The sequence below is a fragment of the Elgaria multicarinata genome, chromosome 2, assembly GCF_023053635.1.
Source record: "Elgaria multicarinata webbii isolate HBS135686 ecotype San Diego chromosome 2, rElgMul1.1.pri, whole genome shotgun sequence".
Lineage (NCBI taxonomy): Eukaryota > Metazoa > Chordata > Lepidosauria > Squamata > Anguidae > Elgaria > Elgaria multicarinata.
The window spans coordinates 156073735-156217913 of NC_086172.1; the positions used below are offsets into that span (position 1 = coordinate 156073735).

Below are 144179 nucleotides of genomic sequence, written 5' to 3' on the forward strand. Positions count from 1 at the left end.
TTTTCTAAAGGAAGGGGGGATCCACCAACAGATGAAACTATGAGTTTTTGGAAACAAGAATGAGATCCCGAGGTGGGGGGAGCACTGTTATGTTTATTATATTATGTTTAATAGGTTAACATCGAATATATGATAGTAAGGTATTATAATGTCTTTGTATTAAGTGATTTTGATTTATGTTTGTTGTTTCAATAATAAAAAATTTTTTAAAAAAAAGAATTGAAGAAATACAGTAACTAATAGAGCAGGAGACAAAGCCAAACTGACACGTGGTTTTATGGTTGCAAAATAAAGAAAATGTTTATTTTAGTTCTTAGTTCCTTTGAATTATATTCCAATCTTGCTTGTTCTTAATAATTCTGGTAGTAACCAATCTAACAATAACAATCCTTAGTCCTTACGATCTTATTTTCGCTTACTCCTCACACAACTCCTGACAAGAAATCACACAGCTAAACACATCTACCCACCAAACCCAATCACCAACTGAACCCCTCAAACCCCTCAGCTCCCCCATATAGATATGCTCGTCTCCCCTTTCCACAGCATCACCAGCCACATCCACTCAGTCTAACATTCCGCATTCTCTAGACATACTCAATCAGACATATTGTATTTCTTCGATTCTAAGATGCACTCCCCCCCCCATATAAACATCTCTAAAAACGGTGTGAGTCTTAGAATCGCGGGTGCGATTATTATTCTTAGAATCAAAGCTTTTTTTCTGTTGGTGGTACTGAAATTAGTGTGCGTAGTTAAGGGAATAGAAATGTGGGTAATGCCACAGAGACTTACTGAAGGAAGTAGACCATTGAGGGTGCTTTGCCCAAGGGCAGTCAAAGACTTGAAGCCAGCACGGATGGTGAGATCCAGCTATTGGGCGGTATAGAAACGTAATAAATAAATAAATAAATAAATGGTGCTCCCTCCCCAATGCATGTGCAGAAGCTGACTGGACTAGCAGTTGAATCTTACTTCAACACTGGCAATGGCATCTTCCAACACACCTGAGCAGCAAGGTAATTTAGGGGGCGCAGGACAGGATGTGTGGCATACACCTCCCTGTCCTCCAATAGGAGAACAGCCGGAGAGTTTATGAGAATAGCCAAGAGGATGCAGCCATTGTTATGCCCCCACTGTCCTCTGTAAACTATGACACACAACTACCTACCCTTGAGTCTGTCCATTTTCAAAGATGTAAGCAAAGCATGGCTGCTAGTTTTTTTCCTGCCATCCCACCCCCTGTTTTCCAGGTCTGACAACTTCATCTTTCTGTTCCGCCATGTCAGAGCAGCAGAAACAAGAATGCACAAATAGGATATAGAACAGCACAAGAACTGCCAATGTCAAATGCTTTGGTGGTCTGGTCACATTGTAAGCTGGCCCGTGCATCATAACAGGGTACATATCAGCGCTGTTACATCAATGACAACCGCCACTGTTAGACCTGATGATGTGCACTGCTGAATTGCAGAACTTGTGGAGAGAGAGAGAGAGAGAGAGAGAGAGAGAGAGAGAGAGAGAGAGAGAGAGAGCACATGCAGTTTTCCTAAAGGCATTTCAGCAACCGCAGAGCAGACTAGTTTGTTGCAACTCTATACCCATACAATTTGGCTGGTAATAACCTTTCATAATGGGATCGTAGCTGACAGGCAGCATAGCAGGAGAGACTTGAGCAGCATACAGTTTCGCTGTAACTGCAAATGTGCATCTGTTGTAGCAATGCATTTCTATAGCAGAGTGTCAGTGTTTGAGTATAATTGCCTCCTATCTCTGGGTACATTTCAGTGGCTTCAGGGAATGTGTCCTGACCTTGATGTGTTGTCTGTTGAACTTTGACTACTGAGTTCTATCTCTGCATAGATGACCGGCTTATATATAAGGTTCTGTACGACTCCCTGAAGGGGCACCTAACACAGGCCTGCAGCAGGGTTTTATCTATTCTAAGGGAAAGGGAAATCTGGAGGCTGGGTTGTACCTAAGGGGACAATGCAACATTTATTCACTGTACCTAAACACCATAGATTTTTGTAAACTGCCCAGAGAGCTTCGGCTATGGGGTGGTATATAAATGTAATAAATAAATAAATAAATAAAATACAGTTGAGAAATAGGACAGTGCTTGATTTTCACCTCTCTTTGAAATGTATTCAAAGATAAACTCCACTGGCTTAAAAGAGTGTTAGTGCACATTCTTTGACCTGAAAATCTTGCCTCTTAAACTGAGCTATGTGTGAAATAGAGATTTATTTCTTTTTGGAAGTATAGATTTTCATTAAATATTGTCATTTTACAAACTCAGTAATACAATAGTACATTTGATAACATAGCTACATACTTGCATTTGTAAACTTAGAATCCTGTTTATCATATAAATTATTACATATTACATAAAATCTGAAATTGTTAAAACACTCTTAAATAATGCCTGGCATGCTATCTACTTTCTATGGCCAATTGTATTCTCCATCTTCTACATCCTTCTTTTTTCAAAAACTAAGAGACTCACAAGCCTTCAAACCACAAACTGAATGGAGCTTTATACATCTTGCTCTTTGGGGTTCTTTCTCTCTTGGGATGGTTGCATCAAGAGCGCCATCAGTACAGTCAAGGTGATGAATCCAATTGTACCCTCAAGGGACTTTCCAACAGGCCAAGACTGTCTGCCCTCCTCCGCTTCTTCTATATTATTCGAGGGGGGCTTTAATTTCCCTATCCAGTGGAATTCCAGAGCTATTGATTCCCAATGCTAATTTTCAAGAGTGGGCCACCAGAGGTTCCCTACTATCTTCTCCCAAGTCTGCCTGGATGCTGGACATCCTTTATTTATTTATTTATTTATTTAAGGATTTTTATGCCGCCATTCAGCCAAAAAAGGCTCTCATGGCAGCTTACAAAAGTATTTCTTGACAGTCCCTGCCCACAGGCTTACAATCTAAAAGACATGACTCAAAAGGAAAGGGGATTGGGAGGGAGGAGGAGGAGGGGGAAAGGAAAGCAAATTCAGGCACTACAATCTTAGTTGGAAAGTTCAGCAGTTACAGTTGACAGCAGGAGGGAGGGGGCTCTCAGCTGGAGCTGGACCCAGGCATGGTGGAGAGGTGCCTGGCTGCTGCTTCCTCCCTCACTGGTGGCCTCTGCAGTGACAGTTGGTAGCAGGAGGGAGGGGGCTCTCAGCTGGAGCTGGACCCAGGCACGGTGGAGAGGTGCCTGGCTGCTGCTTCCTCCCTCACTGGTGGCCTCTGCAGAGACAGTTGGTAGCAGGAGGGAGGGGGCTCTCAGCTGGAGCTGGACCCAGGCACGGTGGAGAGGTGCCTGGCTGCTGCTTCCTCCCTCACTGGTGGCCTCTGCAGAGACAGTTGGTAGCAGGAGGGAGGGGGCTCTCAGCTGGAGCTGGACCCAGGCACGGTGGAGAGGTGCCTGGCTGCTGCTTCCTCCCTCACTGGTGGCCTCTGCAGTTACAGTTGACAGCAGGAGGGAGGGGGCTCTCAGCTGGAGCTGGACCCAGTTTAAAACAGTGTTCCACAGTTTCTTTCTAGATATGTGAGGAGTTGTTGTTGGTTAGTGAATATCCAGATGTTAGCCCATATCCAGACCAAGGGTCCAGATGTTAGCCCATATCCAGATGTTCTCTAGCATCTAATGTTACATCATATTTCATGGTTAAGGCACAGGAACATAAGAAGAGCCATGCTGGATCAGACCAAGGGTCCATCTAGTCCAACATTCTGTTCACACAGTGGTCAACCAGCTGTTGGCCAGGAATTCACAAGCAGGGCATGAGAGCAACAGCACTCTCCCACCTATGTTCCCCAGAAACTGCCTCTGCTACTGGAGGCAGGACATAGCCATCAGGACTAGTAGCCATTGACCCTGTTCAGATGACATGCTAAGCCACAGTGTTTAAACATTTTGAGCTAAACATTATGGTTTAGTGTGTTGTGTGAACTATGACTTAGTGTGTCATGTGAAACATTCCTAAGCATGGTGGCTAAATAATCCTGGTTTAAACATGCTCACTAATCATTTGCTGCAAAAGGGTTAGCAGACTAACCATGGCTTTGTGTGTTGTCTGATCAGGCCCAATGATAGCTTTATCTTTCATAAATTTGTCCATTTGCCTTGTAAAGCCATCCAAAGTGGTGGCCATATCTTGTGGAAGCGAATTTCATAATTTAACTATGCATTGTGTAAAGAGGTACTTCATTTTATCTGTCCTGAATCTCCCACCAATCAGCTTCATGTGATAGCCCCAGGTTCTAGTATTATGAGAGAGGGAGAAAACTATCTCCCTATCCAAATTCTTCACACCATATGTAATTTTATACACTTCTATCATGTCTCCCCTTAGCTTCCTACAGTAACCAAAACTGTACACAGTATTCCAAGTCCTAGCAAGTCTTCAGACGTTCATTCAGTATTTATTTATTTATTTATTGCGTTTTTATACCGCCCAATAACCGAAGCTCCCTGGGAGGTTTACTTGAAACTAACCATCTTTAGCCTTGGTGTGTATGATAATTTTTTCATAGACAGCCAGTTGGGGCTGAGGGGGGCTGAGCTGGATTGGGAATGTGGTGGTAGAGCTTTAACCCTTTGCCCTAGTGTGGTCCTAGACTGAATCATCAGTGTGTGTCAGCACGTGCCATCTACTTGTAATGGGAATCAACCTCTCATTTTCCTGCTACTCTCCTCCAATTTCAGATTAGAATTGCAAGTGGGGCAAAATTTTAAAACTCACTTCCCCCTTGATCCTCACTTCCTCCACACACACACACACACACCCCGCAGATATTTATGGTGGGAGAGGTGAACACCCAGGCTTACCAGGCCTAAAGGTGTGAATGACATCATGTCTAGTTTGACCCTAAGGTGTTTAAAAGGCTAGTTACAAGTTTTTAGGATGTTTTTAGGATGTTTTAATAATGTATACTATGTTTTTAATTCAGTTTTAAGTATTTTATACTTATTGTTGTTCCCTGCCTCGATCCAAATGGAGGCGGGGAACAAATAAATGGGTAAGAAATATTATTATTATATTATTATTATTATTATTATTATTATTATTATTATTATTATTATTATTATTATTATATTCAATAACCCCCTGGCTCACAATTAAGCCCTGAATGAATTTCTGAGAACTTTACTCTTTTTCTTTTTTAGATTTGGCATCTCGAAGAAACCTTCAGCCATGTTTAGGTCCATTGAGAAATATGAGAATAACATTCAGTTCTATTTTTTTCATGCCAATCGACAGATTTCGTGGCATATCTCTAAGCTGGAATCTCCAAAGAATCAATTCAAATTAGAATGATGATTATCCCCAAAGAAATCTGCTTCATTATAATGCGGAGTTGGAGCACGGGACTTTCTAAGCATAACATTCAAGTTAACCGATCTGAAGGTAAACCTCTTTTAATCAGAAGACAAATAAAACTCAGGTGCAGCTTTACAAATGACAGCTCTAAAAATAGTTTGTCCTTGCTGGCAGATTAGCAGTGGGCATGTTGCACTTTGTATAGTTAGAATGATATCTAAAGACTGATGGTCCCATTACAAAAGAACAGGAACAAATAATCACAGGAGTCAGAAAATGCAGCTTTAACATTATGGAGGGCTTTTTAAAAATGTAAGTGATAGAAGAAGAAAAATCTGCCATTTGTTTTTATTTCCTTTAGAGTATTTGCAGAAGCCTGTCATCAACATCATAATAATCTTTTCTTTCTTTCTTTCTTTCTTTCTTTCTTTCTTGTATTTCGTTTATTATATTTCTGAGTGGTTCACAAAAATTAAAAACCATTTTTTAATTATAAGTGCTCTTTAGAATGACATTTTACCTGCCACCTCACTACCTATCAAACTCCCTGGCCGAGCTCACAGAACTGTTTTCGGAGTTGGTGTTGGAGTCGCCCAGGCTTACAGTCTTGGGCAACTTCAACATACCATTCAAGACCAGTTTGTCAGGTGCAGCTCGGGAGTTCATGGCATCCATGACAAACATGGGCCTATCAGAACTGGTCTTTGGACCCACTCATTTAGCAGATCACACTCTCAATGCTGTTTTCAGTTCCAAACAGTTGGATCTGTGGGCGGAGGTGATAAAGACCTCTGTGTTGTTGTGGTCAGGGTTAGTATCACCGCTACTATCCACCCCTGCAGGGGTGCTGGACCTATTAAGATGGTCCACCCTCAAAGGCTGATGGATCCTTTTGGATTCCAGATAGCCTTAGAGGGTTCTATGGCTGGTATTGTCGATGATCCTGTTGAAGCCCTGGTCAATAGATGGAATAAAGTCCTAACTAGGGGTATTGACACAATCGCTCCCAAACATCCACTCCGACCCACTTCCAATTGGGCACCTTGATGCACAGAAGAAGGACGATGACTGGAGCACCAATGGCGGAAAACTCGTCTTATATTTGACAAGACACGACATGGAGAACATCTTCATTCCTATGGGGTGGCAATACGTGCAGCACTTTGCTTCAGTAGTTCCGGTCCTACCTCTTGGGCAGGTTCCATATGGTGATGCTTGGGGATAGATGCTAGCGTGCATGCGGCTGCTGAGCCCTTGCTGGGGATTTGCGAGCCTCTTCTGAGGCGCACACGGCCCGGCGACGGCAGCAGGGTGAGCAACCGCCAAAGCGAGCACAGGTAAGCGAGCACATCCCTGTTCTTAACATCTTATTTCAAGTTGTCCATGCAGAAAACCTTATAGTGAGCCAATCCCTTGGTTCATCTAGCCCAGCATTATAACACTGACTAGCAGCTGCTCTCCAGGGTTTCAGACAGGATTCTTTCCTAGACCGACTTGGAGATGCCAAACCAGGGACCTTCTACAGGCCCTCCAAGATATTCATATTGCTAATGACCAACCCACTCACCAAGTCCAATCCAGAATGCGTTGTAGTACAAAATATTGCACCAGTTCCTCTGCAGAGAATGTTCTTAAAATGTTATCATTCAGGCTACCTTCATACTCATTAAATTATTCATTTTGTTTATTTACCATGGAACTATTACACATAATACGGTGCAAATCCCCAGCAGCCTCCAAAACCAGATGCTAGTTTTCTATCTGCAGTCCCACAAGGCAAACCAAAGCATCAAGAGGATTTTAAAATAAGCCCAATTACATTTGTGCTGGCATGTTAACTTGCCTAAAAGAGAACCTAGCAAATAAGTAACGAGCTTCTAGTTGCTGCCTTTTCTGTTTTTAAACAAATTTGGGTGCACAGCTAGGATTGTAGTAAGGTGTAAGATCAATAGCTCACCTACTTTGCTGCAGTGCCTGGCCGTGGCTCTCCAGGTTTTTAGGCAGGAACAGAGCCAGTGTCAAGGGGAAATATGGCTGGGAACCTACCAAGGATCTACAAGCCAGCAGGGACCCACAGACAAGTGCTCCTGGCGTTGTTCCTCCTCCTCCTCCTCTTCTTCTCCTCCTCCTCCTCCTTCTCCTCCTCCTCCTTCTCTGCAATCTGCTTGTTCACCTTCCTCTCACTCTGGCCCAGACAACAGCAGTTGTGGTGAGGAGGAGCAGTAGTTGCTAGGGCTGTGCACCGCCTCGGGCTGAGGCACCGAATCCAAGCCAAGGCGGGCTGATTCGGCCTGCTTCAGCTCAGTTCTGAGGTGGTTCCAGTTCAGCCCGAGGCGCCCCAAAGCTGATTGGCTCTGAAGCTTCAGGTTGCCTCAGGCTAATTTGGAGCAGCACTGGACGGGCCTTACCTGCCGCCTCTGCCACTGCCGCTGCCTCACTTCTGCTGGCTTCTGTTGCCAGCGACGCAGGTAAAAATAACCAGGCTGTGTGCGATTTTAAGATATTGCGGATCCTCTGAGTTATTAGTACCTCTATGGCCACAAACTATGGTGGTTGAGCTGGCAGAATTGAGGTGGCGGAGGCAGTACGTAAGTGGGGAAAGGGAGGTTTTTCTGGGTGCTGGCTTCAAGTCCCTGGGTATTGGCTGTGCAGCCGGCACCTAGAAAAGTCTGAGTCGCCTTGGAGGGCCCAAATCTCGCTGAGGCTTCAGTGCCGAGGTGAGTCGGACAACCCCTGAAGCAGCCCCGAGGTGGATCGGGGCTGTTTCAGGGGCTCTGTACCGGCCTCTGAGGCAGATCGGGGGGTTCCCCCTGCACAGCTCTAGTAGTTGCCATGACCTATTTGCACACTGTCACACAAGCAAGAGACGAGGAAGAGGAGCAATAGCAGCTGGTGACAATGGTGGTGAGGGAGGAGGCCCACTAAAGTTGTCTTACCCAAGGGCCCTAAAAAAACCTGGAGCCAGCAGGAGTCTTTCTTGGCCTTATCTGGAGATGCTGGGGCCTGAATCTGAGGCCTTCTGCCTACAAAGCATGGGCTCTACAGCTGATCAAATCAACACATTTATTCATACAGCCAACCTGTGGGTCACGTCAGTGGGCCCTCTGTACTGTCGTAGAGATGGCCCACTGAGGCTCAGAGGAAGAGACTTACCCAAGGCTATATAATGAGTCTTTGGCAGAGGTATGATTTGAATCTGCACTTCCCAGTCCTACTGTTTATTTGCAGGACCACATAGATTTTTCTCCTTCCTTCCTTTTAAGGAGGTGAAAACTAGGAAAAAAGATGGATACGTGTGATTCTGCTATGTATATGACTGTTTTTGCTAATTTTAAAAAAAAGTTTAGATGAGTTTTTCTGCATTGGAGTGATATAACCTCAAAACATTCAGTGCTATTGATATGAACTGGTGCTGAACTGATGTATATACAGCTGCTTTTAATGGTACTATGCAGGTCTGATGGTGTTATCTTTGCTGCTGTGGTCATTTTTCTGGTTATTCAATTTTATTGCGTTTAATTGTGGATTGATATTATGGGTTCAGTGCATGCTGGCTGGGGAATGCTGGGAGCTGTAGGAGTTTTTTGTTTGTTTTCTAAACATGCATGGGATTGAGCCTTTAGTCGTGCTTAAATCCCATTGAAATCAATGGAACTTATGTTAGGCATGACTTACTTGTCTCATTGATTTCAGTGGGTCTACTCTAAACATGACTAACTCTAGATCCAACCCTAGGTATTTCTGTGTGTAATTTTGATTTGCATACTGTATTCTACTTTATGGAAGCCACTTTGTGAGAGTGTTTGCCTTCAAAGGTAATTTATAAATACCTCAAATAAATAAAAGTAAATATTTTAAGAATTAAGGAGCAACACAGACTTTTCATAGACCATTAGGCTGGATCCAGACAGTCATGTTTTGAAATCAATGTAGACCCTTTGAAGTCATGACTAACTTAAGTCCCACTTATTTCAATAGGTCTATGCTAAGCATATAAGTCTGGACTTATAGCATACCAACCTAGTATGTATATTTTTCCAACCACGCCAGCCGCCTTTCAAACCACAACGTGCCTGGGGCACAGGGACCAGCACATGTGTGGCAAGTTACAGAGGACAGGAGCCCATTGGGATGCATGCACACCTGACTGTTGAACCACAAGGTTCTGGTAAGCAGGTAGCATGGTATGGAGATTATAATTGAACAAGCCATAAATCATGACTATTTAATAAAATGCAATACTTCAAAGTAGAACAACAACAAGATGAAAATATTTAAAAGTAGAAGCTGAATGAAGTGAGTAGAGGTTGAAGGTCCACTTCCAAAGCCATACCCTATAAGAAACAGTTTAAGCAAGTCACTCAAGTGAGTTATGGCAGATTGCCATTTCAATTAGAAGTGATGTCATTCACATCTGTAGGTAACAATAATCCTCTGGAATCCAAGTGACTCTGAAGTACAACAGTGCAATGTCACAGCAATTCCTGTTTAGCTATGAAAGCTTTATGACAAGTTCTGAATCCTTAATGTTGCCATTCTTACTCAGATATCTTTATTCAGTGTCAAACTTCACATCCCATTTAAGAGTAAAGAACTGTGAAACTCTGCTTGAACTGCCTGTCAAGCCAACAACATGACTTAGAATACAGCTACGGTAAACAACGACATTCTTCTGCCAAAATCTCTCAGCCACGAGCCAATACATTCTTTCCAGTGGCAGGCATGTTTGCTGGTATGCCCTGAGGGGAACGTGTGTGTCTCTTCTTCACATTTTCTATTACTCCAAACATGCAGTCAACATGTATCACGGAACTGTAGCCTACTGTGGTTCCCTTGTGTGTGTCCAAGAATATTCTAGAGTGGCTCAAAATGCTTGTTTCCCATTTCATAATATAATATGGTTGGGATTTTTTAAGTAAATGAAAAACGTGCTACTTTCCTAAATATTTCAGAACTTCAGAACAAAATAACATTGGAAGCTGATGGAAAAGCCAGTACATAATGGTGTTCAGTTCTATCTGGCATGCCAGCCCTACAAATTCTCTTTTAGCTGGGCAATTATCTAGAGCAGTTTGGCTCATCCATCCAATTGTTTCCTTAATTCCAGTTATATAGTATAGCCTGTTCATACAATTTCTTTGGGGTGTCTTCATAGTGCTGCTTTGGCGCTCCTTCCTTGTAAAACCCCGTGGTATTGCTGCTGCAAAATCCCATGGCAGGAAGGAGCGTAGGCTTATCAGAGGCCAAAACGCCTCTGCCAAAACGCTTGTTCATGCACTGGTTATTTCACGGTTGGACTACTGCAACCTTCTTCTCTCTGGCCTTCTTTCTTCTCACATCAGTCCGTTGGTTTCTGTTCACCACTCTGCCGCAAAGATCATCTTCTTGGCTCGCCGCTCCGACCATGTTACTCCGCTTCTGAAATCTCTTCATTGGCTTCCAATTCACTTCAGAATCCAATATAAACTTCTCCTGCTGACCTTCAAAGCTTTTCACGGTCTAGCTCCTTCCTATCTCTCCTCTCTCATCTCACACTATTGCCCCGCTCGTGCTCGTCGCTCCTCTGATGCCATGTTTCTCACCTGCCCAAGGGCCTCTACTTCCCTTGCTCGGCTTCGTCCATTCTCTTCTGCTGCCCCTTACGCCTGGAACGCTCTTCCAGAACATTTGAGAACTACAAGTTCAACCGCAGCTTTTAAAGCTCAACTAAAAACTTTTCTTTTTCCTAAAGCTTTTAAAACTTGATGTTGTGCAGACTTCTACTGTTACTTTCTACTGTTAGTTTTACCCTACCCTGTGCGTGCTTACCCTACCCTGTACCTGTTTGCATTCTCTTCCCCTCCTTATTGTTTTACTATGATTTTATTAGATTGTAAGCCTATGCGGCAGGGTCTTGCTATTTACTGCTTTACTCTGTACAGCACCATGTACACTGATGGTGCTATATAAATAAATAAATAAATAAATAAATAATAATAATAATAATAATAATAATAATAATAATAATAATAATTTGGCTTGTCAGGCTTATTCTCTGCCCTCTGCCCGGCCTTCCCACTCCTCTGGTGACCTATCAGCAGTTGCCATCTGTCTCGGAACATCCCCAGCTCAACACTGAAGTGAGGTCACACAGTGGGAGGACTGTGGTGACCTCGTTTCAAAGCACAAAGTCAAGGTAAGCCCTGTGGTGGCTGCGAGTTAGCGGCTACATCGTATAACCAACACAGCGCCATCATACAGCCACCACAAGGCAAATAAGGCATGTAGACAGGAACCTTGTATGAAGAAGCTACACTGCTTGCTGGGCAGCCAACCAAATATGGAACTGTTGTGCTGTGGAAGGGGCAAGAGTCAAGCCTAAGGACATGACCAATAGCTGCTGGCATGTCCACAGGGGTTTGCTTCAAAACAAAAGGGGTTTGCTTCAAAACAAAAAAACTGCAATTGTGTCGGAGACTTTATGCTTCATAAGGACCAAAGGACACTGAAACCTTATTCTGTGTACTCTTGCAGCAATGTATTGGAGCATATGACCCCATTAGACACCATTCAGCTAACTGAGAGTGACAATAAACGTGTGGACAGGAGTGATCTGGTAGACATTTACTTCCAAAAGGCGTTTGACAAAGGCTCTCATCAAAGACTCCTGAGCAAACTTATCAGTCATGGAATAAGAGATGAGGTCTTTTTATGGATTAGAAACTGTTCAAAGAACAGAAAGCAGGGAGGAGGAATAAACGGTAAATTCTTCCAATGGAGGGATGCAAACAGTGGGGTCCTGCAGGGATTCATATTGGGACCAGTGCTTTTCAGCTGGTTTATAAATGATCCAGAATTAGGAGTGGCCAAATCTGCTGATGACACCAAATTATTTGGGGTGGTTAAATTAAATTGGGATTGTGAGGAACTCTAAAACGAGTTTTCTCCAAACTGGGAGAATGGACATCAAAATGGCAAATGTAGTTCAATGTAAGCAAGTGTAAAGTAATGCATGTTGGGGCAAAAAAATCCCAACTTCAATTATAAACCGATGGGATCTGAGCTAGCAATGAATGACCAAGAAAGCGATCTTGCGGTTATGGTGGACAACTCAATTAAAATTTTGATCCAGTGTGCAGCTACTTTGAAAAAGGCAAATTCCATGTTAGGCATAATTAGGAAAGGAACTGAAAATAAATCTGCCAATATCATACTCGCCTTATACAACTCTATGGTGCAAATACACTTACAATAGTGTTTACAATTTTGGCCACAATACCTAAGAAAATATATTTTAGAGTTGGAAAAAGTGCAGAAAAAGGCAACTGAAATGATCAAATGGTTGGAGAACTCCCCCAGGAGGAAAGGTTACAACATCTGGGTCTGTTTAGCTTAGAAAAGAGGCAAGTAAGAGGAGACATGATAGAGGTGTACAAAATGATGCATGGTGTGGAGAATGTGGTTAGGGAGACCATACTCTCTCTCTCTCTCTCTCTCTCTCTCTCTCTCTCTCTCTCTCTCTCTCTCTCTCTCTCTCACTCTCACTCTCACTCTCTCAAATACTAGAACCCAGGGTCATCCCATGAAGCTCGTGGAAGATTCAGGACAGATAAAAGGAAGTACTTCTGCACACAGCGCATAGTTAAATTATGAAATTCATCATCACAAGATGTAATGATGGGAACCACTTTGGGTGGCTTTAGGAGTTTGGAAAATTTCATGGAAGATAAAGGCTAGTCCTGATGGCTATGTGCTTCCTCCAGCATCGGAAGCAGTATGCCTATATACACCAAGGCCATAGCTAGACCTAAGGTTTATCCCTGGATCATCCGGGGGTCAAACCTGTTCATCTAGGTGACACACAGGGGATCCAGTGCTCAAGCAGGGGCGAACCCTGGATGATCCCAGGATAAACCTTAGGTCTAGCTGTCGCCTTAGTTGCTGGTGAACTTGGTTGGGAAGGTGCTGTTGCACTCATATCCTGCTTGTGGGCTTCCTGTGAGCAGCTGGTTGGCCACTGTATGAACAGAATGCTGGACTAGATGGAGCCAGCATGAATCTTCTTATGTACTTATGTTTTAATTAGGTAATATGACAGAAATGCACCTGTTTGTCCTTATTCCACTAATAGCAAAGAAACTTTTCCTATACATGTTTCCTCAGAAGTAAGTGCTACTGAGCTCAGTGGGGCTTACTCCCCAGTATGTGGTAAAGGATAACAACAACAACAACAACAACAACAACAACAACAACAACAACAACAGAAAAATATACACCACTGGCTGTGGAAGTCAAAGAACGATGGCAACAGGGAAAGGTAACAATTATTTCATTAGTCACATCAGTCACCGGCATCACATCAACGTTTTTTTTTTTACAGAAAACCTTCAGAAACTGGGCCTACCAAAATACATCCACCCCAACATCCAGAAAGCAGTCATACTTAAAACACGTTCAGTAGTCAGGAAATGCCTGAATCAGCAAAGCCTGTCATGTCCATCAAGAAAACCTGCCACGAGTGAGGAAAGAGAGAGCAACAACTATACTGACAGGGCTTTCTAAAAAACTTATTTTAATAATAAAACAAAATATGATTCATGAAAGCATAATATAGACAAAACTATAATACTGGTAGTAGTATCAAGGAAAGCACTTCAAAAAGGTTTCTAAGGATTTTCCTATTTTCTTATTTAGTTATAAATAATACATTCTCATGACAGATTTTTGTACACATTTCCATTGTACAGTCCTTCATATTATTATTCCAATCAATTCATAATTATTTGTATTGCCTTATAACTTTACACAACTTTTCCTCCTTGCAGTGTTCACAATAAATCATAAGGTTGCACCTTGTCCTGCACTTTATTCTGAAGTAAATAGACAATTTTTCAATAAAACGTTTGTTTCCCTATCTGCGTTCTCTAATTCTAATGTCCCTGAGTTTCAACATCAATTCCCAGACCTTCAGCATCCATTTACTTATTGATGGAATGTCTTTTTGTTTCCATTTATAACTGATTGCATTTCTAGCAGCTGTTAGCAAATTAATGATCATTTCATAGTTTTCTTGAAGTACCTCATTCTTCAGACATCCAAAAAGAAAAATGAAAGGATCATAAATCTGATTATACCCTATAATTTCAATGGTATTTTCTAGTATCCTTTCCATAAAGATCTTAATATTTTGGACAATATCAAAAGACATGTGATATATTTGTTCTCACACCTTCAACATATATCATCTGTATCAGGATACATATGACTCAAACTTTTAGGTGTCAGAGAGCATCTAGAAATGAGTTTATAAAAACTCTTCTTTAGATTTGAACATAGGGGTTCTGAGGGAACATCCTCTCAGATAAATTTCCAAGATGCTGCTGAAATCTCTTAACCTAAACATCTTTCCCGTTTTTGTTGATCTAAGTTATATTGCTGGTTTTGTTCCATTAATAATGTACAATTTACCCATAATTTATTTTGCTTTTAACTTCTCATATTCAGAATAATTTCTTAGAGGTCTATATTGAGTTATTACTGAATTATCAATATGCCAGACCTAGAAATGTTGAAAATAAGGTAGACTGTAACCATCCATTAATAGAGCAATATCATTGCATGTATTTAATTTTCCATTTTGCACCATATCAATTTTCCCGACACCTGCCTGTTGGTTAGTTTCATTATTAACTGCTTAGAATTCTATTTCTCCCCAAAATATTGATGGGATTGCATCCATTAGTGTTGTTCTGTTGATAGAAACAGTTTTGTCCGCAGAACTGGGAGGGGGCAATTCTCCTTCACACACCTTCATCCACCATCAAAATTTGCTCTGGGTGGCATGGAGGTCTGCAGGGGCAGGGAGAGAGGGGGAAACTCCCATTGCACTAGATTTAACCCCATTGTCTTCATTCTTTTGAGTGCCATAAGTAGAATTACTAACAATACAATCTTTACTAACTAACCAGCTCTTCCAATGACTTCTTTCTTGTCTCATCTTTCTTGTCCCGCCCCCGCGCCCCCCCCCCCCGAGTTCAAGTGCTCAAGGGTTCAATGCAAGCAAGTGTAAAGTTCAGTGTAAACAAGTATAAAGTGATGCACATTGGGGGAAATCATCCCAACTTCAAGTATAAACAGATGGGATCTGAGTTAGCAGTGAATGACGAAGAAAGAGATCCTGAGATTTTGGTGGAAAACTCTATGAAAATGGCAACCCAGTCCTTAGCTAGACCAGGCTATATCCCAGGGCAAACCCCGGGATCGTCCCTGTGCATCCCGGGATCAGGGAGGGATCATCCCTCCCTTGCCCTGGGATATAGCCCTCCCCTCCTCTCCCTTTAAAATTGTTTTTTAAATGGCGGGTGCGACGCCTCTCTTCCTGAGGTCGTCTCGCCTTACGTGTAAACAGGGGCGAGATCTCGCGTTAATCGCAACGTGAGGTCTCCCCTCCTCTCCCCCGGAACAAAAGGTAGGTCTAGCTAAGGGCCCAGTGTGTGGCTGCTATAAAGAAGGCAAACTCCATGTGAGGCATTATTAGAAAAGGAATTGAGCATAAAACTGCTAGTGCCATACTGGCTTTATACAAATTAATGGTGCAACCACACTTAGAATACTGTGTATAGTTCTGGTCGCCACACCTAAAAAAAATATATTGTACAGCTGGAAAAAGTGCAAAAAAGGTCAACTAAAATGATCAATGGGGTGGGCCATCTACCCTATGAGGGAAGGTTACAACAGCAGAGATTGTTTAACTTAGGGGAAAAGGGAGTAAGGGGAGGCATGATAGGGGCGCAAGGGGAGACAAAATTATACATGATGTAGAGAATTTGGATAGGGAGACATTTTTCTCCCTCCCTCATAATAATATAACCAGGGGTCATTCCATGAAGCTGATTGGTGGGAGATGCAGGACAGATAAAGGGAAGTGCATAGTTAAACTATGGAATTCACTACCACAAGATGTAGTGTTGGCCAACCCGCTTTAAAAGGCGGTTGGATAAATTCCTGGGGGAGGAGGTTATCAATGGCTACTAGTCCTCATGTCTATGTGCTTCCTCCAGTGTCAGAGGCAGTAAGCTTATATACACCAGTTGCTGGGGAACATGGGTGGAAGGGTGCTGTTGCACCCGTGTCCTGCTTATGGGTTCCTGGTTGACAGCTAGTTGGCCGCTCTGTGAACAGAGTGGTGGACTAGATGGACCCTTGGTCTGATCCAGGAAGGCTATTCTTTTGTTACGATGTTCTTATCCCTTGCTGAAGCAATATTTGAGCCTGTTTGTATGAATCTTCAGGGGCGGATCCGCACGTCGGCCCCAGAGCGCATTTATGCGACCCCAGGGCACCCCGAAAACAATAGTCTGTACTTGCCTGTAAAAAGAAACGAGGAAGAGACGACGCCGATGATGCCACCGACGCCACCCAGCTTCCTGCTCCCCGGCCGGCTCGGAGAGCTCTTTTTGAAGAAGGCGGGGTAGAGAGCTTTTTCCGCTCTCCACCCAGCTCTCCGTCCCGGATGGGGAGCAGGAAGCTGGGTGGCATCGTCGTCGTCATCGCTTCCTCGTTTCTTTTTACAGGCAAGTACAGACTATCGTTTTCGGGGTGCCCTGGGGTCGCATAAATGCGCTCTGGGGCCGATGTGCGGATCCGCCCCAGCTTGCGCTGCATATAGAGCTAACCAGGGTGCTACCTGGAACTTGAACATCTGGAAACTTAACTTTGCCTCGCCTTGTTTTCTATTGGAGACTGAGGTTTGGATTGTTTCTGGAAAGTCAAACCATTGCTTAGAACCCCATCTTACTGAGACCACCATTTGGGACAGAACACCATGCAATCCTAAACACGACAGGCTGATTTTAATGGCATTTATTCCCATATAAGTGTGCATAGGATTGCAGCACCTAAACCACTCCCTTTTATTAAAAATGGTACACAAATATATTTAAGGATGTCGTCATATTATTTTTCCCATATACTGCTTTGAAAATTACGTGAAAATAAATGATCTATATATAAAGAAAAAGTGTACTAGATGACTGTAAAGATCTCTTTCTTCAGTTATATGTGGTTGTTCTTTAAAGATAAATATGTTGTAAGGAAAAGAAGTTTCCCATCTCCATACAGATTGAGTATACTGCATTAGTTGGTTTGATTCGTATTAACAGCATGGTCAGGAAGACAAAAAACAACAACAAGCAAAACATTAATTAAGGAACTAGAAGACAAAGTAATTTATTGAAAAAACAATATATATGTTAAAACATTCCATGGAAGTTTCAAAGGATGCCTTTTTCATGGCATCATACATAGCTTAATTTATGGGGGAAATTCTGAAGGAAAATGCTGTGTAGCTTTTAAAAAACCTCAAGCGTGGAGATCTCATTTGGCTATTTTCATGAGAAGATACACTTTAGGCGAAAGGAAGTGATGACAAATCATCCTTTCCATAGTTCATTGCCAATTCAAAGTCTTTGAAGCTGATATGGCCATCTGAATCTTGATCAACTTCCCTATAACAGAAAAAAAGCTAGAATTAGTTTGTAATTAAGAGTATTTATGCATGGTATTCTACTTTTACCATTCCTTCTTATTATATAGAGTACTGATTATACTTGGTGAAGGCTGATACCCATTTGGCAAAAGTAGCAACAGCTGACTGCTTATGCTGCCCATTCTGTAGTAATCTAACATGAATTCATAACAGCGCCTGACATCCAACATCTCTTCCTCTCCTCCCTTTTTCATCTCAGTGCCACAGCCAAAGCTGCTCTAGAGGGTCCCCCAACCCTCTGGAGCAGATTTGGGGGGGGGGAGTGCACAAGGGATTGCAGAGGAAAGGAAGGATCCATTTCACCAATTCTGCTAGAGGATGGGCACAGCTGAATACAACCCAATGAATCTAGTATTACTAAGAGCGCACCATGTTGTGTACATTTTCCAATCACCTTTTAATGAACGTGTGACTTGTTCTCAGAACAGTATATGTGAAATCCGTAACTTTTCCCATATAGCTCAAGTTAATTTTGTACAAGCATCTAAAAGCACTTGACAAACAGCTATGCACCTGAAAGTAAGATGTAGGTAGTCCACAGAAACAGCTTTGTTTGATCAATCATCTTAAATTCTCAAAACTCAATGGTGCCATCTGGCTCTCAAAACACACAGGAATGGAGCCCTGGCAGAAATTAAAGGGCAGGTAGGTGATGCATTGAAATTGCATAGGACAGTAATGGTACCCCATTGAAACGTGAAGTTACACGTCTCCTCCCTACTGCAATTTTTAATTGTTGTGAAGTAATGGGGCCAGACCATCCTAGAAAAGCTAAAGTGGGTCAGTAGGGGTGCGGGATGACAAGTGATATCATTTCCGTGTTCTACCTCCTTTGGCATACTATGATACGCTGTGAGCGGAAAAGCAACATTGCTGTCAGCCTCTCGCTCTCAAGTATGTTCCTTTGGGGTACTATCACAGGGGAGCTCATCATTAGGAGCCGCGGAATAGAAAGGCAGCCTCTAGTTCCCTCATCAGTTTTCAGTCCATGGATCAGAATTGGCCATCTAGGAGATATTACTCTGCAGCGTTCCCAAAGGGGGACTATTGTGTCTAATTGAACAGAGTATTTTAATTTATCAAATTCCCCAGGATAATACTAAACAGAATGTTTGTCCTTTACCTGAGTAAAACAATACTAATGAGAAGTCCAGACACTTTCTCTAAAACATTCCAGCACAATAATAACGAAACCAAACAGCACTATTCCAGTGATAGACAGTTGTTAACTCTTTCATGTTGGGGGAAGGGGGAACTTAATGAGAACCTTTTCAATCCTGTTCATGGCATTTTGTTTCCCCTATCTGCTGTTGCTCCAGAGATTTGTCCCCTCCATCCCCAGAATATATAAGGCCTATTATGGATATGTTGCATTATTGAGGCCAAACTACTTAGAATGATCATAGCTCAGGGGTAGGCAACTGTTTTGTGTCCACAGGCACATTTGACAATTTTTTTCAGGGCCATGGGCACAATTTACATGGGGGGGGGCATATGGACATTATTCCCCCTTCCAAAATTCTCACTTTTCTTGCCTCCCTCCCTTCTCACTGCCCCCCACTTCTGCCTCCTGCTGCACTCATCTCAGTAGCTAAAAACAAATGTGTCTCTCGATCTGCTGGGTTCCTAGCTGCTGAGCATGGTGAGAAGAAGAGGTGGCAGCAGAAGCAGCAGTGGGGGTGAATGGGGGGGGCAACAGAGGTCTGGCAGGTACCCTTGGGAATCCTCATGAGCACCATGTGCCAACCCCTGTCCTAGCCTATCAGGAATCATATAATCTATAACTATTCATGAGGACATCGTTGAGGACAAACAAAGCCTATCCAGGAAGTATTGCTCTTAATAGGTGAAAATCTTTGTCCCCTTTTAAGTATTTCCTGAAAAATGCCAAGGGGGGTGATGAAAATGTTTGCAAAAATTAGCCCTCTCCCTTCCAGTCAGCTAATGTCCTTTTCCATGATTATAAGTAGAAAGTGTGGAAAACGTGTATTTGATTTTTCAGAAACCTCGTAGTAGATGTAACATTGTGGTAAAGTTATATTGTGCCTGTTTTGGCATTATAGCACCCGTTTCCCAGAATGTTAGGGATGGAAGGGAATTTTAAAAGGTCAGTTAATCTATTTCCATTGCCCTTTTCCAAACAGAAGAGTAGGCTGATAAATGTGCAATCCTTTTCTCTCTCTCTCTTGCACAACGGGGGTATATATTTCTGCTAGCCATTATTACTACATCTTCAGCAATCTACCGATTATCCCTTCTGAGCTTTCTGCAGAGAATGAGGCGCTCATTCTCTGTGTAATGAACACAACAATGTCATGTGTTTAATTACAGACATCCAAATGATGGCTTGTCAGACTTTGGGATTACTAATGGTTTTCACTTCCCTGTGTGGTCTTAAAATAAGTGAAGCTAACTCCTGGGAAACTGAGACTGGTTCTCCAACGTGTCTTTAATCTGAGAGTTATTCTAGACTTCAAGCTCTAGAGAGGTGCACACAAAAAATGAATTAAGAATACAGCTTTAGATCAACGGTGACCTACAGTCAACGGGCCTTATAAAGTCTCCCCTTCCAATAATGACGCTTATTGTACAAAAAGTGGAGACATCAAATGTTAATGCTACTTGAAGCTCCTGTGGTGCTTTCATCCATTTTGGAGGCTTCTGTCAAAACCATTCAAGGCCTTCTTCCACCAATATATAAAATATAGCTCTTAAGCACCGCCATTTGTGGAGTATAGCATAGTGGCTAGACTGCGTTGGATTTAGACTGGGCTCTTTAAATTATTATTTTTAATTCAATTTTTTTTCCTGCAATCTTGAAGGGTAAAAACCCCCGAGTTCAAATCCATGCTCAGCCATGAAGCTCAGTGGATAACCTTGGGCCACACACAAACTCTTGCAGCCTAACCTACCTCTCAGGATTGTTGTGAGGATAAAATGGATGGTGAAGGAAGTCTTGTACCCTATGTAAAGTACCCCGTCGTGAACTCTTTGGAGCATGGACATGATTTTTAAGGGAGGGGCCAAAACTGAATGAGCGTTGAAGAATGACCCACTTTTAATTCTAGGCAACTCCAGCTAGAAGAAATAGGTAGCAGGCAATAGAAAAGATATTTCTCTACTTTAGACTCTGGAAAGTCAATGCTGGTTGGAGAAGACAATATTAGGCGATATGGGCAAAGAGCCTGACCCGGTATAATGCAACTCCCTGTATTCCTGGAAGGATCATAGCTCAGTTGCAGAGCAAATGCTTTGCATGGAAAAAAGTCCCAGTTCAGTCCCCAACATCTCCATAGGAAAGACTCCTGTCTGAAACCCTGGAGCAGAGGTGTCGAACCTCTTTCAGCCCAAGTGCCAAATTCAACTTCATAGAAGTTCTTGAGGGCTTCATTCCAGTGGTGGGCCCAAAAGCAAAAGTGGCAGGGCCAAGACACTACCACCACCATGAAGCATACTTGAGCTTATAGCTCTTACTGCCAGTAGCAAAGTCTTTGGAGGGTCATTTCAACCTTTGAGAATGAGAACAAAACTGTGAAAAAGCCAAGGAACCAGCAGATGACCCACGGTCAAGAGGAAGGGGGCATGGCGATCTGGGGCATCTTGGAGGGCTAGATTGGGACCCCAGATGAGCTACATTTGGCCTGGAGAGTCACTGCCAGTCAGTGTGGAGCTAGATGGACCAAAGTTATAATATGGCTGCTTCCTATCAATTGTTAAAACAAACAATATTGGCTTGCTGACATCCCTCTATCTGGGAAGTGAGAGCCCAGAAACAACAATCTCTGAATAAAATTTTCCTCTATCCCCATCTCTACTGATATAGACAAACCCTTCAATAACTCCATTATACTTATGTGCCAGTGAGTATCTCTTTCAAAGAGCAGAAAGGAAGAATCAGTTGCATTGCTCTCTGCTGAGCCTAACACCCATCTAAGTGCTAAAGAGCCAGTGTGGTGGAGTGACTAAAGTGTTGGACTGGCAGTCGGGAGATCCGGGTTCTAGTCCTCATAGGCCATGGAAACCCACTGGGTGACTTTGGGCCAGTCACAGACTCTCAGCCCAACCTACCTCACAGGGCTGTTGTTGTGAACATAAAATGGAGAGGATGCTTATGTATGCTGCCTTGGGTTCTTTGGAGGAAAAAGGCGGGGTATAAATGCAATAAATAACTAAATAAATGCAATTAATATCTTGTCCAAATCAAGCCAAGAGTCCTGTTTCCCAAAGCACTCTTCCATGATCCTTCCTGCTCACTTCGTTTAGTTCAAGATTTATGTTAAGGATAAAGTTTACTGTCATGTTTTATTTTCCATTCCTGCTTCCTTTTATAGAATTATAGAATAGTAGAGTTGGAAGGCCATCGAGTCCAAGCCCCTGCTCAATGCAGGAATCCACCTTAAAGCAGATTAGAATCCTTTCACATTTCTAATCTGTTAAAAGAGAAAACTGTTTGGAGCCGTGGTTTTCCTTTGTTTTATGCTGTTCAACACCCATTGCAATACAATTATTCTGCATTGAAAGAAACTGTTTGGGGCTGCTGTTAAGCAAATGACCACAACAAAAGACCATCCACATGATTATCTAAACTCTCAAGATTTCTAATCATTTTCTCTGATCTGTTGGGTAAGCGTTGTGTGTTGGAAAAATGAAAAAGAGCTCCAATCCATGAATAATGCTTGGCAGACATTGGAATCTAAAAAGATTATAATGACATATAATTCCAGAGCAGAAACACTGCATGCTCTTCAACTATACTGGCAATTAGGTGGCTCAGTTTTTGTGCTGTAACAATTGAGATGTGCAAAGGATGGTGGGAATGTGTATGCAAAAATAGTCCACCCCACCCACCCCAAAGGCTGCAGCTTAGTGGATGGGAGAGTACTAGCCCCACCTTCCCTTCTCAATAGGCCTTGCTCCACTTTCCTTTCCCTTGCCCTCTCTTGAAATCCTTGGCTCTATCCACCTCCTCTTCCAAAGAGTTATCCCAACTACCTTGTTCCTCTTCTACTGATAGCCCATCCCTGTAGTCGTGTTGGCAAGATAACCATCATATGATGCAAATGTGTCTGGTACTGAAGCCTAGAAACAGGTACATCCTTGCATAGTAACGAGTGTCTTGTTTTACTTTTTGCTTGTCCCAGACCTTAGAGAATGTCACTCAGTCCCCACCTTCATTCCTGACCACCCCCCTTTTTAGACCTGTTAAGTCTTTGTTCCTTTCTTTAGTGTGAGGAGTATTGGTTGCTAATCATGCAAATAGGTCTGAGATGCTAAGCATACAAATTAGTCTGAGGGGAGAAAGTAGACTGGGGTAAAGGCTGCTGCCATCACAATGGTACTGATGCCTTCCTATATCAGTGAAATTCTCTATCATTGTACTGAGTTCTAGGAGGAAGTCTTTCTTAATAGTACCACTTTTGCCCATGCTAAGAAAGCTGTTCAGGAGATGGAGAAAGTTACAGCTAGACTAGCAAAGGAAGGAAGGAAGGAAGGTGGCAAGGGTAATACTGGTGAGGTAAGGGATATCACAGAAAGTAGTTTGAATTCCAAGCTCAGGATTATGGAAATCTCAAGTAAAGCAGTGTTTCAGTTAGTGACTGGGGAAATAGTACTGGACAAACAAACGTTTAATTAATTTTTTTTATGATTGGCAAGTATTGGAAAGTTATGAAACAATGCATCTCTTTTAACAAATTTAAAAGGACATTGCTGTTGCAGGACAGCTCAACCACCATACTGACTGAACACTTCATGCAAAGCGTTCGTGCTGGGAATGAAATGACCCACCAATTGAAGGTTCAAGGATGGCAGCTTCTAATGCTTGTTCCTTTGTTGATGAGCTTCCTGCAGTGGTCTGCAGTTTAGCTAGCAACATGTGTATTAATATCACTTCTTTAAAGACGTAGATGTTAAGAAAAACAGATAAATACTTAATAAATTTAGAAGAATCACAAAGAGGATTACTGTAGTTTTGTCAACTAAAATAGTACAAATCTGATAGGATTACTTGCAGTCAAAATCCCCAGTTTGAGTGATGGAACCCTTAAGGAAGCATTTAAGTTGTCATAATATCATCAAGATCCCACTGAAATGGAGTCTGGAGTGCTCTCCAGTTTTTTAGATGATGGGATTAAATCACAAGCTAGTTTAAAACGATGGCATTAAATACCCAAGGCAACGAATGTGTGGCGTTGTAAAATATATATGAAAGGATTCAAAGGCTGAGCAGGAGTAGCACCTTCTTAATTGATGCTGGGTTCTTTTTCTTTTCTTTTACAATAGCAGTACGCAAACAATGCATTCCAGGAAACTGAACATTTGAATACTTCTGGGTAATAAATGAAAAGGAGGAAACAAGGAAAGCCAAAGTTTGTTCCCACTGAAACTGAAACTTAGAGCCAATTCCATGCATTACTTAAAATGTGCATCCAATATGACATTTTACATGTACACCTGAAAACACATGTGCAAATGGATCTCATTTTTAACCCCATGTCATGAGGGTTAAAAAAAAACCCAACACATGTACACACAGCAGAATAATGCTTCGTCTGTGAAGTGGCTCTAAAAGATATTAACCATTCAAGATTTTAATCATTCAAGATGGTTCCCCTCCCCCCGCTTTTTTACATCCTTCAAAATGATTCCATGTTAGATTTTTTAGAGTACAGCATTGATCTGGGTATTTGAAAAAATGTATTCTTTATCCTCTTTTATTACATCCTCTTCACATGTGGCCATCAGTGTGATTTGTTGGCTCAAATCACAGAAATCTCCCAAATTTACATTATATCCATCTGTAAGGCTGGTGAGTTTTGTAACATTCGTAATCATATATAACTAATTTCAGAAGCGATTGACTTTACTTTTGTGTGCAACAGCAACACTTCGGCTAGAATTCAAGGGTCCTGTGCATATCAGGTGCCACAGAGCTTGAACCAAGAGCCCTGCAGATCAGCACTGCATTTCTCTTCCCAGTGACAGCTTGTACTATTGATCCCAGCGCTGCTGGATAAGGAATGTAGTACCTGAATTGATGAAGCTGGACTTGGGAGCTACCTACAATTTGATTCATGTCTGAGAAGGGGAAGGCTCATTCTGAGCTTTATCTGATTTGCAGTGGCTCCCAAGGATTCCAGACAGGAGTCCCCGAGCCCCACCTGGATATGCAAGCACTGAACGTTGGACCTTTTGCTTACCATGTTTGCACTCTGTCATGAACTATGGCCCTTGTGGCTCACCGTGGCATCAAAGCAGATCAGCCAAGGACCTATATTACACTTGAGAGTAAGACAGCCACTTATTACTAGGACTGATTAGGACTGCAAGCTCTTTGTCATTGGCTCAGATGTTCTGAACTAAGAGAGAGGCTTACAAACTGATTGCTATGGAGCTGTTGGAAAACCTTTGGATTCTGAACGTAAAGGTCTGTGGGCAGCTGGGCAATATTAAGCAGGAAGGAACATATTAACATGCTGGAGTTTCAAATGACATCTCACATGTACTGAACAGTCCTGGAGACTTTAGCAAATGAGACACACTTGCCACATATAAGAGGATTGTTACAGGCTGTGCTGCTACCGTTATGAGGGGGAATTGTCACAGCTATCAAACAACTGAAGATTTGGTTCTGCCATCAGTAAATTGATTTTGCAGCACAAAGCAGTTTAAAGAGTGTACTCTTACTACAAAACAATTACTAAAGTAGGTAGGTGTGTGTGTATTTGTGTGCACGTGCTATACCAAGGAACTGGTGGCCCTCAAATGCCCATCAGCCCCTGCTAGCATGGACGGTGATAAAGGATTATGGGAATTGTAGTCCAACAACATCTGGAGGACTACAGAGTCTCCATCCCTAATACCTAGGATTGCTATTCCTGAGTAGTTATTTCAGTACAACCACTGGCAAAGAATTCCATAAGTAATGGCTTCTCATGATAGCTATATGGGTCCAATTCCTGTCTTATAAAAAACAAAAAACACCCTACCTTGAGTCTTATGTGAACCGCCCAGAGAGCTTCGGCTATGGGGCGGTATACAAACGCAATAAATAAATAAATAAATAAATAATTCGCATCCTACAGAACTCCGCTAACCTGGTAGTATTTGAAGTGAAAAGCTTATTATTCCATTCCTAAGTAAAGCAATTTCCCTACTTTTATATATATTGCAATTCAATTATTCTGAAAGAAACTTATTAACAAGTGTAAATAAAAAAAGCATGCAGCACATGGCCCTGTTAAACCGAAGTACACTTTAAGCACAAATATATCTAAGTAGAAAACTGTAAAGTGCTACAAAGAAGTACAAGTGCACTTCTTTCTCTTAATATTCAGTATTAAGAAAAAGAAGTGAGTGTTCCTTAAACACTGTGTGCGATACCTAAGTAGAGGTCAAGTCATTTCTCTATCAAATATATAATCACTGCAATAGAGCTATCTAGTGCCATCTTAAGCTGATTACGAGAAAAGAGAAATGGGACAGAAATGGTCATCATTTAATCCTCAGACATCAGCTACTGAAGAGCTTCTCACTCCACTGAGAAATCTTGTAGTATGTTATGCACCAGCTAGAACAAAAGCATACTGATGAGGAAAATTATGCTTCCAGCTACAATGACTTTCCACCGTAGCAGGGCCTTCCACAAAAGAGGCAATGAAGTGCACCGTGTTTATTTTAACAGATGGCATTGTGGGCACGGGGAGAGAAACACAGAGGAGATACATGTGTACAGTTTATGCCTCTCGACTGGATAACCAAAGTATGTTTCTGGCAGTAGCACAACAAACATCCTACAGATTTACAGAGGCGATCTGGACTACTTGCGACAAACATTTTCACAACTTATTTCCAGCACAACATTCCCAAATTAACAGAGATCAGCAATGTCCAAAAATGTGTATTAAAATGTTTCAATATTAGAAGGCAAATTATAAACATAATGTGTAAGAAAGGCCGAGCTTACCAAGATTCAGTCATCTGCTTATTGATCAGCCATATCCCAACTCACATATGTAGAATATGAGCTATTAAAGATGTTAATGTTAATAAAATGGGGCAGAAGCTCTCACCTGATTGTTGGATTTATTCATTTAAATTTCAGCAATATTTAATATTGATTAAAAATATAAATGCTAGGTTTTAAAATGGAGAGATTTGTCTTTTTATACAAAATGTAGTCCAGTTGCAAAAGACACTGCTCTTCTAAAATTTGAAGGATGCTTCTCTGCATGTTGGTTGCATCGTGTTGGCCGCCCTGGGTGCCACAATGTTTATGAGGGCCCAGGGAAGGTTGGTGCTTAGGTAGATGCTGCCTGGAATTCCTGTACTGAGCCTCTCTGAGTCACAGTCCCAGGGTCCTCCAATTTCAGTGATTCATAGTAATTACTTCTCCTCTAGAAGTTCTGGCATCTCCTAAAGTAGTTGTACTAGTCAACGACCAAACACAGACAACAACGCTGCATTGGGTGGGACAGTACAACAAATTCAACATCTGTTGTTACAGTGGATCTTAGGATCAAGCTGTACAAGTATCTTTTATAAAAACAAAATGCCACTACTTAGAGTATTTTGTATCACTAGCAAAACCCAGCATTTAGGAGGTCAAGATAGTGTTAGACCTAAAATGGATCATTTAAAAAAAAAAAATGCTTTCCTAGTGCATGCTATTTCCCCCAATCCTTATTGATTGGATTCACCCATCTGTTTAAATATAAAACAACGCATAACGGTTTCATACAGCTAGATTATATAGATTGCTACCATAGCTGCCTTAGTAAGAACAGATGGAGCAACAGAACATTATATTCAGCATATGCAGTTGCACAAAATCGGCAGCTTTTAAAAACAGTGACATGCTCTAATGTTTATTAAAGGAAAATTGTGCCAAGCAGCTACAAACCAGAAAATTGATAGAAATTGCACTACATTAATCTACACTTCCAGCATCTGCTTGAACTATTGATTAAAATCTGCGATTAGATTCCCAATGCTGCATTAATAAGTATAGAAAAAACAAACATTTAGGCATGTTTTACTAGATACAAAAAAGGGAGAACTACTCAAGCACTTTTAAGTTCCCTTAATTTCAATGAATGGTTAGGGATGCGCTTATCTCTCTCCCATTGAAATCAATGGGACTTAAAAGTGGGTTTGTAGTTTGGTCCAGGTTTATCCCCAAACCCTAGGAGCGAGATCTATCCTCTCTCCCAGCATGCAAGGGAAAAAAGCATTTCTGTTAATGGACTAGAGAAGGGGCAAAAATTCCATCGGCTGGCACCTTTATACCTTATGGGGTGCAGCTCTCAAGGGCCCCCAGAACTTGGCAGGAGGCTTTTGGGGGATGATTGCTTGAAGGGAGGGAGCTTCAAAGCTCCCATGTACAGCGGAGCAGCTGTTTATACCAGTCTGGGTACTAGCAAGGGAATTAATTTTTTTAGTGTAATAATCCTCTACAACTTAGTTCTCTATTGGTGAGGTCATTGAATGGACCATTTTTGCATGATGAAGTGCTTGGGTGAAAACACCTGAAAGACAGATTTCCTTCGCCCACACTGGTGGCATCTGCCAGCATGTGTAATCTCTTTTGACTCTGCTCCCTAAATAAAGAAAGGCAAGCTCTGTACCATTTGTTGTGGGCGTGTTCATGTATCATTATGGGAAATTGATAAAATGAAGGCAAACACTTTGGTGAAAAGAGTGTCCTGCCATTTAATGCAAGCTTAGAAATGTTTGCAAATATTTCTGATTAACTTCTTTTCAAGCTCCTTTGCAAACAGAGCAGTGCACGCAATGTCAGGACTACCAAGACATTCAAATCACTCACTCACTGCCAAGCAAAATTTGTTTGTCGTCTGTGCAGATCCCTGTTATTAAGACGTTGTTTAAAAAAGGGGGTGGGGAAACAAATATGACACCAGGTCAAGGGCAGATGGTAGACTTCAGAATAATGTTTCCCCCCTGCTATGCTCACATTTAAAAGCAAATATGGTGGTATATGATCTTTCAACAAGTTGCAGATCACAAAGATTTTGATCACACAAAAGGGTTATCACTGCTGCTGTGATATAACTAAGCCCTGCAAAATTGGAACTGGATTGGATACAGAGCTTAATCCATCCTCTGAGCTGAAATAGCTTTTCCTTTTCCTTTATCCTTCTAAGCCAACAATAATCTAGGGAAAGGAAAACAAAAGGGATTGTCATAATGGTCAAATCAGTGATCTATCAGGTCTAAGTATCTCTTCTCCAAAAGTGTTCAATAAGCAGATATGTCAGAGGAAGAAACAAGAAGCCTCATACTTGAAGAGACGGCTTTTGATAGAAGCTTTTTCCCAACTGCCATCACAGGATTGACATATATGCAAAATAATGTTTATCCCTTTAATGCTTTATATTCCCAAACATCGGTCTAATCCAACTCACATTTTGGATCTGCCAATATCTCTTGGCAACAAATTCAGTAAACTGGGCACTCTGTGTAAGAATTCCTTCTTCCCCTTAGGTAAAAACAAACAAATCCCACTTTCAACCATATTCAATTATATTTCTGTTTCTGTTTCATTTAACTTGCTTCCTCTCAATGACTTTTCCAATTAAACATAGCCAACATTTTCAATTCTCCTTAGTGTAACTCTTGCAGTTTCTACTACAGCATCTTTAAGAAAAGGGGCTTTTTAAGAGGGTGACCACACACCATAGAGGAACGTCTAAAAGTGTATTTTCCCTTTCTCTTTCCATTGTAATTTTGTCCCTTCACCATTGCTGAAGACAACTAACAAGAGTCTTTTACTCAGACATACAAAATGGCAGCCAACTATAAGGGAGCTTCGGGCAAATATTGGAAATGCAAGGAAGAAGGAACTTTTTGTCATCTCTGGTGGACTTGTAAAAAACCTAAGGCTTTCTGGACACAAATACATTCCTTAATTCAAAAAATATTAAAGACTAATATACAAATGAAACCAGAAGCCTTTCTATTGGGATTAATGGACAACCAACTGAAAGAGAAGGGGGGACTTTGTTTTTATTCATGACAATGGCAGCGAGACTACTATGCGCACACAAGTGGAAAAATGAAGCAATGCCAACAATGGAAGAATGCCTACTGAAGACATTGGAGTTGGCAGAGATCTGAATGGAAACCACTGATAGAATTTTTGCAAGAAACAGAGAAAAATGATGTATTTGTCTGTGGATTCAGTGTATGAGATATAATTAACTTAAAAGAAAGAAAAAAATTTGATTATTGTGTTAAATGTATCAAACAAGGAGAGACTATAATTCACATTTGTGATATGTAGAGAGCCGAAAATACAACTTAACCTTTATGTGTGTATTTTGTTTCTTTCCCCCTTTCTCCTTGGATGTAATGTCATTATGTAATGCTTTTAAGTAATGTATGTTTGCAAAACAATAAAAAATCATAATATAAAATGGCAGCCAACATGTATTCTACACTGACAACAGTAAACTTAAATGCAGATGGGTCTCTAAGGTTCACCATAGATAATGGCTCCCTAGGTTCTCAGGCTGATTTATTTAATATGGACTGCCTGAGCTCCTTTAAGGGAGTAATCCTATACATGTTTAGACAAAACAAAACATTCCCCAGCCGGTGATATTGGGACTTATAGGATCTTCTTTTTCCTGTCTAAACATGCATAGGATTGCGTCCGAAATAGCTTCCATTCCTACATTTCATCTACCATTTTGTTGTGTTAGGTGCCTATGGCATAGCTCCATATTTTAAAAGTAGAAAAAAATAACATGCTGATGGAGAATATTACCAGTACTAAAAACTTGCTTGGCTCCTGAATAGCTTCAGGTTGACCTTGACTCTGCACCCCTATTAGTATCTTATATTCCCTCAGAACGATATCCCATAAGAAAAGTTAGAGCTCTGTTTGGCACACATCAATGTGAACAAAATATATAATAGGAAGCAAACTATCTTCATGTGACAAAAGGAAATTGACTACTTGACCTAACATAACTTTTCTATCTCTAGATTTTATTATTCTATTACTTATAAATTTCCTTCTTAGAATTATATTTTCCTCAATGATTGAACATATTTTAAACTCCAAGACCAAACCCAGGTTTCATTTCAAACTGAGTAAATCTGTCGACAATGATAAAAGCAAAAAATAATGATAAATAAAAGCAGATAGCCTGGGAAAGAACATTTTCCGTGTAGAGATTGCATTCTTTAGAATGAGTAGCTACCTCAAAAGATAACCGTTCTGTTTCTTTTACGGAGGGGTCTTTCTGGTGTGTGCGACTTGTATATCTAACCAAGAGTATTATCAAACAATTAATGAAGAATACCTCCTCCATTAAAGAAGTGGTACATAGTCAAGTCCTAGAGTGCCACACAAGTATAAAGCTAAATGGATTACAGTTTGCCCTTGAAGTGTTCTTGTACAAAGAAAATGGAATAAAAGTCATGATTTGACTTTGTACTGAAAACTGCAGTACTTTCCAAGTGATTCCGCGCTCAAATTGTTTTCAGCAATAGGGTTCAGCCCCTGGAACGTGGGGTGGGGAAGAGAACGAGTGAAAACAAAACTCCCGTCACCAAATACGAGCCCAAACATGAAGGGCTTAATTCAGAGCTGGGGAATCTGTGGCCCTCCAGATGTCATTGGGCATCAACTCCCATCAGCAGCAGCCAGCATGGCCAATGGTCAAGGGATGATGGGAATTGTAGTCCAGCATCATCAGGGAACACAGCTTCCTCACCCCTGGCTTGAACGCAATATGTATGTTATAGGACCAGTATGATTGTTGTACCTGCAAAATGCAGTGGCATTTTGGTAACACTGGAGACATCACGTGGGAAGACCCATGCCAGTATTAGAGGCTAGATGGTGAAGAGTTGCTCATGTCTTCCCATGTAATCTTAGGCCATAGCTAGACCAGGCCTATATCCTGGGATCGTCCCTGTGCATCCAAATGACACACAGGGGATCCCAGGAGCAGGCAGGGACGACCCCTCCATTTGCCTGGGATAATCCTTAGGTCTAGCTAAGTCTCCCTTTCCTACATTAATGAAGCAGTGTGGGTCAGCAGCAACATCAATAATGAAAGATTGCTGCCTTATATTGACAACATAGTGTGTTTGGCTTTCCTGGAGACCGAAGTTCTGTGTGTTAAGAGGCAGCCAACAACACTGAACCAGATACCAATGGCACAAATGACACTAATAAGAAGGCTCAATCTGTCAATATTATTACAATGAGATGCAGAGAACTATAGAATCATGGGATTGAAAGGGACCTTAAAGTTCACCTAGTTCAACCCACTGCCTAGGAGGCAGACTTTTGGCAGGTAATACCCAAATTGTGAAAGGCTTTATTATTGTTCAAAGTCAGAACCCTGAATTGTATGATTCTTCAATACATACAGAAATATTATCATATATTTGATTGCACTTGTAACAGTGAAGCCTCATCACCAACAGCATGGGGGGAGGAGGAAGGGAAAGAGCGAGAGCCAGAAAGACATGGTACAGGAAAAAATGATAGATTTGATTACAGCCTATAGCCTGATCCTATACAGGCACACTTCCATTTAACCATGCGTAGGATCACAACTTTTGCCTCCCTCATGCTCTCCCTAGGAAGAGGAGGAACTTGCTTTGTGACCACTATTTGCCCCTCAACAGTTGCAGCTGCATTATCTTTGCAAAGCACTTCGTCATTTATTGCCGCAGCGGCTGCTGCTTTTTCTATGTCCTGTTCCTGCTGCTATTGCTGCATAGCTCAGATTCCCACCTTAGCAGCAAGCTATACAGTGAGTCAGTCAGGGATCAAGGTGTTTGCAAACAGCAGGGGAGCTGTCCAGCACAGGAGTCACTGGGAACAGAGCCACATAAATGTTGCATCAGCAATGGCAACACACCAACTGAGCCGCTTTAAACTTCCCGCAGGGCACCAGACCTTCCTTGAGTATTGTTAGGATCTTGATCTGGAGCATGCATTGAATCAGGTTTCCTCCTCACAAGTAGGCCTCATACTGCCAAACAGGCACTGCTTTGGTTCTGGGCTTTTGTTTGGGCAGGACCAGTCAGTATGTGTCAGGCCCCCAACAGGATGGTCTTGGGGGGTTGTTTCTATCTGTCGACATGAGCTGGCAATAGAGCTGCCCTCCTCCAAGCATGTTCTGGGCTGGTCCTGATGCATGACGGTTCTGGTGGTAACACACTATAGCAGAATCTACACTACTGCTTTAAAACGGTTTATTACAGTAGTGACAACTGTTGGGGCCCAGGACACACACCCTATACAGTTTTTAAACTGAATTCAAAATATCATCTCCTGCTTGGTGTAGATTTGGCCCATGACATGAAGTCGCAACTGTTGAGGGCCAGGTGCATGCCTGCATCAGGGACTTCTCCTATTTTCACCTTCTCCCAGAATGAGAGACAGGTAAAGCTCGCAATCCTATGTACATGCAAGTAACCCCCACTGAGCTCAAAGAAACTGGGACATAGCATTCGGCTGCAAGCTCTTTTGTGGGATGCACTAGAGCAGGAGAGAAGGCAAAGATCATGGGATGAGCGACAAAGATGAGGCCTCTAGTAAATCGTGAATGTAAGATTATTTTTGTAAATTCTACATGCTTTGTTTCTTTTCTCCCAACCCCCTCAAAGCAATGCACTTATAATTGCTTCCTTAAATAAAAAGCAGCCTTTTGTGAAGAAATGAGCAGACCTGAATATTAATTTAATGTTCCATCGCATTCTGAATAGTGCACTGAATATTGTGCTTCTCTGCAAAGTTATTCACAGTATTGTCCCAAAGACATTTGTTTGTATTAAAACCATAAATAAGTTTTGAGCTCGACGTTATTGTACCTTGCAGACAAAAGTACTGGATAAATACTTTTCTCTTATAGAAGGCTAGAGCAAAACTTCTCAAGAACATAACTGTTTAAGTGTCTTATTTACTCTTTAAGCACATTAACTTCTCAAGTTCCTAGAAAAATACAGAAGGATGCTTGTTAATAAAGGTAAATGATTGTACACAGTGGACATTCACTTTGCGTAGCATTAATTGAACGGAAGTGTTGATGAATAAGTGCCTTGATGAGAAATAAATGATGCTATCTGGGCCAGAATTATGATTCGAACAAGGCATGTGAAAGTTGAAAACAGATTTATGACATTGTTGAACAATTATTTCTGAGATGGAGCTAGAGTTAATATACTTCTGAATTATTTTGAAACTCACCAACAGCCCCCACCCACACCCACCTGCATCAGTATCAAAAGCAGTTTCCGTATTGGCAACTTCCACACCTGGCCCACAAACTGCTTTTTAAACATAGAAGTGTTTAAGCAGCAGCTCGGCAAATATCCACTAGCAGGGAACTCCTTAAAATAAACAACATTAAGGTCTATGTTGTAATTGTGTAAAATCTTTGTGTAATTTTTTTAAAAAAGTATCCAACAGTCTCCCTTAGTAAAACCTGAGAGCAGTCAAAGATCTTACTATTCATTTGCAGAAGAGAACACAACAGCTAGAAAAGTGTAAGCGGGGTTCAAAATGGAGCCCACATGCACTTTTTCAAGGATTTAATCTGTATAATCGCATGCAGTTCATCTCTCAATCATAATAAATTAACATTTCAGTTGAGGTGCTAACCTGGATATCTAAGTCTTACTAGTTTATATTACTGCTTCTTTTAACTGGTTTTCATTTTAAAATGGTTTAAATCAGTTATATATGAGTGTGTTGCAAGATTGTAAATGTTTTATAGGACTGTGTTTTATTAGAATGGGATTCCATAGCCTGATGTTATATATATATTTAATTCAAGCTGCTTTGGGAGTGTTTTTAACCTGCAGGCAACATAGGAATATAGAAAAGTTTAAAATAAATAAATCACATCCTAGAATAGTTCACTTTACTAGCCAGCTTTTTGCAAGAATGGATTCTCTGCAAGGCTTAGAATATTTAAGTACTTTTGTTTGTCATATCACTTAGAGATCAGATGTAATTACAGCAACCTGTACATTCTGAATGCTACAGGCCAGTAAACTGTGACCAACACACAACATTTTCTATGAAACACCTACAAATCTGCTCCCTCAATAAGAGTATATATCTGCTTGCCTCACATGTGCCTGGATTTGGCTGGGATTTAAAATATAAATACATATAGAAGATTTATCTGTGCTGCATTGGAGGCAGGTTTTGGACAAGACATAGTGATGGCCAACAATTTGAATGGTTAGACAAATTCCTGGAGGAGAAGGTTATCAATGGCTACTAATCTTGATGCCTATGTGCTACCTCCAGTATCAGAGGGAGCATGTCTATGTACACCAGTTGCTGGAGAACATGGGTGGTAGGGTGCTGCTGCACTCATGTCCTGCTTGTGGGTTCCAGGTCGACAGCTGGTTGGCCGTTGTGTGAACAGATGGAGCCTTGGTCTGATCTGGCATGGTTCTTCTTATGTTATCTCAGAGGTTTGGGTCACAGGAAGATGGCTGCAGTTGGATTGGATTCTCAGAACACAACCTTCTGGATTCTGACCAGCAGTTCCAACAGGGAAATGAAGCATTATTTTGTCATCAGTCATTCTGCAGCCACTTACCCCAACCTAGTGCCCTCTAGAAGTTTTGGACTACAACTTCCAGCATCTCTGATAATTGCCCATGCTGGATGGGGCTGATGGGAGTTGAAGTCTAAATGATCTGGAGGACACCATGTTGAGGAAGGGTGCCCTGGAGAAACAGATGTACCCAGAGAAGGATGGATGGTGTAATGATGTATTGTCACTTTTTGGACTGAAATAGGGTAGGCGCTTAGGCGCTAATGCCATACTCCATTGGTGGTCATTTTCAAAGAGGCAACGGGCACTAGCTAGATGTGGTCATTTTCAATTTCCATCAAAGACATGTGGTGTAGGCAGGATGGCAGTTCTGAAAAAGTTCTAGAAGTGCTGTTATGGAGGCATTATGAGCATAAAATATTTCTTCCCATGTGAACTTTCAAACCAGCAAAGCAAAATTAATCCAGCTTTAAAAAAACAAACAACAACAAAAACAAATAAGAAATAGATAATTAAGGGTGCAATTGTAAGTATGCATAGATAGAAAAAGAAGTCCTACAACTCCCAGCATCCCTCCAGCAAGCTGGGGCAGGTTGGGAATTAGAGGAGTTTTTTTCTGCCTAAACATGCATAGGATTGCAACCTAAGTATTGCTTCAGTCCTCATATGACTATGAAGATGTGAAATGGTGGCAAAAAAATAAAACTTAGCATAATAGATCCTTATGCAAGTAGGGAAGACACTGAAATTTCTATGGCAGAGAGGTTAAATGGATGAAATACACGGGAAAATATATATATGGACTCCATTGTGGGTCTTACTTATATATTGTCAGTTGTTTGTGCTCTCCATGGACTATGAACAGCCAAACTCTTGTTATTCTGGAGTTCCACTGAGTGGTTTTTTCTAATGCTACCAAAAGTTTAAGCAAAGACAACTTAAAAATTTTAAAGTCTTGGGTATTGCCCCAACAGGCAGAAGTAGCATGTTTTAACATTTTTAAAGGCAACAATAGAAGATACAATTATAAACATAATTTCAATTTATTTAACTTTCTACATTTCAAGTGGCAAAGTATTAACCCCAACCAACCTCTCATTCTTACTTTTAAATTTCTTAATTCTTGCAATACCCTTCATATCCACATTCCTGTCTTTTCACACCCCTTATTCTTTTTGCCTGTTGGTTCTAAACTTTTTGTTAAAGCCTATCTTCCTTCTGTCTGTTTCCATACCCATTTTCTACTGTAGCGCATAGAATTTCCTTAGTGACAGTATCTAAACAAATTCAACTGTTCCCTCCTTTATTTTTTTTATTTATTACAATTATATCCTGCATATATATTTTTCCTATTGCAAGGAACCCAAGGCAGCTTACGTGATCCTCCTCTTCTACACATTATCCTCAGAGCAATGCTTTGAAGTAGATTAGGTTGAGAGTCAGTGGGCCCATTCAGAAGACACCTTAAACCATGGCTTTAACCATGGTGGTTAAGCCAGAAAGCCAGGCTGTGTTCAGTAGACACCTTAAACCACGACTTTAACCATGGTGAAGGCTTTTTGCTTTATTCACTATGGTTAAAGCCATGGTTTAAGGTGTCTTCTGAACACAGCCTGGCTTTCTGGCTTAACCATGGTTATTTATTTATTTGAAACATTTATATCCCGCCCTATATCATTACGATCTGAGGCGTACAGATAAAAACATACAGTATAAAACAATAAATATGCACAAATTAAAAAAACAAATTAAACCATGATCCAAGTTAAAACAATATATAATTTAAAAGCAGTAAAAACAGTTAAAGCCATGGTTTAAGGTGTCTTCTGAATGGGGCCAGTGACTGGCCCAAAGTCACCCAGAGAGCTTCATGGCCAAGTGGGGAGGCGGGGAGCGGGACCCTACCCAACTGTACTTAAAACTTACCTTTTCTCTCATGCCTGCTAAGCTGAACATTACTTCCTTCATCTCTTCCTCCTCCTCCCTTCCTTCTTCTCTGTATTGTTTTTCCAGTTTCCCTCATTGTCCCTCCCTTACTCTTTCTCTGTTGCAGTAACTACATTAGATTGCAAGCTTGTGGGCTGGGACTGCATCTACATATTTAACTGGTTTCAGCTTGATCTACATATTTATCTGGTTTCAAGCAGTACGACAATGGAACCAGTTACCTAGGAAGGTCATGGACTCTCCCACACTAGAGGCATTCAAGAGGCAGCTGGACAACCATCTGTCAAGTATGCTTTAAGGTGGATTCCTGCATTGAGCAGGGGGTTGGACTCGATGGCCTTATAAGCCCCTTCTAACTCTACTATTCTATGATTCTAGAATACAATCCAAGCCCATGAGAAAAACTCACTGCAGAGAATTTCCACCTTCCCCTCCTCCCCCATGGAGCCCCCTGAACGTCCCAAAAAGTTCCTCCAGAGGGTCAGGGGACACTTTAGAATGGCAAGGGAGGGAGGAACTGACCAAAATTGAGTGGAGGACACTTGTGCGATGTGCCTTGGCCTATTCCCTCTCCCACAAACCATTCAGGAGGGACCTCTGGCCATTGGGAGAGGTTTTGAGGTGTGTGTGAGTACATAGGGGATAGGAAAAATCCCCTTCTGAAAGCTTCCTTCCACTCTCATGTCTCAGAATCCAAACCTATTGTTATTATAACAACTTCAACAACAATCACAACATGTCAGCGAAATTACCAAGCATATACTGACATGGTAAATCTTATCTTTCTTTTATAGTCCGAGATCTAGACACGGCAGCCTATTCAAATGAAAGCTCCTTGCTTTTTTACTTTCTAATGCAGTTGGATTTGTCTACTATGTTCATTTTAATGAGCTTTACAAAGAGGTTACAGATCAGGCTTCTCCAGCTTACAGATCAAATTAACAATTTATTTGTCTGCAAGAGATGCCTGGAAAACTTTTCATTTCACAAGCAGCAAGAGTGCCATGTTTAACTGAAATGGTGTAAAATAGACAATGGAACTCAAATATATCCCAAAGTCTCATATCTATAGCCGATTCATCTGTAAGTATTTTATCAGCTATAATGTACTTTAAAAATAAATTGGATCAACCCAAGGCTCTAAGAAAAGTTTTTTAATGACCCAAAGAAGAATATAAGTAATTTAGTGGCACTTTGAATAGCAGATGAGAACAAGGAGCTGCATTGGGCATAATGCATCCATCAGTGGGCAAATCTGCCGCCCCCTGCAATAAAATAAAATAAAAATTAAGGGGGAAATGGTATCCCTAGTGTTGTGGATGCTATTTCTCACCTTAATTTTTTTTAAAAAATCATTTTTGGGTCGCCTGGCAGACTGTGGCCTCCAAGGTGCAGATTTAAGGGGCAAAAATGCCCCCCCCCAGATATCCCAAAGTTGCTCAAACAATATAAGGCTTGATCATGGGTTAGATAGTAACGGCTTAAGTACTTGGAGCCTTGGAGAACAAGGTTGAGCCGCAGAAGTGGCCAGGAACAGCGTTTTGACACACGATAAAGGATACTTCCTTTGGGATTGACATGCTAAAAGCTAGAATGGCACTCCCATTGCACCGATGCTGACATTACCGCTGTTTGGCCTCACAGAAATCAGAATGGGGGTTAATATAGCACCTCTCTGGTTTGTGGCAGTCAAGATATCTCCTAAAAGCACTACAATTGCTGAGAAAGCAGCTCTCCAGGAAGCTCCAATTCTTTCCACAGGGGGGAAACAAAAAGCTCTTTGCTTTACAATTTAGAATGGCATTCTGATATGGTGTACAGAATGACAGATCTCTAATATATAGATGGGCTAAGTGAAGACTGCTTCGCATTTTACCAGTACTATTCCGAGGTGAATCAGGTTAGGCCCGGCCTATGTTAGAAAACACCTTGTTGTGAACTTGGAAGATCACTGGGGGATACCTTTGCCAATTCCAGTGAGAAAGAGAGCCAAGAGCAGTGTTCTTGGCAGAACTGCATGTTTACTCAGATGTAAGTCACACAGTGTCCAATGGGGTACTTACTCCCTTGTGTGTTTAAGACTCAGCCCCATTTATGGAATTCATTCCTCAGAGAAACTCACCGGAATCCCAGAACAGATCATTAGAAGACTTCTGCTTGGATTGACAGAGATAAGGACTTTTTAATAAAGTGACAATTTTGTGAATTTGTTTTTATCCCTTTAATGTTCAAGTGTTCAGGATTGGGATGGCTGTGGTTTGTAGATCTAAATTCTGTAGGAAAAAGTAACATACAAAGCAGCCCTGAGAGAAGATCCGGCAGAAATTTGCTTCAGGGCCAACTGCTGCTCAGAATTTTTCAGGCTTGGATAAAAAAGAAAAGTATAAATATGTTTTAAAAATGCAAGATGCAGGAGGAAAATTTGAAGAACATTGTAAAGTCTAGTTCTGGAAGAAACAAGTGAAATGAGACCTTATGGTTATCACAAGAAAGAATGACAATAGTAGGGACAGATATAGATATTTGCCCCATAACTAGCAGATAAGAACATCAGAAGAGCCATGCTGGATCAGACCAAGGGTCCATCTAGTCCAGCACTCTGTTCACACAGTGGCCAACCAGCCATCGGCCAGGGACCAACAAGCAGAACATGGTGTAACAGCTATCTAGATATAGATATAGATATTTGCCCCCTTGATAGACCAAAAGATAATGGAATAAGGCTGCTGGAAAGTTTTCAAGAAATCAGAAAAACTTTGGAATTGCAAGGTCAGTTAGGGAGTGGAACATACTAAGGAAGTTGTGTTTTCTTCATCAGATGAGTTACGGGAGATACTTAAAGGCCAGAAGTCACCCTGTTGCAAAAAGAAAGGGTGTCCAAATTTACAGGCATAAACTTAGACGTTCTCTTCTGCTACTTCAACTCTGGGATTGACTCATACAATGTCTTTCTCCAAGTGTTAACACATATGCAACACATCGTTGGCTTCTTGTAACGGCTGGACAGAGAAATGAACATCAATGTGTTTATTTTCATCATGCTTAATTAAATGTTTTGGAACAGCAGGCCTGTTAAAATGGGAGATATTTTTTTTCTTAATGTTTGATTGTCTCATTTTAACAGCTCTGTTTCATTAACACCCATTTTTGTTATAAAAATGCCCCTGTGGATGTGGCACAGAGTGATTCTGGAACAGACGTGAAATTGCTGATTGTGTCAATATTAACAAAAGTGGAATGAAAGCATAGGTAACAGTTAAATGCTTCCCTGGAGACCTTCAAAGCCCACCATCACTATGTAAAAATAAATAAATAAGGTCATCTGTTGCTTCTACTGAAACAAAAGAAGGATCATATCCCCATAATTGCAATGGGCAGTATCCTAGTGCTGCGCTTCAGCTAGTTCTGTTGCTCCAGTGGAAATGATTGCTAATGCTAGAAGAACTAGCAGTTCCTGAAATAACCCCAGAAATGAGTGGAAACATTCCTTTTCAGAATGGAACATGTCAGCCGAGCTCTCTTTTGGGAGCTCCACTGACCTGCCTCATTCAGTAAATGAGGATTGCCACTCATTTCTGGCAGTTTCAGGAACTGCTAGTTCCTGATGCTCTAGTGGACTGTTCCACTAGTGCATGTTTTAATCGGTTTTTATGTATTTTATGATATTTTTTGTATTTTATGTTGTTCCCCGCCTCAATCCAGAGGGAGAGGCGGTTGTTGTTGTTGTTATTATTATTATTATTGTAGGATACTGCTCATAAGCTGTAAAAATGAAAAAATCAAGAGGAATGATGAGATCTTAAGCACATATTTACTTCATAGAAAACCAATGGATTATTCGTGGAAGTGAGTTAACATTTTGAGCAAAGAAAATATACTCAGTTTTGCAAACACTTTAATCCAATCTTACCATTAAATCATGATCATGGATAGGTTGCAGTATTGCATTAGCCATGGGCCATCAGCACAAAAGCGATACTGCATAAAGCAATATAAAACCCTACAATCCCAAACCAAGCAAAACTATAACATCATTAACGCATGATCATGAATTTGATATTTGACAATACAAAGTTGTTGTAAGGATGCTCCAAGGATCTGCGCCTATCTGAAACTCTTGGAAAAGAAAGCTTGAAAGCTTGCAAATATCTTTGAAAAAGAGGCTGAGCGATTGGAAAGGTAGATTCATAACTTCTTACTGGAATTTCTCACAACATTGGGACTTTTACAAGCATATGCTTATCAAACTTTTGACACTGGTTATATTCTTCTTCTGCTGTTTCTTTTTGTTTTCTTAATATCTATTGCATGTTTTAATATCATGAAATTTGCATGAGAATGACTGGAATGTTATTCCAGGACAGGGATGGCCCAGGTTCAAATCTCTACTGGGCCATGGTGCCCATGGGTGACTTTGGGCCAGTCGCTATCTTTCACTCTAGCCTAAATCACAGGGTGATTCTTGGAGGAAAGGTAGGATATAAAAATAAGCAAGCAAACAAACGGACAATGATGATGGCTTATTTGAAAATTAATCCCACCCCTCAGCCCTGAGCTGATATGATATAATATGGAGACAGACAAGGATCTGTTCTCAGATATTTCTCCAGCTTTTTCAAAACTTGTCCTTTATTCTATACCTCTGCTTTTAACCCCTACCAACACTTGATTACGAAACTATAATAGACACAACTCTTTTCCTTGAATTACTTTTTACTCATTAGTTCACATTTTTACTGCGTGTTGCTAAGCAACATGCATAACATTAAGACATACATTCATTTATCTTTGAACACTTTCTATTTTCCATATGTACTATTCTACTTCAAGCTTTTTATACATTTGAATTTACTATGCTTCCAATGTTTTTTCCTTCCTCTGGAATATCTAAACTTTTCCTTTCTATCTTTTCCCCTTTAATAATTTCTAAATTATCAATACCGATTAAAGCATCATTAACCCCCCTCCCCATCTTGTTGATAGAAATTGCTTACCTCCTTTCCCTGTCATCCACCCCTTTTTCTCCTTTCCTTCCCCTGATTCCTACATCCAAGAACCAAATGAAGGAGTGACCCAACACCATTTTTAGCTGTGTAACAAAGCACTGTGGCCTTATTCATGCATAATGCCAACACATAGTCCATTGTTAACCCATGGTTTGTTGTCCTAACCAGGGCTTGTCTGGCAGACAATCAAACAAATTACAGTTTCTTTTCTCAATCCCTGGAGTGTTTGCTTCCCTCCACCTTTGCCCGCTCCCTCCCTCTATCTCAGATACATTTCCAGTGCTATTGTACTGGCATGTAGAGTAGCTGGGGGAGTTTCACCACTCTACCCCAACACCTTTGTAGCTTGGCAAAACAATCCATGGTTTTGGGTTCACATGTAATGACAACCAACAGTTTAAATAACCCAGAACAATGCAAGAACAAACCACAGGTTCTCTTTCTGTTCATTGTAAGCAAGCCATGGTTTGCACATCACAACAACCTAGAATTCAACAACCCACAGGTTAAATGCATGGGGAGTTATGTCTCTGGGACTGCAGAAGGAAGGGGGAAAGATCACTCTGGCCCCATCCATCGGCCAAACAGCCACTAATTAATATTCAAGGAAGAAGAACAAAGGAACATCATCCTGGCCTAAAATGCATTAAAATGCCCCTTTCTAGCTCATCACCTTCTTCTGGCTTTGAAAAACTGATCTCCCTCCTCTTCTTTGTTCTTCCATTCCCCTTCCCTGTATGTCTTTTCTTATTAGTTTGTAAGCCTGGTGGCAGGGCTTCTCTCTCTCTCTCTCTCTCTCTTTTTTTTTTTTACTGATGTGAGCCTCTTTGGGATCCAATTGCTAGCTGTAAAGAGGGGTTAAATATAACATTAAATAAATAAGAACATAAGAAGAGCCATGTTGGATCAGACCATCTAAATGCAGCACTCGGTTCACACAGTGGCGAAGCAGCTGTCGACCAGGGACCAACAAGCAGGACATGAGTGCAACAGCACCCTCCCACCCATGTTCTCTGGCATGGATAGCTTTATCCTCCATGAATTTTTCCAACACCCTTTTAAAGCCATCCAAAATGGTGGTCATAGCTACATTTGTGGAAGTGAATTCCATAGTCTAACTATGCACTGTGTGAAGAGGTACTTCATTTTATCTGTCCTGAATCTCCCACCAAGCAGCTTCAGCCCATGTACCCGAACAACTGGTGTATATAGGCTTACTTTTGCTGATACTGGAGGTAGGACAAATAAAGCACTTGGATGCATGTGTACATCAGAACAATGTATTCTCACTCACACAATATTGGTTCACTCTAGTGCGACCAAGAAATGGAAGTCTAGATAATGCTATGAAGGTAGGAGCAGGTGTGATTCTCAACAGATGAGATTACCAAAAGCAGAGAGCAGGTTTAGGCCTGAACCCAAGAGCATCCTGGAATGTATGCCTTAATTTTATGCCCTCATCTACATGCACAGTGGTCTCCGTTCTCCAACTGACAGTTCTTATGTAGCCAAAATGGCACCAGCCACACACAAGAGGGAGGCATCAGCAAGCGTGGCTAGCTGATGATGGAAGCAATGGCTATGCCAAAGGAGAGGGCAGGAGGGACTGCATGACTCCAAGGCTCGTACACATAACACTAAATTATGGTTTAGCGTCACAGGCAAATGGAGACTGGGAATCCGGGCCTGTAGAGGGGCCAGCCCGTGCTAGAAGTAGCACAGGCTGTCGCTCCTAGCTAGACATAACACGCGACGGAGTAAAAGTAAGCCTCGTCGCGTCGGCCATTTTTTTTTCAGCTTAAAGGGGCCATGTGTGCAGGAGCGCACCAATGATAAGGTAGTGTTTGTTTGTTTAAAAAAGGGTTCCCTGCTCCCCCCTGCCCCCGTGATGTCTGATGCCTCCCTCACCCACCTGTCCTATACAATGCCCCACCCACCCACCCGCCATGTCCGATGCCCCCCTTACCTGCTCACAATCTCTGATCCCCCCCCATTGCCCCTGGGCTGCGATTCCCCTCCAATGTCCCCTGGCTCCGCTCATTCTCCCCATCTCTCCCGCTGGGTCCGCTCTTCCCCCCGGCCATTTCCACCCCTGGCCCCGATCTCCCTCCCCCCTGCGATTTACCCCCCTCCAGCCCGATGGGCACAGCTTCTCCCAGCTACTCACGAGTAAATGCGGTAGCCAGGAAAGCAGTGGAACGGGCTAGACCTTCCGCAGCCCCGGGCTCAGGCTGGGACTGCAGAAAAACTGGACCAAAAGCGGTGCCGGTTAGTCCGGGGCCAGGGCAGTTTGAGCCCTGCCTGAGCCTGGGAACCCCTATGAGTCATCTGGACGCGCAGGGATGAGGCCGGGCCTCGCACCACGCTAACGCCTTGTCTAGCAAGGTCCTATAAGTACTCTGCTACACCAACTGAAATCAGTACTTTGAAAACATAATACTAAACAGGCAAGGGCAGAAGCACAAGCTGGATAATTAAACGCTTGTTAGTTAAAATACATTCATGACCCTTCATTGACTAGCCTGACCTGAATTTAGCATCCAACTGTAAGTGTGTATGAGGATCACAGTATCGGTATTACAGAGAATGATTTTTGTATCCCCCAAACATATAGTAGGCAGCAGAAAAAGTGGCAGAAAACAACCATTTATCTTACAACTCAAAATTATGACACCTTAACGTTCAATGAATGATTTTCACTTGTTAATTCCTGATTAAAAGAACATAAGTGCTGCTACCAGCACGACTCAAAAATATATATTTACATCTCACAGAAAGATCACTGTACATATTGATTTGTACTTGCTAATAACAATTATCAGGGCACTTTGGCAAAGCATACACTGCCATTTCTATAATTTGGAATGACTGGCACACAAACAATATTAATTTAAAAAGAATAAAAAAGAACAATATGGTACAGAGTTAACTATAAAGAAGCTAACAGAAAATAATAATTCACTATTAGATGAATCAACAAACACGATCAGTTGGAAAATAATCTATTGACCCAGTCTGCATGTAATACCAATTTGTGGGTTAACCCAACAACATGGGTTAACCCTGGGCTGTTAAACCCCTAAACAATCCAGTGTCCAGGTTCAGACATCACACTAACAACCTACAAATCCAGCAATCATAGGTTGCTTATTGAAAGCAGAAGTTAGGAGTGCACTGGAGGCAGCGCAGTCGCACCTGCTCACCCCTGCCTATTTGTTGATTAAACAACCTGCGAATTTTTGTTATGTGCAAACCAGCTCATCGTGTCACATTCCCTTTTCTGCAGAAGATCCCGAAAACATCTTTATTTCAAGAAGCCTTTCTTTAACATGCAGCCTTGGATTTCTGATTTTTGCTTCTTTTTAAATTTTGTTTTAACTGTTTTATTCTGTTTTTATTTTCATTTTACCTTGTAAAATTTTTCAATGGGGAGCGGTATATAAATATTCTAAATAAATAAATAAATAAATAAATAAATAAATAAAGTCCAACATTACACAAGTAGATGTCTGCTCCTGCAATAGAGATTTCCCTTCCCTACCTCCAGCTAACACTACCCCAAATGGCCCCCAATTCCACCCTAGAGTGCCTCTCCAAGACCCTGGAACAAATCTGGGGGACATGCCTGTGGCTGCTGGGTGGAAGGGAAATTCAATCCATCAGCAACGTTCTGCTGGTGGAACGATACCACTGGATACTACCAAGTCTCTGAATCCTAAAGGATGCTAGCATACACAGAAAGATCAGAGGTAAAGAAACTGTACAAACACAAAATAACAAGCATAGCAAGAGAGTTACAAAACCTCCAGCAAAATTCACTAAATGAGTGACTGAAAATGTGCAAATACAATACCTGCTAAAGAATATGCTTGGTTTTACAAGTATAGGCAGCCCATAAATGCTAGATTTATTTCCCTTTTGTGTTGCAGGCAATATTCAGCTCCTACAAATATTTAAAAAGGAAAGATGGATGATAATGCTGGAAAAACAAGATTCCTAATATACCACTTCTAATCACATTCATCTGACCTATTGATTTTGATATAACATACTTCTACCCAAGTGCACTTAAGACTGCAAATTATGAAACTTAATCCCTGGAAAGAACAGTAACTTGTAGGCAGTTTTGACAGGTAAACTATTGAAAAACAAGATCTCCCAAATCACTGGTTTCTCATTTTGACTGCAAGATTGGGTTTTGTCTTTAACTGGACAAGACTTGGTCAAGATAAATATGAGTACTTACTATCGAGAGAGTTTTATCAGACAAAGAGGGAAGTGGGAAGAAATCATGATGGTCTCATTAAGAGATGTCTAGTTAGGTTGAGTCACACAGAGGGTAAAAGGACAGGACCCCACTTTTCCTAAATTTTGGGGGGAAATCTCAAAATTGGGCAAAGTGGAAATGTTGAAATATAAAAGCACAACATGCTAAATGTGGTCTATATTTTGAATAACACAGTTTTTAAAAGCAGTGACACCCTCCCACCTTTCAACATCAGACCCTCATCACAAACTTCTTTTAAAAAGCATGCTCAGTTTCAAAAATGATTTCGTAGATGTCCTAAGGGACTACTGACCAAGAAACAACAAGCCCCATGGCCCCAAGGGCGTAGTTGCGTTGCTCTCTGAATCCCACCCAGCGTCGTCCTATTGCAGACTATACACTGCAAAGGGGTGGGAGGAAGAAGCATGGAAGCCCTATCAGTACAGGATCTGGGGAAGGGCGCATGTTTACCGAACAAGCTCTAAATATGCTCAGTTCAGCAATACAGTTTGCCAATTGGCAAGAGCCAGTGTGGTGTAGTGGCCAGAATGTCGGACTGGGAGTCGGGAGATCCGGGCTCTAGTCCCCACTCGGCCATGGAAACCCACCAGGTGACTTTAGGCCAGTCACAGACTCTCAGACCAACCCACTTCACAGGGTTGTCGTTGTGAGGATAAAGTGAAGAGGAGGAGGATTATGTACGCTGCTTTGGGTTCCTTGCAGGAAAAAAGGCGGGATATAAATGCAATAATAAATAAGTAAATAAATAAAAGCAACATGTCCGTTCTTTTCAGTACAAATCCTTTATGAAGTAATAGACAAGCCCACAGGTATCAATGCAACTTATCAAATACACTGAACTTAAACTGTCAGAACTCTTTTGTCTGCATGGAGAAAAGCATTTCTGCAATCCACCGTCTTTCTCCACTCCCACGAGCATCTTGCTCCGCGTTATAGGGTCGTTTAAATTTAAGCCTGGACGATGAGTGCTGGCTACCTGGCCACAAATAGCACTTGTCCAAGAGAACATGGAAGGAGGAAATAGTCTGGAAGGAGGAGGCCAGACATATAAGGGACAGGAAATTGACACAAGTGGAGGGTGGAACACAGGATGAGAAAGGAAATCTGGCTTTTTTGTGTGGCAGTCAATTGTGGCAGCACAAGTGAAAAGTGTTCATAACAAATATAAAGCTAATTACATTTAGAACGTTGAAATGAAAACACACACATGCATCAGATATTCTTTCCCCATCATCTTATTAAATATTTCCTACCTTTGAATTAGCTCTTGGTAATTTCTTAGCAAATATCACTGTAGCAGATGGATAATCTACTCCAGGGAAAGATATAGAAGGTTGCAGGAAAAGAGAAGGGAATTTTCTCTGAAGCATTATTATCTAATGCAAGTGAGTGTCTGGTAGAAGCAAATTCCTCTTTGGGGGATGAGCACATGTTTTGAGGGTCACACGGCCCTGTTTGGACTAGTAAGATATGTTCTATATCTCATTCTACAGAAACAAAATGGTAAGAACTTTTTAACAACACAGACCCAACCAAGAATTATGCCCTGGGGAAAAAAACACACAGGCAGATGCGTTGGCCATTAGAGAAAACTCTGCAAAGATTACACTGCATGCACACTTCAGGATGTAGGCTGCAACACAGTTGCTTAAGAAAGAAAAACAACAAAGAAAAAACTACTGCAGACATCACCAGAACTGGAATGACATTGCACTGTGTACTATGTTCCCATGGCAACTAGCCATGGGAAGATGAATGTTTCATATTCACACTGCTCTGCAGTACATGTCTAAATCAAAATTTCATGAAGAGCACAAGATCGTGACTGAAGATAGTGACACAAAACCAGGTTATTTTTGTATTAGTGAATAATTATAGGGGGGGAAACAATGAGGTCATTTTGGAAGGGAGCAGGCAAAACCACACCAGTCTTAGCATGCCTGTAGTGGGTGATCCTATGCATGTAAGGGTAAATGAGCTCAAAATACAGAACACAATAGGAAATACTATTTGCTTCTGGCTAACATTATCTCTCGTATCCTAAGCCAGAGAACTGTTGAAGCAGGAATAGGCAGCAGACACACTGCTGCACCTGTCCAATGCTCAGTGCTTAGCACAGAAGGCTTAGGCATAATATGGGATTTTCATGGGGTAAAGCATAGGGTCTACAACAGGGATAGGCAATGTGGTGCCCATGAGCATCAATGCACCACAGACACCTTTCTTGACACCCGCCAAGGTGTTCCTCCCTTTCCACTTGAATAAAAAATAACAACACATTTTCTTACTGGCAGCTGGGACTGCTGTGAACTAGGTTTCTGCTGGAACTGAAAACGATGGGTTCAAAGGATTGTTTAGTGTGTTGGGGCTCAGACTCCACCTCCGTCTTGTACTCAAGTGGTTTGGGCAGGTTACTTGTACTTTGCCACACCTCCCATAGCAACCATTTTATGGTGGTGTCCAGGACAGTTTTTCAAATGGCCAAATGTGCCCATGGCTCAAGAAGGTTGCCTGCCCCTGCTCTACAAGTTACTCAACTGCTTGGTGCAGTCTTTTTACGTGAAAAGAACAGGCTTCTGTATACCCGGTAGAGGAAACCACCTTGCAAAAACCTAAGTTCTGCAATTTTATTCGTTGGAAAGAGCCAATTTGAGTTACTGGTATTACCAAGGCAGACAGGAAAAAACCCTCTGCCTTTTCACATTTCTGTCATCACATCCCTGTTTGCAGAAGTCCATCCACTAGTGAGGAAAGTGAGCGAAAGCTTCATCAGCGCAGCACCACACTTCCATGTATTTTGCCCCAAGGATGCAATGAGCCAGTGTGGTGTAGTGGCTAAGGTGTCGGACTGGGAGTTGGGAGATCCAGGTTCTAGTCCCCACTCGGCCATAGAAACCCACTGGGTGACTTTGGGCCAGTCACAGACTTTCAGCCCAGCCTACCTCACAGGGTTGTTGTTGTGAGGATAACATGGAGAGGAGCAGGATTATGTACGCCGCCTTGGGTTCCTTGGAGGGAAAAGGGCAGGATATAAATATAATAAATAAATATATCCCCTGATATGTGCTTTAGATACAGTTCAGCAGGTAGCATCGAAGGAAGTTAGTGTGCATAAACGCTGCTACTATAATGGAGTATGTTCCAGAATCTAGGTCAAAGAAGGAGGGCAACAGTAACATTGAACTCTCTTAGGACCTAAATTGTTACATGTGTTTTACAGAGATTTCAGCAGCAACCGGTGACTAGAATGTCAGATCAGAGCAAGGGTCCATATAGTCGAGCATTCTGTTCGTACAGTTGATAACCAGATACCTGGTGGAACCCACAAGCAGGACATGAGTGGAAAAGCAACCTCCCACCCATGATCCTCAGCAACTGGTGTATATAGGCATACTGCCTCTAATACTGGAAGTGTGGAAACGTTATGAATTTATTTTGAAAACCAGCCTCATGCCAGACTAAAATGAATTTCTAATTGCCATGAAACAACAGCAAAGACATGTACTGTAGTTCGGAATTATTTATATCCTTTTTTTCATTAACTGCCTTTAAAAGGCTATTTAGCACCACCAAATGGTTAAACAGATCTATTGCCAATTTATATTCATTTTGGTGTTCCACATGCTCTATAAAGATTAATGTACAAGCTGAGAAAAGGTTTTAGGCCACATATCTAATAAAGTACATTGTGCTTATAATTAATTGCAAGACACCCCCACACCCCCACAATGACTGGGAAACTATTTTAAATAAACATTGCTGTTTATTTAAAACATGTTAAAGAACATGTTAAAGCTAAGCAATATAAAGTGAATGTGTACAATTCTATAAAAAAATACTAGTTTCATATACATGGTTATATACACACGCTCAAGTACCACCTCATACAATCACATGCCCTCACCTCAGCAAACAACCACTAGTTTTGTTTGTTTAAATGTGGCATATATTCCTAAGCAGCCAGTGTGTAATATGTTTTTTCTTAAGACACCATCCTATGCAGGTTTAGACAGAAAAAAGTCTTAAATCTCCTAGCATTCCCCATGCTGGCTGGGGAATGCTGGGAGTTGTAGGACTTTTTTCTGTCTAAATGTGCATAGGACTGTGCCATTAATAGCCGGTGTTCTGCACTGCAGTGAGCATTTTCTGACTAATGATAACCCTTAAGTTTTCACATGTCAAAACTCTGTAACAACTGGAAAGGCTTAGCAAGATTAAAAAGCAGCGACACGTAAAACGTCGTACACAACTTATACACTCATTGCTTATTCTAATTCTCCCCCACCTCCCTTGCCTCTCAAGCCATGAAATGCACACTGCTGGAATTTGAAATATTTTCCTTTTGCATGATTTTTACTAATGAATTCTAAACCTGCCATATGAATGTTAATTTTCAAAAGGGATTTGGTAGGCCATCTAATAGCGTAAACTCACGAGTGCCTCGTATGTTGAGTTAAGGTTGAATCACACCTGTGCACTGTACTTTGCTATCACGTCTTAATACATGGGATACAGTTGATAAGCAAAAATACATTTATATGCCTGTCCCCTTCACCATGTGTGGATGCCATGTTGAGGAGGGACTTATGAGCCTCTGAAAACCTTGGTTTCTGTGTTGTTACTTCCTTAGGCAGCAAGGAAGGGGAGTGGGGAGTGGTGGCTGGGGGCATTACAGGAGGTGTGCAGAAGTTTCCCATTCCATGTTATAGCCTGGTGCACTTAGCTCTCATTCTCTTCCCCTCCTTATCGCTTTACTATGATTTTAATAGAATGTAAGCCTATGCAGCAGGGTCTTGCTATTTACTGTTTTACTCTGTACAGCACCATGTACATAGATGGTGCTATATAAATAAATAAATAAATAAATAAATAAATAAATAAATAATAATAATAATAATAATAATAATGTGCACAGGCTGAGGGACAAGAAGAGAAAACAGGGCTCTGTTATCCCATATGGCAGGAATGGACAACATTTGGCCCTCCAGTTGTTTTGCCTACAAGTTGCAGCATCCCTCACCATTGGCTATGTTGTCTAGGGCTGATGGAAGTTGTAGGCCAAAACATCTAGTGGGCCAAAAGTTGCCCACTCATGCCCTATGGAGAACCCTTTGCCTGGAGGCACAAGGCCTGCAGTGGACTGGATCTAAAGCTTTGTCTAAATTTTGAGAACATTTTATTGTGTTAAGATTTTACTGTTTTAAATTGTTGGACTTTTAGTGGCTTTTTGGCATATAAAATCATCATAATCATCATCATCCAAATGATTCTATTTGTTTTACCTGAATGCTTCAATGATTGTCCTCTCTGGCAACTTGGGTGCAACAATATTGAAGGCTTTTTTGAAGTCTTCAAAAGATAAAAATCCTTTACCTTGTTAGAGAAAAACAAATTTAAAAATCCATGCTGAGAGACATTAAAATATTTAGAATAGTGCATTTATAAACCAGGATTTAAAGATGCTTTTTGAGATTACTGGAAGCAAGGCCTCCAGAAAACCTGAGGAACAATGTCCCTTTTGTTACTATTTTTTAAAAAGTGTGTTAAGTCTCAAGCGCAGTTAGTTAGGGCATTTTGTCCCAGAACTGCTTGTTGCACATATGACTCAAGTAATATCAGGGAAAACAATAAAACATGCTTTTCATATTATGTGCTAGTTATTGAAATGCACTAATCTCAACCTTGGGAAATTTTGGGCTCTGCCTGTTAATAAACAGAGAGCTAGTCTGATGTGGAGATTTAAGCAGTCTTTCCCAACCCAGTGCCCTCCAGATTTGCAGGATTGCAGCGCCCAGCCAATATGCCCATGACACAGTGTCACACTTTGGAGAAGCAGGTTCAAATTCCCCCTTGGCTGAGAAGCTCACTGGGTGACTTTGGGCCAGTTACTATCAGCCACGCTTAAGAACATCAGAAGAGCCATGCTGGATCAGACCAAAGATCCAGCTAGTCCAGCTGTCAACCAGGGACTCACAAGCAGGACATGGTGCAATAGCACCCTCCTACCCATGTTCCCCAGCAACTGGTGTATATAGGCTTACTGCCTCTGATACTTCTCCCACAGGCTTGTTGTGACACTGGTGATGGGCGGACAGAAGCTTGCATGCCACCCTGAGCTTCTCAGAAGGGTGGGATCAAAATGGAATAATACACAAACAAACTTATCACCAACAAGGCATGAAAGAATTCTTAGTCCAAGTGGAGGAAGAACTTACATTGACGGTCAAAAGCAGTGAATAGTTGTCTTACTTCACTATGGTAAAAATGAGCAGCCTTCTTTGTACTCATCAGATTTAGAAACTTTTCAAGTGATACTCCTAGAAAAATGGAGAAAGGGAATACATCAACAAAAGCATATAATTATCCGTCCTTCAAATACTTGCAATTCAAGCAGTGCGATACTTTTGCAGTGCAATCCTCTGCATATGTACTCAGAAGCAAAACTCATTATGTTCAATGGAGGTTAATCTCAAACAGTCTGCATAGGTTTACAGCCTTACAGTGCAATCCTATATGTCTCTACTCAGACATACGTCCCATTGAATTCAATGTGACTTACTCACAAGTGAGTGGGTATAGGATTGCAGCCTCAACGTTCTAAATAAAAGAACAATCCTTGAAATTGGACTTCTACATTGCAACACACTTCTCTTCTACTACACAAGTTATTAGACTTGAATCACAATCCTAAACACCTTTGCCCAGCAATATGCCCCAATACTGAACTTACTTCAAGTTCAGGTGGTTAAAACTAGAGTGCTATGTCACTGCTTAAAGTGGCAAACCAGCTGGGTATAAGAAGACAGAGAAAATCAGTTCACCATAATAAGAGGCTATCACTATATTTTCCATTTTAAGCAGCTGTACTGAAGTATGGGAAGCATAAGTAGAAAGGCAATTATCATTTCTACTACTATTGTCCATCATGGACTGTTATGTTAATGCACATGAAAAAGTGGGGACCTTTTTGAATGGATTTTGTGGAAACATTTTGCCAACGATTCATGATTTTGAATTTTAAACTTCATTTCCTTTCACATTTTTTTTTAAATCAACAAACTATTTTCATAGTGTATTTCCTTTTCATGTCAGTTCCTATGTCAGATTATCCCTCCAAACAGTTGTGGTCTCCTTAAAAGCATTTACATTTTACATATAAAGATACTGGGTTAGTTCAGAAGGCACCGCAGTGAGCCTCCCACAGTCCTCACCACCTGGGTTCACAAGCCATAATAAGCCACAGCTGGGCAGTGAATATTCAAAATGGCCACCGGCACACACCACAGCCTACATTGGCATAAATAAGCTGTGGTGGGCTGCTCAATTGTGCAAACTGGCCAAGTAAAAGAGGACTGTCAAATTAAAGTAGCTGGGATCCACCCCAGGATAACTTGGCAAATCAGTTATTTCTGCTAGCTGAACAACTGCATTTGCTTTGTTGACATCTCTCTCTCTCTCTTCTCTAGAAGAGAGAGTCTGGAAACAAAGCCCTATGAAGAGAGACTGAAAGAACTGGCCATGTTTAGACTGGAGAAGAGAAGATTGAGGGGAGACATGATAGCACTCTTCAAATACTTAAAAGGTTGTCACACAGAGGAGGGCCAGGATCTCTTCTCAATCCTCCCAGAGTGCAGGACATGGAATAACGGGCTCAAGTTAAAGGAAGCCAGATTCTGGCTGGATATCAGGAAAAACTTCCTGACTGTTAGAGCAGTATGACAACGGAATCAGTTACCTAGGGAGTTTGTGGGCTCTCCAAAGGCATTCAAGAGGCAGCTGGACAACCATCTGTCAGGGATGCTTTAGGGTGGATTCCTGCATTGAGCAGGGGGTTGGGCTCGATGGTCTTGTAGGCCCCTTCCAACTCTGCTATTCTATGATTCTATCTATATATGCATCTGTGTGCATGCGCACGTGCATATCTATCAACCTAGCTAGAAATACAACTAGAAAATTAAATCTTTCTCCCTAAAAACATTCCTAAAAAAATATTTTGGTGTGGTAAGTACACAAAGCAGCATGCCTTTCGAACTACCCTCTACTCATTTTCCTCTGCTTCTCTCAGTAGCCCAACTCTTGTTTAGGAAGCTGCCTTATGTTGGTCCATCTAGCTTTGTCTTGTCTACACAGCTTGGCAGCGATTCTCCAAGGTTTCAGGCAGGGGTCTTTCCCAACCCAGCCAAAAGATGCTGGGAACTGAACCTGGGGAGCTTTTGCATGCAAAGCATGTGCTCCACCCATGAGCCACAGCCCCTCCTTTTTCTTCTTATTCGTTTATTAAAAAAAAGAAGAGAAGATTAAAGTTTGATGCTTGTATCGTACCAGATCCATTGTGCTCCACGGAGGCCATGACTGAATCCGCTTCCACCTAAAATAGATAAAAATGACATGAAGGAATGACCCAATACATTTATTTCCGCTCATGTTCTATTTGTACACAAGCTAATTCTTCAAAACTATTAGGATATTCTAAAACTTAACACACTTTTCATTTAAATATTTGCTCATGACGTCTGAAAATTAAGGGCCCGATCCAGCCAAAGTTAAGTGCCTTGATGTCCATTGATTTCATTGAGAGAGTTAAGTAAAAATCTCCCACTGAAATTAATAACTTCAAAGTGCTGAACTTTGGCTGGATCGCATCCTCCCGGTTTCACTGTGAATAGCCACTTCTCCAAAAGCATACAGTAAAGGTTACATCCCATTAAAGTAAGCATGAGCAACACGCTGCAAGCATGGTTTGCTGCCGAAATTCACAGCAAACTGCTAAGGCAGAGTAAAGCAGCCAAATCTGACTTGTTTTGAAGCCAAATTCGGCCACTTTAGGCTTCTGTAGCACTTTGCTACAATCCTCATCGACAATTGAAAGCTGCCAGGAGAAAGCAGCACACGTGCACATGCCCACAGCTGGCAGTTACCGACAGAGCTGAAGAGATGTAAGCAGGCTGCCACTTACTTCTCTTTAGACTGGGACCGAAAGAGCGGTGATGAAGGAACTGATCAGTGGACATATGCCCTTAGGCGTGTGCTTTTGAAACCCAATTTCATCTCCACCCCGCAAAGGATCCTTTGATCTGGATGGGGAATTCTACCCTTCCATTTAAAAAAGGAAATAGTGCTTGTGCTCGTGGGGTCCTTTTTGCCCATGGTTCCATGGCGACTTCAGAGGTGTTTGAGATAACTGAGTCTTTGCCAGGCAGTAGCAGCATTTGAGCTCCCAGGACCTGGCTGATGCCTGTTTCCTCTTGCCTGCTGGCTCTGTAGAGCTACCAGACAAGAGGAAAATTGTCCAGATAGCAGCCAATCCTTTGGGTGGTTGCTATGGGAGGAGGAGACTGGAATTGGCTTTGCAGGAAGCACAACCTTAGGCCTGCATTATCTGACTCAAACTCCCCTCAACCAACAGTCGCCTGGTATATATGATGCCAATCAAAATGGGCATCCCAGTGCAGATACCAGTGAAAGGAATGCAATGGATTGCGTATTTAGGGATTTTATTACCGCTGCTTAGAGATTTTATATTAAGCGGTACATAAGTATTACTACGACGACAACCAATAGTAATAATTTGGATGTAGAATACAAACATAGACATTTTTTGTGCAGCAAGACTTGTGAGTGTTGGAGGGTTTTTGTAAATCCGTACATGCCATCTGGTTGGCAAGAGGGTCAAGCTAGGGCCATTTTAGAACATATAAAAATATTTTTAATATTTTGTTTTTACTGACAAGCCTTATAGTTGAACAAGTTAACAAAGAACATTAGCTATAATTAAAGTTAGAATTGCACAGCATATTAGTTATCAATTAAATAAATTGAGGAGAGTCCACTGACTATAGATTGAAGTCTGTTGATTTACATAGTAATAATGCCAGCCCAAAACCATTTATCAGGAAAATGGTTTCACAAAAATTGTTTCATTTACCAAAGAAATAACATCTATATTATTTTGTAATAAAATAATCTATAAAATCAAACATTTAAAAGTGTAAAAAACAAAAAATATATCTAAAATTCATTCACTAGTCTTTAATCTTTGCTTGCTTCTCTAGTTCTTATCAATTTATTACACATTTTAATGATTGCAGTATGTCTAGCATCTTTTTCTACAGAAATGCCATAAAATGACATGTAAGCAAAATCTAATTTCATTGATAGTCTTATGTTGAAAGAAGACCCACAACTCATTTACTCTAGAACCATGTCATCTAGTAGAACAAATGTGGAACAACCACATTGTAGACTGCAGACATGCAGTACAATCCTAAGCATATTTACTCAGAAGGAAATCCAGCTGTAGTCAGTGGAGCTTAATCCTAGGTCAGTGTACATACAATTGCAGCCTTAGATTTTCTAATGAAGCAACTAAAAATAATCATGCCAAATCAGCTTTTAGTTTCCAAATTTAAATCGCTGAGAAAAGTATTTAACAGTGACATCTGATGGTAACAAACGGCATTAGTTGGATTCAAATTTGTATACATGGATATGAAGAAAACGAAAATATATTTTAAACTGTTAAAAATGCATTTGACATATCTGGGGGTGGGATGCGGAGACGACATGCATGTATACTCAGAAGTAAGTCCCACTGAATTCAATCCGACATATTCCCCAATTAAGGCGACAAACCTATAATCATTTTCCTTGGAGTAAGCCCCAATGAATTCAATGCGAGTAACTTTTGAGGAGACATGAATAAGACTGTGCTGAAAGTGCCCTTACGATTACAGTCTTCGACTGTGCTCAATAAATAATCTAAACAAAATCTTTGGAAACGTTACATTTAAAAGGAAATAAATGTGTTTAACAGATTTGTTCATGCTGTTGCAAACAGAGAATAGGTCAATGCAGACTGAGTTCCAATTTCACTGGTCACTTCCAATTCAGGGCGCAAACCTATTCATATGTGCATGTTTAGACAGAAAAACATCCTACAACTATCAGCATGCCCCAGCCAGAATTATAGGGTTTTTTTCCTGTCTAAACATGCATAGGATTATGACCTTAGTGGCAAACCAGAGTGTACTGGCATGGCTTACACAAATGCAGAGTACAAACTGCAGTTTGAGCTAGATTTCCAATCATTCCTTGCTGGCAGTGATGGCTTGCTACTACATCGTAAGTGGGATATCAAAAGTACACAAGGAGAGGAAGAACACAAGCTTAGCGCTTGCCAATAGTTTGACTTTAGAATGTAAGAACATAAGAAGTGCCCTGATGCTGGATCAGACCAAGGATCCATCTAGTCCAGCACTCTGTTCCCACAGTGGCAAACCAGCCGTCGGCCAGGGATGAACAAGCAGGACATGGTGCAACAGCACCCTCCCACCCATGTTCCCCAGCAACTGGTGCACACAAGCTTACTGCCTTGAATACTGGAGGTAGCACACAACCATCAGGGCTAGTAGCTATTGATAGCCTTCACCTCAAATAATTTATCCAACCCCCTTTTAAAGCCATCCAAATTGGTGGCCAAAACTACATCTTGTGGTAGTGAATTCCATAATTTAACTATGAGCTGTGTGAAGAAGTACTTCCTCTTATTTCTCCTGGATCTCCCACCAATCAGCTTCATGGGATGACCCCAGGTTCTAGTATTTTGAGAGAAGGAGAAAAATGTCTCCTTATCCACATTCTCCACACCATGCATAATGTTGTACACCTCTATCATGTCCCTCCTTAGCCTCCTTTTTTCCAAGCTAAACAACCCTAGTTGATGCTCCCTTAATCATTTTAGTTCCCCTTTTCTGCACTTTTTCCAGGTCCGTGATATCCTTTTTTAGGTGTGGTGACCAGAACTGTACACAGTGTTCTAAGTGTGGTCGCACCGTAGATTTGTATAAAGGCAATATGATACTAGCAGTTTTATTCTCAATTCCTTTCCTTATAATGCCTAACTTGGAGTTTGCCTTCTTTACAGTGGCTGCACACTGGGTGGACATTGTCATCGATCTGTCCACCACAATCCCAAGATCTCTTTCTTGTTTGGTCACCGCCAGCTCAGATCCCATTAGGCTATACTTCAAGTTGGTGTTTTTTTACCCAACGTGCATCACCTTAAACTTGCTTACATTGAACCACATCTGCCATTTGGATGCCCATTCTCCCGGCTTTATGCCTAAACTGACACGGTATTCATGAAAATCTAATTTAAAGGTTCTGAGCACCTCTTGTCTATTTTCTGTTAAGAGTATCACATATTGATAAGGAATGGGAAGTTCAATTGAAATTCCTATTTTAACTGACTTAATTATTTATGCTTTTAATAGAAATGTCATTTTTTATTTCCAGTTATATAGGCAAACTTTTTTTATCTAGTATACTTCTTTTGAACTATTTTGAGTTATTGATCATGGTGGGAGGCAACTGTTGTTTGCTACATAACTAAGGCTACTTTAAATTAAAAGGCCAGATTGGCTATATATCTTATTGGGAAATATCTGCTTTGATGTTGAAATTGTAGATTAAAAAAAAAGTTCAGTGAACTACACTGCACCTCATTGATTTCTAAAGATCAAAATAAAAGAACTCCTTTGGCAGGACAGTGGAGGCAAAACACAACTCCCTCCACTCCAGAAACTGGAATTATCAAGATTAGCTTTTACCTGAGCCCAAATGGGGACCTATAGCATAATCCTAAATTCCTGCATAAAAGTGAATGACTGCCATTTGTCCTGCAGTAAGGACTCCACAGGACTGGGTGCACTGCAAGCTCTCCCAGAAGTTTTATTTTAAACAGAAAGGCAAGGTATTATGCATTTCAAATAAATAAACAGTCTTTGAGCATAACACCTTCTCCCAAATTCCTTGCAAAATATGGATCCGCCCTCACTTTCCGATGTTCAAGTACAAATGCCGATGCTTATGAAGCCAAGATGGCACCATTCATGTAGAAGAGGAAAGAACCAGCAGGGTTGGCCCCAAGGGTCTGGTAGAAACAAAGCCCTAAGGGGGGAGGTGAATACCCCCAAAACAGTCCAATGAGGACTGAACGTGTTGAGTGGCCAAAGAATGCTAACTGGCTGTTGGGGGGATAAAATGAAAAAACAGGTGGGCTGGGGAATTAGAATGGAGTATGCTAGAAGAGGGTGTGGCTGGCTGACTAGAACACTGAACAGGAACATTCTACACTGCAACATATTTTTGCAAGTCTCACTCGTCCATCATAATGATGGATAGCAAAGTAGTAAAAGAAAAAGTAAAGGATCATTTAAAGTTATAGTGCTAGTAATAAGGGATGTCTACTTTTTTTTTTTGAAACCTGATTTATAGAAACACTGGAAAACCCCCCCCCCCCGGTGTTCTATTGGGGTGGGATGTTTTAGCTTGGGACACCGCTTTAAAATAATGTTGGCAACACTCACAATGCAAGGGAGGACCAACTTACTCATTCATTTTTCCTGCAATATGAAAAAATAACTTTTGAAGACTGTATTTACATTTCTTAAATTATATAAACTGTAGAACATTTAAGCTGCAATCCTACAATGTTTAGGGGGGAAAAAAGTCTCCCAACATTCCCCAGCCACAAGACAGGACCTTTGAGGGCTTATAGCCGAAAAGCATCACTACAGCAACCTTGTAGTCCTCTCGGCTTAAATATCCTTTGTTGTCTTCGTCACATGCCTCAAATGCCTAAAGAAAACAAAGATGATAATGGTGATTAAACAAAAAACAGCCAACCAACAACTATCTATGTAATGTAATGTGTGTGTGTTTTGTGGGGGGAGAGTAGGCAATTGAATTTGATCACATATGTGTCAATAAACTATCTGGCATACTTTACAAGAGAATTCACTGCCTAAACTCTAATTTGGTATCTTGAAATTATGTTTTAAAAGCCTGTGATCTTTAAAGCACTGCTTTTTAGTAAAATAGTTGCAGTAATTATTACTCTTAATAGGGCTTATGTCAATAATGCTTTCAGGATTCTGCAAGAAATCTTATTTTTAATATGACTTCAAATATAAACTGGAATTAAAAAAAGTATTTCTAGATTATATCTATTTATTCAAAACATTTCTATATCACTCTTCAGATCAACATTTCCAGGACATTTTACAACTCCACAATAAAACATTAAGAGGTGATAAGGTGAAACAGTGATCTAGCAGCCCATAGATGTTTTTGCCTTTAAAACAGGAGTGCAGAACTGTTTTAGGTTGGGGGCACACTGCCCCACACCCTGTGGGCCAGATGACATCAGGCACATGGCCTCAGCCCCAATGTCATCCTCTTTTTCCTTTTCTTTGTGCTGGACGGAGGCACTAAACTGTGCCTCCTCCCAAAGGGGAAACAGGGCAGCTTAGGCATCAGGACTCTTCACCGTGCAGGTGAGTCCTGCACCTTTCATCCCTGTCATCTCTCAACTTGGAGGCAGCGGGCCTTGGAACTCACCTGTGCCCAGGGAAGAGTGGCCTCTCATCCCTGCTGCTACCTCTAATCTGGGGCGGATATTGGGGTTCACCCTGCGATCTCGGATATTGCAACAGGGATGAGAAGCAGTGGGGGCTGGGATGTGCCTGCACATGGGAAATAGCGCTTGCTTGCAGGAAAGTCCCAGTGCCCAGGCTACCCTGCATTCCCACTGCTATTTCTGTTCTCAGGCTGCTCTTCCCAGTATGAGCGAGTGAAGTCCAGGCTGCCAAGCATCTCTGCTGCTATCTCTGATCTGAGATCAGCAATAACAGCAAGAGTTCCCCTGTTGTCACACAGCAGCAGGGGAATCCCTCCTGCTATCACCTATCTCAGATGGAAGATAGCAGCAGGAACATGCTCTGAGGGGCTTCCTCCAAGGGGCAAGGATTGGAGTCTAAGCCACACCCTCTGGAAGAATTCCAAGAGGGTGACGGCTGGACTGGGGTGCCCCATGGTCTGGAGATCCTGCACCCCTTCTTTAAAGCCATTGATATGGCTGGAGTGATGTGGGAGAGAAGGTAGTAAGAGGCTGCCATTGTTGAGCAAGAACCAAGGGAGAAGGTCCTCCATGCCTTTACCGGAGGGAGATGTCAAGCAGCAGCTAAGGGAGGTGGCAGGACTGTGGAGGTGTACTGCTGCTGACTGGCCAAGCACACTCTGCAGGGCTCAAAACCAGTGCCTTGCACCTATGCAGGACCTAAACGGTCAGTCAGAAGCTACACTGCCCCATCTTATCTGCCGCCTCATATCTTCCTCTGGTAAAGACATGGAGGACCTTCATCTTTGGCATTTGGCATCAATAGTTTGAAAGACAAAAGTAGACTCTGGATTCCCAATTTGACAATCCTAACCATAGCTAAATGCCATGAAGTTTAAGATCAAGAAAAAGAATACTAAAAGAAAGAGGCCTACAACAAAGATCTACTATTACAGCATCTTCAATTTCTTTCTTCAACAACTGCTGACCGTACTTTTTTTCAGCAGCTACTAAAGTAGCCACAAAGAATAAAGAAAATGCTGGCAAAGGCAATCTTGAGTTAGATAACAGCAAAACTGCAGTGATATAAGTAGTTCAGAAATACTCTTAATATTCTTTGAATGAATATAAAAAATAACAGTAACCGAGACTAAAACTGAATCATATAACTGGATTTTTAAACATTTGAATCTCTGCTTCTTGGCTTTAGATCTGTTATAGCATCATGCAGGAACATGCTTATGAAATAATCTAAATTAAAAAATGGCAGATCGACTACTTGATTATCACCAGAAGCACTTTGTCAAGAAAACTGTTAATAAGATGCATGAACAAATTATCAGGTCCTGAGAACACACCAGGACTACATTTAGACTTTTTTTTAATAACCCCGCCCCCCAAATCATCTAACAGCTGTTGGTATTTTAATGCCTGGATAGCATCTATAAATACAACAGAGATGATAAGCCCTTCACAGCAAGTGAACAAGAAGCAATTCTCACATCCTAGACAACCCCAAAACAAAGAGATATCTAGTTCTAAGCATGAAATGAATGTGCAAAGCAAAACCAAACTTCCTATCTGAAATATTAGTTGAGTACTCCTTGCACAGACAGTTTTTAAAAAGGTGGACGACATGTTAATCAATGGGGGGGGGGGGGAATAGGAACAAAATGGAAAACAACCTTTGATTAGCACGTTGTCCTAACTCAGCCCCCATGTCATGTGAACCAGGCCATTATTTGAAGAGTTTTATTAAAAAAACATGGATTGAGCATTCCAATGACAAAACAAGAACTGAATTTGTCACATATAGATTTTGATTCCATAATTTTGAGAAAATCAAAGTAAATTTTGTGTCATTGTGTTCATGAATGGCATCAGGTGTGCCTTTACTAGCCCGTTTCACATGACCATGGCTGGAAAAATTAGCCACAGCGGCATATTTCCCCCGTAGCGCATGCTGAGGGATTAGCATAAATACCCTTAGCAGCATGGCTTGTCTGTGAATATGGCCAGCATGGCTTATTGTGGTGGATAATAAATCACCCAGAACCCATGGATTGTTGAGGTTTCTGGGTAGCTTGTTACCTATGGCAACTAACTACCTAGGCTGGGTTTGCACGACATAACAAGCCCTGCTGCCAAGGGTAATTATGTTAATCCACCTGATATACAAACAGCACATGCAGAGTGGTTAACAAGCCACTGTGGCTTATTAACCAGTCTGTGGTCATGTAAACCACGTATATTATTTCTTGTAAACAATGCTTTAAGAACAGCTCCATAAAAAATACTGTATTCCCATGAAATCTTATGTTCACCTCCTTTTCTCAGCATTTTCAAATAGCCCCTATTGCTTTCCCAAAGCAAAGAAAAGACAAGCCTAGAAAAATGTTAAGAATTTGTGTTAGATGTACGGGATGAAGAAGAAAGGAAGCAGACAACTTGTTAAAGGAGCAGTGAAGATGCAGTAAGGGAAGGTCTGTCTCCATTAGCTGCCCCACAGATTTACTTTCAAAGAGGTCGTCAACACTGTATGAATGAACAGGTCCTTTCCAATATTGGTTTATTATTATTATTATTATTTATTATTATTATTTATTTATATAGCACCATCAATGTACATGGTGCTGTACAGAGTAAAACAGTAAATAGCAAGACTCTGCCGCATAGGCTTACAATCTAATAAAATCATAGTAAAACAATAAGGAGGGGAAGAGAATGCCAACAGGTACAGGGAAGGGTAAGCAGGCACAGGGTAGGGAAAAACTAACAGTAGAAAGTAACAGTAGAAGTCTGCACAACATCAAGTTTTAAAAGCTTTAGGAAAAAGAAAAGTTTTTAGTTGAGCTTTAAAAGCTGTGATTGAACTTGTAGTTTAAGCCCAGTATGGGGATTAAAACAGCCTTGGTGGAGAGCATACACCAGAATTTATAAAAGGGAGCACTGTTGGTTCTCCTGGACCTCTCAGCAGTACTCAATATCATCTACCATGGTATCCTTTTAGGATGTTTGGCTTAAATGGAATGGAGCTTGGAGGTCTTGGAGGTTTGGAGGTTTATGGTACTTGGAGGCCTTATTTGGGCTGGAAGGTAGATAAATAAAAATAATTGCATCTTGATCATATATTTTTTCTCTGTTCATTGTAAAGAAGACTAGTAAAAGTTCCAAAATTTACTCTGGGAACTGTGGAATAAGAAAAACTATTGCTGTTTGCTTACTTATATTAGGAAGAAAAGGAGTGAGATCCTTTTCTGTGAATTTTTAATTTTAATTTTTGTGAACCGCCCAGAGAGCTCTGGCTATTGGGCAGTATAGAAATGTAATAAATAAATAAATAAAAATATCCCCCCTAAGTGTTTTTTCACTTTTCTCACCTAATGAACTTTGGATTCACATCATAAACATGTGACAATATCAAAGATTGAAAGAAATGCTAGATCTGCAAATATATTGCCATTGATCTGAACAGGGCTTCTTCCTCAGATACCTAGGGCTACAATTTTGTACACATTTACCTGAGTGTAAGTTTCAGGGTGCATTTATACACATTTTTGTAAGCCACCTTACATCCTTTTTTCATTTGAAGAATAAGATATAACTTTATTACTAAATTTTAATATCCAACCAGCCTTACTTTTTCGTAAGTATGCATATGAACACACTGTAAAACACATCACGACTAAATGAAGTCTCAAGCACTTCAATGAGTCTACTCTAAGGCCTTAGCTAGACCTACCTGATAGTCTGCAATGGAGGAGGGAAGATCTTGCGCTGTGACTAACGCGAGATCCCTCCGTTTACACGCGAGGTGCGACGACCTCAGGAAGAGCGGTGTCGCACCCACCATTTTTTTATTTTTAAAGGGAGAGGAGCACACGAATGCTTGTGCACTAAAGGTAGGTGCTTTTTTAAAAAAATATTTTCATCTCCCCGCTCCCCCCACCCTACCCCCGATGGGCGCAGCTCCCGGTTCCGTGCGAGTAATCGCAGGGAGCCGAGTCAAACCGCGACAACAGTCGTTCCATGGTCTCGGGCTCAGCCCGAGGAAAAACCAGGCCCAAAGGGGAGTGCTCTATCCTGGGGCAAGGGAGGGATGATCCCTCCCTGATCCCAGGATCCCCTGTGCGTCATGTGGACACACAGGGACGATCTCAGGGTTCACCCCGTGATAAAGCCTGGTCTAGCTAAGGCCTAAGCAAAACTAAATTAGATAAAATCCAACTTTCAGTTACTGCTGGGGATATTTTTAAAAACTGACACAGAACTCCTGCCAAGGTAATCACACCTGCCGTATCCACTGCAGAACTATTTCAAGAAATGGATAAGTACCTGGCAGTGGTTGGGCAGCTGCCTGATCCAATCTCAAAGGAACATGTGATGGGCATCAGCCTCTATTGGGCAAACAAAATTATGGTGTAATGCCAGAGTGGGCAACTTGGTGCCATCCAGACATTTGAGACTATAATTTCCATAAAACCTGACCATCAGCTATAGCGTCTGGAGTTTATGGGGGTTGTAATCCAAAGAAGATCAAACCAGTCCATACTCCAGGAAATAAAGCCAGACTGCTCACTTGAGGGAATGGTATTAAAGGCAAAACTGAAGTACTTTGGCCACATAATGAGAAGACAGGATACCCTGGAGAAGAGGCTGATGCTAGGGAAACTGGAAGGCAAAAGGAAGAGGGGCCGACCAAGGGCAAGATGGATGGATAATATTCTGGAGGTGACAGACTTGACCTTGGGGGAGCTGGGGGTGGCGACAGCCGACAGAAAGCTCTGGTGTGGGCTGGTCCATGAAGTCACGAAGAGTCGGAAACGACTGAACGAATAAACAACAACAATCCAAAACATCTGGATGGCACCAAATTGCCTGCCTCTGGACTAGGACTGGAGGGACCAAGATTGAAAACCCCATTCAACCATGAAAACTTCCTGGGTATTTTTTTTAAAATTTATTTTAGTTGCAATTATAACAAAACAAAAGGGTGTGTGTGGTGGTGGGGATTACAAACAACAACAGGAACATAACAAATCACATAAATATTGATTCGCAATCAAAACTCACAACACCAATGGGTTAAAAAAAAGACGGGGGGGGGGAGAAAGGATTTGACATTTCTGTTTCAAGTGTGTACATATAGCTAAGAAAGCATCCAGACAAAATCGACAACTGTAAGATACATGTTCAAATGCAGCAAGAGCAGTAACATCTTGAGTCCATTAGGTAGGGGGTATTTGTTCTTCCAAGCTAAGAGTATAGAGGCACAATTCTATGCATGATAAGACAGAAATAAGTCCTACAACTTCCAGCATCACTCAGCCAGGATTGCCGGCTGGGAGCTATAGGACAGAAATGTTTATAAATGCATAGGATGGCTCTTTACAACTGTTAGGGCACTCAGGGTCCACTTTTGTTTCCCACCTGTTCATCCCCACAGAATGTAATTTTAAAGCTCGCGTGCATCCACAATTATCACAGTTTTTTCAAGAACAACGTTTATGCGAGCAATGTCTTCCAACCAGAAAGAAGCCACCAAAGAACTTACACACATATAAACCCCCCTGGTTGAGCCTGACCTACCACATAGGGTTGTTGTGAAGATAAAAGGAGGCAGATGGGGGGGGGGGAACACATCCTCCACCTTGAGGCCCTAGAAAGAAAGCTGGGACACCCATCCATGCATGATGCACCCACCTTAACCCATCGCTTCCTGCGACACTCATTGCCGTCGCGCCTTCCTCCCTTCTCCGCCTCTTCAGACATTGCTAACAACGGCGGCACCTGCAACCGGCCTGAAGACTCCCGTAGCAACCAAACCACGCCCCCTCAACTTCCCCTTAACAACCAAAACGCCGCCTCTTATTGGTTAGAAGCACGAGGAACGGCACGTCGGTTGAAATGGGTGGGAAAGAGCCTTTAGACCCTCCCTCCACCGCCTCGTTTAGCCGTCTGAATCATTGGGCGTCCTTAAGTGTCAATCATACTCTGAATGCAAGATCCAGACTTCCCCGGAACCGGAAGTTCCCCTCAGAGGGCCGCGTCTGTCTTTTCGGCTTGCTTTTCCACGCTGCCTCGAAAAAGGCGGTTGGCTTAAAAGGGAAGGGAGGTTTGAGGAAGTTTTTTTCCTCGCTTTTCTTCCTACTGTGTTTTTGCGAGAAGTTTTGCATTATCTCTCTTCCCTTCCTTCTTCCAGGAACGGCGACCAATTCAGGCGTTGGCCTTGCAGAGCAAAGCCCTGACAAAGGAACACCAGCTGTTTCGATATAAGAAGAAGCGCCCCGGGCACTTTCTGTTCCGTTTTGGCAAAGCCGTTGCCCGACCAGGGAAGGAAAATATTTAAGTTTATAGAACGGGTTAAACACGACCCCCCCCCCCGGCTAAAAGCAAAGGCGAATTGAGGCGACTTCTCAAGTAGCTTAAGCTTCTTCAGCCAAGCATATTGCATCTATTTTCCCCTCAAGAGACGTTTAGGCTGAGTGGTCTGTAATATCCAGGCCCCAGAGGCCTCTTTCCTAAAACTTTGCCTATGGGTAGTTGCCGTTCTCCTTAGAACTGTAGGGATAGGAAGAATGAGCAGGTACAATCCTGCTGCTGGTTTGGCATTTTGAGGAGGTGGGAGGAGAGAGTGTAAGTTCCAAATATAATATGATGCTCTTTGGATGGCTCTGGAGGGGAACGTGTGAAAAAGCAAAGCGTTTGACGCATTCACGAGAAGGTGGGGAAGTAGTTACCTTACCACACCCCCACAGATCCTATCTGCCTCTTCCCTAACTCTTTTTTAAAGCCTATCATGTTTCAGGAAAGCGAGCATGGGAAATGGACAGTGTCAAGTAGTGATGAGAGTGCAGATGAGCAAGCTGGTCTTGAGAAGCCCTCCACCTCTTTGTCTCAGCCATCTGGGCAAAATGAAGATAGGGGCCCCCATTACCCTTGTTCAGAAGCCAGGAAAGCTGCTCACAAGAGAAAATCTTCCCCTTTGAAATATAACGATGGAAGCTTTCCACCAAAGATGGCCCCAGCCCCCAAACAGAAGCCTTCTCAAGAAGGTTTAGGTTGGTGCCTTTCAAGTAGTGATGATGAGGACGATTTCAAAGGCCAAGGAGGGAAAATAGAGGCAGAAGCCAATGTTGGCCAGAAGGAGTGCTGGGCTCCTAAAGAGCCAGCAACAACTCATAAGCTTCCACTGAACCACAAGTCTGCAGAGCCGTCTGAAAAAATGCAGGATACTTGGGATCTGTTGAATGGAGAGAACTCTTTCAGATTCTTCCTCACTAAAGTCAATGGAATTAAGTCAAAGTACAATACTGGAGCCCTCCACATAAAAGGTGAGTAATATCAAGGCAGAAATGAGTAGATGAATGTTCTGAAAGCTACATAAGAGCTGGTATATAGGCCAAAACTGATATGGGAGGCATGGCAGTTTGCAGAGGCTACTTTGTGATTAGAAAATTTGTCCAGGTCACTCAGGCATGTACATTACTTGATTTATCTGTGTGATGACTGACATGAATGTGTAAATGAACTCCATTGAAAAGCATGTGAGGTAAAGTGATATAAAAATTCTATCAGGTATTATATCTGTGGTGACTCATCCACACACATGTATTATCACTTGATGTTGCCGTTATCAACGTATTGAGCACACATGTCTCAACCAGCCTATTTATTTTTTTATTGCATATTTATACCGCCCAATAGCTGAAGCTCCTGGGTGGTTCACTACTGCCCTTTTGTATGTCAAAGAGAGGATAGGTTGATGGGAAAATGGGACAGGACCTTCTTTATGGTGGCCCTTCAGTTGTAGAACACTCTGGCCCTATTCATACAATCTTGGGGGGAGGGTGGGGAGCAGAACAACGGAGCAAGAAGGAGTTGGAAAACCACAATTTGTGCGCCCCTCACATTACTGGCAGCCATGTGGTACACTGTTGTTTACTTACCCCTCCCTCCCATCCTCCCTCCACCCTTGGCGCTTATCCCAGTGGCTGCCACAGCAGGAGGAATTGCATTGCACTGGCTGCTCTATCTGTTACTACACAACAGTGTGAATAGAGATCACCTGGGCCAGCTACAGTGTTACTGGACATTCCAGACATTCTACCCGGCTGTGTCTAGGTTTCCTGCATATTTCCATGGAACGCATGGCTTTACTTACTCAGCCCCCATTGCATGACACAGTAAGCCACCCCACAGTAGAGGGTGGGTAGTCAGGATGGGTAGTTTACCGATCCTGGACAGGGATTTCATGTCCTGTCCCCCCGACACATGACAGAATACACCACTATGGATCACCCTCAAATTTGACCCATGGTGACTTAACATTACATCTGAACCCAGCCTCGCTCTAAGACGGTTAGAGTGGAGCCTTTGTTTAAATGAGCCCTTAAAAACTTTTTCTATCACATTGTATTTGAATCATGTTAAATGTAGTAGCTCTGCTCTGTGTTTAAAAGCTTGTTATTTGCAAGTCAGATTTTTTAAAAATAGGATTAATATTTAAATCAGTTTTTTATTTTTAAAAATCAAATGAGTTATTAAATTTATTTCTTATTTAAAAATAGGATAGTTACAATTAAGGTCCCATTCACTTGCGTGAGGAGGGGGTTATGTTTACAGGAACTAACGTGGTGGTGCCCCTCCTGTGGAATTCCCTGCCTCTGGAGGTCAGGCAGGCACCAACCTTGTACTCCTTTCGGTGCCTCCTGAAAACATCTTTATTCCAAGAAGCCTTTCTTTAACATGCAGCCTTGGATTTCTGTTTTTGCTTCTTTTAAATTTTGTTTTAACTGTTTTATTCTGTTTTTATTTTCATTTTACCTTGTACACTGCTCCAAAAAATTTCAATGGGGAGCGGTATATAAATATTCTAAATAAATACTGCAAGTAGGCCTGCTGCAGAACCCCGTACTGCTGCATGGTTCCAGTAACCTCCCTCCCTGTAGTTAAGGCACATACTTTCTCACGCATCCTGGCCTCCACTGCAGCATGAACACTCTCTCCAGGGTCTGTCCATTGCCAAGAAAAAAAAAGTTGCATAGGTTGCAACCATAGAAAAATGACAATAAAACACAGTGGATAAAATGTTGAGGCCCATAGGCCAATAGCAGCTCCTAATCACCTCAAATGAGGGTCGCTACATTCATTCACTCTCTTTTTGCAGTAACTTGCTCTTGTCAGCAGGGAATGAGCAGCTTTGCCTTGTTATTTGTTTTAGCAGTAGGTCAGCTGCTATGATCTGGGCTACAAGAAAACACTTTGTGGGCGGGGAGTCAGGAGAACCTGCAGCTCCTCAGCTGTAGGGTGACTGGGGGTGGGGAGGAGGGCAATGCAGGAGCAATAAATCAATTAACTGAGATGGGAGAGGCACCCAAGAGGAAAAGAGCAACATGACTGGCCAGCTTCAGTAGTGCAGTACTGAAATACTGAAAGTGGAGGGGAAATTGAATGCATGGACGGGCAAGAGAGCAATGTGGACCTGTACAGAGCACTCTTTCAGTCATGAGAAAAAAATCCATTCCAATGTAAGCCTGTTGGAATGTGCCTACCTGGTCACTGATGGATGATGCGTTACTTGGACGATGTGGATGGGGAGGAGAGGCCTAAAAAGGTGTTGCTGCTTGATGGAGAGGATCCCAAGTGGCCTTGGTGGTGGCAATGCCTGGAGGCAAAGTAGATCTAACTTGAAAAGATCACTGCACTGAACTATGATGTAGTGTTATTCTGAACATGCCCATTGCCTCATAATCATTAATATGCAGTAGGCTTTTCTTTCAGTCACTTGCCTCAATGTGAAAGCCTTGACTTTGACTTATGAATAATGTTGTTAAAACAAATTAGTGGATACTGATTTTAATAAAAATGCATAGTAACAATGTTTCTAATTTTTCTAACAGATATTTTGTCTCCTCTTTTTGGATCTCTTGTATCTTCTGCTCAGGTAAATTTTATATATTTATGTTTCTCTTTTAAAATGTGGTGCAGTATCATTCATTCAGCTACCCATTGAACCCATTTGAAACAGTCTGGAGATGCATAAAAATTATAGCTGGTCCTGTTGGTGTATTAGAACAACTCTAAAAGCTATGGTAGAGTATTGCCTTCATTAGGATTGCAGGAAGGGTTAGTTTAGCATGTTGTCCAAATTAGAGATCCTGGCTTGTTGCAACAAGACAAGCCGAGATTCATAAACTAAGAACAAACCCTGGTTTATGGTCATAAATTTAAGGAGCATAAAAGGCCAGGATTCCCAGTTCAGACAATATGTTAAACCATTTCTGCTTTGTTTCAGTGCTTGCAATAGCAGGAGGTTCCCAGAATCCTGGCATACCATTCTGTGTGAGCATGGCTACTCTTCTCTGATCTAGATTATTATTATTTTGATAATCCCCTAAATATCCATCCATATGTGTAGTAGTTGAAATTAGCACACCTTATATTTAATGAGTTACGTGGTAACCATAAGTGAAAAAAAATTCCATGGAGGTGAGTGAACAAGCTGGCAGAGAAGGAATGGATCTCTCCATCCCTCATCTACCAGTTTGCTTAATTTCTCTGCTTGTTATGCAAAAAATGAAACCTCTCTCCCACCCCTCCACCAGATCATTTGGTAGAAGGTAGTTTATTGACATGCTAAGAGACTAGTATGCTGTGTTTCCATGCTGGCCACAGAAGTGGGGAAGCCCCCCACCCCCACTCCACTCCTTCACAGCCACCTTCCCCAGTTCTGTGGTCAGCATGAAAATGCAGGATAACCTTAAACTAGTGAAAGAACAAATTACAGGCTAATAACTTCTGCGGGCTTATTTATAAGACTGAATTAACATGTAGCAATAACATCTTCTTAGGCATATCTTGCATGTTTAAGGTTCTACTTAAATGGGTGAGCATTTTTGCTTAGTGTGTATTTATATATGCATAGTTGCTTTAATTAGGAAATAAAGCTCCAAAATAAAATTCTAACTGGGGTGGGTTAATATTATGGAACAGTATTGATCAACAAATATCAGTAAACATTGTTTTGGTGAAAAGGCATTTCCAGCTCCACTTCTAACAACTATTTATTTTTCTTTCCATGGCCAAGTTTAACTATTGTATAGATGTGAAGTGGCTTGTCAAACAGTATCCAAAAGAATTCAGGTACATATTTTTAACAGTTCTATCCTAAAGTGTCTCATTGTTCTTGATGATCACTTTAACAGACATAAAAAATTATCTGGACCTCTGCTTCATGTTTTTGTTTCACACTATCTAGATTACAATTATACTTAGTATTGTGTGATTAAATTTATTATTTTACTTAGAATTGCCTTAGGGGCAGGAAAAAGGTGACATTGAAAGTGTAGCAACACTGTGGCTATCTTTCATCTGCAGATACTATTATCTTTGAAGAACACTGCATGCATTTTTGCTTTTAGGAGCTGTGCTGCTTTTAAAAGTCTTAATTTCCCCCCAGCATTTCACTTGATTATTTGTACCATTCAACGTGATAATAAAGTTGATAGCACTGGGATGTTGTCCACATACTGTGTTTAAGTTCAGGGACTTAACTTATGTAGTAGGTGTAGACTTAACTTATGACTTAACGATGTAGTAGTTATATAGAAGGTTTTGTGGTTTGTTCTTATGGTAGATCTTATCCTACTTTTCTGACTTTAAATATTTGTGTAGCTGTTTGACAGCAATATGGAATAGTATGATCTCTTAAGTAACTTGCTAAACATCAATTATATAAAGGTATTAGGGTCTCAAGCAACATTTAAGTGTTTACAAAATAAAGTTTGTGGGGGTTTTTTATAAAAAAAAACCTTTTGTTTGATCAGTTTAAAATTCAACAGTAAAATAAGTGGTAATCACTTCTCTTATTCCTTGGAATCAGTATGGCACCAACTGTTCACTGAATTTCATGCACGTTCTTAATTGTGAAATCTTAAGTGCAGTGTTCTGCAAGGTATTAGATCTCATATGCTTAACTAGAAGCTTGTTCCTTAATCCTAGTATAAGTTTAATGTTCTCAATCTCCTAAAAGGGGGTTCCATCACTTCTCCATAAACTTGGCTATCAATAAGTATTATTTATGACGACTATGGGCATGTCTACACGGGACTTTTATCCCGGGGTTGTCCCTGTGCATCCACATGACGCACAGGGGATCCCGGGGGCAATCAGGGACAACCCTTTCATTTTTCAGGGATAACTGGTTTCCCAGTTATCCAGATTTTTCCCCGCAGTCCCGTGACCGTTCTGAGACTGTGGGAGGTGTGGGTGTCCGTCATGCCTGGTGCCCACTTGCTTGCGAGTAAGCACGGCATCAGAAATGGTGGCTCTGTACCCATCAGGGGAGGGGATGGCAGCAATTTTGCCACACCTGGGATGGCAGGGAGGGGTGTTGGGGGCCGATTTCAGGGGGAAAGGCTTTTTTTATTTTCGTTGGAATGGGGCCTCGCTCTTGTGCGACCAGCCCCTCTGCTTCCAACGACAACAAAAAATGGCAGCCGCTACGTCCTGCTTCCTCCCCGGACTTTGCGTGCCACATGTGAATCCAGGGGGAGGATCTCACGATCATATTGCGAGATCCTTCCCCTTCCTTCTCTCGGCGTAGACATGCTCTATGTGGAACCTCCATGTTCACAGGCAATATGTCTTTGGTTGCTGGGGAGCAATAACAGAAGGGTTTTGACATTCAAATTCTGCTTGTGGGTGTCTCAGATGCACCTGGTTAGCCACTGTGGGAAGCAGCCTGCTGGATTAGATGGACTCTTTGTCTGATCCGTGGTATTGTATACTTCTGCATCAATACCAACCAGGGTTTTCAAATCTGTTTCAAACTGTTTATGAAAGCAGGCCTGGTTCTAACCATGGTTAGAATAGGGATATGCTTCACCATGGTTAAAACAAACCATGGAAGAGAAAGGAGGAGCAGGAGTGAGAGAAATTGCAGAGAGAGGTGGGAGAGAAGGGAGCCTACAGCACACTTAATCATAGAATCATAGAATAGCAGAGTTGGAAGGGGCCTACAAGGCCATCGAGTCCAACCCCCTGCTCAATGCAGGAATCCACCCTAAAGCATCCCTGACAGATGGTTGTCCAGCTGCCTCTTGAATGCCTCTAGTGTGGGAGAGCCCACAACCTCCCTAGGTAGCTGATTCCATTGTCGCACTGCTCTAACAGTCAGGAAGTTTTTCCTGATGTCCAGCCGGAATCTGGCTTCCTTTAACTTGAGCCCGTTATTCCGTGTCCTGCACTCTGGGAGGATCGAGAAGAGATCCTGGCCCTCCTCTGTGTGACAACCTTTTAAGTATTTGAAGACTGCTATCATGTCTCCCCTCAATCTTCTCTTCTCCAGGCTAAACATGCCCAGTTCTTTCAGTCTCTCTTCATAGGGCTTTGTTTCTAGACCTCTGATCATCCTGGTTGCCCTCTTCTGAACACGCTCCAGCTTGTCTGCGTCCTTCTTGAATTGTGGAGCCCAGAACTGGACGCAATACTCTAGATGAGGCCTAACCAGGGCCGAATAGAGAGGAACCAGTACCTCACGTGATTTGGAAGCTATACTTCTATTAATGCAGCCCAAAACAGCATTTGCCTTTCTTGCAGCCATATCGTACTGTTGGCTCATATTCAGCTTGTGATCTACAACAATTCCAAGATCTTTCTCGTTTGTAGTATTGCTGAGCCAAGTGTCCCCCATCTTGTAACTGTGCATTTGGTTTCTATTCCCTAAATGTAGAACTTGGCATTTATCCCTATTAAATTTCATTCTGTTGTTTTCAGCCCAGCACTCCAGCCTATCAAGATCACTTTGAAGTTTGTTTCTGTCTTCCAGGGTATTAGCTATCCCACCCAATTTTGTGTCATCTGCAAATTTGATCAGCGTTCCCTGCACCTCCTCGTCCAAATCATTAATAAAAATGTTGAAGAGCACTGGGCCCAGGACTGAGCCCTGCGGCACCCCACTCGTTGCCTCTCCCCAGTTTGAGAAGGTTCCATTGATAAGTACTCTTTGAGTCCGATTCTGTAGCCAACTGTGGATCCACCTAATAGTTGTTCCATCTAGCCCACTTTTAGCTAGTTTGTTAATCAGAATGTCATGTGGTACTTTGTCAAAAGCTTTGCTGAAGTCAAGATATATGACGTCCACAGCATTCCCACAGTCCACAAGGGAGATTATCCTATCAAAAAATGAGATCAAATTAGTCTGACAGGATTTGTTCCTGACAAATCCATGTTGGCTTCTAGTAATCACTGCATTGATTTCAAGGTGTTTACAGATTGACTTCTTTATAATCTGCTCCAGAATTTTCCCAGGGATGGATGTCAGACTGACTGGTCTGTAGTGACCAGGTTCCTCCTTTTTGCCCTTTTTGAAGATAGGGACAACGTTAGCCCTCCTCCAGTCATCCGGCACCTCACCCGTCTTCCATGATTTTGCAAAGATAATAGACAAAGGTTCTGAGAGTTCTTCCGCTAGCTCCTTCATTACTCTTGGATGCAGTTCATCGGGCCCTGGAGATTTGAACTCATTCAAGGAAATTAGGTGTTCTTTGACCATTTCTTTATCAATCTCAAACTGCAATCCTGCCCCCTCAACTTCTGCTTCACTTTTTCCAGGGGGGTCATAGACCCGCTTTTGGGAGAAGACCGAGGCAACCATGTTTAGTTAAATACATTACATCTGTACCAAGCCTTAGTGACTGCCTCCTGTGCATGCAGTTGAATAGCTGTTGCGTAGAAAATCCTTTAATTCTTGTTCATATATTTCATTTCAGCCTATTGCTTAAATAACATTTTGAATGCACCATGCGGTATCTTTATATCTGGATGCTTCATTGTAGACAGGAGACCCTGCTTATTGGTTTCCTGTTTGCAGCTGTTTGGCCACTGTGTGAACAGAATGCTGGGCTGGATGAACCCTTGGTCTGATCCAGCAGGGCTCTTCTTATGTTCTTAAGGCCATGTGAGTTCATACTCACATACAATGCCTTAACCTGATTTTCTGGGTTCTGACAACACCACAGCCCTTCCCATTCAAGAGGGTCCCCTGACTGTCTGTGTAGCATTTGGAGGGTTGAGCTGTGGGGGCTGCTGGAGTAGGAGAGAGCAAAGAAATTAGCTTCCTGGAATTCTCTTCCACTAGTGCAAATGTTCTCCTTATAAACCTGTAAGGTTGTTTGGGTTGTAAGGGGTGTTAGCAATGATCCTTGAAATGAAAGTAATGAGGGAGCAGGGCATAGGAAGCAGAACGTGGTTTCAGGATATTTCTTCTGAACTGGTTATGGATGATAGTTCAAATAGAAGCTTGTGCAGATCTAGCCAACAGTGAATTGTCTAAAGAAGTTTCCTTTCTTCCAAGGGAGAAACCTTTATTAATAGTCCATGGAGAGAAACGAGAATCCAAGGCTGAGCTACATGAACAAGCACACCCTTATAAAAATGTTCGCTTGTGCCAGGTAATTACTCCTTTTTCTCTGACAAAAGATAAGATACTCTGTACTGCGATTTGCCAACAATATTCTCTAGAAAACATTGATTTTATGATAGGACTTCTTTTAATCAGAAAATATTTTAATTTGTTCGGATTTATTTAAAGCAAATATTTGGAACATATTTGGAGGTTTCATCGCAAATTGCAAATTAGCTAGTGATCTGAACAAAATCCCTTAATGTGCTTTCATGCAGTCCTGTATATTATGTACTAGTTGCATGGTTCTGCTTACACAAGAGCACTATTGGACAAAAGGTGGGATACAAAATAATAATAATAATAATAATAATAATGATGATGCAAGTTGAAGAATATATTTGGATTAAATTTCATTTACCCTTTCAGTAGGTATAGATGAAGTGAAAGAAGGCTCTATTTCTCCCTAATTTTTCATGCTCCACTTGCTTATGGGAGCCTCCTTTGACCCCCACCATTTCCTCTATAGTAGTCTGAGCAACTCTCTGGCGTCTTCTAGATACAGCCTTAATGATGAAGCTAATATGTAACAATTGGTAATGGAGAACTGCATGAAAAAGCTGTAGAGTGATTTTTAGAATTTGATGAAACCCTTTATAGTGTTGGGTAAGAAAGCTCTTGTGCAATTTGTTTTGAGGCCACCAGGGAGCAGTAAGCTAAAGCAAAATAGAAGATTTTAAAATTAGTGATAAGAGTTCAGAACAGAAAAATATATATATTTTTAAATGCTATTCTTATTGTAGGCGAAGTTGGATATTGCATTTGGAACTCACCACACGTAAGTAATTTATTATTCCTGGGGGAAAGACAACTATGGAAATACCTTTATAGTTGTTGTCCTAAATGCTATTTGTATAATTAAAAACACATTCTAACATCTATAGGTGCTGACAGTTTATATTTATAACTAGGATCCAGAGAAGCCCATGCATGTGTGCAAAATGCTTCCAGGCACACATAAGAATTGTCACCCCCTTCTCCTATTCTGATGGCAGCCCCTCATGCCTTATGGGGAGTTGTTCTGCCCACCCCATAGTATTCTGCAAAACACTGATACTGGCAATATCTAGTGGTTTATTTAAAGTAGTTTTGTCATCAGTAACAAAGCACATAAACCGTCTACAAAAAATGAAGGCTGCAATCCTGTGCATGTTTACACAGAAAAAGTCCTAGAACTCCCAGCATGTCCCAGCCAGCTGTGCTATAGGATTGTGCCCTAAATGTTTTAATTATGAATGACTTGAAAATGTGGTGTCAGATGCAATCATACCTTTGTTTTGTTGCTGCATGTTAAGTCAACCTTGTAGATCGGTCCACAAACATTACCTAGGCAGGGCTGCAAACTTTATATTCTGTTCTTGGTCTAGTTCCTTTTACAGCAGGCTGGCACACAGAAACATAGCAGGTGAATCTATCCCCTTTCTGGGCAAAAGTTGTCAGGGAAAGGTTCACCTGTTCAATAGGAGAGAGGCAGAAGGGGAAAACTCCTGTCAACTCTATTACAAATCCACCATTTTTTTCCTAGTCTGCTGAACCACTCATGCTTGTGTTCATTGGTTAATTTGTGTCATGCTGATAGTCACAATTCAAAAAAGCCCCAACTAGCAAAAATGACCTACAATCAAACAGGGAGGGGAGCCTATGTCACCTGGAATGCAATGGCTTCCTTACATAATCACATAGGCATCCTTCATATCTGGCTGCCTAGCAAAATTAAACTCCTGTTTAAGTTGTGGGGTGTGTGGGATTCCTAGGTTTGTCCTATGGTGCTGTGCACTAGCTAAAGCCTTTTGAGTCAACTCATGTTTTTGTGAACCACCCAGAGAGCTTAGGCTATTGGGCGATATAAAAATGCAATAAATAAATTAAAATAAAATGTTTTCTGTGCACAGCATTGCACTAGAACAAAGAATAGTCCTGGGTGAAATCCAGTGAAGTAGTCATACCGATGGAACTACTAACATCGATAGAACTGGAAAAAGGTTAATTTCCCCCTCCCCCTGCACACCCTCAAAACATGCTCTGGAGATTTGGGGATCCTATGGAGCACATTTGGGTGTGAGTGTGTGCAGGGGCTGTGGTGAGAATGAGAAAGGGAGAAAGTGGCATTGTGTGAGCAAACTTTTGCCAAAGATGAGACTGTACTTTAAATGTGAAAAGAAAAGACTTGTGAGGATGAGACAGTGATAGGGTTCACACAGCACAATAACTCACCCAGTGTGGATTGTTGAACTGTGGATTATTATACTGTCTGAATGCAGCATGTTTTCCACAGGGTGGGTTATTGTGTTGTCTGAATGCAGCACTTGTTAACCACCCTGAACAACCTAACAACAAACCATAGGTTCTCAAGGTGGTTTGTTTGAGAAAAATAAACCACACTGCACGGTTAACAAGTGACTGCAGAAAATGTGCTGTGTTCAGCCAACACAAGAACTCACCCTATGTAAAATGCATTCATTCAGACAACACGCTAACTCATGGACTCCTCTGATCCTCTAGAAAGCCATAGAATAAGATGGATAGCCAATTGGTCCGTTATAGAAAGGAGCATGTTGATTAGTAAAGCAGACATTGTAATTAAATATTTGAAACAGATACCTGTTTATCTAAGTAAAGTTTAGATGAAGCCCATTTACCTATGTTTAGTTGATAGAAAATGCTAAATAATTGGCAAGAAATGAAAGAGCTGTTGGGCGGGTTTACTGGCTTTTTATAGTTGAGCATTCAATGGTCACCATTTCAAATCCCAAACTATGACTGAAATTTCCTCTCTGTTTTTAAAGCTGTTTCCTAAGCAACATGTGGAACTCCTGTTGAGCAACTTGGATCCAAAAAACCCTAAGTTAGGTGCATGGTGGTAGAATCATGGTTCTTTGAATCCTGTCCTTGTTAGAATGAATTCTGTAGAGGCTGTTTTAATACAGTGAAGAACGTGGAAATATTTGGCATCTTGTCATTGTTAAAATAACTACAAAGAAGTAAACAATATATACTTCCAAAAATCTTCAATTTTTGCTCAAAAATAGTATTTCAATAATTCACATTTCGATTTTATTTTACTTTTTTTTTTTTTTTGCTGTGCACTTGACTATAGGATTCAAGGGAGCCTCAGTTAATTGCTTTAATTTTTTAACTTCATGTGCTTAGAATGTTAACAATATATGTGTTGCCTTTGAATGAGTCAGCAGTGTGAGCCAAGCATATTATTTCTATGGTACATTTTCATCCTCAAGTACCAGTTTCTAAGGCAACCTAGCTCTTCAGGGGGGAAAAAAAGCTAGTGCGACATCACATATTTTTTATGTAGCATTCTCCTGAAATTTACTTAATGAAAATATAAGAATACAAATGTTATAACAATATAACAATGACAAATATATCAATATGAAAAAATTATACCTGAATATATAAAAACCTAAAAACTGTAACATACAAGGCCAAATACATTTTGACAGCTGTCTTCATCAGTGACCTAAAAAGAACTACAAAACAAACAAAATACATCAAACTTAGCACTGGCAAAATATCAAACAGATAATTATTTAGAAAGGCAACTAATACCACTTGGCCTAAACTCTAGTAAATAAATATTTGATTGCAGGGTTGAATAAATCCATCCATGCAACTTAAAAATGCAATCATCCTATGTGAACTGGGAATCCACAAGCAACAATAACATCATGCTGTTTATCAATTGCCCAGACTCCAAATGATCCCAAGGTTCATCAATTGTTTAATAATATGTGCATCAAAAAAGCTAGCAGTGACTAACAAAATAGATGAAAAATGCATAAAATATCTATCTCCTCTGTTTTCCTGGGAAAGTTTCAAGGACGTGTGTGAGTGATTGGTGGCTTGAGTTATGAAATAGATTTAGATATATAGTAGATATATAGTAGCTGAGTGTTACCATCAGATTAAAGGAAAAATATGTATATATAATTGGGTAGATCTTCTGTAAGATTTTGAATTTATAGCTGCTTGAACAGGATACAGCTGGAGATGATGTAAAACACAGACCCTGCAGCAGATGAGTTCTACAAACCTCACCCCACTGAGGAAATGCTTAGTCTATGGTTTGCCACCTGTTCTATGAATTGAACAGCATAGTAGAGTCAGAAACAAGTACGTACTAAAGGTTGTATGTTTTTAATGACAGAAAGCACTGCAACGAATTAATACAGGATAAATGGTATTATCCTGTACAATGGCATTAGCTAACAAGGTTTAGAACATGAAATGAGGACAAGACATATAAGCTTGAAATAGACATAGATCATACATTACCCAGAATAAGAGTGCCAGCAGCGCTGACCCCTCAAGGGTGTTACTGTTTTTTTCTTTCCATTCCATAATATGTCCCCCGCCCAATGTCAAAGTACCAAGCTTAATCATGATGTCTAGTTTGGCCTTTGAGTCTTACTATACCGGTTTTATTTCTGCCTGTGCTGTCTAACTATATCCTCCCCCTTACGTCTCAGTTAATGCTGGTTTCCACAGAAACCTGAAGAGTACCTGTCATATTTTTGTACATTGTGCTCTCACCGTGAGACTGACACTTCCCTGTTCTTGCTCTTTCCTTTATAAATTTCCAGGCCACTCTTGGATGCATGCCACCACTTCTGTTAAACTGGGCTCTAATATAGCTAAGTTATAACGGGCCTTGATTAGCAGGCCTTCATGTCCTGTGCCATGTATCTTCTGTTCCTGTGCTATGCTAACTTTATGCAACCTCTGTATGGTGAATGTGTGTGTAATACATGTATGTGTACACATGTGTGTAAGTTTCGTATATCCTTACACTTCTTGAGTCTTTACAAACTACTTTATAGCTATAATATAAAGTTTTATGTCTGAAGATATCCTAATTATGCTAAAGGTATATTTGGAGCTTTGAGCCATATTTAATTTTTGATGTACTTCATACTCTCTTCCAGTATAACTGTTCTGTTTTGTGTAGGAAAATGATGTTGTTGCATTATGAGGAAGGCTTTCGAGTAGTGATACATACATCCAATCTTATTGATGATGACTGGTATCAGAAAACACAAGGGTAAGAAAAAAGACTTGTATAAGGTAACTTTCATAGAAAATGTTAGAAGACAAAATTTAGTCAACAAACTGAACCTTGACTCACTGCCAATTCATTTACTGTTGTTTTTAAAACATTACATATGTGTATGTGTGCAGGATTCCTAAAGGTTGTTCACAACCACTCACTATTTAGAAAGGCATTTAATATTGTGGCTACATGCTATTGCCTCCTTAATGGCCCCTGGGCTGCCTTATTTCCCAGGGGATGCATTCTTATCGGCTTCCTTTTAAATGCATTTTGTTGCAAAGCACGGTAGCAAACTTCGAGGTCAGGTAGTCTCAACCCATGGAACAACTAATAAGCTTCATTCCTTATCCACTGAGGAATCTAAAATAATAGTTAATAACATCACATTGAGGGAAGCATTTCAAAATAATAAACCATAGATTTATTATTACCTTATCTGTATTCTGGTCCTAGATGATTTAAACTAAAGTCCAACATCGTAAGTGAAATTAGATTGGTTACCGCATTACTTCTATAGTAAAAAACTGTTTTCATAGAGTTCACAGCAAAATTCCAAGAACGTATTTCATCATCAAATGATGGTAATTTATACAGGCACTTCCATGCTCTGTTTTTCCTTATGCCTCAAAGAGAACAGCTCCTTTCCTGCAAGGTGGGGGATGCTGTGCACATACACAATTTTTCCCTTTTAAAAGGGAAGAAAGTAGGTGTTTAGCTGCATCTTGTACAAGTAGGGTCCTTGAACTGGTAGTAAATATGTTGTAATAATACCATATGTAATGAATTTAAGATTTCAACTATTGCAGAGAATTGAGGGTCTTGATGTATCATATTCATAGCTATAAAGAGTAGGGCTCTAGTTACTTTATTGCTGCAATACCTCAAGGTCACCTAGATGTTGGTTGCTTGGGTCAGGCTGCCCAGAATGCACATACATCATTAAATCCTGACTTTGCTTGCTACAGAGAATTAAGATCCAGATAAATTTTATTCTTCATTAAACATTTCTTTTTTCTTCTTTTTCTTTGATTTGTAGCAGGTAGAAGTGAGAGTAAGATTTGGCTCTAAGCCTTTCTAATTCCTTTCCCTGAGGGAAAATTATACTTAGATGACTTTTGTGAGGAACAAAGAAAATGTATCAAAAATATATCTAGTAGGCTTTTAAGCAGTAGAAGAACTCCTTGAATACTGAGAACAATGTAGTTTTTATTGAAAATTTGTCCATGGGGCTAGCAAAGGTTCTTCCTGTCTCCTCAGTGTATCTATAACATAATGCTTGTATTGTTCATGAAGGTAAAAGTGGCATGTTGCTAAGTTATCTACATAACGTTTCACTTTTTTCTACTTGCCTTTTTCTATTTGTCACTAGAAAATCTGAACAAAGGAACTGCTTGGATAGTTCTCAAAGTGTGCATAATTACCACAGATCAGAAACGTTTTCCAGATAATTAACTTGGATAAGTTTCCTTCCAATAACAAGAGCAAAATTATGCCAGTTTTCTGCAATCTGAAATAATAGCACAAATTATGCAAATAATTCCTGGTCTACTCAATCGCATTTTGATTATGCACATAACTTCCTTCAGCTTTAGCAGAACTGGCCGCATCTCCTATGCTGGTGTAGGTCTCCACTGTAATTATTCAAAGAAAGAAAAGAAATAGTATAGTCTTAGAAGGGAAGAAGGGATGGAAGCAAGTACAGGAGAGTTAGATTGAAGGTTAGATAGGAAGGGGCAGAGTTGTGTTGAATGCTAATAGTTCTATCTTCAGTGAAAACTACCTTAAATTGAGCAGAATGGGGAAAATGTGAGAAAAAGATGATACTCCCCACCCTGGAACTTCTATGGCCACATTTGGATGACACTTTGATGGGAACTCTACCCCACAGACTACAAGTGGTGTGGACTTGTAGCATGTCGCTTTAAAGCGTCATGGTAAAAGTTTCCGTGGGGTGGAGTTCACCCGCTGCGTGGGATAGTCTTCTCTTCTCCTTCTCTGCCTTCCCCACTGAATGGTGGCGCTGGTTCCTGCTTATCATATTGGGGCTCCACCATTCCATGGGGACAGGCAAAGATAGATGCGACGCGCTTGTCGCCCTAGCAACAAGCTCCGCTACTGCCCTTCCCGGCAGAATGGATCCATCCGCCAAAGGAAGAAGGTGACAGACTTGGCAGATGGATCCATTTTGCAGTGAGGCGCCACTGCCTGTTGCTAGGGCAGTGGTGCGGTATATCTGTTGCTGCTGCAGCTGTTGCCATAGGGAGAAAGATGGGGCACCTGGATCACTCTTCGGAGGAAAAGCAATCTATCCACCCCTTCCTCCTTTTAGCACAGCTCAAGCAATCTGCAGCAGGATGGACTCAGTAAGGACACCCCGCTGCTGGTTGCTGTAGCTGCACTGAAAGGAAGGCAGGATGTTTCTCCCGGCTTGATGGTAAATGTCACGCCACAGGAAATATCTTCCCCACCACCTGTACCACGATCTATTTGGAGATCGGGTTGAGGTGATGGATGATCTCCTTCCATCCTCTCGACCCAATCTCCAAATAGATCACCGCACAGGGTGTGTGTGAAGACTGTCTCCTGCAGCTTGACGTTTATAATCAAGCTAGGAGAAACACCCTGCCTTACTTTGTGGATTTCAGGATGTGGAAGGAGACACCCTTCGCCTCCTGTCATGTACAGAGGGAGAAGCGTGTATTCATCCACCACGCCCCAAGATCCACAAGTGGAGGAAGGATATCTCTCGCAGTTTGACAGTCTCTCTCCTGAGAGCATCAGGTAAGCTCTTTCCATCCTCTCAAGCCGATCTCCACATGGATCTTGGGGTGGGGGGGCCAAGGGACGTAGACGTCCCTGGGAACATGTGGGGAGCCCCCGATTGCTCCTCCCCACCAAGGGATGGGATTATTGGCTGCTGCCGAAGTGCTTCCTGGGAAAGGATTAGTTCCCATGCCGATAGAGGTGTGTTGGGCAAGAGCGCCCGGGGTTTCTGCTGCTTTTGCCAGGTGACTCTATAGACATGGGGAAAACTCCACGGAGCCCGCCACACGACACTCAACACAACGGTTGTGCAGGAACTCTAAAAATACTCCACCGTTGCGTAGAGTTTTCCCGCCAAACAACACATTTCTCAACAGTGGTGTAAAAACTCCACTGTGGAGTTCTAAAACCACCACTGAGAAATGCGTTGTCTGAACTGAACCTATGTGTTTGATTTTGGAAGCAGACTTTAGGCTTGTGTGTACCCCTTCCCCACCCCCTTACTTTGTGTAGATTGGTATGTCTTGGTTCAGATGTTCCAGATTTAGTTGAATATGGGATTGCTATGACAGAGATGCAAATCCTGCTTTCTGTATGCATGATGAAGGCTGATTGGAGAGCGTTCACAAACCCAGGAAGTGCTCCTGATTTCAGAGTAGTGGAGAGGGTGGGTATTGTCTTAACAGGCCCAGAAGTATGTGGCTGGACAGAGATCAAGGATTAAAAAAGTAAATTTGGTAGTCATTAGTAGTAACAGAAGATGCCGCAACTCTTGCTTCATTGAAGAAGGAAATATTGATGAAACACTGGCCATACTTGCCTGTTCAAGAGTTTTGAAATTCATATTTTGCTTTGTGCAACACAGTTAAAATACACAATAAACTTTCAGTTCTCATGCTCAAATAGAAATAGTGGTGATATGTATAGGTTTATTTTGCTTTTGAAAAATGAAGCACCAGAATTATAAACAAAATAGAACTCTCTTCTGGTTATAGAGGCTTCTCTCTTCCTTTTAACTGTAGAAAACAAATACAGCATAGTAATTTGGTACAGCATCAGTCATTCTTTCACTTCTTATCTTCTAGAATATGGCTAAGTTCCCTCTATCCAAGATTACCACCTGGATCTGCTGAGTCTGATGGAGAATCTCATACCAATTTTAAGTCTGACCTAATAAGCTATTTGAAGTCTTACAATTCTCCTACTCTCAATGAGTGGGTTGAAATAATCAAGCAACATGATTTTTCAGAGACAAGGTATATATTTTCAGATATATTACTTTTGTAAAGAGTTTTAAATTACTCCTTAGTTTTGTTTTTCAACATAATAATGTAAATATTTGCCTATTTCAGTATAGGCGTATACTTAATTGAATTGAATTAGGTATATAGTCATGGAGATACAGTGTTGCCTGGTCATTGTTATAGATGTCTTGCTCTTATTAATGCTCTCAAGTCATGCAATGAAGAAAGACAAAATTGAGACATTAAATGAAAGATGATTCCTTTTTCTGAGAAGTTCCTTCTCTTCACATATTGAACAATTTAACTTAGACTGTAGGTAGTAGCATCTTTGCTTTCTAAAGCACTATAATAACGTGGTTTGGTAAAACACCCTAATTTAACGTTGTATATATATTTTATGTATTTTTTAATATAGAGTATATCTTCTTGGATCAACGCCAGGTCGATACCAAAACAATGAAAAAGAGAAATGGGGTCATCTTAGACTTAGAAAGGTACTGGATTGTTATACCTAATATCTTTCTCTGTAAGTATGAATTCATATAAACATAGAGTTGGAAAGTATCTTAAAGGTTATCTAGTCCAACCCACCTACTAACACAGGAAATCCATTTTTAACAGCCTCTCTGGCAGATGGTCAGCTCCTTGAAAACCCCTAACTGAATAGAAGCTGAGAGCCAGTGTGGTATAGTGGCTAAAGTGTTGGACTGGGAGTCGGGAGATCCGGGTTCTAGTCCCCACTCAGCCATGGAAACCCACTGGGTGACTTTGGGCCAGTCAGAGTCGTTGTTAGGATAAAATGGAGAGGAGGAGGATTATGTATGCCGCCTTGGGGGGGGAAATGTGGGATATAAATGCAATCCATCATCATCATCTTAGTGCCTTTTCATTGTTTTTGCAGGCTAAATATACCCAACTCCCTCAACCTTTTCTCATAGGACCTTATCTCCAGGTTGTTCTTACTCTAGGCCTCTGTCCCTCCTCCATTTTCTGTTACTACTAGAAACTGACAAGGAAATAAAGATGTGTTTTTAATTAGTGACTTAGGGTAGTAATGAATATCATATCTTGCTACACATATGTAAATAGCAAATCCATAAAATATTTTGGGTTAATTTTACTCTTTCAGTGGGAAAAAGTTGGAGTACTATAGTAGATAGACTATGTGTTATGAGTGCTAACTCACAGAAACTTATGCCATAGTAAATTTGTTAGTGTTTAGGGCACCATAGGTTGTTTTTGCTGCAACTGAAACATACTAATATGGCTTCTCTTCTGTTTAAAAAAAATGGAGAAATAGGGTTTTTTTAGGGAGAAACTAAGCATTCAGCACATATATCTGCAATGAATGTGCTAGTGGTATGTTAATCAAAGAACAATTATATGGCAATTCCTATGTCACCTAATCAAGTAACTTTGTTCAGTATAGTTTGACATACCTAAGGTGGTAATGTTCTGTTGCTGTTGTGTTTAATTTCTCTCCACACAGCTTTTGAAAGAGCATGCAACGCAAGTAACCGATCAACATTCTTGGCCTGTAATAGGACAATTCTCAAGTATTGGATCAATGGGAGCTGATCAGTCCAAATGGCTTTGCTCAGAATTTAGAGACAGTTTGGCCTCTCTAGGAAACAGTGTGAAGACTCTAACAAATCATGAGGTTCCCATTCATCTGGTATTGGTTGCTTTTTATATATTTTTTCTTAAGATAGAGAAGCAATGATTCTGCTCTTGGCATTTTTTCTTAAATCTTACTGATTAGAAATATTTTGTTTCAAAAACTTCAATTAAAAGGTACTTTTCTGGATGTTTTTAAAGCTCCTAAGAGTCCAGTGTACAGGAAGTTAGATATTTTGAGCAATGAGATGCCTCATTGAGCTCAATGGGATTTGTTTATGACTAACATGATGTTGCAGTTTGTTGCTCATAGCACTCATAACTCTTATTTACTTTTTTAGGTTATGGATTCTAATAGGCTTATTTAGTTCTGCTAATTTTTTTCAAAATGGTTGCTCTGTCTTAAGAGATGGATCCAGATTTAGTCATGCTTAGAGTAGACCTATTTAAATCAATGGGGCAAGTAATTCCTGACTAAATCTGTATCAGATCCAACATGTTTGTATGTACCATGTTATTTGGAGAGAATTCTTTGAGATGAATAAATCATATAACATCTCTTCAAGTTTATGTAACATTTTATTATAGCTAACTTTGTTGCTATATTTTTCTTGTTTAGGTTTACCCAACTGTGGACAATGTAAGACAAAGTTTAGAAGGTTATCCAGGTAAAAATATACACCTGTATAGTGTAGAAAGAGAAAATAATCAAAGTGTTAAAGTAAACAAGAGGTTTCTTGGAAATAGTTCTGTAGTGTTTTGTTTTGTTTTTTAAAAAAATATCTCTTGTATCCCACTTTTTCACTCTACTAAATGTCCCTTGCTGGCTCACAATTAAAACCTAACCGCACACCTGAAAATCATCAAACAATAAAATCTGCAAATATTTTGGATCCATAGAAGGCTGAAATGTAAATCATTTGCAAAAATCCTACTAAATCTGTTCTTTGCGTATTTGTGGTGGGAAGAGTGTTGTTTTTCTTGCAGCAGGAATTTTGTGACAAAATGTGAATGCTTCACCTTTCCGTAGTGTAGTGACATACCATCTCAATAGCACATTTAAATATGAATAATTAATCTTTTCTTTTTCTTTAAGCTGGGGGCTCTCTTCCATACAGTATACAAACTGCACAGAAACAGCTTTGGCTGCACTCTTACTTTCAGTAAGTGAAATGATCTCTTCATGATTGATGGGACTTTAAGACTAACAAATGTATTATAGCATACCCCTCTGGAAAATGGTTATTTAAGGTCAGTTAAACATGTAGCAGATGATATTTATATAAAGTTTAGGTCACATAAGTCTTAGAAAGTTCATTTTTAAAATCCATTGATAAGATGTTTTAAGTCCCTCTCACCCCCACCAAAAAAAAAATTGAGTCCTGTGTGTTTTACTGTATCTTTAACAGCTGATTTCAAACAATTGAAGCCTGGTGGATTTTTCATGTTCCAAATCATCCCACAATTATGAACAAGTATAACTTGAATCTAATGAATCTCTCCCTGGCAGTTTAATCAGTTATATCTAGAAATCAAACAGCACCATATGTATGTAGAAAGTTCTTTGAAGTCAGTGAAATCTACTTTTCCAGCTGCAGCCCCTTGTGCTATGTCATACCCTAACATTCCAGAATGGTTGGGGGATGGGGTGCATAAGGGGTTGCACTGGGAAGGAGGAGCTAGAAAAGCCTGTGCATGTATATGTGTGGTCTGTGTGTTCTCCCTTTGGATCCTGGGCAATTATGTATAGTTAGACCACCAGTCTGTCTAATCCATCTCTTCCAGTACTGACAAACTGAGGCCAAAAGGCAGCAATAAACCAGTGTATTCACATAATTGGCTGAATATGGCCTTGATATGGCATGCTAGTTAACAGATGGATAGCAGTGTTCTGTGTGCCAGTTGAAGCTTCCAAACACTGTTGAGAAGTAGTACTATGAATGAATACCTTTATTGAATAAGTCTACTGACCATTTCAAAAGAGAAGTAGTACTATGCAATACAGGTCACTTATTAAAGTTAAACATGCATAGGTGATCATTGTCAGGGTCTATTTGTCTTGAATTAATGACTTAGAGCACAATGCTATGCATGTTTAGATGGGGGGGGGGAGCCCTATAATTCCTTACGAGTCCTATAACATTACCGGCTGGGGAATCCTGGGAGTTGTCAGACTTTTTTCTGTCAAAACATGCATAGGATCAAGCCCTTAGGGCAGTAATGTATACCATATCTTGCTACATATACATAAATATTATATCCATAAAATGTTTTTGGGTTAGTTTTACTCTTTTAGTGGGAAGAATTGGAGTATAATAGGAGATAGACTATGTTTTATGAGTTCTAACAGAAGCATAAGCCACAGTAAATTTGTGAGCCTTAGGTTCCATAGGTTGATTTTGCTACAACATATTACTATGGTTTCTCTTCTGTTTTTTTGTTGTTGTTGTTTTAATTGGGGAATGTGTTTTTAGGGAGAAACTGTAAGCATTCGGTACAGTGTCTCTCCTGGTATTGTCAGGGCCTATGTTCTAGGTATTGTTGCAGATTGCTGCCTTTCACAGTGTGGATTAGGAGGGTCTAAATCAAGGGTAGGCAACCTGGTTCCCTCCAGATATTTTGGACTGCAACTCCCATAAGCCTGAGCAAGTATGGTTGTACTCCAAATTATCTGGAAGGAACCAGATTGTCTGTCTCTGGCCTAAACTATGTTGGAAGAGGCTACATGGCTGCTGCATGTGATGATGTGAATCTAAAACCTCATTATTCATGGTATAACCTGAAACTTCCCCCCACTTTTTTAATTATTTGAGCAAATGGTCAGCTGAAACTTCAGGACGAAGCCATGCCATGCCACACATTAAGACTTACATGAGAGCATCTCCAGATTTCCAGAAGATTGCATGGTTTCTAGTTACAAGGTAAATATTTTTTCTTCTTCTCATGCCTCCAGTGGTCATGCCTTCAGTGGTCATTAGTCCCTGTGTCTGTTTAACATCTTATAAAGGGTAGCCATTCAAGATTTTTATTTCATGTGAGTAGTGACGTAGGTATTCCAGAAAATCTCTGATGCCTAGAGTGATTGATTTTAGCTTGTTTATTTTACATCTATTTAGTAAACAAAACTAAAAAAAAGGTACCACATGTTAATTTTTTTTGTCACAGTGCACTACAAGTATTTGACCTGAAAATTTAATCACACTTGATGAGATTTTAACTTTATATTATATAGAAAATTTGTGGGGGAGGGGGGTAATACTTGAAAAATATAAAGCCAAAAGCATGAACTTCCCTTACATTGCTTAAATTTAAAGGGGAGGAAGATACCACAGCCTGTTGACACATTAACACATTTTAGCAACCTAAAGAATTGTGCATGATATGCTTACAACCATTTATCCGTTTCAACAGAATTCAATTCTCTTCCACTAAGTTTGTTGAGGCACTTTCAGTTTCACTGTCCCTCCCTATTGGTTGTGTTTCACATTGAGACATATATGTATTTCAGTGACATGTATTTGCTCACGTACTTGCTAGTAGGGGTAGTCACATAAACAACTATTAATTACAACTTTGAAACTGCCATGCTTGCCTAATGTATTTACATTCAGCATCCATTAATAGTTATTAATGAACTTTTGAAATGGAGCCAGTGTGGTGTTGTGGTTCACGCGTTGGACTGAGATTCAGGAGATCCGCGTTCTAGTCCCCATTCGGCCATGGAAGCTCACTGGGTGACTTTGGGCCAGTCACAGACTCTTAGCCCAATCTACCTCACAGAGTTGTTGTTATGAGGATAAAGTGGAGAGGAGGAGGATTATGTACAGTGCCTTGTGTATCTTAGAGGAAAAAAGGTGGGATATAATTCTAATAAATAAAATTTCTTTGGAAAAATAAAGCACTGTAAAAAATCCAATCCACATCACTCTTCCATTCAGTTCAATGAGTTGAAGTGTCTTGCTTTTTCTTCTCTTCTGTGGAATCAGGATTGTGTCCAAACTGCAGTACTAAAAAGTGCTTAAACGTCTCTCTTCTGACTTGAGAATGTTCATATTCAGAGAACTTGAAATACTTTGAAAAGCAAACCAAAACTGTAGAATTCTCCAGAAACCAGATTCTGCACTCTATACATGGAACTTTTGCTATGAGCACCCTGGAGCACAATTCTGACTTAATTGCTGTTTTTCTTTCTTTCTAGTGCAAATCTTTCCAAGGCTGCTTGGGGAGCTTTTGAGAAAAATGGTACACAGCTGATGATCCGATCATATGAGCTAGGAGTTCTTTTCCTGCCTTCGGAATTTGTGAGTTCACCTAATCCTTATACAGTGTTCTGTTTTGTGAATTCAAACAGAGAAGTTAATTTATTTATTTTAGCCATTGTTCAAGAACATACGTCTCAATAGGGAAATGGAAAATCAAGAATATTGTGTTTGAGAAAGAAGGCAAGAAGTGTAGCACTTTTCTATGCTCTTCTCACTTCCTAACCAAATAATTAGCTACCAGACATCAAGTAGGTTCAGTTAATGGCTGCATGAACATATAATATTAAATCATGGTTTAGTGTTACAAAAACAATTCCATCCCCTCCATGCACTTGCTGGGAGGAGATCAGATGCTTCTCTTTTGATTAACCACAGTTTAGTGTTGTGTCCAAACCATAAACTGTAGTTAATCTTAACTGTTAGTGAAAGCAGGTCGACTTGCTAAACCATGGTTTGAAGTTAACTTGTTAAAACTAATTGCAGTTTGTCCAAGTTCAGAATTCACAAGAAGTTGCAGTTTGTCAAAAATGGAAGCAAAAGCTTCTGAACTCCCCCTCATGCTTGCACTGGAAAAAAGAGGATGAGGGGTGAGTCTGAGGCTCTCACACGCTCATTCTCGTGATACTGAACCACTGTTTCATGCTGCATCTCAACAAGGCCACTGAGCAGAGGCCTTGATGGCAAAGCTTGGTGGATTATGTACACACTGTGATATTTTGTATGCATTGACTGTTTTACTAGTGCATATTTCTACTATATGCTTGTTTCTCACACACATCTCTAATTGAAACCAAGTACAGCCATGAAGATTGAACTGAGCTGCGGGCTTGTTTTTCTTCTTTTTTTTCTTTTTTGGTTAAAGGCCCCTTGAGTTATTCTCCAAGAATCCCAATCCAGTATTGTGTTTTTACAAGTGGAAATCTAGAACATTCCCAGTCTAGATTAGTCATCCCCAACACTGACTGAGGAAGAAGAGAGTTGTAGTCTAACACATCCAAAGGGCAACAGATTGGGCAAGGATTGTCTAGAACACATTCAGTCTCTTATGATAGAGAAAGAATCACATTATTTAAGATCTTTTCAGAAGCTGCTTGTTTTGTCCAGGTATGCCATCACTTAGAGCAAATAAACAAATTAGAGGCAGGTACCTGTAATGATTGTGTGCTGATTGGGTTAATTGACTTGAGTGAGTGTTCTAGTGATTTGTATAAATGCATTCACCTGACATGGGAGAGGCAGTTTTTTATATATCGTGACTAATTTAAAATAAAGGTTATTGTTCGTATGCTGGCTGTAAGAAGTTCTTCAGATATATGAAACCATAAATACTACATGGTGTCAGAAGTAATCAAATGGATCAGCAAAAGCCTGCAAAAAGCAGAGAGCCAGAGAGCAAATGAAGATGTTGGCCTTTTCATTCGTTTCTTACAAGTTGCATACTTTTTCCCCCGTTCTGAAACATAAATTTTGCCAGACTTCAGTATTGCATTCGGCAAATGTGGGGCAGGTAGGTGTGTATAACTTTCAAAAATAAAAATGGGGGTGTTAAAAACTTCTGTTAGTTAAAACAGGACAGTGACTCCTGTAATTTGTTAATTATTGATTGTTTAAATTGTTTTCAGCTGTTTACTTTGTTTTAATTTTTCTGTGTGCAAAATTTTAGAGTCTTTTTATTATGTTGTATTTTTTTAGTGACTTATTATAAACTGACCTGAGAGCTTCAGCTATGGGATGATATAGAAATGACAATTATTTCAGGAAAAGAACTAAAAATAAAAGCCTAGGAAGCTGGGGAGAGAAGTAGCATAGTCTGGAATGAGTCAGCTGAAAGGGTGTGATATTAGATTAGTAGAGAGGACAAACTTGAACACATGCCTTCCTTTAATTCACTGGAAAAATGCATTCATGTTTCTGTGAAATCATAAAGGGCAGTTTAGATAAAAAATAAAAATAATTAAAAATTAAACAGAATAAAACCCAAGATAATTTCAAACATAGATTTTTTTCTATAGCGCTCTTGAATTTTCTTGCATAAAACTTTTTATAGTTCTGAGCTGTGGATGGCACTGGGGTAATGACAATGTTTTTTTAATAAGAGAGACGACCGACTGCTGAGCTAAGTAGGTTACTGGGACAGCTATTTTTATAGATAGCACATTACACTGAGATCCCCCCACCCCAACATGTGACGTTTTACCAATCTGAGGTAGGAAACAGTAAAAATTGTAGCATCAGGATTCTTGGCCGGTCTGCCCATCTTTTTAGCATAGTGATAATGGAAGAAGCTGAAAAACAAGATGTGTCATACTAAGGAGGGAAAAAATCCCATTTGCTGACCTGCTAAGCAGCACTGCATAGAACTTGTATCTGATTTAGAAAATGTGATTATCCTTATCTTACCTTACAGCTATGTTTGTGTTTTTCATTTAAACACCCTTTTAAATGAATCCGGGGCAATTGCTTCTTGCCCCAAGTACCTTAGTGTAAAACTAAGTGGAAAGTTATGGCCACCCCATATGTTTCTCGGTTCCTCTTTCCAATTCTTTTGTCCTTGAGGATATGATGTGTCAAGTTGGACTTGTGCTCACCTTTAGACTTGGGGCAATACCCACGACAGCTGAAGCTCTGTGTTAGGTCCCCCGCACCCCAGTCTGCATCAAAGTGATTTGCTACATCTTGGTATAGAGCAATAGCAGCTCCTACAAGCAGTGATTTCAGAAAAAAATTCCATGGAAATTTTTCATTTCTAAACAGAGTGTTTTATAAAATGAATGGATAGAATACCTGTCAAATTTAAATTGAACAAAGTTATTATAGGAGGCACACTCAGATATGTGTGCAGGTATGTATAATCAATACCCATGTGGGCATGTTAAAAAGAGTGACTGGGTTCAGCCGACACGTTTACCCACAGTGGGTTAAATTAACAATGATTTATTTAATCCATGATGGCTTAGTGTGTTGTCTGTGAGCACTTTTCTCACCCAAACCACCCTGCTAACCCACAGTCTTCAGAATCTATCAACTGAAGACCAGTGATCAAGTTCATTCTTGGTGCATGAATGAAATCTTTTAACAAGAAACAGGATTCAGTGCTCATGCAATGCAGTTCCACATGTGCCCAGAGAGACTTTTGATGTTCCCTTCTTCCTTGTACCCATATTAACTCCCACTCAGTAGCCCTGATCTTCAGGAACAGCTGGGGGAGGAAAGCATGAGGCTGTAATAGGACTTGGGGATCTTAAAAAAAAATCTGTGCATACATGGCTTTCTGGATCCTAGTTGTGACCACTAAAGCATACATTCATAAAGTAGCGCACATGTATATCAAAAATCCAAGAAATTATTAAACCTTTTGAGGTTGTAGTCTGTTTGAACGAGACAATTAAATAAAAAGCTAATAGAAATGTTTGCCTTTTGGTTTTGGGAAACTGTTTGATGTGTTTTTTTGCTGTTAATTAGGGAGCCCACCAAGGAAGTATAAGCATGACCATGTGTAACAGAGTATCTGTTTGCTATCTTTCTAACTGTTTTCGGATGAAAAGAAATGAACGTTTTGATTGAATATAATGCCATTTCTCTGGCTGCATTTTTTTTTACAGGGCGTAGATACAGGCTATTTCCAAGTGAAGGAAAACATTTTTTCTGATAACCCAGTGTTGTCATTTCCTGTACCTTATGATTTGCCCCTTGAGAAGTATGAAAGCAAAGGTAAGGGAAGAAAAAGGGATGAATACCACACTTGAGTAAAATGCATCTTCCTTCTTGTATGTGAGAGAAAACAACTGGCAAGGTGAAAAGCATAATTATAGTGTATTGGAGCAGGAGGATGCTGTGAGACTGCTGCAAAGGGAGACCAATTCAAATAAGTACTGGAATTGCCCAATACCTAAGTTCCCTCTTAAGAGGGTTGGACACGCTCTTAAGAGGACTAAATCCTCCACATTGAAAGAATTGTTATGGTAGCTATTCAGACCAGTATGATGGCTTGATGTCAACTGAGGGTACTTCCTAATGCTACCAGGCAGAAGGCATGGTGCAGTCATTCCATCTTTTTTTGCTTAATGGAAAGCAGTGAAATGAAAAACAAAATAATACCAGTAGAAACAAAAGGTAATTTAGCAATGATGGCAATCCCTCCCATGCCAGTTCTTGAGACTGCCACTACTCACCAATTGCTGTGTTGCTTGCTGATGAAACCCCCAAGGGGTGAGGACATCAACAGTCAATGCAAGGCAATGGCTTAGACACTAAGAACACATCACAGAATCAGTCCTCTTCCCACACGCAACATGCTCTCACAAATGCACAACAGTACCTCCTGTGACCCAGACGTTAGGCTTGTATGTAGAACCCAGAAACGTCTGGTTAGAATGGTTTTGAATCCTACTGAGATGTCAATAATCCAACAAAGAAGGCTAATAACACTGCAAACCAGAATTTCAAACAACTAAGAGCTCCCACTTCGGGGATCTTAGTGGCTCACGGATAGAGAATGTTCAGGAGTCTTTTGAAGTATGCTTCTGGCGGTTACCAAACCGCCTCCATGCCTACTTTTCTTTTTAAAAACAGCAACAAACACCTTTGCCCAGCCGAGTTGCTGTAGGCTTCCCTTTGCATTAGCCAGCTGCTCTCATTTATTTTCTTTGGCAGCAGCTGCTGCTTCCGCCACCTGGCTGAGAGCATCCTTTTCCAGCGTGGCAGCTTCCCTTTCTGAAGCCTTGGATGGCTTTAGGAGGCTGCCTGACTGTGGAGCAAGCCCACTGCCTCAAGGCACTTTTTAAAAAATAATAATATAATATGAAATTTGCTTAGCAAATTGGAGAACTCCCTTCCCTGTGCAACAGCGGGGGTCTCGGGTTGTCACCCATGAGAGCATTGCTGGCTGAGTCATTGGCAGACTTGGCTCAGCCAATCAGTAAGCTAGAAAAGTGGTGGAAAAAGGGGAGGAGTGAGGGAGAGTGTGTGAGTGTGCACGTGCATGTGTTTGCTTGCTTGCTTGCTATTTCTCTGTTTACTTTGAGGAGCCAGTATGCAAACTTCCTTAAATAAGATAGGGGGCAGGTTGAGGGGGTTGTTGTTATTGCTCTCCCATCCCCGTTGCTTTCAATCTGGACCCTGCCACAAACTGCTTTCTTTTCTGGAGAAATTGGGGGGCAGGACAGGTTGATGAGATATATAAAACAATCTTGTGCAGGCCACCAAGAAGTAAGACTCACTGAATTTCAATTGGATGTATTTCTATGTAAGTGTGCATAGGGTTGAAGCCCTAAGGGAAGGGGGACAGATGTGTCTTTGTGTAAATTCCTTGTTGTGTGAGCGTATATCTCTCTGTTTGTGAGCGCCTTGTGGTTTGTGTGTATGTATACACACATATCCAGAGACGTGGACTGAGGTGTCATCAATATGCGGATGATACCCAGCTCTACTTTTCCTTTTCATCAAACCCAGGTGAGGCAGTGACTGCCTGGGCACGGTAATGGACTGGATGAGGGCTAACAAACTGAGACTCAATCCAGACAAGACGGAGGTACTGTTAGCGGGTGGTTCATTTGTCCGGCGAGGTGATGTTTGCCCTGTCCTGGACGGGTTGCACTCCCCCTGAAGGATCGGGTCCATAGTTTGGGGGTGCTCTTGGATCCAGAACTGTCACTTGAGGCACAGGTGAACTCAGTGGCAAAGAGCACCTTTTATCAGCTTAGGCTAATATACCAACTGCGCCCTTATCTGGACAGTGATAGCCTAGCTACAGTTATCCATGCTCTGATAACCTCTCGTTTGGATTACTGCAATGCGTTATACGTGGGGCTGCCTTTGAAAATGGTCCGGAAGCTTCAGCTGGTACAAAACAGGGCAGCCCGTTTACTAACAGGGACTGGCCGACGAGATCACATTACGCCAGTCCTTTTACAACTTCATTGGCTGCCAGTCCAGGTCCGGGCCCGATTCAAAGTGCTGGTATTGACATTTAAAGCCCTAAACGGTTTGGGTCCAGGTTATTTGAAGGAACGCCTCCTCCCATATGTACCTACCCAGACCTTAAGATCATCTACAGGGGCCCTTCTCCGTGAGCCCCTGCCAAAGGAAGTGAGGCAGGTGGCTACTAGGAGGAGGGCTTTCTCCGCTGTGGCACCCCGGTTGTAGAATGAGCTCCCCAGAGAGGTCCGCCTGGCGCCTACACTGTACTCCTTTCGTCGCCAGCTGAAGACCTTTTTATTCACTCAGTATTTTAACACTTAATTTTAACTTAAATTTAAATTATACTGTTTTAACTCTGTATTTTAACCTTATATCAATTTTGCTGCGTGGTTTTATCCTGGTTGTGCTTTTTATACTGTATTTTGTATTTGTGTTTTTAACCTGTTGGTTGTTTTATGATGGTTTTAATTTTTGTGAACCGCCCAGAGAGCTTCGGCTGTTGGGCGGTATAAAAATATAATAAATAAATAAATAAATAAATGTATATGCATGAATGCCTTAAGGCTTGTGTATGTGGGCTGTGTTGTCTGATTCTCCCCATCCTACATACATTTGGCACTCATGATTTCAAAGACAGTTTATTCAGTTTCCTTCTCTGTTCATTGTGGGTTGTTGTTGTTGTAATGGAAAAAAATGGCTTCAAAGGAGTGCTTCTGCATGAATTACTATTACTATTGTTGTTACAGCATGCAAAAGGATAGATTTTGTATGTTCTGAGAACTTGCTGCTGTGGCTGATTATGGGTTACTTCAGCACTGCAACTAGTCTGTAGTTGTTATACCCATATTGTTGAGAGGGAGAGTAGTTTATGACATCACTGCAGTGTAGTCCAGAGGTGTTACCTATTTGGCTAGAGAGTTGGAGTGTGTGTGTGTGGGGGGGGGGGGGAGATAAGACTGTGAACTATAAGACTGTGAACTATTCAATGAAAAGGATTCATTTCCTTCATTAAATTTCTTTTAAGCCCATGACTGGCTGTGTATGTGTCTGACCTGTTTGGCTGTTGCATCTGAATGAAGCAGTGAATGTGTTTGTGTATGAGAGAGCATGTCAATTTATGTTTATATTTTCTGTATCTGTGTGCTGTTTGCTGTAAAAGGGGAAGCTTGTGTTTGTATTTGAGTTTTCTTGCATGGAAGAGATATACTTCTTTTGCTTCCAGGAAAGCATGGGAAATGATTTGTACTAAAATATGTAGTGAAAAATGTTTTTGCATAGCCAGTTCCTCTGTCCACAAAAAAATATATCAAAGACTAGAAGGCCTAGGAGGCTGAAAGTTTGCATCCAGGTAGCCCCTGACCCGCAAGAGTGCAGGAATACTTGGTGACCGAAAATTCCCATGGGGGTCCCCTAAAAAGGGGGTGGGTTCCGAAAAAATCTGAAATGGCAAAAGGAGTCTTTTCCATGGTCGTAAAGAGTTCATACTTTGTATTCATTGACTCCCTGTTAAGAAAACCTACCTGGGCAGTTTGGAATCAAGAATTCACTAGGAGGGCAGAATGGGGGGGGGGGGGGTTTCCCCCAAAAAATGAACAAAAAATTCTCAAAGACCAGAAGGCCTAGGAAGCTGCAAGTTTGCATGCAGGTAGCCCCTGACACATACAGGTGCAGGACTGCTTGGTGACCGAAAATTCCCACAGGAGTCCCAATAAAGGGCGCTTTCCTAAAAAATCTGAAATTGCAGAAGAAGTCCTTTCCATTGTTGTAAAGAGTTCATACTTTGTATGAGGAAGTAATGCCAGGCTCAGCTGGGGGCTGCTGGCTCGATGCACATGGCGCCTTACCGACAATGCGCATACTTGCTACTGCGCAAGTTGTATAATGCACCTGATTTACTGTTTGTGGAATTTACTGTTTTACTCTGTACAGCACCATGTACATTGATGGTGCTATATAAATTAATAATAATAATAATAATAATAATCAGCTCGCCAGTGAGCTCCATTTGACGTCCTCTCACAAGGCAAACACATCGAGAGTGCTTCTTTTTTTCACTGCTGTTGATCCCTTAATTAAGAGCTTTCACTTGGCTTTAATTTGGTTACTGACTGGGCATCTCTATTTAATTCTTGATTCTGGATTTTGATCCCTTACTATGGAGAGTCTACTCATGGAAACGGGAGTTGTGCTCCATCGTATCATCCATGTGACTGGCGATGGGAACTGTCTGTTCAGAGCTCTCTCACTCTGTATATATGGTACACAGTCAGAACATGAGATGGTGCGGGGGCTCATTGTAGACCACGTCTGCTCCAGCTGGGACGTATTCCACGTCCTGAGTTGCACTCCCGGTGAGGACAACTACCCGAGTGCTATAGAGTATCGGGCAGAGATGGGTCTTTCTGGTACCTATGGCACGCTGTGTGAGGTGATTATGGCTGCCGAAATCTTCCCATTTGTATTTGAGGTGTGGAGGAATGGTAGCCTCCACTACACAACTGTAACTCAAGGTCAAGCCTACTGACACTGACTTACCTTTCACACTAAAAAGACGACAGTTCCCCATTATCCCGGCTTTTGTTATTACCATCAATAAAGCCAAGGACAATCCTTCAACAACGTGGGTGTTTTCCTAAGAGCCAGTATTTTCTCATGGACAGCTATATGTTGCGCTCACCAGAACAAAGTTCCAAGAAAATTTAAACCTTTTCATTCAAGACAGTGAGGAACAAGGCCATATACTAGGAAATGAAAAAGTATTTACAAAAAATATTGTTTATATGGAAATATTTAATTGAAGTGCAGTTTCCTCCTTACAATCCAGTTAATATTTCCTGTAAAGATTCTTCAAATGAAAACCGCCTTCTTGATATCAAGAGCCGCGAAAATGATCGCTTTTTCTATCATCATCCTACAAACGCCAATGGGACACATTAAACGGCCATAAATAAAGCCATTGATTTTTTAACGGGTATCATGCTAGTTCTTCTTCGTGGTCTCTGTGCATCACACATATGGGCTCTGCGCCTGCGCAGGGCCAGCTCCAGAAACTTCACTAGCTGAAAACCATTTTAGGCGGGAACCCCTCCCCCATGTCCACTGAGCATGCTTGGGGGTTCCCGCCCTATCTCCTCAGTTCTCTTCAACCGCCTGTGTGTCAACAGCATTCTTGGAGACTTCTTAGTTAGGTACACTTACCTTTAGCTGAAAACTGTCGTTTTTTCTTCCCTTTTTCTTCCTCTCCAGTTCTCTCTCTCTCTCTCTCTCTCTCTCTCTCTCTCTCTCTATATATATATATATATATATATATATATACACATATATATTCTTAGTTAGTTGTTAGGTGCCTATGGCACAAACAGGACTTTTCAAAAAGTATTCATCCTGTGGACAGAAGATCTCCCAGACGGATGGACATTTGTTGTGTTTATTGCGCTTGGGGGAAGCTCACGTAGTTGAATCCTGAGTGTTTTGCTTGAAATTCTCGGGTCAAGCGAGAAAAAACCGCTCAGACTGCCTTAGGGCAATTCTTTGGGAAAGGGCACTGGTGGCAGTAGACAAACCGAGGCCCCCTCAAGTTGCTGCTTCTCACAAAATGGAGCCTTCGCCCCAGCCTCCTCCTACTCGGAGTGAAGCCCTAGCAGTTCCCCCTGTCCTCCCTCATGTTGCTTCTGTAATAGCTGCAAAAAAGCTTTCTAAGAGGGCTAGAGAGCACAATGGAACCAAAGACGTCCAAAAGAAGTAAACGGAAAGTTAAACATGGAAAAAGAAAATTAGCCACTTTGGCTCCATCGGTATCGAAGAGCCCGGTACCGAGAATGTCGCTACCGAAGTCTCCTACAGTACCGAGGAGCCCGATATCGAGATCTTCACTACAAAGGTCTCCTCCAGTACCGAAGAGCCCGATACCGAGGCTTTCGCTACCAAAGTCCTTTTCGATACCGAAGCGGGCAATACCGTTGTCACCGCTGGTACTGACCTTGCCAACACCGCAATCTGAGGAAGTTCTGGACTCCCCGGTACCATCACCCTTCCAAATTATTACAGTACCGGTGGAGGACTCTGCCTTAATGGCATCTGATTCAGAGGGTGAAATAAGAGGCTCCTCTTTGGACTATACAATGACGAACTGGGGCCCCTCTTACCCCCAATACCCCACCGCCACTCGGTACCGACATATCAGTATTGATCAATGTCTCCATACCGACATGCCCGGGATCGCTCACCAACCTCTGTTTTTCCGGGACGTCAGCATTCTACCTACGGCAAACGCTCACGCTCCCCATCAAGGAGGCGTGAGTATTACGCCGACTGGGCACCACCGCCATATCCGCCATATTATTATGACGATTGGAGACACAGAGGAGAACAAGATTATTACTATTATCAAGGACGCTCACACGCATCCTACCCGCACTTCCATCAACCACCCTGGGAGACGATCTCTCGTCCCCCACCTTCTCATGACGTCACCTCTATGCCACCACTGCCACCTCCACAACTGTCGCAACCAAGGCGCCCCTCGTAACCGATGCAAACGCCAGTGGAACTACCCACTGCCGCTACATCGGTACCGACGCATTCAATACACCCGTCGTTCCAGATGGGCGGAAGTGGGAAGCAGGTTGGATACTTTCTCGGAGGACGACTATCAATCAGACTCCTCACAGGAGACATCGCCGGCACCGTCTGCCCCCTCACCAGACGATCTAGTGGCAACCACAGATGTAGTCTCCCCTTCGGAAGACTTAGCACATTTTGCTGAGCAAGTTCAACGGATGGCAAAGTCTTTGGGGATTGAAATGTCACAACCATTGGAAAAATTAAACGACCCGGTCTATGATGACGTTTACTACGAAACCTCAACACCGGTAGCCATCCCCTACTTACCAGTGTTGTTAAGAACCACCCAACAATCCTCGAAGTTGCCCTCCTCTATGCCACTAACGTCAAAGAGACTGGAGAACCTGTATAAAATACAGGAGAAAACAGCACCTTTTTTGTTTACTCACCCCAAACCAAATTCCATTATTGTGGAAGCCTCTCAGGGGTGTTCACAAAGAAGGCACAATGTGCCCGTGGATAAAGAAGGGCGCAGATTAGACCGCCTAGGTAGAAGAATCTACTCTTCTTTGGCATTGTCTCTAAGAGTTCATAACTACCAAGCCATTATGGCAAAGTACCAACTCTTCCTGTGGGAGAAAATGGCATCGTTGTCTGGCTACCTCCCCGATGACCAAAGGGAGCTAGCTAATGTGTTCTATACTGAGGCAATGAGACTGTCTCGACAAGAGCTGAACACAGCACGTCATGCAACGGACTGTGCTTCAAAAGCGATGGTTGCTTCCATCGCACTAAGGAGGCATGCATGGTTAAGGTCGACGGGATTGTCCCAAGAGGCATGCACCCGTATAGAGGACCTACCATTTGATGGCGAAGGCTTATTCCACTGTTCCACCGATGAGTCGATGGAAAGTATCCAGAAGGCTAAAAATACAGCCAAGAAAATGGGCATCGGGCAACAGCAGCCACAAAGAGCCTTTCGTCCAAGACGCTGGTTCTAAACTCAGCAACAATTTCTGCCAAGGCAACAACAACAACCACAAGATTGTACGACTCGGTATCAGCCACAAGGGACAACAATTCACTGGTCGCTTTAAGCAAAACAAGGGCAAACCAGATGGAGGCCAAAGACGTTGTCTTTGACTGCCTCATAATCACAATCGCTCCACCTCTGTTTGGAAATACCCTTGCCCCTTTTTACCCTGCATGGACGGGCATTACCACCGACACCTGGGTCTTAGACATCATTTCTTGGGGCTACAAAATAGAGTTTGCTACCCTCTCTCCTCTCGGAACCGCAAGATTCTCACCACCTACAGACGCTCTCTTACAAGAGACTATATCCCTTCTAAAGAAGAGTGCCATAGAGCGATTACCAACAAACGCTCTAGGACGCGGGTTCTACTCCTGCTACTTTACGGTTCTGAAGTGGGATGGGGGCCTCTGCCCTATTTTGGACCTCAGGGAACTCAACAAATTCATCAAGCCCAAAAAGTTTCGAATGAACTCTTTGGCAACCATCTTACCATTCCTCTCCAAAGGGGACTGGTTTACATCAATCAACCTCAGAGATGCGTACTTTCACGTCTCGATCCACAACGATCATCGCCATTTCCCCCGGTTCATTATAGGGGAGGACATCTTCCAATTCAAGGTGCTCCCTTTCGGCCTTTCGACTGCCCCCCGAGTTTTTGCGAAGTGCATGGCACCCGTATGCGCCCACCTCAGGACTCGTGGGGTAGAGATATACCCATATCTGGACGATTGGCTGATAGTAGCAAGTACAGAACAGGAAGCCATTCACAGCACCAGGCTCACTGTTGACCTCCTCAACACATTAGGGCTATACATCAACGAGGAGAAGTCGACTTTCCAACCCACCCAAAAGATAAAATTTCTCGGAGCAATCCTGGACTCAGTCCGCTCCAGAGCCTTCCTCCCGAAGGAAAGAGCCACCACACTGACGACTCTCACACAAACTTTACCGTTCACACAGCATATCTGCCTTCCAAGTTCAGAGGTTACTTGGATTCATGGCAGCAACGGTGAGTGTCGTACCGTGGGCACGCCTTCACATGAGGCCCCTGCAGTTATGGCTCCTACGGGAGTACGACAACACAATGGACGCTCATCGGGTTAGATTGTCGCTCCCAGCAACTGTGAAGGAGACCCTTCTCTGGTGGATAGACTTGTCCAACATTATGCAGGGTCTAGACTTCTGACCACTGGTTCCATCCAAGCACCTAGCAACAGATGCATCGCTAACGGGCTGGGGTGCCCACTGCGGGAAGTTAATGATGCAAGAACGCTGGAGTCCTGCCGACAGGCAAAGACACACAAACGTTCTAGAGCTAATGGCCGTACAGAAGGCACTGCACGCTTTTCAACAGACTTCATCAGGCCATGTAGTCCAGATCCGTACAGACAATATGGCGGTAAAGTCAATCACGGCATGACTTTATCAGCCCTTCATATCGCAGGCCAAGACAATACTTTGGCGGACAATCTCAGCCGCAGCTTCCCCTCTGCCTCTTTCAGTTTCTCCAGGTCAGCAACCTTGGCTTCAAGGGAGCGTACTTGTTCCATTAGAGCCAGGAGCTTGTTACATCAAGCACACACGATCATGCCTTCTCTCCAACTTACAGATAATCATAAATGTGGCATTCAGTGTGATATACTGGATAGCTCTCACAGTCCTGCTGGCTTCATAATTGGTTGTCTTAATGTTCGTATTTGTTTACATAGAGCATTAGATTATTATTATTATTATTAATAATATTTCTTACCCGCCTCTCCATTCTGATCAAGGCGGGGAACAACAATAAACGATAAAATACATAAAACTGAATTAAAACATAATATACATTGTTAAAAACATCCTAAAAAACTTTCTAAAAACATCTTAAATTTATTTATCCTTATTTATGTTTATAGTTACTAGGAAAAAGCGAGAGTTAACTGCCCTGGTCTCCTCGCCTGTTGCTAAACTTGCTTGTGTGCTGATGCTTTGTCACTGGGGCTGAGATGCTTTATCAGTGGTATTCTTCACACTTGCAGAGTGAAAATGCAGAATATTCTGGCTCTTTCCCACCACACCTCCAGCTCTTTCTCCCCTTGCATTAGCAAATCCCATTGCGCACATACACACAGAGGGAGAGAGAGAGCCGTGTTCTAATCTGCTAATACAATCAAATAGTCCCACAACGCTGGAATGAATGTTTTGGCCAGTATAGCTTTGTGCTCTATGACCACAAGAGGTTTTAAAGCCAATCCTTTCACACCCAGCTGGTGCAAGTTGAGGATAGGATTGTATAGAAAGTCTCATTCCCAGCTGTCCACCTGTTTGCCTGTGTGATTCACTTATGTAAGCATTGTGTAAGCTGCCTGCAATTCCATTCTTTAGAGTGAACAGTATTACCTTAAAGAACTCTAGATGAAGTTTTCATTTCCTGATTATGACAGTAGCTGACTCTCTTACATTTTCTTTCTCGTAGTGAAATATATTGTAAATCTCCAAGTTCACAAATTGATCTGTCATGACTTCGTCTCTCTTTAAATTATTGCAAATTGCTGCATTTGTAGGAGACATAATTGCTTGGCTTCCTATTAGCTGCATTTTGGGGTTGTTCTTTTTACAGAGAACAGTGCTCTATTCTGACAGATATAATTAAATGTCGCTTTGTTCATTGTGTAGTAGATTAAAATACTTAAGATGAAATGGTATGTCAATTTTATGAATGACTATTAACACTTAATAGGCATAGGAAGCAGGAAACTCTGAAGCATTGTTGCTTTCCCTTCACTTTCAGTTGGATTTTAGTATACCTTTTCTTGTGAATTAGAATTATAATAGTAGATGGGGTTTTCAAAGGCTGGTACATGGAAATGCAAGTTCCCAGAGGGTCTCAGAGGATTCTTTTCAAGGAAAGGCTTTGATACTAGCTTTCCCCTTCTTCCTTGCCCTCCTCCTGGTTTCAGTCTCACATAGCTATCAAAAGGCCACAGGATTTTGTGCTGTGACGTGTCCCAAGAAACCTGAAGCGTAAAGTACTAGCGGAGCATAATGTTTTCAGTATGAGGTGGATCTGACAGCCCTTTAGCAGGCAACAGGAAGGTAACTGGGGTGCTGTCCAACTTGACAAGTACAACACAATTATGCGGCTTGATCAGTTTACAACTTTTGGAGAAACGTAAGTGAGAATTAATGGGCAGGACTGTAACACTCTTGTTAGAAAAAAAATTACTACATCAACCCAATGTTGAGGTCAAATGTACCCTAAGGATGTTTTAAAAATGAAATTTCTTGGAGATGGTATTAAGCATTTTAAGTTAAAAAAAATGCCTTCATTAACACTCCTTATTTAGTAACAAAATATAGTTGCACAAAGGTCAGCAGCGTCAATACCCCATAATATATGGTATATAAAACCAACAAGAATGATGTCTGGAGTCAAATTGACGCCACCATATGTTTAATTAAACATATGCCTTTAACATGCATATAACATTAGTATAACACAGGAGAGGAGAACATTCCCTTGGTTGGGTGCTGGTGTTGGGTGAGGCTAAATTCATTCGCCCCCATCCATACAGACACATGCTATTTTCACACAGTCAGCAGGTTTGTACTCCGTTTCCCTTTATCAGTGTCCTCAATGGAAATGCAGCAAAGCTGCTGCAGAAGGAAGAGACTGAACTCTTTCTCCATTGGCAGCCAGACTCTTGCAGCTACCCCCTCTTCCCTGTTTCTAGCTTTGCACCATGAATGAAGAGATGAAATTTAAATCCAACCATGCTGATCAGCTGATGAGAGGGGAGTGGGGTTGCAAGGGGGTGGAGTCTGGAGGGAAAAGCCCAGATATAGAAGTTTCACAGGCTGGAGGTTCCCCACCCCTGATAGAATTGTTATATGAGCTGAAACAAGAATAAACATCAACTTTCACAGTTTGTGATCATAGTACTCACTACTCAAGCAACCTGTGCACAATAACCTCGAGTTGAACAGAAAATGGTTTTAGGAAGCACATCGTTGCTGCATTCGTCTGGTATTACGTTGCCCACAGATCTGGCACCTGCACTTTCTCGGTGTCAGCAGTGGTGTCACCCTCAAATCTAGACCTGGGATGTTCACATCATCATGGGTCGTTCTGGTTCCAGAAAACACCAGCTTTTGTAAGTGTATGTGGAACATCTGGTCACAACTATCCATTATAATAAACAATGATCTCAGGCTTGGATTCAGCCCACACGCCACAGCCCATCCCTTTCAGCAAGGTCCCCCAGTCCTCTGGGGAGCCTGTTTGTAAGACTGCCAGGGGTAGCAGGGGCTGAGGAATTCAGCTTCTGCCAGCTCTGTTCCACACACTTTTCTCTGGATCCGTCTCGTAGAGTATTGGGTTTGAAGCTCAGGTATAAGACCCTGCTCTCATCTGTGAATCTCACTGGATCACTTTGGGCAAGTAGGCCTACCTGCTTAACAGGAGTACTGTGAGGAAGGATTGGAGACAAATTTAATAATAATGTTCTAAGAAGCCTTCCCTAAACGACCAGCTGTGGTTTATTTTGCACTTTGTTTCTTTTAAAATGTACTTTTAATGAGATTGTATTCTGTTTTTATTCTATTTTATTTTGTCCATTGCTCCAAAATTTTGAATGGGGAGCAGTATATAAATATTGTAAATAAATAAATAGCTAGTTATTGTGCATTTATAGAAATTTCAACTAAAGCCTTGCTGCCGTAACATCGCAGCCCTGAGTTTTACTCAGCCAAGACATGCTCTAGTATCCCATCCTTTCCAGTTGCTATCATGTGCTGTGAAATTCCTTGCTATTCCACCCCACCCCCTTGCAAATGAGTGACTGTCCTCTGTGTTTGGTTTTATGAAACTATCCCAACTATGAATTTCTCTGTGTAGTCTTTTGAAATGCACAGATATTCTTTGCCTATTCCTGTCTTTCACATGTCCAGTTTGTTTAGAAAGGGTAAGCCCCTCTCCCCAAAATAGAAGATTTCTCCCCATAATTTCAGGCTTGGCTTGAATTATTTATCTGGCTATCAAAGAATCCTCCTAGGATGGATTTGTTAAGTGTTGCTTAGGTGGTATGCTAAAACAGTGTGTCGGACTGTGTCTGTTAGATGTTAGGAATGTAAGTTAAAACAATTCTGAAGATTCTAACAAATGTTGGTCACGGAAAATTAGCATTTACATAATAAATATAGCAATTAGTCCTAATGAAATTGTTTTTGGCCTGTAATTTCCTCTTGCAAACATTAAACTCTGCTATAAAAAACTAAGACTCTAGGATCAAACAGTTTGTGGTCTGTTATGAAGCTATGTAGATCAAAGCTAACTATACATCAAACAAATTACTGAAAAATCTGCTTAAAGTTTATGAGTAGCAATACACCATCATTAAAGGACAACTGGTGAAAATGAAATAGTTGTGAAATGTAACACTACTTAGAATGTAAGAGTGGGAAATCCAATTTAATTTTCCCAGTTAGTTCATCTTTGTATCTGTGGTGTAAATATCCCCTTTTCTTCCTCATTTTAGATCGCCCATGGATTTGGAACATTCCCTACATCAGAGCTCCTGATACACATGGAAACATGTGGGTTCCTAAATGAATAATTCAAGTTTACGTCGAAAATTTAACATCTTTATTTCTAAACCCACTCATACATGCCTGTGAGACTTGATGATTTTAATATGAAATTGTACAGATGATAAAACGTATTTCTATAGACTAAAGTACTCATTTTTAGATTGACATATATGGAGAAAACAACTGCCATGAAGCTTAATATTTCTAGATCTCATGATAATACAGTGCTTTTTAAATTGTGTGTATAAACTTGATTACTCTGTTTTGAAAGGACCATGTGAATTATGCCTTTAGCCTGAATATTTTCAACCATGTTTTGCTTTTCCTGGAAGCAGGCACTATGATGAAGGGAAAAGTTGTATAGAATTGAAATAAAACTAATAAAAGGATTTTATTACATTAGTCATCAAAATATGGACTTGGCCTTTCCTTTTTTATGTTGCCTTCTCTTGTATGAGCAAACAGTTTGTTCCACAACTGTTGGTACACATTATATAACGCTTTTCAGGAGGCATTGCATTCTATATTATATAACATCTTCCTGAATATTTCTCTAAAATTGAAATCCTGTTAAAAGCATATAGTATAGAGAGGTAGCTTTTGCTATGGAAGCAACCACAGAAGCCAAGACATCTTACTGGCTGTTAAAAGTTAGGGATCAATAACTGTCGATGGGCAGAACCCAGCCTGCAGAATACCACCAACTGGCCCCACATGTGGTGGGACTGACATGGGAAGTTTAGATATAATTTGCATTCTTTGAATGTTCTACTAAACAGGTGGAATGTATGCAAGGTGGTGAGATTCTCATATTTTAACATTATTGTTGAATAATTTAAGATTAAATGAAGTGAAAGAAGTGAAAGCCTAATCTTGTGCATGTCTTCTCAAAGATAGGTCCTATTGTGTTCAATGAGGCTTACTCACAGGTAAGTTGATATATTTAATTTATTTCAGTTACTTATTTTAAATATTTCTTGGCCACCTTTCAGGACAGAAGCCCTCCCAAGGTGGCTTACAGCAATAAAATACATAAAAACAGTTAAACTATTAAAAGCGATAAAAACATACAACTCAGTAAAAAATACCAATAAAACAATAGAAGCAAACAATAATTGTAGTCTATTGTACAAGATTGGCATTTAGTGGCACACCTCCTGAGCCACTCTGAACAATACATAGTTGAAATACATAATTTCCACACAGGTTGCCCTTACATTTAGACATATACTATGCACCTATTAAATGTCCAGTTGTGGGAATTATAAGCATCAATGCATATGCTGTTCACTTATGTTTTGGCCTGGTAAATACTTTGCTAGAAGAATATATTTTGTATAAATTTGTTCCATGTGATGGTGACACTTCAGGTGATGGCTCAAAGAAGCAATTTGGGTTCTTCGTGGTCTCTGTGCATTACACATATGGGCTTTGTGCCTGCGCAGAATCTTGTCTCGGAAAAATATTAATATAGCTGAGGTGTCATTTTGGGTGGGAACCCCTCCGCCATACCCTGCTGAGCATGCTCCCAAGGGTTCCCGCCCTATTCCCTCAGTTCTCTTTCAACTGCCATTGCGGCAGCTCATTAGGAAAGCTTCTCTGTCATCTCTTCAAGTGAGGTGTTTTCTTAAGATCTTCGTTTTTCACTATTCACTAGTTCTGTTTACCAAAAAAAGATATTAATTTTTTCTTCAGCATTTTTTCATCTTTTTTGAGGCCGTATGGCCTTGAGGGCGCCATTTCGGAAATGCTCCAAATGTGGGAGTAAACTACCACTGTCTGACAGCCATTCTTTGTATCTCGGAGAAGGCCTTGTTGTAGAATCTTGCCATTTTTGTCAGGCATTCTCCAAACAGACATGCCAGCACCACTCTGACAGACTGAAGGCTGTTCTTTGAAATAATGCTTTGCAGGTGGTGAATCCTCCACAGACCCAGACCTCTTCAGGGAGTGGCAATATGGAAAATAAATCCCCAGAGTGATCAACTCTCAAGGATACTGTCCTTTCAGATCAGCCCCCAACACTGGGCAGATCTTTGGCCTTATCGGTGGCAAAAAGATTAGCTAAGAACGCTAAAAATAAACCTGCAAAGCAAACTGCAGTGCAAAAGAAGAAGAAAATACCTGTAGTGCCCGAGAGCTCCATCTCTAGTCCAAAGCGACCATGGGCCTCTGCACCACCTCTTCAGGAGACTGTAACACACTTTGGAAGCCCAATCCCTGTATGATCAATCTCCTGTACCAGTAGAACCTACTCTGACTTCACAGAGAGATAAACAGTTATCAATACCGACAATCGTAATATCCCCAAGGATACCGATCTTGGACAATTTAATATCCAGATAATGCAGGTGGCACAAGCTCTAGGGATATCGGTGGAACAGACGACACCTACCGTACAAGACCCTGTTTTTGATGCAGTAGCTACAGATACCTCCCATCCAGTATCAATCCCAATTTTACCAGCTTTACTGGAAACAATTAAGCCATCTTGGAAGATCCCATCTTCTATGCTCCCTACATCTAAAAGACTGGAAGGCATATACAAGATTCAATGACATGATGCAGAATTTATGTTCTAACATCCGGCACTAAACTCAGTGATAGTAGAGGTGGCACAGAATAAATCTGGATGACTACATATTTCTCAGATTGATAACGAGGGATGATGTCTGGACATGTTAGGCAGGTGCATTTATTCTTCGGCGGCCCTTGGTATAAAAACTTCCAACTTACAAGCCGCCATGTCAGGCTAACAAATTCTATTTTGGGATAAGGTCGGCAGATTGGTGGATTACCTGCCTGATGATAAAAAGGACTTGGCACATCTTTTTTCAGACAGAAGCCTTAAAACTATCGAGGCAACAAATAAATAATTCCAGGCATCAGGTAGACTGTTACTCTAAGACATTAGTTGGTGCAGTAGCTCTGAGAAGCCATGCCTGGGTCAGGTCTGCAGGACTTTCACAAGAAACTAGGATGCGTATTGAATAGGCCCAAACCATCAAATGTGAGATCTTCAACACCGAAACTGATGAAGCTTTGGATACTGTTCATAAGGCCCATAATACTGCTCGCAAGATGGGGTTTGCACATCAATAGATACACCAGCGACGTTGGTACTGACCTCAGTCAAATTATTAACCTGCAAATCAGCAGCGTATCAGCCTTCTGGACAGCAGTGACAATCCTTTACAACCCAGAAGAAACAATACCAAGGTCCGAGAGCCAGAAACACCTTCCATAAAAGCAATGGACGGAACGAGCAGTGACTCGGACTTAGTTCTGCAGATTATTTCTCCACCCCACCTCCCTGAACTAGTGTTTGGTGACCACCTCTCCAAATTTCTCCACTCCTGGACCCAAATCACAACAGAGAAATGGGTCTTATCCATAATTTTCAGAGGTTACAGAATCGAATTCGATGCCCTCTCTCCCCTTGGTACCATGAAGATCACTACCCCATCTACAGTCCTACAGTCCTAATTCGTCAACCGATTATGGACCTAAGGTCTCTCAACATTTTTGTTACCCCAAAGAAATTCAGGATGATATCCATTGGATCTATTCTTCCGCTATTAAAGATAGGAGACAGGTTCGCTTCCATCGACCTCGGATGCCTACTTTCATATTTCAATAGGAGTCCCATCACAAGTTCCTTCGTTTTGTTGTGGGAAATCTTATTTACCAAGATTGAGTTCTTCCCTTCAGTCTAGGTACCACCCCAAGGATTTTCTCCAAATGCATGTTGGTAGTATGTGCACACCTCTGACTCAATGCTGTCAAGGTGTTAGATGACTGGCTACTTGTGGCTTCCACAGAACATCAACTGAGGCAATCAATTTCAATTGATGCAGACTCTGGGGCTATACACCAATCGAGAAAAGTCATCCCTAACTCCAAGGAGTGTAATACATTTTATCGGGGCATGTCTTGATGCCAGTCTAGCTTGTGCATTCCTACCAGAGGAGAGAAGTTATCGAATTGCGTCTCTCACTACAGACCTTTGACGTCGATGGATGTTTTTAAGGTTAAGATGTTTTTAGGATGTTTTTAATAATGTATATTATGTTTTCATTGAGTATTATGTATTTTATCATTTATTGTTGTTCCCCACCTCAATCAAAGTGGAGAGGCGGGTAAGAAATAAAATTATTATTATTATTATTATTATTATTATTATTATTATTATTATTATTGCCTTTTCAGTCCAACAGCTGTTGGGCCTCATGGCATCGACCACTGCAGTAATAGAGTTTGTGAGATACCACATGAGAACTCTGCAGATGTGGTTTTTGCAGAAGTCCGATGTCAGAGGGAATGCACGAAACACCCATCTTTCTCTACCTCAGGTAGTCAAGACCTCGCTCATATGATAGGCAATTCCAGACCACCTATTGCAGGGCATGCCTTTCCAACCACCATGACCGTCCATAACAGTCACCACGGATGCATCCCTTCTCGGTTGGGGGGCCCATTGTCTCTAGACTTAACGGTGCAAGGTCAGTGGTTGGAAAATAATCTTGAAACCACATAAATCTACTTGAGCTCAAGGCAGTGCAGAAAGCACTCAGTGCATTCGAGCAACAAGTGGCAGGCAAGTCAATACAAATAGCATCAGACAACACTACTGTTACAGCCTACCTGAACAAGCAAGGGGGAACTCGGTCACCTCAATTACTAGAGCTCACTCTACAGATTATGAACTCATGCATCCGCAAGGAGATAAGGCTGATAGCAATACATATTGCTGGAATCGAGAATGTGTTAGCGGATCGCCTCAGCACAGACACACTAACTCCACATGAGTGGGAACTGGACAAGCCAACTCTCCATTCCCTCTTCACATGTTGCGGTGTACCTCAGGTAGATCTCTTTGCCACCAAACAGAATGCGGTCCTGGCACATTTCTGCACCCAAGCAGGAAGAGGACAGAATTGGATGGGAGATATTTTTCTCATACCATGGACTCACGGGCTCTACTATGCTTTTCTCTCATTCCCATTCATAACTTGAGTGTTGGCCAAGATTACCAGCGACCAGACCAGATGGATTCTGATCACCCCGTGGTGGCTGAGACAGCCCTGATTCGCCCCACTGTTGTGCCTAGCTTGCAATCGATACCGTCAGCTGCCAAGGATACTGATGCTGCTAACTCAACATCAAGGATGAGTCAAACACCCAGACCTGCCCATGCTACACCTAACAGCTTGGAGGTTATGATGTCGGCGATGGTACTGATGCCTCCAGCCATACGGAATATTTTTGAGGCCTCAAAGAAACTGGCCACATCTTATGCCCATAGTGCATTGCTTTTAAAAACTTTACACTCTCGAACAATTTTGATCCATTGAAAGCTTTGATTATTCAAGTGTTGTCTTTTTTGTTGTCCCTCTTTGAGAAGGGACTTAAGCTGTCATCAGAGTTTATCTATGTGCAATTTCTGCATCTCACCCACCTATTGAAGGGTTTACATTGTTTTCACACCCAACAGTTAAACGTTTTTTGAAGGGAATAATTTATTTATTTATTTATTTATTACATTTTTATACCACCCAATAGCCGAAGCTCTCTGGGCAGTTCGCAAAAAGAACCTGGTATCCCCAGTTAGACCAATGATACCATCCTGGAGCATTTCAGTGGTTCTAAAGACAGTGTCATCTAAACCATTTGAACCACTAGCAAAAATTGACCTACGACTGCTGTCCTTTAAAGCGGCTTTTTTGGTGGCCGTTACATTGGCATGCCATTCAAGTGAGATATGTGCACTGCGTATTGACCAGCCCTACCTTACGTTCCATAAGGATAAGGCAGTAATGCGTCCAGGCATATCTTTTCTCCCTAAGGTGGTATCAGAGTTCCACTTGAATCAGGATGTTGTCTCACCAACCTTTTTCCCCACTCCTATGCTAGGCTTGGAAACTACTCTCCATACACTAGATGTTAGGAGAGCTTTAGCTTTTTGTAAAGAAAGGACTCGGTCATTTCAGAAATCAACAAGACTCTCTATTTGCTATTCTGGCAAGAACAAAGGACTGCCAGTCTCTACACAGCAGTTTGCATCTTGGGCGTTGAACACCATTACATTAGCATATGAACTGGCAGGTCTCCCCTTGTCAGCCCCTGTTCATGTGCATTCAGCTTGAGCGGTAGCGATGTCAGCAGCCTTCCAGAGGGGTATTACCATTCCAGATCTCTGTAGGGCAACAATGTGGGCCACCCCTTTGACATTTGTGAAGCATTATTGACTGGATGTACATGCACGTGCTGACAGTGCCTTCGGCAGGGCTGTTTTATCATCCATCTTTGCCTAGACATCGTCCCACCACCAATGAGTTAGCTTGCTATTTGCCCATATGTGAGATGCACAGAGACCACAACGAAGAAAGACAGGTTGCTCACTTGTAACTGTAGTTTTTCCGAGTGTTCATCTGTGCATTCACACAACCCACCCACCGACCCTGCTTCGGTGTGGATCTAGCATTATTGGTATAGGTTTTACATCCCTCATTTCTAAAATTTCTGAGGCCATAATGTCGGTCCTCTGGAACTGAGTGAATAGGGCGGGAACCCCTGGGAGCAGGCTCAGTAGAGTATGGGGGAGGGGTTCCCACTCAAAAGGACGCCTCAGCTATAGGGTTTTTTCCGAGACGAGGCTCTGCGCAGGCACAGAGCCCATATGTCTGAATGCACAGATGATCACTCGAAGAACTACAGTTACAGGTGAGCAACCAGTCTTTGCTATCTAATAGTCATTGTAATACTGCATAGCCACTCCATCCCCTGCAAATTAGCTGAGACTTCTAAGTAAATATGTATAGGATTAGTCTTTCCCACTGACAGATGTTGTATAATAATGTGTAAATAATTGAAGCTGTTGGTTCCTAAGAGATAAGCAGTTATTGGAGTCATTGTAATATGTTACTGTGTACATTAAAGACAAGTCTCATCATCATAGAAAAATATATTATATAAATTTATTTAGAGAAAGGTACTGGGATGGACCCTGAACTTACGTTTTAATTCTGTTGCTCTAAAACTCTTACTGGGGAAACAAGAGAGGAGTATTTTTTACAACCCAATCCTAACTTTGACTATTTAGCAGTATGTCTCATTAATTCTGATAAGTCATAATTCCAAGTATGCATGTTTAGGATTACAGCCTGAATGAAACAGTGGGTTGGTTGAGACAATACTAAGCCATGGGTGGCCTTCTTTGGAACACTCTGGAGTTGTATTAACCATCTTGGAACCCTGCAGTGGCTGCATTGGCCACCCAGAACTGCAAGTGGCCAACTGCAAGTGGCATCCCAGCAAGTCTGTGAAACAAGAACATAAGAGCCCTGCTGGATCAGACCAAGGGTCCATCTAGTCCAGCACTCTGTTCACACAGTGGCCAACCAGCTGTCGACCAGGGACCAACGAAGCAGGACATGGAGCAACAGCACCTTCCCACCCATGTTCCCCAGCAAGTGGTGCACACAGACTTACTGCCTCAGATACTGGAGGTAGCACACAACCATCAGGGCTGGTAGCTATTGATAGCCTTCACCTCTAGGAATTTATCCAACCCCCTTTTAAAGCCATCCGAATTGGTAGCCATCAGTACATCTTGTGGTAGTGAGTTCCATAATTTAACTATATGTTGTGTGAAGAAGTACTTGCTTTTATTTGTCCTGGATCTCCCACAAATCAGCTTCATGGGATGACCCCGGGTTCTAGTATTTTGAGAGAGGAAGAAAAATGTCTCCTTATCCACACTCTCCATACCATGCATAATTTTGTACACCTCTATCGTGTCCTCCCTTAGCCTCCTTTTTTCCAAGCTAAACAATCCCAGTTGATGTAACCTTCCCTCATAGGGGAGATGCTCCAGACCCTTGATCATTTTAGTTGCCCTTTTCTGCACTTTTTTCCCCAGCTCTATAATATCACAAGGTGTGTGAGGAGTGCACGCCTTGTTTCCCAGCAGAATGGGGCTGCCCACAGCATCAAACAGCTGTTTGGCAAGTTGTCCACAGCCCCCTCCTGCAGAGAAACTGCACTCCACTCCCACCCTGTTCCTCTGTAGAAATAGGATTGGTGGGCTGTTGGGAGCCCCATGCTGCTGGGACTTCAGGGGTGGTGGCAGGGACCAGGTGGGGATTGCACAAATGGCTCTGGCAGGCTGCTTGTTGGCCACCCTTTACTAAGCCAACCATGGTGTGTTGTGATGAATGAACTTTGGGCTGGCATGTTCTCTCCTCCCCCAACTTCCTGTATGTTGTTTTTATGATAGAACAACAAACTTTGGTTTAACTTGAACTGGTAAACTATAAGTTGTAATTGCCTTACAAAATAGATTTGCAAGCCACAGTCAAGCTGCGATTTGGAGAGCAAGTACAAACCATAGTTTGCTAGTTCAGGTGAGACAAACGATAGTTTTCTGTTACAAAGGGATGGAATTGGTAGGCAGGATGTGGGGAGGAGAGAAGAAAATATGAGCCTAAGCCTCACTCCCACAATGGTTAACTATATTTTGGCATTACATCATGAAACAAGCCTATGTCAGAACAGACCAACACTTTGAGTCAATAATTGGATTTGTTAAGAATCATGGTTTTGTTCTAGAGTTACAGATCTATGTTTATATATTTGTTAGCTGCATCCTACCATATTTGATATTCCAGTGAAGGAACAATTATGGTAAGTTACAACTAAAAATATAAAATACATCATACATCCATACGTTTTGAGTAAAATAACCTCTGTAGATTACTTTGTGCATTTTTTAAAAAGTGATATAAACCATAGCATTAGTAGCAACTGCAAATTTGTATTGTATTTCTCAAATGCCTGATGTGAAACAAGGCTACCACCACCTACCCTTCTGTCTTAAGATGCTTGGGAAAGGGCTCTAATTAAACAAAATGGCTTTAAGGGAATGCTTTGATCCAAAGCACACAGCCTACTCTGCTGCAATAATTAAGTAAGGGGTCGGCCCTCTTTCTCTCTCCTGCCCCAAACAACCTGCATAAGGATCAATTAGGGAACAGTCCATGACTCCCCACTCTAATTCATACTTTGACAACCATTTGATTTCTCTCTTTCTCCCCATCAAGAGCCAAAATTGAAATGTTTCAGAGATTATGCAAGGTGATTTTGTTTTTTTTGGTTTTAAAGCGATATATGCCTGGAACACTCTGCATTTAGTAAGATTGTTTGGTGCTAATTTGCAGTTGGAAGTGCACAAACGATTGTGCATTCTGACTATAGTTAATTGGGGACAAAATGAAAATGGCATAAGTAAAGTGCACATTTACTGTACCCAGAAAATTGTAGGGCTTCCATTCTAAGTAGCTCAAGTATATGGTGTGTGTCCCTAACAGTTGCTGGTGACTTGTGAAGGCTGGTCTTTTCATACAGTGTCAAAATTTTTAACATGCATTAAATATGCAAAAATGCAGGTCAGATTGGAAAGCAGGAAATGTGATACAAGTTCTGGGTGAAATCAGTTGTTAGAAGAAGGCTTGTGGGGCTCGTCTCTTCTCAACTGCAGAATCTCATTTATATTGCACTGTAGCAAAAGGATTTGCAGTTTTAATTCATAAATTATATAGTCATTTCTTAATTGGTGGCAATGCAGGACCTTCGCACCAAACCAAGGCAGCTCTGCCTGCGTACAACAGATCTCAGGAGGAAGATATATCGAAGTTTGTTCATCACCAGGAGGAGGGGCACCATATATCGAAGATATATCGAAGTTTGTTCATCACCAGGAGGAGGGGCACCATACCAGGTGGAGCAAGAAGGGCTTCCTCAAGTCAATCGGACAACTCATGAGTGAATTGCATAGTTGTGTCTTTATGGTAAAAGACATCATAGTTGGGATATTCACCAAATCTTTCCAAATAATCTGCTGCTGGTTAGGTAGATCCCCACCCCCCAATTTTCACAGGCCAAACCAATCTCTTGAATTAAAAAAAATACTCTGGAAATGTGTGTCCTAGCTTTGTGCCAACCTGTTCATGATGTCTACCCAATTTTACCCTATTCCAAACCATGTTTTCTATATCATCCAAGTGGAAACTGTCATCAGTAATGGCTTCCCTACAGAAGTCTATTAGAGGGGCCATATTCAATGGGGAATTTTAATAGTGGGGTATGTTAACAATAGTTCTGGTGGCAAATACTAACTAACTCCGTGGCATGGAGTACTTGGGGGTCAGCTTTGGCTGATCTGCCAGCTATGACCTTTCCTGGACAGGGGCAACCTAGCCACAATAGTCCCGATTAGACTACTGCAATGTACTCTATGTGGGGCTGCCCTTGAAGATGACTCGGAAGTTGCAGCTAGTGCAAAATGCAGCAGCTAGACTGCTGGCAGGTACATCTTACAGAGACCACATAACACCAGTCTTAAAGGAATTGCACTGGCTGCCTGAAACTTGAGATCTGTTGGAGGAGCCATTCTCCGCATTTATTTATTTATTTATTACATTTTTATACCGCCCAAGAGCCGAAGCTCTCTGGGTGGTTCACAATGCAACATATACGCTATGGGACAAGGGAGAGGACTTTCTCTGTTGTGGCATCCCGACTGTGGAATGCCCTCCCCTTCGAGGCCCGACTGGCACCAACACTGATTTCTTTTCGACGCCAAGTAAAAACATTGCTTTTTAACAAAGCCTTTGATGGTTAAATTCACTAAGATGGCATATTGTTTTAACTGTTTTTACTGCTTTTAAATTTTATATTTTAACTTGGTTCATGGTTTAATTTCTTTTTAGCTGTGTATATTTATTGTTTTATACTGTATGCTTTTATCTGCACGCCGCCCTGAGATCCTAATGATATAGGGCGGGATACAAATGTTTTAAATAAATAATCTGATTTAAAAAAATCATTTTTTATCTTCTGTTTTGTATTCTTATAAACCTGTTCAAAGCATTGGAAAGTTACACTACCTTGGAAAGATTCATATCCTTCTTCCATGTTTGCCACCAACAGTTGTGAAAAGCCTCTCTTAGCAGATGCCATCTTCATGACCGTGTTCAGAACAGTGAAGAAGAGAGGCAGCATTACATTAGTCATACAACGTTACTACCATACCTTATTCCCCTCTTCCCTCCCCATCTCTTCTTCCTTTAGTATTGTGTCTGGCTTATAAGCAGTTATTTTCTGTAAACTAACTTAGGTGCATTGACAGGCAGGATGTCAATGTAGTCAATAAGTAACTACAAAATTACCAATTGCAGCCACTGTGAATAGTCACTGTGTTTATTTTGCATTTGTTTAATCTTTAACTTTACTGTCAAAGATTGGGGTTTTTTAATTATCATTTTTTTGCATTTTGTTGCCAAGTGTTTCTATTATTTTCTTTACTGTATCCGAATGTATATAAATCTGCCAACTTGGAATAACACTTCATGCCTCTGATGAGGCAGATGCTAGTCCATGATCTCTAAAATGCCAGTCTCTAAAGTGCCACAACCCTTTTTGTTAGTGAGAATAAGGAACAAATCTGGACCTTCTCTTGACCTAAACGCAGCATCTGTGTAGCTGTAGTCAATGAACACTTGTCCTTATTCTGAGGTCGTGTGAGTGCTTGACCTCAAAACCCAACACACCTCTTGCTTTATAGGAAGCCCACCAGTAAATGGTGTGATGGAGCTCGTCCGTATAGGAGGCATTGGTGCGCCTCCGAGCCTGGCCACCGAGAGCGCAGAAGAAAAGAAGGAACAAGCGAGCCAGCATTCAACTAGCAGTGTGGCAGCAAATCGCTCCCTCCTGCTACAGCCTCGAAGCAGGCACTGGAGGGCGGCGATTCACAGTACTTTTCTGAGGAGAGAAACGAGGGCTTTGGGGGCACCCGCTCTGGAAATCTTTCTCAACCAAGGTAGGGCCCCCGGAAGAAAGGCACAACATCGATCTCTCTTTCAAGCTCTAGCTGATCGCCAATCAATACCGACCAGGAAAAATCTGTAGCCCGAGGACTCGAACACAGCGGCGGATGCTGCCTGGAACACGCCCCCTTCGGGCTCCACGCTGCGAGAATCGGTTGCCTCTTGCAAAGCTGGGGAGGAGGGATCCGGTGGGGCTTTCATGGGCATTGACTGGGCTCGCAATTCCAAGACCATAAACTTCGAGGCAGCATAGAAACCGAGCGTGTCTCGCCCCCGCCTTGTATTTCCTTGGGGCATGGAATGACCTGGGCAACCACCTCGTCTATCACCTGCACGCGACCGGGCTCGTTCCCTGAGAGAGCTGGGCATGGCCTCTTTCGCTCTCGAAACGCGAGAGAGTCCGCGGCGAGGTCTTTCCGAAGCCCAGCGAGGGAGCCAGCAGCGGGATCGGCGGCTCCTCCTAGCTTAACGCTCTTCCCGAAACTTTGAAGCGGGGCTCGGAGGCAGCCTGGGGCGAAGCTGTTTTCTCCAAGGCCGGAGGCGAACGCCGAGCGGCGGGAGCCCCACGCGCCCTGCGAAGCGCGGAACCCGCCTGGAGACGCCCTGCGAGCCGCGAAAGACGCGCGCTGCCTTGGAAGCGTCGGCCGCAAGTTCAGGCCGCGGGAGAAGCTGAAGGAAGAGAACCCCAGCCCGGCGGTGGAGCTCTTCAATTCCGGCACAATTCTTAGGGATTGTCCTAAGGAAGAGCCTGGAGAAGAAGAAGAAGAAATCATTCCTGAACTAAACCGGCGATGCTTCATTCTCTAAAAACGAGAGAAAACCTCCGAGAAACCCCCATTTCTACCCCCAGGTGTGTGGGGGATAGGTCAGTGGGCTGTGCTGACTGGCTGACGGAGAAGATGCACTCTGCGCCTGATAAGAGGCACGCTGTTCTTGGCTCTCAGCGGCTTCGCGTGCGCTCAGGCTTTCCGCTGAAATCATCATCATAAAAAAACCCAGACCGGCCAAGTTCGCGGTTCAGAGCCAGCCGGAGAAAGTCCGGCCACGTGCTAGACGGTCGTCGAGAGGCGCGGCGCTTGAGACGCGCAAGCCTGATCCTAGCGGCGGCCGGCGGCCTCGCCTTCCGCGGGACTTCCTGCTGGGCTGGCAGCCCGCCTGGCCCCGGCCATGCCCTCGTGCCCCCTTGCGCCTTGGGGGGCGGTCTTCGCGCCGGCGCGCTGCCTGGGAAGCGCAGAGGCGCGCGAGAGGCGCGGCCGGGGGCCCGCCCGGAGCATCGCGGGAGGGGGCGCCGGGATGACGGGCCGTTGGGGGGCGCTCCGGTAGGGCGCGCGGTCAGGAGCGGCGGCGGCGCCCAGCGGCGGCGGCGGCGCCCAGCGGCAGGCAGAGCAGGATGGCGTGCCGCGGGCTGTGCTGCTGCTGCCCGCCCAGCCTGGGCGCCTTCAACGAGGACAACGCGCGCTTCGTGCTGCTGGCCGCTCTCATCGTGGTGTACATGCTGTGCGGGGCGGCCGTCTTCTCGGCCATCGAGCAGCCCACGGAGCGGGCAGCGCAGGAGCGGTGGCAGCGGCGCCTGGAGAACTTCTCGCAGAGGTACAACCTCTCCCCGGCCGAGCTGCGGGCGTTCCTGTGCGACTACGAGGTCGCCTACGTGGCCGGCGTGCGAGTGAACGACATGCGGCCTCGGTGGGATTTCCCGGGGGCGTTCTATTTCGTGGGCACCGTGGTCTCCACCATCGGTAAGTGCGTGCGGAGAAAGAAGGCAGCCCCGAAGCGCGCCCTCCCGTCCCCCCGTCCCCCTCTCTCTTCCTCGTCCTCACTTGTTCTCTTTCCTTCCCAAACTGGGGCTCTGTCAGGCTTTGGGGCACTTGTTGCGCTTTTGCATCGTCGAAAACACTGCCGTGTAGAAGAGAAGGGCAAAGAAACATGAAAACACACGTGTGGGCAGTGACTCCGATTTTGGTGGGGTTGTGAATCCATTCCGGGGTTTAGTCAGTACCAGCCAGAACTCTAAAGGAGTTATCCAAGGTACTGGACCCTAGACCCCAAATAGGTTCAGCACCCGTCCCCAAAACTAGTTTCAGCTCCTTTAGAGTTCTGACTGGTTCTGACTAAAACACGGAATGGATTCACAGCCCCACCAAAATCGGAACACCAGCCTCCACTGCATGTGGGTGTATTGCAGTGCTGGAAGCTGTGGTGGTCTGCATGCTGTGTCTCTGCCTTCTCCAACCCAGTGCCCTCCAGATGTGTTGGACTGCTGGCTGGGAATTGATGGGGGGTGCAGCCCAACACATCTCAAAAGCACCAGGCTGGAGAAGGCTGACATATGAAATGGCTCTGTAATGCATGCATGTGTGATTGTCATACATGACAATGTACGTGTAGGTTTTAGGCTGAGAAAAGTATGTGGCTTTCCTCTCCGTGGGTGCAAAATGATGCTCAGCCTATTGTAGAAAACCAGAATCCATCCACATTGAAGGGGTGGAGGAGAGACATTTTCCTGCCCACCCATCCCTTCCCTCTCCGCCCACCCAGTCACTTACTATATTTTTCAAATATTTTCCCAAAGAACAGTCGTGCACATGATATTCTTCCTTTCTTTCTTCGTAACATGTGTCAGGAATGGCAGGTTTAGGAGAAGTTAGAAGTCTCTTCCGCACAGCACCCTTATTTTGCCTTTTCTTCTTGATTGTCTAAGGTTGTGATCACTTTGTTTGTCAGCCTGGCCTCCTTAAGGGCATAGACATTGGTTGAGATGCTCAGAGTTGTCAAAGCTGTGAAAGAGCAGTTGCCAACCACTCATTTTCCCCTGCGGTTGTTTTCTTGACAAATCATGTCCTGGAATAAGAAGTTTTGATGTTGTCTGAATGGATTACTCTCTAAAATAGCATGTAGCAGGTGCAATTGGCTTTTAAAACGCCCCAGTTCTGCAGCTCTCAGCTTTTGGCAGACAGTCCAACAGGTTGGTTCGCGCATAGCCTGGATTATTCACAGTCGGGTGTGCATAAGAGATGCCTTCAGACATCCCATTAAGGCTGCTAAAGTGTTAGGGCTGTTTCACACATGACAGTGAAAGTGCTTTTTACTTTTCCTGCATTTTGTGTATGAATGTAAAAACCTACCTACGTGATGGAGGCTTTAATCAATGATGTGAGGTGGAAATTTTCCCCAGACAGAACGTTATTCTAAAATGGAACGTTTTCTGGAAAAAAATTCCACGTGCTTTGTTTTTCTGCAGAAATGATTCCCTTCAGTAAATTCGTTAGTAACAATTAATGGAAACCATTTGCAAATACAATATGAGACAGGCGTAATAGTTTCAAAGTTATGATTAATGATTTCAGCTTATTATCCCTGTGAGAGAATATATATGTATGTATGTATGTCATTGAAATTAGCAATGCAAAACTTCCAGAAATTTTGAAGCCATTGGGGGGGGAAAAAGATTTTTTAAAGATTTTGGAAAAAGAAATGTGGAAATTTGAGGAGAAATTGAATAGTAAGTAATACTTTTTTTTTTAAGCACCACTTGTAGCTCAAAGTCATTTTGTTGCCTTCACCAGCCTGGTGCCCTCCAGATATTTTGGACTTCAGCTCCCATCAGCTTCAGGCAACATAGCCAACGGGCAAGAATAATCTAAAACATCTTGAGGGTACCAGACTGGGGAAGACTTCTTCAGGAACGTAAAGCAGCCATCATGTTCCTAAAGTAACCTTATGTATAACTTGGTTTACTCATAAAATTATCACTATATTTAAAAACTTGAAAAAGTAAACTTGGTAAATTTGTAATTATTGTCTGAATAAGCTATAGTTTTAATTTATTTTATTTATGATTTATTTATTGCATTTGTATACCGCCCAATAGCTGAAGCTCTCTGGGCTGTTCACAAAATTTAAATAAAATAAAATAAAATATGCCAAAAATGGGACAGAATCCAATGGGGCGTTTACGCCTCTGCCAGCTCTTGTGTTCCCCACAGATTCTGTTGCACAAGCAGGGGGTCCTGCCAATTCCGTTGTGCAAATGGGACCCGCTGCTTGCACAACAGAGATTTAACACTTTCCAGAGGAAGCCACAAAATGAGCAGAAACCCTCATTTCTAGAACAGGACAGGTTGGTGGAGCTCTTTTACGTAAGTGCCACTGACCTGACCCGTTCCAGAAACAAGCCACCCAAATGCTATAAATCTGTATTTTGCAACTGCTGCTGCTGCTTGCAGACTGGAATTAGTGGAGGTGCAAGAGAAGTGTAAGCTCCCCTTGGATTCTGCCCATGGTGATTTTATGAGCAAACCAAGTTATACATAAAATACTTTTTTACTTTATGTCTGACCTGTGGTGGGGGAAGTAGTCTCTGAAACATCTGAATCATGCTAGAAGCCAGAAGAAGCAGGAAGAACTGGAGGCAAAGGAAGACTGGTGCATAGCATCTGTTCCTGTTTGTAGGGGCGCTTAGGGAAATTCTTAAACCTGTTCCTGTTTGTAGGATGGAGCTTAGGGAAATGTGATCCGAAGGAAAAGCTGTTGAGATTTTATTTACCTGGGAAAAACTCAGTTTAGGAATGGGAAGTAAGCATATTTAATTTAAGAACCTTTAAGCAATCTCAACCTATTATTTGAAGAGTGACATTTTATTCACTGTTGTAAATAATTCCCATTAATGAAGATCTAATTTGTTTTTCATTTTGAAAGGTTCTCTCTACCGGTAGTGTCAACTCCATGCTTACTCCATAGGAACCAGGCTACTAAGTTTCTTTTAAGTAGAGTGGGTTTATTTTATCGGCAGCCGTTAAAAAGTTTTATAGCTGAGGCAGCGTTACCTAGTGGTGAGGTCTAATTAGGAACTTTATTAAAAAAAACTGTGGCAGTGAGTTCTATAGACCCAAGCCTCAAAGTTAATAGAAAGCTGAAAAGGAAAGGAAATAGGTGGGATAATCCACATCCTGTTCTGTTGCATCTGGTTACAGTGGCAAGATAACCTGCAGTGGGTTTTTTACATGTGGGTTTTAGATTAGAATGGCCCCATTCAGAAGTCACCTTCAACCATGGCTTTAACTATGGTGAATAAGGTTTTTTCCTTTATTCACCATGGTTAAAGCCGTGGTTTAACATGTCTTCTGAACGGAGCCAATTCCATTAGTTGATTGCTACAGCATCTAACCAGAACAAGCCCAGAAACACTGGATTCTGCAGAACAAAAACCAAACAATACCTTTTCTTCCATATCATGATATGGTGACTCTGCTTAACATGCTGGGAAATTGAACATGACTTGGAGCATCCTTAAATATTTGTCAGTAAAATATACATTGGGTCAATAATTTTAATAAAGAGAGGAAGAAATAACTGTGCTGAGAATCTTACCGAGAAGATTAAAAATATTTTTCAAGGTCGTAATTATTTCCAGATATTTTCTATCTCTAAGTCTTTCCATAAATGTCTTTTAGGATTTTAGAAACAATTTGGCGGGGGGGGGGGAACTAAAAGCTGGGTAATAATATTCAAATGCCTTGTTTTAAATTCTAAAAGAAAATATTTTATAATCCAAAGCTATTTAATTTCCCCATTTTTCCCCCAGGAAAAAACCAAAAAGGTCCTTAGGGATAAAAATGGGTGTGTGTGGAAGTGGTTGGTTTTTTCCCCAACGTTTCCATGGTTTTTTTCCCAGGCCTTCACGTCTTTAATTGAAATGCATATATGCCTCAGTATGAAATGAAACTAATAAGCAGTGACAGTGAAACTGAAGGTGCCTCAATAGCCTTAGCAGAAGAGAGTTAAACTCAGCTGAAATAAATGAGGGGTTGTCAGCGTATCATGCATGAGTCTTTGGGGATGCTAAAATAAATAATAATAATAATAATAATAATAATAATAATAATGTTTTGTTCACACAATACAAGTAAAATAAACATGCTGAATTAGATCACTCTCTAGGTGCAATTTATTTATTTATTTATTACATCTGATGCAGATGACCCTATGCAAATGAGTTTTAGTCAAAACTTCGGAGAAAACCCACATCACCGACTGAAGCCCAGCACGTCTGAACGTACCAGGTTGGGGAAGGTTGGCCTAGAATGTCAATTCAGTTTAATAAGTAGGGCAACTTACAGCTCCATTAGTGGTCACTAGCCATGACAAGTGAGACCTGCAACAGCCAGCTATGCCCTTTTCCAGGTACTCCATTCCATTTCACTTCCCACAGTCCCCTTTCTAATAGTCAGTTAGCATTTTGTACCTGCTGGGCATGGTCAGTTCCCACTGAGCTATTTTTGGGGTCCCCCCCAATTAGGGTTGGTCTTTTTCTCTAAAGGTTTTTCTTTCCCAGAGTCCACAATACCCCTTCTTTGTGCATGGATGTTGTTGTTTTGGCTATACGAGGATCCACTCTTGGAGAATGAGTTTGCTAATAGTATATCCAGGATGGCTACATTGAGCCTCCAAGTTCAGAGGCAGTATACCAGTAGGAGAGGGTTATTGCTTTCATGCCCTGCTTGCGGGCTTCCTGCAAGTGTCTGGTTGGCTCCTGTGGAAAGCAGGACTAGATGGAGCTTTGATTACTTCTAGCAGAGTGGCTGTTCAATGGTGCTAATCAGGTTTCTGTCTTTACATGTGTGAGCAGTTGAGCAGGGCTTTTAGTGTGGAAATGAAAAGCCAGAGGGGATCTGTTGGTATTGACAGGGACACCCCTGGAGAAGTCTATAGGTGCTGTCTAGACAGATTAAGGGCACAGTCCTATCACTTCTGCCCAGTGGAAGCCAGTGGTCCCAATTTGTGTGTGTGTGTGTGTGAATCTATTCTAGGTTTCAGTTAAAACCAGGCAGAATTCTAAAAGAGATATCCAAGGCACTGAACTTATTTTGGGGATAGGGTTCAACATCTAGGACAGCTCCTTTAGAGGTCTGGCTGGTTCTGACTGAAACCTAGAATGGATTTACAGCCCCACCGAAATTGGAGCCACCAGCCACTATTGTTTCCACCCTTGATACTTGTTCGTCTCAAAACTCAGAGGCTTATGAACATTCAGTGCGGAGTGGGAGGAATGGTGGAGGCAATTGATGCCTCCTTTTTTCTTCCACTCTGCATTTTCGCTAGACAGGTTTTTGCCCATCTAGCTGGGGTGCTTTGGAGTGGGAGGGAAGGAGGCTGGAGAGGCCTCGGGATAGCTTGTATCCTAATATCTCTAGTCTCCTCCCCTCCCTGTCCACCAGAAGGCCTCCTTTACCTCCTCTCCGAGATCGAGTTCCCAACCTTGGACAGGCAGTCAGGACAGTTCTTTTCACACTGGCTGCAAGGATATGGGGACATGAGTGGATTCCTGGATCTGGATCAGAGCGCTCTCTCCAGCCTCAGATCTGGGAATCTGAAATAACTTATGGCCCCTCAGATGCTCCCTAACTGAGGCTGAAATAGATGCTCCGAAGAATTATTCTCCGATAAGCACCCAACATGGGTTCCATCACGATCCTTCTGGGGCTTCTCCTGGGGCCTGCAGAGCATCTTTCTACTCACCCAAACTGCTTTGCCCCACACCTTTGCCTGCTGCAACACCCACCCACCCATGCTAGCCTCGGCTAGCTCTTTATGAGAGCAGCTCAGCATTGAGATGCCAGTGCAAGCAGGTTCAGGCAAAGTGGCAAGCTGACCCGCTCGTAATTAGACTAGCGCTGCTCTAGAAGAGATGCTCGGAATTTGATTTGTGTGAAAGATAGGCAAAGCAACAAGCATGCTGTTAACTTTCTTTGATGCCAGATAAGGACATAATAATATATTTGCAACTTCAGGCATTCCAATGAATTTGGCCTCTTTTGCATTCATTTCCCACATAGAACAGGCAGTGTTGAGGAATATGGCAATTTTGCTGGAATTCCTCTTCAGTGGTGTCCCTCTGTGGATTGCTTTTGAGTGTTTTGAATATTTTTTGGGGGGAGATGGGTGCTGCACAGAAACCCCTTTTCTGAGGCCCACCATAGACGTTCTTCACAAAGATAGGCAATTGGGTGCCCTCCAGATGTTTTGGACTACAACTCCCATGATCCCTGACCATTGGCCATGTGGGTTGAGGATGATGGGAGTTTATTTGACTTGTATCCTGCCTTTCAAACAAAACATCTAGGCGATGTACTCAAAAACATCTGGAGGGCATTAAGATGCCTACATCTCTTCTACACACATTTGTAACAACTGTGTTTTATAGTCACACAAGGTTATAACTTTCTCTCTACTATTTTATGCGTATTTTAAGCACTGTTGTGAAAAGCCTTGTGTCTTCCGCAAAGAAAGACACCTCAGAAATTTATAAATAAGTAAATAATATTAGTTAAATGAAAAGCTACAAATTTGATTCAAGTCTTAGCAGGGTGTACATGGGCTTTGTTCCCTGGTTGTGTTTCTGCTCACCCCTTTTCCACTTCTCCCTTTCCTCCTGTGTCTTCACCCAAGCCTCCACAAACATCACATTCCAGAAACTAGGAAACTTACTGAGCAAAGAGGAAGAACTGGATGGGGATATGGATGGCCGTCACAGGCTTTCTCCTCATCCCAAAGCATCCTCATGTTACCTGTGCACACACATGCATATACACACAGAGATCTTGTACAGATGCTATGCTGTTGTGCCCTCAGATACCTGACTTGGTGCTCACTGGTACCCCACCCATCCTACTTAAATAATGCTGCTGCCGCCAGTCTGGTGTAGTGGCTAAAGTGTCGGACTGGGAATCAGGAGATCCGGGTTCTAGTCCCCACTTGACCATGGAAACCCACTGGGTGTCTTTGGGTCAGTCACAGACTCTCAGCCCAGCCTACCTCACAGGGTTGTTGTTGTTGTGAAGATAAAATGGAGAAGAGGAGGAATATGTAAGCCGCCTTGGTTCCTTGGAGGAAAAAAGGCAGGATATAAATGCAATGATAAATAAAAATAAATAATAATGATAATAATAATAATAATAATAATAACAACAACAACAACAACAACAACAACAACAACAACAACAACTTTATTGCTGGCAACTGAGATAGCTTCAAAGCAAAGTGAGGGTCTCTTGCTGCTCCCATCTCTTTTTCCTGTGAATGCCTCTGCACTACAGATGAGACTTCCTTAGGGAATGAAGATGGCAGGTGGTTACAGGCTTTCATCTGCAGTGAGTGCCACAATGTTGTGGGGGTACCCAACCAGTTTCTCAGATTACCAATTGTGCCCAAAAAGGTTAGGCCTACCCCTGAACTAGATTGTGTCCAAAGTTTATGTTTTAAAATGGAAGGCATACAGCTATTATAAGAAACCAAAGCTGGAGTACAAGACACAATACATCAGTAATAGAAGAAAGTTCTCCCAGAGCTGAAGCAGAAGTGTACATTGCTTATTTCTTACTCACCCACCTGCTTCCAGCCAATCCCTCCATAATTCATTCTGTAGGTAGATAGCTAAAATCCACCAGAGTCTTCTGTATGGCCATGCATAATAAGCAATGAACACAAAAAATGAATAAGGATTAGGTTGAAAGTGAAGTGAAGCAAAGGAGGTTACTCAGTGATCCCCAAACATTGATGCAGTCTCACTTGGACAGTTTGGATCTTCCATGGTTTATTAAACCAGGAATGAGCTCCGTGTCCACATGCTTGTGCCTCCCATTGCATGCCAGCTTCAGCACCTCTGTCATCATGGTTATTTTAAACCACAGTTTCCCATAACATCCAAACCAGGGAAGTGGTTTAATCTTAGGCCTAATCTACACCAAGCAGGATACAGCACTATGAAAGCAGTATATGGTCTGTGTCAATGGGCCCCAACAGTTGTCAGTGCACTTCAGTAGCGCTATAAAGCAGCAGTGTGGCTCCTGCCTCTTATATACTGCTTTCATACTGCTTTCATAGTGCTATATCCTGCTTGGTGTAGATTAGGCCTTAGACTCCAAACCACAATGGGCCTTTTCAGAAGACACCTTAAACCCTGTTGGTTAAGGGTTTTGGTTAAGCAGCAGGGTTTAAGGTGCCTTTAGCATTTGCCTAAACCCTGCTCACCCACTAACCCCAGTCAGACAGTCTGCACCAGGGTTAGCGGCTCTAACTGTGGCTTAAAGTGTTATGTGCAACAGCATGGTTTCATGGCTAACCCCAGAAAACCAGTTTCGCTAACCACAGAGCCTGAAGTGTCTGAACAGGCCCAATATGAAACTAATTTGTGATCCTAGTTTCATAAAACATGGTTTATTAATCTGGGATTGTTATGTCTAGACTGGCCCATTGAGTAGCACTATGCTGTTTAAATGATTTTTGATCCATTCTTTGACATCTTAAATATAATGCTGCAACCAGACTGTTGACCATGCCAGTTACAGTGAGCATGTGGCTCCCTGCTTGCAACAGGTTCCCTGGGTATCCATCTGTTTCTGGGCAAAATTCAGGGGGCTGGTTATGATCTATGAAGCCCTAAATGACTTGAGACCAGGATACCTGAAAGGCCACCTTCTCCCATCCAAACCTGCCCATGTCTTTAGATCTTCAAGGGAGGCTCTTCTTTTCCTACTGCCATCAGAAGCAAGTTTGGTGGGAATGTGTGAGAGCGCCTTCTCAGTGGCTGCTCCCAAACTCTGGAACTCCCTGTGAAGGGAAGCATGGTTGGCACCCACCAGAATGCAAAGACATAATTATTCATACAAGTCTTAGGCATATAAACTGGTCTGTTGCTGAAGGAAGGTTGTATTGGTTGGGTGATATACATTTCTTCTGTTGGTGAGTTTTTAATGTATTTGCTTTTATTTTATGCTTTAAAGATTTAACCTGTATTTAATTGTTAGCCATCTTGAGTACCATTTTTTGGCAGAAAGGTGGAATTATAAATTAAATGCATCAGTAAAATTAATTCCAAGATGTGGTCTCATGTGTGCTGCTTCAGCCTTGTTTGAGGCTAAGTGGAGCTTGGTTGAGCTAGTCCATTGGCAGGTGGTCACTGGGCAAACCTATATTAAAGGAATGGTTTAACCACTCGGTTCAATGTAGTCTCACCCAAGTCAGTGGATCCAACTCTGTTGAAGGTATCAATGGTGAGCCCTATCACTAAGCCTGAGTGAGGTGGCTACCTCAGCCAGTGAATTTTGGGGTGTCATGGAAGAGCAGCAGATTTATTTATTTTAATTTTTATTATTATTGCATTTATATCCCACCTTTTTTTCCTTGAGGTGGCGTACATAATCATCCTCCTCTCCATCTTATCCTCACAACAACCACCCTGTGAGGTAGGTTGGGCTGAGAGTCTGTGACTGACTGACCCAAAGTCACCCAGTGGGTTTCCATGGCCAAGTGGGGACTAGAACCCAGATCTCTCAACTCCCAGTCCCAACACTTTAACCACTACACCACACTGGCCTAATCTACAGATTCTTAGTTATTTAAGACAACAGTCCAATGATCCCTCGGCAACTGTTCCAGGGACTATAGGATTTTTCAGATTGTCCCTTCCAGGGGCGGAGACAGCACTCCAACCTTGGAAGAGGGAGTTGGAGATCGACCCTCCTCCTCCTCCCCCTCGCAGCCAGCACAGAAAGAACTATGGCAGCTGTTCTCCAAGGTCAGAAAAGTGACCGAGGAGAAGGAAAGGGGGGTGTTCCAGTGGGTGGGGAGGGGAGGAAACTGGAGAGGCCAGGATACAAATTACCCTCAGCCTCCTCCAGCATCCTTCCCTCCCACTCCAAAGCGTTCTCCAAAGCCACTCCTCCTGCTCTGCATTGGATGATTGGATGCCTCCGAGTCTGGAAGCCTTTGAGTTTGTTTGATTTTTCTGGCAGGCAGGGAGAAAAATGTTTGTGGGCTTTTATGTCTCAGGTGTCAAAATAATTTGACTGGCCTTGGGTTCTATGGCGACCTTCACTGCTGCTCTGCCTTCGGAAGCAAGATGACTTGGGCTGGCACTGAGCATGCCTAGGATTGTTTTGGTATGATTCAGCTTCCATGTAAGAAGAAAGATCATAAAGCTCTTTCTGTTTTTGAACTGATATTTCTTGGGAATGGTTTACTCACTGGTTTCTCTGTTGAAAACACATTCTCTCTGTGCAACTATGAGCTGTAAATCAATAAACTTAACTCTTCCTAAGTAGTGTGGACCAGATGTTCCTAATAGTGTGTGCTTTTCCAGGAATAAGCTTCCCGAAGCCATGTTTTTGTTAAGAGTAAATCCTTCTTGGTCCCTAATATGCAGTCCCTCATACAGTAGAGTAGGAGGCCATTGCCCCAAGCTGGTCTACTGTCATGCTTGGCTCATAACAGATAACACAAAGTGAAATGATATGTCAAAATATCCATCCATAGTTGTCTGTCCTAGATGTCTGATCAGCCAAGTCCCTAACTGGGCTGTTATCATAACCAAATCATGGCCAAGAAATATTAATTATTTTAAAACAAAGTCCTTTAAGAAGTACACTGAGAATTTGCAATAAGGAAAAATACTCATCTTAGCATATTTAGGGCGCAATCCTATGGCTGTGCGCTCCTTAGATCAAAGCCTCTGAACTAGAGGACTTCCATGTATGCAGTGACCTGCCAGACTGCAGCTAGCAAGTTTTTGGAAAGCTTCAGGGGTGCTCAAAAAACTCAGCAACTCACCAACCCTGAAGCTTTCCGAAAATTTGCCTGGGATTTGAGTCAATCCGTTTTGGAGGACAATCAAAGATACAGAAGAACAATTTAAGCATTGCCTCGCCTTTTCTCCCATGACACAAGCTTATTAGTGGTGTGACTCCAGCGAGGTTCTGAAGAAGCTGCGGCGAAACAGGTGTAAAATCCGGAGCCCTGTTAAGTCTTATCTCACTCAGCAATTTATTGCCAATTCATGAACCTGTTTTTTGTAACTTCTCTCTGTTATGTATACATGTACACTGAGGTGATAGTGATGTGATGTCTCAATCCTGTTATAACTTCTTTCAGACTTACAAATTATCAGTTCTTTTACCCCACTGTTTTGGCTGTCATCCAGATTATTGTGCAGTTGTGTGCTGTTTAGAATTGTTTTGCTGGGTCACTTCCAACTGCTGCCTCTGTTTGGTGCTTCTGTCACCAGAATACAGCAGCAAACCACTATGGAGGCTTACTAAGGATAAATTTGACTTCTTTTCAAGCCAAGTGTGTGTGTGTGTGTGTGTGTGTGTGTGTGTGCGTGTGTGTGTGTGTGTACCACCACTGCTGTGGCAAGAATCTGGCCTGCAGTGGGGGGTCCGTGGGGCATGTGAATTGCCCCAAATTGCCCACCCCTAGCACAATGTAATTTACATTCACAGTAGTGTTGCATTCGATACTCCGCAATATGCACAATCCAGCAAAAGTTAAGCATTTTTTATTTCAATGGGAGAGATTCAAGCTAGCTCTCTCATTGAGATTATTGGGTCTTAAAAGTGCCTAGCATTGATTGAACCCTATATATTAGATCAATATAAATACCAGAATCTTCTTTTCTCCATCAGATGCGAAATGAACTTTTCAAAAACCTTGTGTCCTTCCACATATCTACTTCTGATTCAACTAATCCACAGTGAGCTTTTGATGTGAAAATATTGAAACAAGAGTATCTTCAGATGCATTTGATGGCAGATTTTCAAGGGTTGAAGTTTTTGGTTTCGACATCAAAACGTGTTTCCATGGCATAAGGAATAATTCACATAGAGGGACCACTTCCTTGTTCTATTTGCTTTGCACTGTTTAGAAAGACAATAAATGGTGTTAGAAAATGGTCAATATTCCCTGGCCCATCCGCTGTAGGTTAACAAGACCTTACAGACAATATCATTCTTTAGTCTCCCCGATTGCAAGAAAAAGAAAGAGGAGGAGGAGGAGATGAAGAAGAAGAAGAAGAAGAAGAAGAAGAAGAAGAAGAAGAAGCCCCAAAGTTGTTTATTTCTGCAAAAGATAACATCAGGCTTCTGAGAATTATAAATATAAAATAAATTGTGCCAAAGTGCCCTTCCCTGCCAAGACTGCATCTTCTGTGGATAAAAGCTAAGCATATAGAAGTCAGCACAGCACCAATCTCTCATATGGGTCCACAAGCAAAGTTGAGCTCCCAGCTCAATGAAGCCATGCAGTACAAAGGGCCAAGAATATTTTATTAACAAATGAATGCAATTAGATATGTATACTGTCTGGGAATCTCAACTACATTTCCTTTAGTGGGTGGATGATAAAAAGATTTGGACACAGATGCTTTCTCAGGATCCCTTTCATCTGTGCACATGGTGCTAGATATGTGCGTAGTAAAGGTATTGTGACATGACGCACAATGGCCACTTAAATGCCCTTTCACTAAACTTCCTCGCAGGGGGTGGGTTGTTTTTTCTTGATGATTTCAATCTTTGATTTTCAAGGCCTTTTTAAAAGTACCAATCAAGTTCCCCACTTTGCCCTTCACGCATTTCTCGAGCAAGTGTGCGTTCTAATCGGTAGCTATAACAATTGAAACATATTGGCTTGCAGCTAAATAAAACATTTATACTACCCAGAAGCATGATTCAAAACTTTGGCACATGCAACTTACGTACCTTGTGTGCTGCATAATTATATCTCCTTAAGTCAGGGGGGACTGTGAAATTAAGGCATTTCTGTTTGGCTCTGTGTTTACTCTCCAAGTCCATTTACTCAAAAATGAGAGCCATAGTACAGTACAGAGGGGGTTGTTTTCCAGAAGCAAGAATAACTTTAATCATGACTTTAATCAGTATTTCCCCATGAGATGGAATATAAATTGTCCACACTGTTTAGTTGATATTCATATTTATTCATCATTTGCTGCTATAATTAAAAATAAACTAAGGTGAAGCATATTTATGATGTACATGGCAGAAATACACTATTTTCCTCATTGTTTTTCTTCATCTTATATAGAGAAGGCAGTCTTTAGTTCAGTGTGTTTGATGAAAGCATCTGAATTTAGTTTTAAGAGATAGGTAGACTGTAATAGGCTGTATCCTTATACTGTATCCTTATACTGTAATAAGACTGTATCCTTATACTGTAATAAGGCTGTATCCTTTTCTGCTGTTGCCTTCCCAATGTTTCTGCTGCTCCAGTGGGAGCATCACTGCTGTTGCAACAGGAAGCTAGGGTTTCCTAAGGCAGCCCTGAAAACAAGCAGAAATGCTCGTTTCCAGAATGGGACGGGTCACTGAAGCTCCATTTCCAGAACAGAATAGGTGACCTGACCCGTTCTGAAAACAAACGTTTCTGCTCGTTTCTGCTTGTGTAAGGTTCTGCTAGCTCCCCGTTGTAGAATGGTGGGTTGCACCAGTACGTGGGCAGCATTGGATGCTGCTCAGTATGTTAGTATTAAATTCAGATTTACATTTATTTATTCATTTTTATCCTGCTCCTTGTACAAAAAGTTTTCCAGAGTGGCTCAATCAATAAAAGAAGATGTTTAAGTTTTCATTTAAAAAATAAGTGACATTTAATATAAATGATCTTTTAAAAAAACATTAATAAGATTTAAATTATTATTAATAATAATAATAATAAATTATATCCTGCCTTTTGCCCAATGCTGGGCATTATAAAATTTAAAACATATACATTTAAAACCTATAAATAGAAATATACAAAGTTAAAAATATATTAAATATGTTCCAATAATAAAACATTTACATGTTTAAAATGACAATTTTAAAAATCCCTGGCACAGACATAGGTCCAGATCATTCGCCAAAGGCCTGCTGGAACAAAAAAATGTTTTGCCTCCAGGAAAGCTTTTGTCTAGCTTTCCTGGGAAGAGAGTTCCAGAAGGCCCTCTCCCGTGTTCCCACCAGATGTGCCTGTGTTGGTGGTAGGACTGAGAGAAGGGCTTCCCCAGAAGATCTTAAAGAATGGGCAGGCATGTAAGGGAGAATACAGTCTTTCAGACAACCTGGGCCACAGCTAGACGTAAGGTTTATCCTGGGATCATCCAAGGTTCACCCCTGCCTGAGCACTGGATCCCCTGTGTGTCACCTAGGTGAACAGGTTTGACCCCTGGATGATCCAGGGATAAACCTTAGGTCTAGCTATGGCCCTGGACCCAAGACGTATAAAAATACATTAAAAAGTTGGGGGTTTTGTTCTTAAAAAAGGGGGGAAAGAATAATCCTTATTCCCCATCACTCAATCCCCACTCCACGCCACATGACCTGTGGTCTCCTTCCCACTCTAGCTGTCTCCTTTTCTTCCCCCACTTTCTCCCTGTAATGCATCCCCCTCCTGCATCTGGGGGCTTTGGAAGGTGGAGGTGACCCCCAAAGTCCCAGGCCTGAATTTAACTTGTACAGTCCAATAGCATTCACTTTTGCTCCTGGTGGCTCTGGCTGTGGTGAAGAGTTTTTATTCCAAATCCGCCACCTGAGGCGGGCGATTCATCCCACCTCATGAGAGGGTTGCCTCTGAGCTAGAGAGTAGCTGTGTTGGTTTTAGTGACTTCCTGAAATAAAGAAGCTTCAAGAATTTTTCTTTTGTGTCTCGAAATTCTTACAATTCAACATCTTCCCTACAAATCAGCTTCCCCATCCCACATTCTTGTTACCTTCGTGTTTACCTATCTAATGCATTCTGGGTTCTGAGAGGGGAAACATGAATTCCAACTGTGTAGACAAATAAAAGTATCTTTAATTCCCACCTAGTTCCAAACTCCAGTCTTTTTCATAGGGAAAAATTGCTTCATAAGTAAGGCAGTTTTGAATTGTGGACCCATTCAGGTAGGGTCTTTCCAGACGAAGATGTTCTTGTGAGAACGCCTCATTCACAGAACTTTACGGGTGGGCGGGGGGTCCAGACAGTATCATCTTCCACTTGTAACCCTCCTGTGTTTCTCCACCGTGTCTTCCATCTTTTCTTTCCACAAAAACCCACTAAAGAGGAAAGGATGGAATAGCTACATAGTGCCTTTTGACTGGTAATGCTAGGAGCCATCCATTTGAAAAGATCTAGTACACAGTGGTCTTTTAACTTGTATACATTTCTCAGACTCTTACCACATTAAAGCAGTATAACTTCCCCTCAGCTGGGAAATAGATAACATGACAGATCACATGAAGGCCACTTGCTAGCTTTTAAAAAGAAACCCTTTGTTTTAAGAAAGGAAACAAGCTTTTCCTTGTGTCCCCAGTGAAGCTTTTTTCCTAGTTAACTAAGCACATTATTTTTAGTTAATGGCTATAAGGGAAACCAAACACAAGGTAGATGGGTTGTGCTAATGTGTCATTTGTTATTAAGAGTGGGAGGGTGCCGTTGCACTAATGTTCTGCTTGTGGATTCCTACAGGCAGCTGGTTGGCCACTGTGTGAACACAATGCTGGACTAGACGGCCCTTGGTCTGATGCAGCAGGGCTCTTCTTATGTTCTTAGACACTTATATGGAAGTAAGTCCCATGAACTGAATGGAACGTAGTTCTGATATGTATAGGATTGCTCTGCTAATTTGCTACAAGCTAGGGAGCATCCAGCATTCTCAGGCTTTAAGCAGGTGCTGGTAGATGATTAAATATTATGTCCCTGGGATGATTCCTTTGGAAAGTTGCAATTTTCTGCCGTGCTCCATTTCTGTTAGTCCACTTCTCGCTTTCCTGCATGCTGGCCCAACTTGATCTGCATCAAATTGAGCCAACTCACAGATTTCAGATTTCTAAATTATTATTTGTGTAACAGCAATTTGCGCAAATTAAAACCACGATTTGTGCAAATTACACAGATTTTGATTGTAACTTGTGCTGTTTGTGTGATTTGCGCACGTTGCTATTTACGCCAACCCCCACCGCCTCAAAAATGTTCCCAGTTTTCGGGAATAACCTCCTGGCTCAGTTCGCAAATGCAAGCCAAATCGGGGATGCCGTCAGGCCCAAAAAGGGCTGGAATTCCTGGCGATGGCATCCCTAGTTTCAACTGACAGCCCTTTGTACTTCTGCACAGTTAATGTGTGTGCATGTGTGGCATCTTTGTCTCAAGCACAAAATGCCTTGGGTCAGTCCTGTTATCTTGCAGCAGCCCTCCAGGGTTTCGGACAGAGGTTTTCCCAGTCTTCCCTGGAGATGCCAGGAATAATGCTTGAGGCCCATAGAATGTGGCAAACTGTTCTCCAAGATGGGGTTACTTGTTTTGAGCATGTTATATTACAGCACTGATATGTCTATTGCATTCTTGTACCAGGAGAGCTGATCCATCAAGCCAAATGCAGTCTTACTAGCTGCTATATGTGACGGCAGCCGCACCAGCAGTTCGATTAAACTTACTGTTGGTTTTTTTGTGGTTTTTTTGGCTGCCTTCTCGTGACTGCAAAAACAAAGGGATGTCAAGTCACCCCGCAGGCCACAATATGTGCGTGGTGGGCTGGTAGGCTTGTTGGAACTTGAATGTGGGTATATTTGATAGCACTGCAAGTCTCTTTTATTTTGATTAGATTTTAATCAACCTGCCTAAGTTAGAAGGTAGGTACTTCTCCAGTTATACACACATAGGAATTATACACATTTTGCTTTTAGTTAGACAGAATTATTATTATTATTATTATTATTATTATTATTTATTATTATTTTTCCAGAGTAGAACCTCATTCAAAGGTTGCAAAATAGGAAGAATAAAAAGCTAGAAGGTGGGATTGAATATGTTTTACATTAATATTATACGTGGATTTAATTTGATGATTTATCCTTTCTGAACCCTCAAGATTGTGCAGGTTGTAGATTCAAATAGAAAAAAGTCCCCTATTTCCTATTCATTGCCACCCACTCTTCCGGTAGCACAGCAATCTACCTTCCATCTATTCAGGTACATCCTAATCACAGTGATCTAGTCTACTGCAAGATAACAGGCTTTTCTTTTCCTTAGATCTGGCATCCTGGAGTTGAGCAATACACTGGTCAGGTGACTCTCTCTGAATTGTTTGCTCAGTGCATTGTGACCTGGAAAACTAAATATGATGACTTCCATTGTATTGCCTAAACTTCAGCATCCATCGTCTGCTGAACTGAAGACATGCTGAGTAGCACTCTGCAGTCTATGTTGGAGGCTAATGTTGCATAATGGAGTATGTAGCAATAAGACCGGGTTTAATATATATATATATATATATATATATATATATATATATATATATATATATATTTCCTATTTCCTGTAGGAAAAATTGCTTTTTCCAATTGAAGGCAAAAGCCTAATCCGCACTGAGAGCATTAGACATGCTGAGTGATTGGACACACAGACACACATGGGAAGGGACAGGAAAATTGCAACTTAATTAAATAATTTGTGTTGCAGGATTCATTTTAATTTGACCATTGTCACAATCTAATTGTGGCTAAGAGCCAGAGTTTGGAAAATAGGGCACATGGGCCCTCTTCTCTCAGGATATGGGGGAGTGAGGTAGGAAGTTTTGAGGGTTGACGTGTGGGGAAAGGTCTGTTGGTAACACAGCTGCCAGACCCCTGTGTAGCATTAGCAGCTTGACTGTGAAAATATATAAATGGCAAGGGCAGAGCCTAAGGCTAGGGTGACCATATGGAAAGGAGGATAGGGCTCCTGTATCTTTAACAGTTGTATTGAAAAGGAAATTTCAGCAGGTGTCATTTGTATATATGGGGAACCTGGTGAAATTTCCTCTTCATCACAACAGTTAAAGCTGCAGGTGCCTTGCCCTCTTTTAAATCTGGTCACTCTAAGTATAGCTCCTGCAGCTTTAACTGTTGTAATGAAGAGGGAATTTCACCAGGTTCCCCATATATACAAATGACACCTGCTGAAATTCCCTTTTCTATGCAACTGTTAAAGATACAGGAGCCCTGTCCTCCTTTTCATATGGTCACCCTATAGGCTATGCCCATAGCAGTTTAAAGATGGCAGAGGACCTGAGTAGCTCCTGACAATGGCTCACTTCAAATGTCCCCTTTGGAGGTTGTCACCTAACTTGTGATCAGCTCCTGTGGCACATCAATAGTATCTGAAGTTCCACATCAGGTGGGATAGCATGGATCACAGGGCAACTTCCCACAGCACCATTCCCCCTATTTCAGGGGTGTCAGATTTCTTCCAGCCAGATGACCAAATTGGGAGAAGGTCTTGGGAGTCATATTCCAGTGGTGGGTGGATCCAAAGGCAAAAGGGGGTAAGCGCCAAATACCTAAAAAACCAGCATATTGTAGGTTAAAGCTTTTACTGCTGCTCTCCTTGGATAGCTGCTTTAGAGTTTTGACTGAAACCTGAAGCAGATTCACTGCCCCACTGACATTGGAGCTACCAGCCGAATGATCAAGGGATCATTCCTTCTTCTCACATCAGTTCATTGGTTTCTGTTCACCACTCTGCTGCTAAGATCATCTTCTTGGCTCGCCGCTCTGACCATGTTACTCCACTTCTGAAATCTCTTCATTGGCTTCCGATTCACTTCAGAATCCAATATAAACTTCTCCTGTTGACCTACAAAGCTTTTCACTGTCTAGTGAAAAGCTCCTTCCTATCTCTCCTCTCTCATCTCACACTATTGCCCCGCTCGTGCTCTTCGCTCCTCTGATGCCATGTTTCTCACCTGCCCAAGGGTCTCTACTTCCCTTGCTCGGCTTCGTCCATTTTCTTCTGCTGCCCCTTACGCCTGGAACGCTCTTCCAGAACATTTGAGAACTACAAGTTCAATCGCAGCTTTTAAAGCTCAGCTAAAAACTTTTTTTCTAAAGCTTTTAAAACTTGATTTTGTTCTGACTTTTATACTGTTAGTTTTACTCTACCCTGTGCCTGTTTGGTGCATTCTCTTCCCCTTCTTATTGTTTTATTATGATTTTATTAGAATGTAAGCCTATGCGGCAGGGTTTTGCTGTTTTATTGTTTTACTCTGTACAGCACCATGTACATTGATGGCGCTATATAAATATATAATAATAATAATAATCAAGGGGCAGGAGCAAAACTCCCATGAAGAAAGTTTACAATGTTTGGGGCTGTTTAGCTTAGGAAAAAGGCTAGTGAGGGGAGACATGGTACAGTTCCGCAAAATTATTCATGGGAGAAGTGTTTAGTCCTTCTCTCTTAATACTAGAAACCAGGGTCATCCCATGAAGCTGAAGTGTGGGAGATACAGGACAGATAGAAGGAAGGACTTCTTCACACAGCACATTGTTAAACTATGGAATTCACTACCACCAAGATGCAGTGATGGCCAGCAATTTGGATGGCTTTTAAAGGAGATTGGACAAATTCATGGAGGTAAAGGCTACTAGCCTTGAAGTCTGTCTGCTATGTTCATTATCAGAGGCAGCATGCCTCTCAATACCAGTTGCTGAGGAACATGAGCAGGAGGGTGCTGTTGAACTTAAGTCCTGCTTGTTTACTTCCCATGGGCATCTGATTGGCCACTGTGCAGGAGTAGATATGCTTTAGTCCTGGTTCAGCATGTGGCTTCTTATGTTATGCAAAGCATGTGCTGTATCACTGAGCGAAGGCTCCTCCCCGTTATGCACTTGTGATTCTTCAGTATGGGGCCATCGCTCAATAGTAGTAGAGAACAAACTGAATAGTAGAGAACAAGCTTTGCATACCGAAGTTGCAAGATTCAATTCCTAACATCTCTGGCTTAAAAAAAGATCAGTTGGCCGTTGGTGGCAAAGACCCTTGCTTGAGGACCAGGACACCTGCTTTTCAAAACATCTCACAGCCAGTTCAAACCACCCTGCAGCCCTACAAGGAGCCATGGGTTCCAGGGTGGTTTGTAAACCCACCCGCCCCTCCAACCTCACTGGGATCAGACAATACAAAAAGACCACTCCCAGCAAAGGTAATTATGGTCAGCAGCACCCAACCAGCACACATGGGCAGGAAAATAAGCTTTTCTGACTGATTTTCCTTCCTCGATCATGTGAACTTGGTGCATGTGAGGCAGTTTCATATGTTCAAATTTTGTCTGTGTTCATACTTCTCTGAAAACTTATCACAACCAGCCTGCATTGAATACTCTAATCTGGAAACCAGAACATTTTGACTATTCTGTACCAGAACTAATAAACAGTATGCTCCGATAAGAGATTCACTTTGGATCAGCAATGTATAAAGACTTTTTTTTTCCAAGGGAGGATGTGCACTTTCCTTGACCTGGTATACAAGGAGCTGTGTTTCTGATAAAATTATGTTCTTTTAGATTTCTTATTCTTTTTGTTCTTTCCTATTCTTGGACTGAATAGTGTTATTGTCATGTTCTTCACACCTGTTTCAGCAGTACAATCTTTTATCAGTTCTCTGTGATCCTGCGACTGGCTGAAATCTCATTCTTTTGGGGATCTGTGTGGCTTAGTTTATTAGTAAAGAATAGTCTCAGTGCACTGGGGGTGTGTGCAGTGTGTGTGTGTGCGTGTGTTTGCTCCATTCCTTTTCCAAAATAATTCTTCAAATGAGATTGTCTGCTTCTTAAAGAGCCAGTTAGGGTGGCATTATCCATGCCAGCCACAGCTATCATCTGTAGCTGGTGCTCATTTCTCAGAGCTTGTCCAGTCATAAGGACCTGTGAAGTTGCCTTGTACAGATTCCAGTGGTTGGTCTCTCCTGTACTAACGTATCCTGACTAGCAACAGTGTTCCAGGGTTTTAGGCGAAAGGTCTTTCTCAGCACTTAGCTCCCAGAGTTCTTTTTAGTTGGAGATGGCGGGGATTGGACCAGGGACAATGATGCACGCGAAGCATGTGTCATACCACTTAGCTAACTGTCCCGACCTTATATTAATTACATATGAAACGGCCTTATGCTGAACCTAGGACCTTCGGCATACAAAACATAGCCTCTCTCCAGTGATTACTGGCTCCTCAAGATTGTACCTTAGGCTACTCTCCAATATACCGTTCATGGCCATGGTGATCAAGAAGATGGTGGCCTTCGCATGCATTTGGACGATGGTGATTATCTGGACCCATTTCAATTAGGCTTTCGGATGGGATATGGGACTGAGTCTTTTTCTGTTGCCTTAGTGGATGCCTACGCCAGGAAGTGGATGTGGGGAATTGGGGAAAGTGCCCCTACTAGTTCTTCTGGACCTCTGCTGATATCCAGGCACTGATAAGGAAACTTATCAGTGCCTGGACTGGGTGAAGTAAACATTTGATAGGTCTACAGATGTGATAAAATAAAGTATTGAGAATAATATGCAGTTTGATATAAAACATAAAAAGCATATTACATTTTCTGTATACCAGTGGTGGTAAATCTGTAGCCCTTGATGCTGCATAACTTACACTCCAGGGCTGTGTGTGAACTGGCCCTAACTTTCCCAGGATCATTGGTTTTTGCTCTGGCTGCCAAATAATGGTGTTCACTGGGCACAAAAACATAGAAAGCCTTGCTGAGGCAGTCCAAAGGCCTATCTAGTACAGCATTCTGTTCACACAGTGGCCAGCCAGATGTCCATGGGAAGCCCACATGTGCAATAGCACCATCCTGCCTCCTGTCCGTGTTCCCCTGCAACTGGTATACAGAGGTATACCAGGCAGGTAGCTCAAACAGCCGGTGCTCATTGGCTTGGAATGCAGGACTGATTTAAAGGAGCTCCAGTACTACTACTATGCAGAACTAAGGCAAATATCTGTGAGGACAGGTGGCTTGGCATGAGGGCCTCAAGAAAAGCCTTTCAGTGCCACTGGCATAGCATTTGTCTTGGAATTAGTTTTCTCAGTCCCTAACAACTTACGTCTTAAAAACAAAAACAAAGGCCTCAGCTAGACCTACCAGTCTAGCGCGACGGAGGGCTGAAGATCTTGCGATATTTTTATC

At 41.8% G+C, this 144179-nt stretch overlaps 3 protein-coding genes across 3 annotated transcripts in view; 2 read left to right on the top strand and 1 right to left on the bottom strand.

Annotated features, from left to right (window-relative positions):
• Window positions 1-17502: 17502 nt before the first annotated feature.
• On the bottom strand, window positions 17503-66833 carry EFCAB11 (EF-hand calcium binding domain 11). The gene is made up of 6 exons (XM_063117947.1): window positions 66750-66833; window positions 60191-60286; window positions 54971-55016; window positions 52864-52965; window positions 51931-52021; window positions 17503-17805 (listed from the first exon to the last, which is right to left on the bottom strand). The coding sequence occupies exons 1-6, from the start codon at window positions 66816-66818 to the stop codon at window positions 17706-17708; spliced, it is 504 nt and encodes a 167-aa protein (XP_062974017.1). The 5' UTR covers window positions 66819-66833; the 3' UTR covers window positions 17503-17705.
• Window positions 66834-67080: 247 nt separating this feature from the next.
• Window positions 67081-108964, top strand: TDP1 (tyrosyl-DNA phosphodiesterase 1). Its single transcript, XM_063117946.1, has 16 exons — window positions 67081-67632; window positions 67840-68380; window positions 70949-70992; window positions 72136-72191; window positions 76405-76501; window positions 77256-77290; window positions 81476-81568; window positions 85426-85596; window positions 86000-86078; window positions 87074-87259; window positions 87821-87869; window positions 88298-88364; window positions 90015-90122; window positions 91400-91502; window positions 95066-95174; window positions 108501-108964. The coding sequence occupies exons 2-16, from the start codon at window positions 67846-67848 to the stop codon at window positions 108572-108574; spliced, it is 1806 nt and encodes a 601-aa protein (XP_062974016.1). The 5' UTR covers window positions 67081-67632; window positions 67840-67845; the 3' UTR covers window positions 108575-108964.
• A 12863-nt stretch (window positions 108965-121827) lies between these two features.
• KCNK13 (potassium two pore domain channel subfamily K member 13) overlaps window positions 121828-144179 on the top strand; it is a 71954-nt gene continuing 49602 nt past the window's right edge. The window contains exon 1 of the mRNA XM_063118484.1: window positions 121828-122173. Within this exon, the coding sequence (XP_062974554.1) occupies window positions 121828-122173 (346 nt within the window). The remainder of the gene's footprint in view (window positions 122174-144179) is intronic.

Excerpts from the sequence above, each read along its gene's own strand:
- EFCAB11 (XM_063117947.1), bottom strand. The coding sequence starts at position 66,818 with ATGTCTGAAGAGGCGGAGAAGGGAGGAAGGCGCGACGGCAATGAGTGT. Across the intron at positions 52,966-54,970 it reads CGTGGAGCACAATGGATCTG|GAGTATCACTTGAAAAGTTT; the intron begins GTACGATACAAG and ends CCATTTTTCTAG. Across the intron at positions 17,806-51,930 it reads ACAATCATTGAAGCATTCAG|GGAAGTTGATCAAGATTCAG; the intron begins GTAAAACAAATA and ends TTTCTGTTATAG.
- TDP1 (XM_063117946.1), top strand. The coding sequence starts at position 67,846 with ATGTTTCAGGAAAGCGAGCATGGGAAATGGACAGTGTCAAGTAGTGAT. Across the intron at positions 68,381-70,948 it reads TGGAGCCCTCCACATAAAAG|ATATTTTGTCTCCTCTTTTT; the intron begins GTGAGTAATATC and ends TTTTTCTAACAG. Across the intron at positions 70,993-72,135 it reads CTCTTGTATCTTCTGCTCAG|TTTAACTATTGTATAGATGT; the intron begins GTAAATTTTATA and ends TCCATGGCCAAG.